The 144,179-nt window shown below is 43.0% G+C and overlaps 3 protein-coding genes across 6 annotated transcripts in view; 2 read left to right on the top strand and 1 right to left on the bottom strand.

Annotated features, from left to right (window-relative positions):
- Positions 1–35,857: 35,857 nt before the first annotated feature.
- KIAA0319L (KIAA0319 like) lies at positions 35,858–89,338 on the bottom strand. Of its 3 annotated transcripts, none has more exons than XM_083369737.1 (21): positions 89,156–89,338; positions 81,721–81,887; positions 69,301–69,995; positions 63,089–63,362; positions 61,181–61,282; positions 60,829–60,926; positions 59,414–59,501; positions 57,179–57,271; positions 55,259–55,391; positions 52,439–52,667; positions 51,634–51,757; positions 49,966–50,098; positions 48,330–48,478; positions 47,700–47,854; positions 46,794–46,932; positions 45,332–45,491; positions 43,528–43,670; positions 41,372–41,494; positions 40,087–40,177; positions 39,895–39,986; positions 35,858–37,951 (listed from the first exon to the last, which is right to left on the bottom strand). In XM_083369737.1, the coding sequence occupies exons 2-21, from the start codon at positions 81,860–81,862 to the stop codon at positions 37,764–37,766; spliced, it is 3,351 nt and encodes a 1,116-aa protein (XP_083225863.1). In that variant the 5' UTR covers positions 81,863–81,887; positions 89,156–89,338; the 3' UTR covers positions 35,858–37,763. The 3 variants fall into 3 exon arrangements, with proteins under 3 accessions (XP_083225863.1, XP_083225864.1, XP_083225865.1); XM_083369738.1 differs by lacking the exon at positions 89,156–89,338 and adding an exon at positions 82,823–82,880; XM_083369739.1 differs by lacking the exons at positions 35,858–37,951; positions 39,895–39,986; positions 40,087–40,177; positions 41,372–41,494; positions 43,528–43,670 and adding an exon at positions 43,697–43,871.
- A 548-nt stretch (positions 89,339–89,886) lies between these two features.
- On the top strand, positions 89,887–107,580 carry NCDN (neurochondrin). 2 transcript variants are annotated; one of them, XM_083369295.1, is made up of 8 exons: positions 89,887–89,983; positions 97,143–97,244; positions 97,628–97,769; positions 98,186–99,160; positions 99,731–99,975; positions 101,747–101,971; positions 103,007–103,149; positions 105,225–107,580. In XM_083369295.1, exons 3-8 carry the CDS (start codon positions 97,644–97,646, stop codon positions 105,659–105,661), a joined length of 2,151 nt encoding a protein of 716 aa, XP_083225421.1. In that variant the 5' UTR covers positions 89,887–89,983; positions 97,143–97,244; positions 97,628–97,643; the 3' UTR covers positions 105,662–107,580. The 2 variants fall into 2 exon arrangements, with proteins under 2 accessions (XP_083225421.1, XP_083225422.1); XM_083369296.1 differs by having other exon boundaries at positions 89,912–89,983; positions 97,148–97,244.
- Positions 107,581–129,969: 22,389 nt separating this feature from the next.
- The window catches only part of TFAP2E (transcription factor AP-2 epsilon), a gene marked incomplete at both ends in the record, with an annotated part of 70,274 nt that continues 56,064 nt past the window's right edge, over positions 129,970–144,179 (top strand). The window contains 3 exons of the mRNA XM_083369780.1: positions 129,970–129,996; positions 130,961–131,431; positions 135,089–135,140. Of these exons, the coding sequence (XP_083225906.1) occupies positions 129,970–129,996; positions 130,961–131,431; positions 135,089–135,140 (550 nt within the window). The remainder of the gene's footprint in view (positions 129,997–130,960; positions 131,432–135,088; positions 135,141–144,179) is intronic.

Raw genomic sequence — 144,179 nt, 5'->3', positions numbered from 1 at the left:
GGAGCAATCTAACAAGTGTCTTAGCGTGTTGCATGAAGCTGGGCTCTCCTGCTAAGTAACAACTTGATCTGTCTTTAACCATTTTCAAAGGAAGCTATGAAGCACTGAATCTGGGCCCCCTACAAGCTGCAGAATCTTTGTCCTGCCTCAGTGGTCCTGACACCTATCACTTGGCTCAACAGCAGTAACTGTGAGAGGGATCTAGGAGTCCTAGTGGACAAATACCGGTACTTAAATATGGGCCAGCCGTTTGGTGCAGCTGCCAAAAAAGCCTATGCAGTCCTAGGCTACATTAACAGAGGAATAGCCTCAAGTTCCCATGAAGTGTTAGTACTGCATTGTCCTGCACTGGTAAGATCACACTTAGCAAACTGCATCCAGTTCTGGTCATTGTGATAGAAAAAAGATGTTGGGATTCTAAGGAGGAGTGCAGAGAAGAGCAATGAAGATGATTAGGAGACTGGAGGCTAAACCATACAATAAATGATTGAGGGAACGAGGTATGTCCAGTCTAACAAAGAGAACAACTAGGGGGAACATGATAGCAGTCATCCAATATCTGAGGAGCTGTTGTAGAGAAGAGGGGAGGTTCAACCTATTGTACAAAGTACCTGACGGCAGGACAAGAAGTAACAGATGGAAACTTATCAAAGAGAGACCCATCCTAGAATTAAGGGGGAGGGAATCCTGTCTGTGAAAACAATTAATCAGTGGCACAACTTACCTCTTGAAGTTGTTGGTGTTCCATCACTGTCACTGTAGGTTTCTAAGAAGAAATTGAACAGACATTTGTCAAGAACAGTATGGGTCTCCTGCTTCTTAAGGGGCTTGGACTAGACTGGGTCTGCGAACAAATAATAATAATAATAATAATAATAATAATAATAATAATAATAATAATAATAATAATAATAATAATAATGTTGGAAGGGACCTTGGAGGTCATCTAGTCCAGTGTTTTTCAACCACTGTTCCTGGTGTGCCGTGGGAAAAATTGAAAAGTAATTATAAAATACTTTCTTTGTGTTTATTTGATTCCTATTCAAGAGAATTACTTTATATATAGTCAATATAGGCACAGAGATAAATTTTTTAACATTTTCTAATGGTGGAGTGCCTCGTGATTTTTTTCATGAAACAAGTGTGCCTTTGCCCAAAAAAGGTTGAAAAACACTGATCTAGTCCAACCCCCTGCTCAGGCAGGAAACCTTATACCATTTCAGGCAAATGGCTGTCCAGTCTCCACTTAAAAACTTTCAGTGTTGGAGCATTCACCACTTCTGGAGGCAGGTTGTTCCACTGGTTAATTGTTCTCACTGTCAGGAAGTTTCTCCTTAGTTCTCGGTTGCTTCTCTCCTTGACCAGTTTCCATCCATTGCTTCTTGTCCTGCTTTCAGGTGCCTTGGAGAATAGCTTGGCTCCCTCTTCTTTGTGGTAGCCCCTGAGATATTGGAACACTGCTATCATGTCACCCCTCACCCTTCTCTTCGTTAAACTACACATACCCAATTCCAGCAACCGTTCCCTATATGTTTTGGCCTCCAGTCCCCTAACCATCTTTGTTGCTCTTCTCTGTACCCTTTCTAGAGTCTCGACATCTTTTTTACATCGTGGTGACCAAAACTGGATGGGTCTCTGCCAACTCTGTTATTCTCTATTCTGAACATCAAGAACCAGAGATATGAACTCAGAAGAACTAACAACCATCTACCACACAAGGTGAACTACAGAATCTGAACTACAGTCAATGCAATGAGTTTTTGGAGATACCAAAGTTGTGTCCTTTATGCCCTCCTGTTCCCTCTATAGTCATTTATTTAAGGGCAATGCAAGATAGACAACTGAGACCTCAGGGATTTAATAATAATAATAATAATAATAATAATAATAATAATAATAATAATAATAATAATAATAATAATAATAATAATAATAATAATAATTTTATTTGTATACCGCCCTTCTCCCGAAGGACTCAGGGTGGTGAACAGGGCAATACATGTTAAAAGACAAGAATACAAAAATTAAAAGAGATTAAACAAGATGCCCAAAAACTATAACAATAAGTTAAAATACATAAAAAGCAATAAAACCCAAACCCATCACCCATTAGGCCAGGCTGGCTTGTTCGAACAGGTAGGTCTTTAGATCGTGCCGGAAGGAGCGCAGGTCGGGCGCCATCCGGAGCTCAACCGGAAGATGGTTCCATAAATCCGGCGCGCCCACAGAGAACGCCCTCCCCCTGGGGGCCACCAGTCGACATTCTTTGCCCGGTGGCACCCTGAGGAGGCCCTCTCTGTGGGAGCGCACTGGGCGGAGGGAAGTTGATGCCGGCCACAGGTGCTCCCCAAGGTATTCCGGACCCATGCCATGTAGGGCTTTGTAGGTCATTACCAGCACCTTGAATCTCACCCGGAAGACAACTGGGAGCCAGTGCAGCTCGCGGAGCAAGGGTGTAACATGGGAGTATCGGGAAACTCCCAACACAACTCTCGCGGCTGCATTCTGCACCAGTTGGAGCCTCCGAGTGGTCCTCAAGGGCAGCCCCATGTAGAGAGCGTTGCAGTAGTCCAAACGAGAGGTCACGAGCGCATGAGTGACCGTACGCAAGGCATCCCGGTCTAGATAGGGCTGCAACTGGCGCACCAGGTGAACCTGGGCGAAGGCCCCCCTAGTTTTTAAAAATCGAGCTTTTTTTGGTGTCCGGGGAAGGAAATGCCTGATGCCGAGTCAGGGATTTTTGTGCCTAGGAAGTGAAATTTTTTTTTTATGCAAATGTAAAAATGGATGCCAGAATGAGATTCGGGGTTAAATTTCATGCTTAAAAATGGTGCCTTCTGTAGTTTTTAAAAACCGATCATATTTGGTGTATAGGGAGGGAAATTCTTGATGCTGGGGGTAAGGGATTTTTGTGCCTAGGAGGCAAAAAAATTTTTTTTGACCCAAACGTAAAAACAGATGCCAGAATGACATTCAGGGTTAAATTTCATGTGGTTTTTTTTTTAATCCCATTTATATCCCGCCCTTCTCCGAAGACTCAGGGCGGCTTACAATTTAAAGCACAAATCAATGTGCTTAGCAATAGCCTTCATTCTATGTATATGCCTGCTTATTAGGGCTTTCGCCCCCCCCAGCGGCATTATTACAAAGTCAGCTTATTACCCCCAACAATCTGGGTCCTCAAATGGTTTTAAAATGCTGCTTTTTACAGTTTTTAAAAATCAAGTTTTTTGTGTGTCCAGGGAAGGAAATTTCTGATACCGGGGTCAGGGATTTTTGTACCCAGGAAGTGAAAATTGTTTTTGACCCAAATGTAAAAAACGGACGCCAGAATGAGATTTGCGGTTAAATTTCATGCTGAAAAATGGTACTTTTTCTAGTTTTTAAAAATCACGCTCTTTTGGTTTCCGAGGAAGAAAATTCCTGATGCCGGGGTCAGAGATTTTTGTGCCCAGGAAGTGAAAAACTTTTTTTTGACCTAAATGTAAAAACGAATGCCAGAATGAGATTTGGGGTTAAATTTCATGCTTTAAAATGGTGCTTCTTCTAGTTTTTAAAAATTGAGGGTTTTTTTTTCATGTCCAGGGAGAGAAATTCCTGATGCCAGGGGTCAGGGATTTTGGTAACCAAGAGGGAATTTTTTTTACACGAATGTAAAAATGGACGCTAGAATGATATTTGGGGTTAAATTTCAAGCTTAAATATGGTGCTTTTTCTAGTTTTTAAAAATTGAGCTTTTTTTGGTGTCCGAGGAAGGAAATTCCTGATGGACTATGAGGAACATTATTTTGTCTTCTGTCCCAAGCAATTAAATGGCTGACTTGGAGCTGAAACCTTGAGTTGTTGAAACCATGATCTCATAGAACTCCGCTAGCTCCTCCATCACTACTGCTGATTACTTCTATTTTTTATTTTTATTTTTGCTTAGGTTTCTCTCTGCTTCTAAGATGAGCTACAAAGTGTGAGAAGCAGAAAAGATCATCTTTCACTCACTCAATGGTTAAGCAACTGTTTTACATGCTTCACCCTGGGGCTTCTAAAGCAAATTTCTTCTAGCAATAACATAATATTTCAGTTTCATCATTTTATCAATTTCCAGGTTCTTTCAACTGATTCATCAATGATTATAGTCATTTGTATGCCACCTGTTCATTAACTTTAGGCAGCTTACATTACTAAAAACAAACAAACAACTAACTGCAGGTTCTTTATTTAACATATAAACACAAAGCCTTCCTTCATTCTTCAGATTAATTAAATAAGGTTTCTTTCGTAGGGAAAGAGTCCTACAATTACTCTTTCAAATGCAAAGACCATGATCCTGATTGTAAAAAAAAACACCAGACTGATATCAGACACCCAAACTATATCCTAATTCCATTCAAATGGAAAGGACTGAAAAGGTCCTAGGATAGGATAGGATAGGATAGGATAGGATAGGATAGGATAGGATAGGATAGGATAGGATAGGATAGGATAGGATAGGATAGGATAGGATAGGATAAGCAATAGGGAATAGAATAGAATAGAATAGAATAGAATAGAATAGAATAGAATAGAATAGAATAGAATAGAATAGAATAGAATAGAACAGAATAATAGAATAGAACAGAACAGAACAGAACAGAAAATAGAATAGAATAGAATAGAATAGAATAGAATAGAATAGAATAGAATAGAATAGAATAGAATAGAATTTGAAATGGAAATGATTCAAAGAATAGAATAGAATAGAATAGAATAGAATAGAATAGAATAGAATAGAATAGAATAGAATAGAATAGAATTTGGAATGGAAATGAATCAAATAGAATAGAATAGAATAGAATAGAATAGAATAGAATAGAATAGAATAGAATAGAATAGAATAGAATAGAATAGAATAGAATAGAATAGAATAGAATAGAATAGAATAGACCTGGAAGGGACTTTAGAGGTCTTCTAGTCCAGCCCCTTATGGCAGGACAAGAAGCAATGAGGGGAAGCTTCCTCAAAGAGAGAAGCAACCTGGAACTAAGGAGAAACTTCCTGACACTGAGAACAATTAACTAATGGAACAGCTTGCCTCCTAAAGATGTGGGTGCTCCATCAGTGTAGGTTTTCTAGAAAAATTGGGCAACCATTTGTCCAGGATGAAATAAGTAGTCTTGCTTTGGGCAGGCTGTTGGATTAGAAGACCTCCAAGGTTACGTCCAGCCCTATGACTCTATTATTTTATGATATTTTTCCAGAATAGCAGGAAAAACAGCAGGAAGGAAGGAAGGAAGGAAGGAAGGAAGGAAGGAAGGAAGGAAGGAAGGAAGGAAGGAAGGAAGGAAGGAAGGAAGGAAGGAAGGAGTTGGATGGATGAGGGGGAGGGAGGGTGGAAGGAAGGAAGGAAGGAAGGAAGGGCATCCAAGTTCTTCAAAGATTTCTGCCCCTTCTGTGGATGCCTACGGTGGGTGTACAGAAGACCCCAGAAGCTGTTTGTGCCCCCCCAGCTGGTTGAAGGGGACCAAATCAGTCGCCAGTCGATCTGGTTCCTTTTTACCAGCCCCAGGAGCACAAGAAAAGCGGATCTGTCTGCTGGCTCCTCTTCCTCCTCCAGCGCATGCTGTCCCCAGAGTCCGAGTGGTGAGAACGCTCCATGCTCACAATCTATCCCAAAGATACATACTTCTTAACATTCCATAGCCGGCCGACTCCATATGGGCATATGAAGAAGTATGTAGACTCAGGAGGGAGAGACGGGAAGCTGCGGGCTGACTGTTCTGCCGGGAGGTGGGTGGGTGTGTGGGTCCATCGTCAGCCACCCAAGGCCCTGTCAACAAAACAGAGTCAAAGTAGAGAAGGGAAGGCAAGATTTGGGCAAGGGTCCCTCAGAGAGTGGTCCAAAAAGGCAAGATGGCAGTTGTGGTGGGGCAAGAGTACAGTTCTTAATCGTCTTCTTTTAAACTGTGTAGCTTTAATGTTTTATATTCTAATTGTTTTTTATTTATCACTTGTGAACTACCTAGAGCAGGGGTCTTCAAAGTTGGCCCTTTTATGACTTGTGGACTTCAACTCCCAGAATTCCTCAGCCAGGACCCCTGTCCTAGAGTCACCTTGCAAGGGAGATGGGTGGCATAAAATTTTTTAATAAATAAAATAAATAATAATAAATTAATGAATGAATAATTTTTAGGTGTGTTCTTCCATTAGGGCTGCCATCTTCACTTTTTTGACCCCCGACTCATTGGCTAAAGGGAAACTTCCAAGAACAAATTTGGAATGGTAAGCTGTCCAGAGTCGTTGATTGTAGAAATTGAATTGAATGAATGAATGAATGAATGAATGAATGAATGAATGAATGAATGAAAAGAGTCCGCTAACCTTTAAAAGCAGCTGGGCATCTCAGGAATTTTGAAATAGAAAATGTCAGGGGTGCCCTCGGACCTACCTTCTTGGCCTGAGGGTGGCCCCTTCGGACAATGACCACGGCTGGGGATGATGCCATAATGGACCCATTTCACCCATTCAAGCCATGAGATGAAAGAGCAAGAACCAAGCCTGAGGGAATGCTAAGCCTCAGAACTTTTCAGTTCTCTGATCCAGCTAAACCCATTTCACAGACAGACAAGCTGATGATGCAAATGAGAAACTCCTTGCATAAGATGGTGATAACATCCCAGGGATAAATCTGACTCCTGATACACATTTGATCTGGCAAATGGTGATGCTAAAATATGTTTTCACACAACATGCTTTACTGCATCAGTTTCAAACCTAGTGGCTGCATTTGCACAATTGTGTTTGGTTAGCTTTTAACTTGATGAGGGCAATTTTCTAGTTTGGAGGCTGAGCATATTGTGAGAATACAGTCTGTTGGATTAACCTTAAGCAGAGAACGGTTTTTAGTCCAGGGACCAGGTAAGCATATTGTGTGAACTCAACTGCCAAATTTCTTTAAGTATAGATAGTTCTCGACTTACTGTACAACCACAAATGGGACCAGAATTTCCACTGCTAAGCAAGAGAGTTATTTGCCACTGTTGTAAAGACAATAATTGCAGTTGTTAAGCGAGACACAAATCTGGCTTCTGTCATTGAGTTCACTTTTTGCCATTGCCAAGATCCCAAAATATTGATCATATGACCAGGTGAGTGCTGTGATGGCCATAACAGAAGAGAACAGAATAACAGAGTTGGAAGGGACCTTGGAGGTCATCTAGTCCAACCCCCTGCTCAGGCAGGAAATCCTATAACTGTGGTGGCAAACCTATGGCACGCGTGCCACAGGTGGCATGCAGAGCCCTCTCTGTGGGCACGCGCGCCATCGCCCCAGTCCTAGGCCTTCAGCTGGGTTTTATAAAACCTTGCCACCGCCGTGTGCAAAAAAAAAGGTTCAATCAATCAATCCATTTCAATTGATCAATCCATTTCAATCAATCAATGTCAACTTCTCGCGGGGAAAAAAAGATCTCGCAAAGTTGGAATTGATGGATTGAACTTTTTAGTCCCATCCAGTCTGCCATTACCACTGCAGCCACGCCCACTCCATGGGCCATGCCCACCCAGCACCCAATGATACATAAGTGGGTTTTGGGTTGCAGTTTGGGCACTCGGTCTCTAAAAGGTTCGCCATCACTGTCTTATAACATTTCAGACAAATGGCTGTCCAGTCTCTTCTTTAAAACTTCCAGTGTTGGAGCATTCACCGCTTCTGGAGGCAGGTTGTTCCACTGGTTAATTGTTCTGTCAGGAAATTTCTCCTTAGTTCCAGGTTGCTTCCATCCGTTGCTTCTTGTCCTGCCTTCAGGTGCTTTGGAGAATAGCTTGACTCCCTCATCTTTGTGGCAGCCCCTGAGATATTGGAACACTGCTATCATGTCACCCCTCGTCCTTCTCTTCATTATACTAGACATACCCAATTCCAGCAACTGTTCCTTGTATGTTTTAGCCTCCAGTCCCCTAATCATCTCTGTTGCTCTTCTCTGCACTCTTTGTAGAGTCTCAGTATCTTTTTTACATTGTGGTGACCAAAACTGGATGCAGTATTCCAAGTGTGGTCTTACCAAGGTATTGTAAAGTGATATAAGTGATATTAACACTTCACGTGATCTTGAATTCTATCCCTTTGTTAATGCAGCCTAGCACTGTGCTGGCTTTAAGTGAGAAGATCGGTCATTAGTTATTTTTCCAGTAGCCTTGTAACTTTGAACGGTTGCTGAATGAATAGATGTAAGTCGAGGACAAAATTGTTTAGTTTTATTTAAGGAGTATTTCTTTGTTTATTAATTTATTAAATTTGTTTGCCATCCATCTCGTCACAAGGGGAAGATTACCTTCTTCCTTTACTCCCCACCTCACCACACAGTCACACACTCCAAGATCCCTCCAACCCAATTCCAAATTTCTCTTTCAAGTTCCCCTCCAGTTGTGTTTGCTAGGATTGGCAACAGATATTGTGTCCATCACAATGTCATCACACCGATTACATAATTTGTGTCATTTCCCTGACATCAAAAATAGAGACAACGCCCCCCCCTTCCCCATTTTTCCCCACTGGGCTGCCTTATACATCCTCCTCCCCCCCCCCACGATGTCTTCTCAGCTCACTCTACTCCCGATCGCTGTTAAAATTAATTCTTATACTCGAATCACCTGGTTATTAAATAAATTATCTTCTGGCTTTTCCCAGTCTCAAACACTATATGCCAGCTAGACATTTAAGATATGATAAAAGAGGCAATCAATTGTTTAAAGGGGCCCTGGCAGAACATATACACCCGAAGGTGGTATAATAATCACAAGCATTCTACAGATAATTTCCTGTTTTTATTAAGCAAACTTCAGTTGTAAACTGAATTCCATTTAAAGAAGAGTTAAAGCTTGACTGAAGATGAGAGAGAGAGAGAGCAGATGTTCTTAAATTGTAGTAACTGTTTTTCTTTAAAGCCTTGCTCTTAAGATCTGGCCTTCAACTCTTCACCAGCCCACGAAGGAGCAAGTAACTTTAACTGTTCCAGTTTCAAAGTGGCGTTTTCCCTGTTTTCCCAACACAATATGGCCAGGACATTTCAGCCATTTGATAGTTGTGGATGCTCTTAGAGGACCTCAGTTTGGTCCAGCGGTTAAGGCACCAGGCTAGAAACCAGGAGACTGTGAGTTCAAGTCTTGCCTTAGCCGTGAAAGCCAAATGGGTGACCTCAGGCCAGTCACTCTCTCTCAGCCCAACCCAGCTCACAGGGTTGCTGTTGTGGGGAAAACACAAGGAGGAGGGTGTGTTGGATATGTTTGTCGCTTTGCGTTATTTGTAAATATAATAAAAAAATTTGCTCAGCTTCTGTTGCACCATCTCCTTCCCTTTTGGTTGACCCAGACTTCCATCCTTCTGAGGCTGGTAAAATGAGGACCCATATTGTTGGGAGCAATATACGGACTCTGTAAACAACTTAGAGACTGCCATAAAGCACTATGAAGCAGTAGGTAAGTCTAGGTGCTGTTGCTATTGCTCATTTTCAATGGACTCCTTGGGATGCTATCAGCCACAGTTGTTCTCTTGCAGATCAACATGGGGGGGAAAACAAACCATTGTAACCTAAGCTTAATATCTGTCAGGGGACAGCATGATATGCAAACACCACATTGTATTGGCTTAAATAGCACTTGGGAATAGTACGTAGACTTATATGCTGCTTCACAGTGATTTACAGTCCTCTCTAAGCAATTTACAGAGTCAGCATGTGTGTCCCCAACAATCTGGCTCCTCATTTTACAGACCTCAGAAGGATGGAAGGCTAAGTCAACCCTGAGCCGGTGAGAATCGAACTGCCAAACTGTAGGCAGCCAGCCGGCAGGCAGCAGAGGTAGCCTGCAGTACTGCATTCTGACCACTGCGCCACTAGGGCTCATAAATTCCACCATGATGTGTGAACAGAAAGGGGAGAGAGAGAGAGAGAGAGAGAGAGAGAGAGAGAGAGAGAGAGAGAGAGAGAGAGAGAGAATCTCTATCAATTTTCCCTATACAAGGTAGTCCTCAACTAAAGGCCAATCACTTAGCAATGTTCAGAGTCACAACAGACAGGTCCCAGGCTACTTATAACCCAAATTCAAAATTCCAATGGTTGGACTCCACCACAGTCATTGAATTGAATTTTGGACACTCAGCAATTGGGTTGTATTTATGGCCATATGCAGTGTCCTACAGTTGCATGACCACAATCTATGATGTTTTTTTTTATATAGAAACTGGTGTTTACTTCTGGTTTCTGGCAAAAAAAATGTTTATTGTAGGCAATGGATTTGCTTAAAAATCTGCACAAGAAAGGTTGTAAAATCAGGTGTGGTCACTTGGTAACCCACTTAACGACCAACGTGAGTAATGACCGCAATTCTGCATCCAGTTTTGGTAACCACATTACAAAAAGGATGTTGAGAATTTGGACAAAGTGCAGAGAAGAGCAACTAAAACAATTAAAGGCCTGGAAATTAAACCATATGAAGAACAATTGCAGGATTTGGGAATGGCCAGTCTAGAGAAAAGAAGGACCGGGGACGGGAGGGGGACATAATAGCAATATTCCAGTATTTGAGGGGCTGCCTCAAGGAGGAGGGGGTCAATTTATTTTCCAAAGCACCAGAAGGCACGACAAGAAACAATGAATGGAAACTAATCAGGGAGAGAAGCCAGAACAATTAACCAGTGGAACGGCGTGCCTTCAGAAGTTGTGGGTGCTTCATCACTGGAGGTTTTTAAGAAGAGATTGGATAGCCACTCGTGTGAAATGCTATAGGGTCTCCTGCTTGAGCAGGGGGGAGGGGGGAAGGGCTGGACTAGAAGACCTCCAAGGTCCCTTCCAGCTCTGTTCTATTCTAATTCCAGACTCAATTACAGTGAAAAGTCAAGGACTATCTCTTTGACTGATTTGTCTTTCCCAGGCTGGTACTCATTACTCCTTTCTTCCCTGTATCACTTTTCCAGAGCTATAAAGAGAGATTGCAGATTATTAGGAAACAGAATTGCATTTTGTTAAGATCTCTGGTTGCTTGCCATGAACATAGCAAACTGAAATCATGAGGCACACACATTCACACCAAGCATAAAATAGAGAACGAAGAATGTCAAGATCTGCACAAAGCAAAACTTGCAAGGCATAGCCTGACAACACACACAATCCAGCTATTAAATTCACCCGTGTCCTGGATTTGCATAGTAGGTGAATTCACCCAGTGGCCACCCAACTATAATTCTGGTTAAAAACAACCACATTTAATCTATCGAGACAAGAGCAGCTACTAGAAACCACCTCTTTGGTGATGGTTAGTAGATTAAGAGAGGATCCCACTTAGATCCTGTTTTTGTACTGGTCCCTTTTATCCAGTGTTGGTTAATGTTAATGTTTTAATTCTTCATGCTGCAGGTTTTTCATGTTTAAATGTTGTTGTCGTTTTATATTTTTTGTCTATTGCTAGAAGCTGCCCAGAGTTGCTTGACGGTGAAATGGATGGCATATAAATTTAATAGACAAATAACAATGATAGATTTATAAATGATTTGGTAAGAATGAAGCCTCTATGGCCTGAATGGTGAGGGCAGAGTGCGTGCACGCGTGTGCGCATGTGTGTGTGTGTGTGTGTGTGTGTGTGTGTATACATATATATATATTAGGATTAGGATTAGGATTAGGATTAGGATTAGGATTAGGGTTGGGTTGGGATTAGGATTAGGGATAGGGTTGGGGTTAGGGTTTTTTAAAATAACATTCTATTTTTTTTAATCCCATTTATATCCCGCCCTTCTCCGAAGACTCAGGGCGGCTTACAATTTAAAGCACAAATCAATGTGCTTAGCAGTAGCCTTCATTCTATGTATATGCCTGCTTATTAGGGCTTTCGCCCCCCCCCAAGCGGCATTATTACAAAGTCATCTTATTGCCCCCAACAATCTGGCTCCTCATTTTACCTACCTCGGAAGGATGGAAGGCTGAGTCAACCTTGAAAAATAACATTCTTAATATTTAGCAAACAGCATATTATCTGGGTACATGTATTTAAAAACAATGAGTAATAATTAATTTCTATATTATCATAATCAATATATTAGTTAATCGCTTAGTAGTCGTGTTACATATCACGTTCCTTTCTCTCTTGTTGTTGTTGTTAGCTGTGAAGTCATGTCTGACCCATCGCTACCCCATGGACGACGTACCTCCTGGCCTTCCTGTCCTCCACCATCTTCTGGAGCCCATTTAAGCTCATGCCTACTGCTTCAGTAACTCCATCCAGCCACCTCATTCTCTGTCGTCCCCTTCTTCTCTTGCCTTCAACCTTTCCCAGCATTAGGCTCTTCTCCAGTGAGTCCTTCCTTCTCATTAGGTGACCAAAGTAACTCTCTTTAAATATTAACATCAAATGAGAGGTTTGCAAAGCCACAACTTTCCTTCGTGAGCACCTCAAAGTTCAAACTGCTCTTAGACAAATGAATGAGGCTTCCGTCTTCTAATCCAGCAGTTCCTTGGGAGACCAAGAAGAGTGAAGCCAGATCCTACATTCACTACCTGTATGTGCTTAATCTTGTGGTGTTATGATGCTGATGGTATCATTATGACTTCTTACAAATGGCTAGGCTTACATGTAGTGTGATGTTGATTCTTTACTTCCCCCACACTGTATTGATGAAACAAGGACCAATTATGTACTTGTGGCTTCACTGCCGCTGGATTTCATTATTTAACTCTGGCCTTCTCCTTGCTACACATTCCAGACATTTGCTGTGTCACGCCTTGTGATGGGAAGAGACCTAGAGCAGGCATTCACTGAAAGAGAATAATCCATATTTTTGGATCAGCTATGTTTATTTTTAAAGCTTCAGTTGAAATTAATCACAGATAGTCCTCGACTTATAGCCATTCATTTAGTGACCTTCAAACTTACAATGGTACTGAAAAAAGTGACTTATCACTGTTTTTCACACTTACAACCGTTGCAGCATCCCTGTGGTCACAAGATCAAAATTTGGACGCTTGGCAACTGGCATATATTTATGATGGTTGCAGTGTCCCAGGGTCACACAATCACCTTTTGCGACCTTCTGCCAAGCAAAGTCAATGGGGAAGCCAGATTCACTTAACAACGTATGTTACTAATTTAACAATTGCAGTGATTCACTTAACAACTATGGCAAGAAAGGTTGCAAAATGGGGGAAACTCACTTAACAACCATCTCGCTTAGCAATAGAAATGTTGGCCTCAATTGTGTTTATAATGAAGCGGTATATAAATCTAAGTGTGATTGCTGTTGCTATCTAATCTGTCTATCTGCCTATACACACAGACCCACATGGTTCTATCAGATGGCAATCTTGTAAGAGTGAGACCTAGAAGAGGTTTGCCTAATTTGATCTTGATTAGATGGGCAGATAAATAAAGGTGAAGGTTGTCCCTCAAAAATTTGGACTGGAGCCATGTAGTTAGTACCTGGAAGCCAAGGGCATGCCCCCTTCATTATCAGGACCACTGCATCAGCTGTAGATTTCAAATGCTCTTCAAGGGGAGGCATCGTATGATAATCCATTTAGGAGGAGGTTAAAGCGTGCGTGATGGTAGGCAGATACTGTTAGTCCAGGAATATTGTGATTGGCAAACCAATTACGTATAGGCGTGCCAAGGTTCTCCTGGCCATAGCTGGCACCTGCTAGTCATGCAGGAGTTGTGTGAGTCCAGGGGAAACCTCTAATGTGTGAACCATCTCTGAACACAGGAATCCAATTCCATTTAGAGTCAGAGAGGAACCACTCCTGCACCATGAGGTTTGTGAACTCAAGGCCTCTCTATCCTGAAGGGAACTGGAGTCTGTTCCTCCCATCCTGACATTCACTGGCTCGACATTTCCACCACACGGCAGAAGTGGACAGTCGGCAAAAACTACACAAGGGATTTCATTAGATTAATTGCAGTGTCAGGGTTGTCTGCAAGTAAAGGTAAAGGTGTCCCTGTGGATTTTAGACACCTAGTAGGGGGTTAGGTGCTCATCTCCATTTCAAAGGCCTTTGAGCCAGCGCTCTCCAAAGATATTGCTGGGGTCATGTGGCCAGCATGACATCACAGAGCGTTGTTGCCTTCCCACCAAAGTGGTACCTATTTATCCACTCACATTGACGTGCTTTCAAACTGCTAGTTTGGCAGGAGCTGGAGCAAGGAAAAGGAGCTCACCCAGTCTTGCGATGCTCAGCTTTCGAACCTGGGCTCTCTGCTTTCCAGCCAACAAGCCCAGTATCTTTGTGGCAGCCTCTCAAAGAGCCTTGGTGGAGCAGTGGGCTAATGCCTCCTTAAGTAACACCAGCTGCCTGCAATTAGTGCAGGTTCCAGTCCCACCAGGCTCAAGGTTGACTCAGCCTTCCATCCTTCCGAGGTAGGTAAAATGAGGACCCAGATTGTTGGGGGCAATTAAGCTGACTTTGTAATAATGCCGCTTGGGGGTGTGTGTGAAAGCCCTAATAAGCAGGCATACAGTATACATAGAATGAAGGCTACTGCTAAGCTTGTAAGCCGCCCTGAGTCTTCGGAGAAGGGCGGGATATAAATGGAATTAAAATAAATGGAATTACGGTAAATATTGGAACACTGCTGTGACCCCTAATCCTTCTTTTGACTTGACTAGACATACCCAATTCCTGCAACCGTTCCTTACGTTTTACCCTTAATCAACTTTGTTGCTCTTTTCTGCAATACTTCCAGAGTCTCAACATCTTTTTTTATAATATGGTGACCAAAACTGGATGCAGTATTCTAAGTGTGGTCTTACTAAGGCTTTATAAAGCGGTACCACTGTAGTACTTCACGTGATCTTAATTCTAGCCTTCCGTTAATGCAACCTAGGATTGTATTGGTTTTTTGGGCTGCCGCCACATTCTGCTGACTCATATTTAAGTGATTGTCCACTAGGACTCCAAGATGCCTCACAGTTATTGCTAATGATGATGATAACTTTATTGTCACTTTGAATGTACACCAATCGGCATACATCAAAATGAAATTTCGTTGCATACAGCTCTCAAAGGGTCACCACCTCCGATATATACTCCTTGTTCGGAGCCCGCTCAAATTTCACACTGTCCATTTTAGTCTCTAGGGAGTGAATGATGGCAAACAGGACAGATAGAAATGGGGCTCCATGTGGATTGAGCCAGGTTTCACCTAATCTGGACCTGCACATTTGGTTTTTCTCACCTAAGTGTAAAACTTTACTTTTCTCCATACTGAATTTCCTTTTTGGTTGGACAGGGCCCAGCGTTCAAGTCTATCAAGATCCATCTGGATTTTGAGCCTATCTTGGCTTTTCCTGCCAGTTTAGTGTCATCTGTCTTCAAGAACATGGGTCAGTTTTTTTCAGTCGCATCATAACTCTGAACCGTTATTAAACAAATGATCATAAGTTGATCACTTCTTGTAGTGTAGTATAGATGATATTGGTGACAGCTACACTGATGTGCTTTAAGTAAGTAAAAAGGCAACACTGGGTCAGTTTGAGCACATTTGGTGCTGATCGATCAGCCTCAGGAATGGGAGTAGAAGGCTGATGGGTAAAGATTACATAGCTGATATTTCCCAAATCTACAGAAATATGTTAAGTGAAAATCTCTCTCTCTTTCTCTCTCTCTCTCACACACATACCCCTTTGGAAAACGGCTCCTATAAACCAGCAAGAAAACATTATGCCTGTTTTTTCTTGGCTGAATTTAGGGGCATATGACAAATTTAACCTAGTTGCCAAATTATCCCATTTTCTGGATTTATACTATTTGTGTAGCATACACCCTTAACACAATAGCAAGCTAGAATGTTCATGTGCAAATGCAGACAGCAGGTTAGCCACTGACCCAGTTCGGTGGGCTGGATGAACGAAGCCACAGAACTAGGCAAACAAATGAGGAATTCTTGAAATGGATTTAGCTGGAAGTACCACTGTTGTTCCCACTGATTGTTAAGTATTGCTTTCATTTATTTATTGCATGCATATTTAGAAAGAAATTATAGCTGTACTTGCAATTCCATGAATTCCTCATTGGGAGCAGGGGGGGAATACATCCTGTAGCATCAGTCAAGAAAATTGAAGTTGTGGCCTAGTTATTTCTTGCTAGACTCCTGCAGTCTTCTCCATCTGATCTTCTCTTTCAAGACCTCCTAAATCCCCCTGCTTTTTTTCAGGGCTTTATAGCTACGATAATTCACATCTTCCATTCCTTGAGCACAGTGTCCCTCTTAAACCTTTTAACTGATTTCTTTCTACCCCTGGAAACTATTGCAAATAGTTGTCTTTACTTTCAAAGCCCTTGATGGTGTTCTACACTTCCACCACCATCCCAGTCACTGATGCTTCTGCCATGTAATAAGGGAAAATTTGCCATAAGGCTCTGGTGCAACACTTGGCCACCTTAAGATTTGTGGATTTCATGCTGGCTGAGTAATTCTGGGAGTTGAAGTCCACAAGTCCTAAAGTGGCCAAGGTTGGACACCCCTTCTCTAGTGTCTAGTATCCCCTTTCTGGCCAAGAATGCCTCTGAGTCCATAAGCATTTTTTCAGAATGGCACCAGATGATTAGTTGCCATACTATTGTGGGAGGGCATCCACCTGTCCAGAAAAATGGACACAAGCTGGGAAGATGGAAAATCTTCTGTGGAGTTTTAGAAAAGTGAATGACAGAGAATAAGCTCATGTATGTCCTTTGGGGAAACAGATGTTTGTGACTGGCTAGGCTCCCCTTAGCAGCTAATTTGCATAAGAACATAGAATAAGCTCTCAAAATTCCAGATGAGCCAACTGACCCCAAATGCTTATCAACCATTATCAATCAGCCCTAGGTATGGTATTTGTGCCTCCTGCTCCAGAGTCTTCTGCTCCTTCTATATATTTTTTTAACTGTGCCTTGGACACCTGACTATTGATCACACATGCTTCTCTTTCACCCTGCATGCTCCAGTTCAAGCTCCCAGCTTTTCCACAACATTTTGGCAAAGCACTCTGCAATCTCATACCCTTAGTCATCCAGTAAATACATGTCATTGAAGTGAATTCATATTCTCTTCTATTGACCTGCAATTGCATTCTTTCCTTCCTCTCTGCTGTCCTCATCTCCAATGGTCAAATTCTTGGGGTAGAGATCTCTTATCCTGTGGTTCATAAAATAGCAATCACATGCAAGGTGTTGCAGCAGAACTGGGCAACCTGGTGACCTCAAAATTGTCTGGACATCAAATCCCATTAGCCACAACATGAAGTCTTTGGAGGGAGGAACAGGTTGTCCTTGACTTACAACAGTCGTTAAAACAACACTGAAAAAATGACTTATGACCGTTTTTTACACTTACGACCATTGCGGCAATAAAAAAAATCAGACACTTGACCACTGGCTCATATTGGTGATGGTTACAGTGTCCCAGGGTCATGTGGTCAACTTTTGCAACCTTCTGACAAGCAAAGTCAATGGGAAAACCATGTTACTAACTTAACTGCAACCATTGTCAAATGGGGCAAAATTCACTTAACAAGTGTCTCATTCAGCAACAGAAAACAGGGGCTCAATTGTCATAAGGCAAGGACTACTGTACTTTAAGTTGTCCCATCATTAGAGAAACATTATCTTCTCCAGTTGAGTATAGATGGTGATCCAGAGATGTAGACCAACTTCTAAGGCTCTCAGCTATAGCAATTCTAGCTCAGGAACCTGGAAATTAAAGTCTGCCCATCTGGATGGTAGCCAAATTGAAAAAGACTATATTAAAGAGATGGGTAAGGTGACATATAAGCTGAAGACTTCTGGCCTTTTGGAATTACTGTGGCTGTAGATACAAATCTAGTTGTGAGTCATCCCGATAATTCCAGGGCTACATATTATGAATGCAGGTATATTCCTTGATATACGACCACATTTGAGTCCAAGATTTCTGTTGCCGAGACATTGGTTAAGTGAGTTGTGTCCTCTTTTATGATTTTTCTTGCCACGGTTCTTAAGTGAGTCATTGCAGTCATTACGTTAGCAACCCCCTTGTTAAGCGAATCTGGCTTCCCTGTTGACTTTGTTTGTCAGAAGGTTGCAAAAGGTGAACACGTGACACTGCTGGACACTGCAACCGTCATAAATATGAGTCCATTGCCAAGCCTCTGAATTTTGATCAGGTGACCCTAGGGATACGGCAATGGCCACAAGTGTGAAAAATGGTCACAAATCACTTTTTTCAGTGCCGTTGTAACTTTGAACGGTCCCTAAATGAACTGTTGTAAGTCAAGGACGAACTGTACAGCATTTCTGCGAAGGAAGGTGAGATTTTTTCCGCAGAACTACACTCAGGCATCCTCGCTGGAGAAGATGCTCAGGAATGGGATGTTTAGGATTCCGCATTGGAATGAGGTTTGGTGGTGTGCAGAACAACATGGAGTCTGGCCAAGTCAAGGCATTGATGAAGTTTCTTGGGGAACTTGCCAAAGGCATATTGGACAAAGAACAACCTCCCCGCTCCCCTTCACTGCTCAGCATTTGCTATAAAAGGAAGTCTCTTGCTTTTTAATTCCATCTTGTCCAGCTTCAGCCCAGGGTTTCTGCAGCCAGTCACTTAACAGAGATGTTCCAAGTTTTGCTCTTGCTTTTGCTTTGGCCCAATTCCTGGTTTTGCCTTCTCTTCACTCCCTGTTTACTCCATCGATTCCATTATAAGGGTACTGCATTAGCCTCTTTATCAAATGAACGCTCTTTGAAAAAAAAAGAGCCAGAGGAACAGAACAGCATCAAGAAAACAAGTCTAGAACTTTAAATCCACACCCTGCTCCAACAGCAACAAGATTTGTGGATTCAGAAGCAAACCTCCTAAGCATCTTTCCTACCAATGTGTCCTAAGTATGACGCCAAGATTCAATTGCAGCCAAGTTCCGTCCTTTTTTCTATTTTAGAATACTTGCCTTTTGCTCATGAGTGCCCAACCAATCAATCTCTCTCCGTATCAGATTCCTAGGAAGCCCATCAAAAATTTAAGAATCCGATGCAACCTGATGTCTATGCTTATTTGTTTACATTTTGGGATGGGGTGAGAGACAACCTTTCGAATATTAAGCAAGATCTGGATCTATGGGGTGGTCAAAAAAGTCAAAATGGTATCCGGAATAGCACAATTGAAGTCCTGCCCTTTTTGACAGGAGTGTGACGCACAAAAAAGGGGGCAGGGCTTCAATTGTGCAGTCCCAGTAACTCTCTCCCCTCCCCCCTCCCCCCAAGATGTTCTGTTTAAGAATTCCCTATGAAAGCAACACTGCTAACCATCCTCTGGAGATATCTCTAATTTCATGCCTACAAAATTCATTTTATGGCACTTCTAATGTAAGAGATTTTCATTATTGGTCAGAAATATAGACTTGCCCTCTTTCCTGGTAATTTAGGCCTACATCTCCAGAAATAAAATTAACACACCCATCAAAGATTCTGGCTTTGAAGCAACAAGATTATCTGTGTGTGTATATATATGTGCATATGTGTATTATAATAAGGATATATACATATATATATGTACCCACACACACAAATACACATCTCTAGCATATCTATCTATCTATCTATCTATCTATCTATCTATCTATCTATCTATCTATCTATCTATCTATCTATCTATCATCTATCTATCTATCTATCTATCTATCATCTATCTATCTATCTATCTATCTATCTATCTATCTATCTATCTATCTATCTATCTACTCTATCACCTCTATCTACTTATCTATATAATATTTTATTCTAGTCCATCTGCACATAGAGCAGGAAGAATGGCGTCCTCAAACACAAGTCGGTGCTGATATTCTGAAAGAAGAAAAGTCCTGTAAAGTTACAGATCTAAATGAGATCCATGCTTTTCCTGGGGACACTTCTGCAAAACTCTCTGGTGCAAATGGTCCTCAATGCAGAGAAGAGGGGACCTTACCCTCTTTCAGATTAACTCCTGCCTCTTACCTTTCCTCTTTTTTTAACCCCTACTTTCCCTTCTCTGGGCAAGTCTCCATCCCCCAGGGATTGGTAGCCTAGGAAGAGAGGAAAGGGGGGGGTTTCATCCCAGACCACCTGCAAAGCAGTCATGACCCCCCCCCTTTGAAGAGGCAGAACCCCCTTGCTCCCCCCCCTTGGGGAAAACCACTTGCACACATCCACGGAAAGCTTCTTGAAGGATGCTAGTTCCAAAAAAAAAAACACCCGTTTGTACGTGCATGCTTCCCCCTTCACCATGTCCACAAGGTTATTATTTGTTCTGCATTTTTTAAAAAGAGAGAAACAAATGAAAGGTGCATCTCTAATGTCCAAGCTTTGCAACATCAGCTCCGTACTGGTGAAGGTTAAACACGCCCAACTCTTCTGCAGTGCCCGGCAATCTGCTCGCCCCCCCCCCAGCTCTCTTTTCCCAGAGCATCACTTACAGTCCTGGTGGAGATGCTCCCATCCTCTCTGCTTGGAGGGGGGGTTCAGGGGCCTTTGGGGTTGTGCTCTGCAGCCTGCCAAGACAGCTTCCTTGGCTTACCGGCACCGGGCTTGACTTTGCCACGGAAAACTCCCAGTTCATCCTCACCGCCTCCTGCATTCTGTTCCTTGCTAGCCGGCTGGTGGGAGCCAGTGGCAAACCGCTGGCAGTTCAGCTTGAGAAGTTCCTTCCTTGTAATGAAGGGGAGGGATTTATCTCCCTCCCTCTCTCTCTCTCTCTCTCTCTCTGAGAGATGTTTGTGTAGTCACAGGCACACACACACAAACACATACACACATCCATTGGGCCATAGAGGGACCTGCTTGCTGAGCTTTGCAGGGGTTGTCAGGTGCAAAGCAGCCATGAATATTTTTTTTAAAAAAAGGTTGTTTTGTCTCCCCCTCTAAAGCGCTGGAGAGTTCCCTTTCTGACTTCTTCTGCACCCCCAACTTTAGAGAGACATAAAAAATTATTAGTTCCGCCTACCTTTCTCCACACAGCCCTGTAGCCGACACCCCCTTCCTTTCCACCCAACAGCCAATGGAAGTTTGTACAGACGCAGAAGGTGGGCTAATGGATGCCTTCAAGCTTTATTTATCAGCAAAGGTTGGCGCAAAGGGGTAAATTCCCTTCACATTTTTATCCACGCTTGCCAAGAAATCACTCCCAAGCTTGTGCACCTTCCTAGCCTAAGCACGTCCGAAGGGCCAGTTTAAAGGGAATTGTGCTCTGCGCAGAGTTGCAAGTAGCCAAGATTTGGGTGGAACTGGTGCCAGAGAACCACAAAGCTGGCCACAGATGCCTCCTGGATCTGTTAGAAGGCAAAATGCTTTTTGCTTAGGGCAATCGCTTCATTCTGCTTCTTGCATATGAAAGCTGAACAAGTTGGGATTTACAAGGCCTGTCTCCAAGGGGCCTGGCGTCTATGCCTAGGGCAGGACTACAGGTGGACCTTGACTTACAATAGTTCATTTAGTGACCTGTTCAAAGTTATGACAACACTGAAAAAAGTGACTGATGGCCGTTCTTCATACTGACAACCGTTGCAGCATCTCCACGGTCCCATAATCGAAATTCAGACACTTGGCAACTGACTTGTGCTTATGACGGTTGCAGTGTCCTGTCGTAAGTGTGATCACCCTTTGCGATCTTCTGACAAAAGCAAAGTCCATGGGGAAGCCAGATTCACTTAACAACTGTGTTACTACCTTAACAACTGCAGTGGTTCACTTACCAACTCTGACAAGGTTGTAAAATGGAGCAAAGCTTACTTAGCAAATGTTTCACTTAGCAACAGAATTGTTGGGCTCAACTGTGGTCATAAGTCGAGGGCAAGGAGCTTACATTCTTCTTTTTGTCCTCATCTCCTCCATCCATCAGGCATGGCCTTAAAATCAAATATTCACAGGCTTCCTGAGTACTTTTTTTTAAAAAAATAAAAAATTGGGACTGTTTTTACAACAGTAATGATCCAAACTTTTGTGCCTTGCGACTTCGTAAATTGCCTGCTTCTTTCCTTCCTTCACCCATCACCAGACTCAACAGCCAGAGATTTACATTTTATTCATTTTCTGATTCCAGCAAGCAGTTTCAATCCTGACCCTTTAAATCTAGGATCAGGGGCATCTGGAGATCACACTGATTCATCGTACATTTGTAGGGTGAAATTCGAAAAGTGCCTTGTTGTCAATTCTATATTATTGCTAGCGTGTGTGGTTGAAAATAAATATCTGGTGGAGAAATATGGCGATTGGAAAACCAATCTTTCTGATGCTGGGGAAAAAAAAGTAATCTCATATACATGCAGGCCCGAGTATATTTCTTTTACAATTTTTTTTGCTATGATTTTTTTTTGGTGTAATGGTATGTGGGAATGATTTTGGGAGATGGGAGGTCGGTGGGGGTGGGAGAGAAAAAGATGCCGCTTAGGGAGTGATCAGATAAATTGGGGGGAGCCCACGGCTGCATAACGGGCAGAGAAAAGAGACTCAGAAAAGAATGTCCCAAACTTATCAGTCTGTCACAAGAGATGGCAGGAGATTTGTACATTCGGACTTGCAAAATTCTGTTAAGGCTGACTTACAATAAAGTAGAATTAGCTCATCTACTTGTGTTTCCTATTTGGTCTCAGTGGCGTAGCGTGGGTTGTCAGCACCCGGGGCAAGCACCCGGCCGCTGCACTGTCCCTCCCCCAGATAGTCCCTCGCTCTTTCTCCGCACCGCACCGCACGCCTGGCACACACCCCCCTCCACAGTGGGCGGCGACCTGGCGGCTCCGATCGGATTCGCACAGCCAGCACTGCAGTGAGAGAGAGTGAGTGAGCCAGGCAGGGGCAGAGAGCTGCGAGTGCGAGCGCGCCCCCCAGATGTTGCACCCGGTGCGGCCGCCCCCCCTGCACCCCCCACGCTACGCCACTGTTTGGTCTCTACCTGGGAAGGCTGATATTTTAGTCAGGGATGCCAAGAAAGATAACAACTTTCCCTTCTGCTCTTGCCCAAATTGTTCTCCTTTTCAATTGTCCATGTCCTCCTTTGCTTGTTCAGGTATCTACAACAGAGATTCAGGCTCTTATCTAAAGGTATGGAGATGCTTAGCTGGAAGTTTTCTTTTAAGTTGCTTGTGTACCAACTTGAATTCCATGAGAAGGAGGCCAGAGTTAAATGGAGTTGTAGTCCTGACCTGCACGCCAGACCTGTGGAACCGCTTGCTGGTTGAGCTCCGGATGGCCCCCCACCTTCTCTCCTTCCGGCGCGATCTAAAAACTTATTTATTCGAGCAATCTGACCTAGTTTGATGGGTTAGGGTTGGGGTTTTAATATGTTTTTAATTACTGTTTTAAACTTGGGCATAATATTTAATTTTTTTTAACTTTTGTATTTCGTTTTTATATTTATTGCCCTGTACACCGCCCTGAGTCCTTCGGGAGAAGGGTGGTATAAAAATATAATAAATAAAATAAAAATCCCAAGTTCTTGAGGTCTCTATGGATCTTAAGCAAGAGTATATTCACTCGTCTCATCTGTTACAACTTCTTAGGCAATGGAATCCTGTGATTCTTTGGTTTCTTCCCTCTCTCTCTCTCTCTCTCTCTCTCTCTTTCTCTCTCTCTCCCCCCCTTCCTATTATAAATCGTGACTGCTCATCCACTCGTTTTCAATTATTATATTAACCATCTCAATCCATGCTCAACCAGTCCTCCCATTATTCGGCTCTGAGCCAAGACTTTCTTTGGAAAACAGAACAGCTATTTTCCCCACATCCCTGGTTTTCTCCAGCCTAAAAATTCATGGAAACAGGGAAAAGAGATGTGTAGAAGTGGACAGATGTGTGGAGAATCTCACCTCACTGCACTGACCTAAAATTGAATTCTCAATTCAAGGTGTTTTAGAATAGGGGGATTGTAGTCCCCCTATTCTAGTCCCCTTATAGGAATAGAAGAAGGTACCATTTTTTCCCCCTTAGTCTCACTCCAACCTTCTCCATCCTGGTGCCCTCCAGATGAGCAATCTCTAGCATTCCCAACTGGCTTGTTGGTATGGACCTTACACAAATGCAAAGCCCCAGACTGGGAAAAGCCTATATCAGTTATCAAAATATTTTACGCTGATGAAAAAAAGGCAGTAGTGCCATGGATGGCATCAAAAGAAGCAAGACGCACCCACCTCCCCATTCTTTTTGTATATGAATCAATGTTGCCTGCAAACACAAAGAGGTGAGACGTTGATTGTGTGGCTTTCTTTGGACCTCCCTGCAAGTACCACCGACAAGAGGCTACTTGTGTAAGTCAGTTCTCATTCACAAGCCAATAGCCTGATAACATAACAATCCTTTGCAAAAACAAGAGATATCATCCCTCCTATCCAAAATAAAATAGTTTCTAGCCTTTTATGGCATCCAGGCAGGAGAAATAGCTGCAAATATTTGACCCTTAGTTTCAATATAAATAGGGCTTGCTTTAATACACAGCAGCAACTGGAACTCTTTCATAATGGCTCCATTAGCTTTTCTGCAATAAATCTTATCAGAGTTTTTGTGTCCTTGGAAGTTTGTTCTAACAGTTTCTTGTTTAACTGCCCAAGAGAAGGCTGACATTCCTGCAGCAACTGTCCCATTCAAATTGGGGAGTGGGGTTATAGTATTTCAAGACTTAAGATCACCAAGCTGGGCAGGACTTAAGATCACTAAGCTATGGGCAGGGCCTCCATAGGAGCAATCATTTCTCCTGCTTAGGCCAGGCCTACTGCTAAATAGAGAAGTGAATTCCCAGTTGATGGTGATGACAACCTCTGGACCATGGCTTCATTGTACCAAGGCTTCCTCTAGGGTAGCATCAACTGCAAAGAGAATTATGGACTCTTTTAAAGAAAGGCTGCCAATATTGCATCTGCCTGTCAATCAGGAGTTAGTTTGGCGTCCGCTCTGAACAAGGCCAAAAGTAGCATCAACATGAATCAGTTCAGAGGGGATGCCAATGGCAGCTTTGCAAGGAGAAGTCAAGAGCCTTGTCAACTGGCATCGTCTCCCTTTGAAGGCTGAATCTTCCTTAAGAGGCTGAATCTTCATCCCGTAAAGGAGGTTTCAGGAAGGGAAATGTTGTTTTCTACTCCTTGCCCCAATATTTCTAGCCCTGGAGATTTCAGCATGGCTCCAATCTCCTCTCATCTTACCTAGACGCATGTGTTGAATCAGATCCATCTCCTCAGGAGGTCCCGCTTACAACTGCCAGGTCTAATTTTCTAAAGTGTTTTGGAAGCTACTGAATCTTTAATTTCATAGAGTTAATTTTTCTGAGCGCAGAGATGCTCTGAGTTGCAAAGCTGGCGGGTTCTTTGTTTGCTTGCTTGTTTTAACATTTACAAGAAACTTCTAAAAGGCACAAGACTCACTGTGTGGGCTGCAGTCAGGGAGACCTAACACAAACTTCTATAACTTGGTATGTTCCAAAGGTACAGCCCAAGTTCCCAGAATTCCCAGGAAGTCTGGGAAATGTAATCTCCACCTCTTCTTCAGAGGACTACACTGGGCAAGCCTAGCTGGACTCCCAAATAGGAAACATTAAAGGATGGAGCGAAGATTTTGTTATAAGAGTTCCCCTTGTCGGTATTCTGTCACTCTTTTAAAAAAAATTGATTTGCAAACATTGTGATTTTACATGAAGGTTTAAATGCCAATCTGCTACCCTTGAAGGAAAACATACCACCAAATATACTAAGGATGCAGATCACCCACGCTTATCCTGAGCTGAGGGTGAGGGTGTCTCTGAGAATACTTCCATTTGCCTGACATGATGATTCCCTTCCTAGGAGAGTAACTCTCCTAGGAATCCTTACCAAAATTGAAATTGGCTCAAAATGTTCACAGCCCCAAACTTGAGCTGCACCGTTCGTAAGACCAGTCGAGCAATTTTAGCATCCCCAGGGGAAAAAAAAATAGTGTGAGCAGCCTCCTGCCCTGGCTCAAAAAAAAAACAATACTGTGGCACCCTTCCGAAGATGGCCAAATTCAGCAGCAAGAATGTTCCCCTATTTAACTGGAATGGGGCATCCAGTGTCAGACAGACACGAGGAAGCAAATTCCTCCTCCTCCTCCTCCTCCTCCTCCTCCTCCTCCTCCTCCTCCTCCTCCTCCTCCTCCTCCTCCTCCTCCCTCTGACTTTGTCTGCCTTCTACATCTCTGGATGCCCCTGAAGGGAAACCATGTCTGAGGACGTTTTCAGTCGAAGAAAGTTAAAGAACTCCAATGGGTGGGATCCAGGAAGAGATATTCTCTGCCACTGCTCCCATCCTGTGGAACAGTCTCCCCTCAGAAGCCCCCCCCCTCCCCCCTCTCCCAGCCTTCTGGAAGGGAGTCAAAACGTGGTTCTGTGGCCTTGCATGGAAAACCCAGAGGATTATGCAACCGTGGAGCTGGTGAGCACCCTTAAAGCCCTAATCCCTTCCCCTTTCAATTAATTTTTAAAAGCGTTTTAATCAACCTCGCCTTTTATTTTATTATTATTTTTTTTTAAAAAAGTTTATATTCCGCTTTTTATATTTTATTGTACACCGCCCCGGAGTCCCTCCATGAGGGAGATGGGCAGCTCAAAAATGCGATAAAGAAACAAATGAATGAATAAATTCTCCAGCTGGACCTCTGTTGAAAAACTAAGTTTGCTGCCCCTGTTGGCTCATGACCTTTCCAAGACTCTCAGTCACGGGCCCTCCTTCTCTGCATTCCCAACTGCAAGCCAAAGGGCCTGAAAAGCCATTTAGCAATGCTCTAAAAGAAAAAACTTTTTTTTTAAAGAAAAAGAGGGACCTTTTACACCAGAAGTTAGAAAAAAGAGAGGAAATTCCTACCTCATCCTTGCTTACCCAGGAGAGCTGAAATTGACAAGGCTGGGACATACCTTTTTCTCTCTGGGCCCTTCCCTTCCTCCATCTCATCCCCCCCCCACCTCAACCAGGCAATGTTTGCTTGCTATTTTTGGCAGGATCCTCCAAACTCTGCTCCGCCTATTAATAAGGGGAGTGAAAAAAAAATCTGTTTTGCCTCTGCTATATAAGGAAAGGTAGAGGGATCTACACAGCTAACTATACTCAGAGCCAGAGAGCGTGCACGCAGGAGCAGGGGAAGAGAGTGTGTGGGGGAAGAGAATCACGCTTTTGGCACAAGGAATGGAAAAGAGATTGTATCAGGACAAGTCAGAGGCAGTCGCCTTGCGCACGTATGGGGGAAGAGGGGAACAAATGCTCCGGCATCATCTTTCAAAAATCTTGTGATGGCCCACCTCTGGAAATCGCTTTTATAGTTTTACAAACAAGCCAGAATGACTTGAGTTTGTTTCCAAAGGTGGAATCATCATCAGTCACATTGCTGAACCCAAACTTGGTCCTGAAAAGAATAAAAAAACAAAAAACCACCTGGTAGTTTTTAGCTGCTGGTTGAGTTGCCTGACTAATGTCAGATCTACAGTGCGCTCCATGCCTGTTATTTGTATTTATTTATTTTTATTTATTTTAATTCCATTTATATCCCGCCCTTCTCCGAAGACTCAGGGCGACTTACAAGCTTAGCAGTAGCCTTCATTCTATGTATATGCCTGCTTATTAGGGCTTTCACACACACGCCCCCAAGCGGCATTATTACAAAGTCAGCTTAATTGCCCCCAACAATCTGGGTCCTCATTTTACCTACCTCGGAAGGATGGAAGGCTGAGTCAACCTTGAGCCTGGTGGGACTCGAACCTGCACTAATTGCAGGCAGCCGGTGTTACTTAAGGAGGCATTAGCCCACTGTCTAGTGTTCTTCTGAATGAGGCTTGCACAATTACTGGGTCATGTTTGTGTCATAGGAAGTGGAAGGCAGCCTGAGTTTAAATCAGTCTTGAAGCTTTCTCTCAGGATGGGGCGAAGATGCTTGCAGTCTTGGGTTGTTTAAGGGAGAAGTCACACTTACGGGCGATTCCTTGGAATAGCTGGTTACTTTTGAGTTCTTCTGCCTCTCAGAGAGAGGAATATTATTAAAGTAATAATATTAAAGTAATAAAGTGATAAAAGTAGCAGCCAGGAAGACAGAGGTCCAGGGTCCTCTCCTTATTTTCTTGTGGAAGGGGGACACCAAATATGGACATGGAGAGCGAAGCAAATATCAGCATGTGCTATCCTGTCAATGAGCTGTCAACCTTCCCAAGTAGTCCAGGCAGGAAACACGAATAAACGTGCAAATTCTACTTTATGGTAAGGGTATATTAACAGAATCTTGCAAGTCTGAAGGTACAAATATCCCACTATCGCCTTTACAATCTGAGAAGTCAGAGAATCTTGAGCACCGCCTCCTAGAGTGAGAAACAACTGGACAGGAGATTCTTTTACCTTGTACCTTTAAAAGCACCAAAGGTCTTGGGGTCGATTTATCTAGATGGCTAAACTTCAGAGACCAGACCGTATGAAAAGGATTAGGATCGGGGTCTACTGGCCCATCTTTAAATGCCCCATGGATTTACTCAACCCAATTTCCTAGGTTCACATGATACATTAAACTAAGAGGGTCATAAAACACAAAGCAAAATGTGGTTGACCAGTTTGCATTCAATGCATTGTGTAAACATAATTTAAGATTCCCCAAGTATTTTTCTACCTCTGCACTGGCTTTGGGTGGATCTGTCACCTAAACAGCAAAAAATGAAGAATCCAGTGTTGACAAAACAGTTGACATGGCAAGTCAGTAAAAGATCTTCCAAGCTTGGATTAGTTTTAAACTTGGTTATTTGGGGTGTGGCTTACTATTTGGTTAGTTCATAAAATATGCAACCCCTCCTCCCCCAAACTGGCTAAACTGGGAAAAAGAGTTAAGCATGGAAGCTGCTATAAAGGATTTAATTTGACTCATATATTAATATATTTACACACTGCCTTTCTAAGTGAGTTGCTTTTAAACTTCATGAGCAAAGTATTCAGATAGTTAGTTTTTATTAAGTGTGGAATAGGAGAGATGGAAACAGTGAGTCATGTCCTTTCACACTGCTTGATTAAGAGATGGCTTTGTGCAAAGCTGTTTTTGTTTTGTAAAGATTTTTTCAGGCAAGACAAACCAGCGTGATTTTACCTTTTACTAGACCTAAAGCTGAGCGTTTGCAGTTTTACAATTCATACATAGCCAACTCTCATGGCATTCCCTTTCAGACGAAGCCCTATTATGCGAAATATAGAAAAGGAGTAAAGAAGGACTTAAAACATGAGGTAAGAAAACATAGCTAAAACTACTTTACTTAAGCACATTAGACCTCTCCACAGCTTTTAGTCCTAGAAAAAAAATCCTTACTTTCACTGCTTTTATATACAGGTAGTATGCTTCTATTACGACAATTGACTCCAAACTTTCTGTTACTAAGTGAGACAGTTGTTAAATGAGTTTTGCCCCATTTTATGACCTTTCTTGCCACAGTCGTTAAGTGAATCACTAGTTATTACACGGCTGTTAACTGAATTTGCCCCCCCCCACACACACATTGACTTTGCTTGTCCAAAGGTGGCAAATGAGGATCACATCACCCCAGTACACTGCAACCGTCATAAATATAAGCCAGTTGTCAAGTGTCTGAATTTTGATCCCAATGGTTGTTAAGTGTGAAAAATAGTTATCAGTCATTTTTTCAATGCTGTTTTAACTTTGAAGGGTCACTAAACAAATGGTTGTAAATCAAGGACTACCTGCACCATTTTATACATTGCCTTTTGCTCCTTGATCAACTTCATCTAACCATGCTTGGAGTTCTTGCTCTTCCCAGATTTCTTAACCACTCGCTCTTCATATATTTGTTTTTCAATGCATTCTCCTTATATGTATATAAATCTGCATATTCTTGGGATCTCACACTTTGTAGCCATTCTTCTTTCTTTACTACCTGTAAAGACCCCATTTGCATTCAGATACCTTTTAGTTCCTCCTATTGTAACCAACTCTCATTTCCATACAAACTCTTTCCTACAAACTCTTATATACTCTAGTTATTTTCTCTTCTTTCACAAACACACCACACCATATTCTACTTATTATCTTTCCACCCAATTTGCAACTTCTTAATAGTATCCCCATTTTGTTGTTGTTGTTAGTAAACATTCTACCAATGTACACAAATTCATCTATTTACTTTTTTTTGCCATTTCCATATAACTTTAAACAGTTGACTCCATTTCTCTGAGTTCAACTGTCTTTGATATATTTTAATTTTCAGAGCCATGCTCTTTATTTCATTGAATAATCTAGCGTTCCCTCCATATAATTTAAGATCTCAGCCAAGAATACAAAAGTATATGTGCGTGTATACTTCAACCAATATTCTTCTAACATCACCATAAGTATTCTTTATGCGTTTCTCTATCAATATATTAAGTAACCCCAAGGGAACATCTTGTCTTAATCCCTTTTCCATGTTAAAGCATTCAGCAACCATTCCGCTTATTCTTACTCACTTAGTCCCACTCTTAATGCATTCATCAATTAACCTTCTATTTCATACTCATGCAAAACATTCCATAATTCCAATCCGTTCACTTAATCATACACTTTTACTAAATCAACAAATGCACAATAAACTTTCTCATATTCATATAGTTCTTTGTGACCTAAAGAGGAAACAATTGTTCTCACTTTTCTTGCCTGGCAGTTCCCAAACTTTGTTTGTTGTCTCTTCTCATAGCTTCACCATCAAAATTCTACCAAACATCATGCTGGAGATGTGGTAGTTTAGAAGCCACCTATTTTCATATGTGGTGGACTTGTAGAAATATAAAAGCTTTTTGGATTAAAATTTGGTGGAACGTTCAAAAGATTTTTAAGAGAAAGATAAAGTTCTCTCCACAATTGTTTTTATTGGGTATTGTTGTAGATTGTGATTCTAAAGAAACCAATCTGATGTTGAATTTGATAACAGCAGCACGGTTACTGGTGGGACAATACTGGAAGAAGGATAGTTTGCCTACTATAGAAGAATGGGTACTTAAAGTATCGAATCTTGCAGAAATGTCTAAGATTTCTGCTTATTTGAAGGATCATTCACAAGAAAGATATATTTCAGTTTGGAGAAGATGGATAGATTATATTCAGAATAAATATGGGACTAAAAAGTTCCACTTAGCTTATGAGTAGATTTTAGAGGGAGGGGAGTTAAAGCACATTATGAATTTGGTTAATTTTATAATGGATAATTTTAGTTAGAATATGATTATTATATCTATAACCCTGTATTCAGCTCTGGGAAGTGGGGGGGGAAAGGGGGTTGGTTTGGGGTGGGTGGGTTTTAGGGATATGTATTGTAATTTTTTTTTGTAAAACTCTTTTAATAAAAAAAAATTCTACCAAACATCTTCCCAGGTACACATAATAAACCAATCGTCTGGTAGTATTTGCATTTTTTTCTTGCTACTTCGAAAAAGGAACAGCAACAACATTATTTTGCTGCTCAAGCACCAGTACACCAGCTTTCTTACGCATCTTAAACTACTAACACAGGCACTTCATGAGCAAACTACCTGTTACTCTACTTACACCATATGCCCCTCACATTAGTTATCTTTTTCTTGGAAACTAGCATTCAACATATCACCATAGAGCTTTTACAAATCTCCTTCCAGCATTCCCTTACTTCAGTTTCATCTCAAATACTTTTATCCCTTTTTTATGTTTAATTCTATTTGTTTTCCTGGCAGCTTCTCATTTAGCTCTTTTCACCCATTTCTAATTAGCATAAAATTTGCTTTTTTTCTTACTTTCAATCACAATACCTCTCTAACTATATTCTTGAGTTACTTTCATCTCTATAGACGTGATATAGTCTCTTTTCCGCATCTTTTGCAGCCGTCAGTCTTTTATATATGTTTTCCACCCACAGCCTCTTTCACTTCATCATCCCACCAGGCAACCTTTGTGCTTTAGTGCCACACTTCTATGGCAAAGACACATTATTCTTTTCACTCTGTTCCAATAAGCTTCTGTAACATCTTTTTATGATCATTTTCTGTTTAATCCCTTGGGACGTTAATTAATACAGGTAGCCCTCAGCTTATGACAACAATTGGCCTCAACATTTCTGTTGCTAAGCAACACATTTGTCAAGTGAATTTTGCCCCATTTTACAACCCTTTTTGCTAGTTATTAAGTGAATGACTACAGTTGTTAAGTTAGTAACAGTTAGTAACAACTGTTAAGTTAGTAACTTAACAGTTGTTAAGTGAATCTGGCTTCTGCATTGATTTTGCTTGTAAGAAGGTTGCAAAAGGGGATCACATGACCCCAGGACAGTGCAACTGTTATAAATATGAGTCAGTTGTTAAGTATCTGAATGTTGATCATGTGACCATGGGGATGCAGCAACAGTTGTTAGTGTGAAAAATGATCATAAGTCACTTTTTCCGTGTTGTAACTTGGAAGGGTCACTAAATGAATGGTTTTAACTTGAGGACTACCTGTATTTTATTTTATTTTTATAGAGGAGTTGGGCATATTTCAGTCAATTGTCCACAAGTATTAATGAAGCCAAGTCTGATTCCAAGTATGTTTCATTATTTTTCCCAAGCTAAAATCTCTACTCTAGATTATCTTGCAAGGCAACACACAGTTTGTCACAATCCACTTCCTAAGAGGTACATGCAACATACTGATTATTTCTAGAACCAAATGTTGCATTATTATCTATTTCATCTGAAAACTGCTGGTCAATAAACAATAAAACATACTTCAGATGAAATAGCTTTTTAAAATGCATGATATGCATGTTTGCTGTTTTATGTTATCGTGATTATTGATCTAGGGCAGCAATAAAATAATAATAGTCTTACTTTTTAAACAATAGAGCAGAAGAACCAAGTCAAAACATTTGTTAACAGTATGGAATGTTCTTATGTGACACATTGGCTCTGTGGAGCTATTCCATCTTTTGGATTTTTTTTTAGGAATATCAGAAATCAAAGCAGTAGAGAAGCAAATTCATATTAGATATTTAAGTTAGCAATATCTGAACCCTAAGTACGCTTAGTAAATAGGAGTAATAAAAAAAGTAAAATAGAGACACATTAAATTGCTGGTCACCAGCAGACAAAAAAAGATGGGAACCAGATATCAATTTAAAGCAGAATTCTAACCAAAGTTTAAATGTATGTATGGTCAGAGATGCAAATACACTTCAAAAATATTAGAATGCATAAATGCAGGGAAATAATGAAATGTGATTTCCGGCTAAAGATGGCCTCTCTCATGTGTTTTAAGCTTCCTCATACAAGAAAGTTATAACCTTTGAATCTTTAGTTGGGAAATCATAATGCATAACCATGCAGAGCAGTTCCCAAGGTGAGCATAGGTTCTGAATGCATAGTAAGTGGTTAACAATATTCAACTATACAAGGAAGAAAAGCAATGTACAATTTGGGTTGCAGTCAGAACTATGAAGATTACACTTCGGACACTGCTGTGTCATTTATGACATCAATTGTGAAACTGGGTTTAAATGGTCAAATGTTACTTCTTGTATAACTGGACTCACACATTGTGTAAGTCATGAGTGATTTGATATTGGCTTAGAATGTTATGTGACTCCATTGCTTGTCTTTGAAAACTATGACATAGCATTATGTGTGAACTCAGGAAATAGGTGGGGAAAAACCAGTCTTGTCTGATGCCTGAATCCATTCTTTGCTGTTGAATTAAGATCTCTTCCTCAAGTTCAACCTTACTCCTATTTACATGATGTAGCTAGCCAGGAATAGGTTTAGGGCCAGCATCTGCTTATTTGCTGGACTTGTTGTTTTTGATCTTCTTTTGTTATAAGAACTGAGAAGTTATAATAGCTACACACTTCTGGATGAGAAATACAGTACATCTATTACAGAACTTGGAATACTGTAAAGGATAACACTTTCTTTCATCTCCTTACCCTTCCCATGACCAATGACATTTTTTTAAAATAATGAACCAATAATTGCATAAAGGCTCAAACTAAAAGTTGAAAATTTCAATTGAGACTGGAAAAAACTCTCCAGCAAGACAGGATGAAAGATCCAGTTATATTTATTCAGGATATCAATGTGGATGTCCAAGAAGTCAAGATGGTAGACACAACTATGTGACTGGAACCTCATCATTTTAATATTTGTTGTGACCCTCTAGGACGGTTGTGGCTGCTATCTTGACCCCTGTGCCAACAACCCTGCACTTAGTAAATCATCTAGAGCAGACATGTCAAACACAAGGCCCGGGGGCCGGATCCGGCCCGCGAAGTGGTTTCATGTGGCCCGCGAAGCCATCCTGGAAACAGTGAGGGAACGGCCCCCACTGCCTTGGCCCTGGCCCAGAGACCCTCCTCCTGCCAGAGACCCCCAGATCTGTCCCACTCCTGCCCAGGGCCCCCACAGGCACCCTTGATGCGAACGATGTAGAGCTGGCCACGCCCACCCAGTAGGCCATACGCACTCTGGCCACGCCCACCCAGTAGGCCACACCCACCCTGGCCACACCCACCCGGCCCCCTGAGGGCAACTGCAATGCTGATGCGGCCCTCAATGAAATTGAGTTTGACACCCCTGCTCTAGAGTCATCTCCCTCCCTCCATTCACCTAGGGCAGGGGTAGGCAACCTCGGCTCTTTTATGACTCATGGACTTCAACTCCCAGAATTCCTGAGCCAGCTTGGCTGGCTCAGGAATTCTGGGAGTTGAAGTCCATGAGTCATAAAAGAGCCGAGGTTGCCTACCCCTGACCTAGGGGCTATTCCCCACTCGCAAACAATAAAACTAAAGATTCCACCGAGTCAACCTCAGTTCCTGTGACTTTATGAACACGTCTAAAGGGATGGGATGGAATTTAAAGATTTTCTCTCCACTGCCTCATCCTGGAATTGTGGTTTGCCCTCTGGGTACAAACCAGGCCTCCTTAGTTTGTTTTAAGACTGCACATGTCAACTCCCTGTATAAAACCTATGTGTAATTTTAATCTGTTCATGGAGTCCAAATCCCTCTTTATTCACAGCCAAAGCCTACTGATCATGAATATGAATTGTCCAGCCTCCAAGTTGTGTCTTCTCCTCAGAGCCCCCATATGTGCATCAGAACTTTCCTGCCCATCAGTCTTGGCCCACAGGGCAGGCGCCTGTTCCCCTTTATCTGTTACATTTGGAACATCACTATAATGTGCTGCAGAACCTGCACATCTGCTTCTTGGTATCCAAGGACACCCAGCTTTTGGAAGCAATAGGATGGTTGGGAATGTCATTATTTTCAGCAAATGGGTGCTGAGTTGAGAGTTAATATGATAATTAGGTTTTTTATCCCTCCTTTATTACTTTATAAATAACTCAATGCAATGAACATACCTAATACTCCTTCCTCCTCCTTTTTTCTCCACAATACTATGAAGTGTATCGTGTTGAGAGTTACTAATTGGCCCAAAGTCACCCAGTCAGCTTTCATGCCTAAGGTGGGACCAGAACTCACAGTCTCCTGGTTTCTAGACCAGCACCTTAACCACCATACCAAACTGGCTTTTACCCACAGGGACCTAAAAGGAACTACGTTTCAGTACAATAAACCATTCAAAATAGGCTTGTAGCATCATATACGGCTCCTTTTTCTCAAGGATAATTTAATACTGCCCATGTGAGTTCTAGAGATCAAAGACCTTACCCTTTTTTGAAGAGGTATTTTTTCTGGACAGAGATTTTCCATATCCAGGTCCTAAAAGTCCTCATTTCTCCAGTACAAGTGTGCTTGCTGAGGAAGTAAATCTTCCTCCTGAACACATCCACATGGCAACGTAGACCCCATTCCAACCTTTGGTCTGCCTTTGCTTAGGACAAAGTTGTTGGGAACCATCAAATTCAAGAATTCCACCTCTACTACCGGACAGAAGGAAAAGAAGACAAGGGCAGACATGATTACAGTTCAAAGGGGTTAAGAGCCCCCACAGGCTGAGCAGCATATTTATTCTTCATCTTCCAAAAAATCAGTAGTGCAGCAATGTAAACAGGAGAACTTGAAAAAATGATTCTTCACCAGATACAAGCCTGGCCAACATCAGTGTCCTCAAGGCCACATTTTGGGGCCTACATAACATTATCAACGTTTCCCCCCTTACTTCCAAAGACTTTATTAAGAATATAGTAAACCATTCACCTTCTACAGCAGGGGTCCCCAACCCCCGGTCCGTGGACCAGGGCCGGTCTGCAGCATGCCACCAAGCGGGCCGTACAAACAAGCAAAGCTCTATCCTCAGGATGCAGGCAGTATTCAAAACCACACCCCTTCTGGTCCACGGAAAAACATTTCTCCATGGCACCGGTCCCTGGTGCCCAAAAGGTTGGGGAATCTCTGCTCTAAAGGACCACATTATTGTTCAGGAGGTATCTGGCTCCTGGGCCACCAACTGGCCATCCTAATCCTAAAAAAAAATCTGAACTTCTACAATTTAAAAATGAGGATCCCTCTCATCACAGTGTAAGTCCTTAGAATGGTTTGCCCTTTGCAATTCATCAGTGACAGCACTAAGAGGAGGGAACGAGAGGGGGAAAAACGGAAGGGATAATCAATTAGGGGTTGTTGTTTTTTCTTTAGAGGGAAAAAAGGATGTTTACCAAGTGTGAAACAGAGAGCATGGAAATGAATAAAGCATGTAATAATAAGAGGGGGAAAGAAAGATGAGCGAGAGTAAATCACATGCCCCTAATGAAACTACGAAGCATTTTCCATCATCTTAGGGAAGGAAAGGGAGCTGGTTCACATCGCCTGGCAACTGGTGATTTCCACCAAATGGGATGTTCGGTGGAGATGCCTGTATTTGCTCTAGGTTTTTGGTTTTTTTTTTTAAAAAAAGGGGGGGATGTGTTTATAGATCTGAGATGGGATAACCAACATTTTTGTTGGAAAGCACACAATGTGCATGGAATTAACAACAAATAAAGAGGTGCTACAATAGGAGAGGAAGAGGCTTTGATCTACTGGGCAGTATTGGAATCAATGTGCCTGTATTTGTCTTTTAACCCTCTCCCTCCTCCTTTTCAACTTGTGCAAAAGTGGTGGGGGTTTGTTTTTGCTTTTTTTCAAGACAACACATCAGTGTTTCTCACAGGCAAAGGAGCCTGTTGTTTTACAGTGTGACTGACTATCAGTGAGAAAAACTTTCAGGCTGGACGCAGAGTGTGGAGGAAAGAGCCAGAGCAACCACTGATCTGGGGGCTCCATCTCAATTCTCACCCCTGGCAAAAAACTTAAAAAGGGGGAAATAACCCTTTACCATCATAGTCAACATGCAGTTTCTTTGCTTGCCATGGAGACAATGCTTGGTTTCTTCCACTTCTGGAAAATGAAGCTCATAAATCAGGAAGGTTTTCCTATGAGTGAATTAGGGGGGAAAAATAAACATAGTTCGAGGCATCTCAGCTTTCAAGACAAACTACAAAGTGTGTTTTCACAAACAACACAGGAGAGAGTGCGAAGAAGGTTGCCAACTCTGTGGCAAACAGATGTTGGCAAGAAGAGCCTCGGATCAGCACTGCAGCCCTATGCAAACAGATGCCTTTTCACAGGAGTGGCTGGGAAGTTCTGCATGTTTTCAGAACCGCACCTGCCCAGTCTTTGTTTCACAGCTTCTTTTTGCCAAAATTAAATTTCCCTTCTGAGTTCGGTTTCAGGTACTGGCAGTTTGACTCCATATGTTCTTAGAGATTATCGGTAAAGAGAGAAGGACTCTCCAGCAGTGGTACTCCCAAGATTCCTCGTGCAACCGAGGGTGAAGAGACTGGTCCTCTGAATCACTTGCCAACTCTTTGTGACGCAGGCCTGTCGCTATAGAATCTCTTCTCGCTGTTTTTTCGGCTTCAGGATCACCTGCCCGTTTCTCAGAAAACCATTCTGGCCATGGAGCAGCTTTCCCTTCTCCCGGTCTGGCCAAGTGAAGATGGCTTCGTCGCTGTCCAGTTCCGACTCTGAATGCATCAGACTGGTGTTCTGGGCCTGGGACTTCTGCTTGCTGCCTTTAAAAATAGAACCAAGAAACATCAGGAAACAAAAGGCTGCCTATGGAGCTATCTTCATCCTCCTAGATCAGCCCCATCCGACCTGGTTGGACAGGGAAGGTAATAATAATAATAATAATAATAATAATAATAATAATAATAATAATAATAATAATAATAATAATAATAATAATAATAATAATAATTGTATACCGCCCTTCTCCCGAAGGACTCAGGGCGGTGAACAGGGCAAAAATATAAAAATACAAGAATACAAATATTAAAAAAGATTAAACAAGGTGCCCAGAACAATAATAAGTTAAAATGCACTAAAACAATATTAAAATCCAAACCCATCACCCATCAGGCCAGGCCGGCTTATTCGAACAAGTAGGTCTTCAGATCGCATCGGAAGGAGCGAAGGTCGGGCGCCATCCGGAGCTCAACCGGCAAACGGTTCCACAAATCCGGCGCGCCCACAGAGAAGGACCTCCCCCTGGGGGCCACCAGATGACATTCTCTGACATGTTGCGTATCCCATCAGTCAAGAGGTTCTGATTGGCTGGCTCCAGGACTTTCTCTCCCACTGTCCCTGCCCTGTGGAATATTCTCCCACACCCCCCACCCCCAGATGAGGCAGCCTCCCCCCCCTCTGGCCTTCCAAAACGGAGCAAAGACCTGGCTCTGTGGCCTTGTGTGGGGAGCCCAGAGGAGCACACAACCATGGGGCAGCTTAGCACTCTGAAAGCTCTCCCTTTGCCTTTCAAGTAATTTTATATTGTGTTTTAATCATTCTTGCCTCTTTTAAATGTTTAACTTTTATATGGGCGCGCCTGCCCTCTGGAACCAGTTACCCGTACAGCTTAGGATTGCCCCTGATTTTCGTTCGTTCCGCCGGGACCTGAAGACCTGGCTCTTTGAGCTTTCCGGCCAGGACTGAGGATTTTTTTAATTTTTTAACTTATTGTAATTGGGTTTTTAATCAGAGTTATAGGGGTTTTAGATTTTTAATTAAGGATAATTTAATCTATTTTAATTGTTATTAACTTTTGTACTGTGATGTTGTTTTAATTGCCTTGTGAACCGCCCTGGGTCCTGTGGGAGAAGGGCGGTATATAAGTTAAATAAATAAATAAATAAATAAATAAATAAATTAATAATAATAATAATAATAATAATAATAATAATAATAATAATAATAATAATAATAATAATAACAACAACAACAATAATATGTTTTTATACTTTAATATTGTATGGCATATTCCCAGAGTCCCGCTGTGAGGGAGATGGGCAGTTTAAAAAGGTGATAAACAAAAAACAAACAAGGATGCAAATGGAAGAGACTTCAAGCCCATTTTTACTTTTATATCCCTCTTTCAGAATAAAGGTTTCTTTACAGAGGAAACAAAAGCGTTCGATCTCCAGATTACAAGCTACAGTGTATTAGAGGAAAGAGAGCAAAGGAATCGCAGGCTTGGTCCTCTTCACACACTAGCCGGAATGAGGACCTACATCATGTGGTTGGACCTGATTTCACAACCATTTTTTACTGGAGTCATTAAGTGAATCACAGTAGTCATGAAGTGAATCTGGCTTCTCCAACTGATTTTGCTTGTTGGAACCAGGCTGATAAGGCCATAAGTCACAATCACACGATCGCAAAATACTGCAACCATCATCAACGTGAGCCGGTTGTTGAGCTCCCAAATTGCGAACCTGTGACCTTGGGGGTGGGGGTGGGGGGTGGTACGACAGTCATAACTTCGAGGACAGGTCTTAAGTCACTTTTTCCGAGGCCGTTGTAGCTTCAAAGTGTCCTTAAGCAGTCACCAGTCAAAGACTACCTATAAAGATCTAAACCGAGGTTCACGGAGACATTTATAATCCCTTGAGGAAAAAAAACAACAACAGGCTGCCTCAGGCTTTGGTCCTCACGAACCTCTTCTCTAAGGTCTCACCTGCTTTGGAATTTGGCTTCAACTCCAGGCTCTCTTGATCCGTGGCGTCCAAGATCTTATACTTACTCTTCCTTTTGGCTTTTCCTTTTTTCCTTCAGGAGACAAACAAAAAAGGTTGGAACTCAGGCAGGGCAGAGTAAGATTAACAGCTCGCCCGGGGAACCCCGGCAAAGGGCACAGGAGCTTACTCACTTCTTGCAGCAGCAGACCACCACCCAGGAGAAGATCCCAAGGGAGACCAGAATCACAAAGGATGCGATCACGACGTAGAGCACGCTCCACTCTGGAAGAAGCATAGAAAGGCTCTCGGACTGTCTGACTTTTGAGACGTAACAGAAATTTCACAAGTCCTTCGGGCACAGCAAGAAGATGTGAATGCAGTAATGGGATCTTAGTTAGCGGGGGGGGGGGGGAATGGAACGTCTGGATTACCAGGACTAGGATCTTGACTTCCTGCCCTCGCTTGGCCAGTCTTCTCAATCCCCTGCTATACTTCTGACTCCAGATCAAAACCAGCCTTACGTCTCCATCTTTCAGAAATCACACAGGAAGAGCCTGTGTCTTTAGCTACATTCTCTGCAGCTAATAATGGATAATTTAAACTCGGGTTTGAATTCAGGAACCATTTTAGGCATAGAGAGAAGTATGAATGTGCAAATTAAGAAACAGCCCAACTCTCTTTACTTCACCCGTTCTCCTTGGGATTTCAGGGAAAAATGGTAAACACAGGAATCTCGTGAAATTTGGCAATCTTGTGAATTTTCTTTTTTCCTTCTTAAAAATTAAACGGGCCCCACTTGCTCCAAAAGATCAGACTGAAAAAATTGGGATATTCTGCGACTGTGTTTTTTAAAATGACCTTCTGTGTTTGGGAGACGCTTCGACTGTCCTTTTGGATAAATATTGTAAATGGATTGGCTAAATTAAGGGGAATGTCAGCAGAGCCTCACACCCCAGAGAAACTGACCTATCTTAGGTAGTAGCTACTGTGACTACTCTCCCATCTCCTTTTGGAAGGGATATCCCAACTGACCTAATAGGATGTGCTACTGACAGATTGTAGGTTAGGCAAAGTGTAATTAGTGTGGTCTTCCCTGAACATTCCTGTGGAACAAGGATGAATGACCTCAGTGACCCTTCCTCTCCTAGAGAGCATTTAAGACACAAGAAACACAATCTTAGAAGTCAACATCAGTGCTCTATGTCAGCCGCTAACTCTCTTCTCCTTCTAACAGAGTGTAAGATTTAAAATGTAAGCAGAATCTTGTTGTTGTTGTTAGTTGCGAAGTCGTGTCCGACCCATCGTGAACCCATGGACAACATTCCTCCAGGCCTTCCTGTTGTCTACCCTCTTCTGGAGTAAGGAGAATGTAAGCAGAATCTAGACACACCTAAAATGTAAGCAGCATCCTGACACAGCCTCTAGCAAACCTCATTCTATGTCCAGCAGAGTCATGAAACTGGGATGTCCACCTACCACAATTGCTTTCACCATCACCAATCTGCACTTTGATGAAGTTCTCCATCCAAAAAGGATCACAAATACAACGCTTGGTGAAAGAGTCGCAGAGGCCGTGATCTGAACAGTTTAGCTGGCAGGCTGAGGAGGAGGAAAATCTAGTCAATATGGAGGCAAGACAGTACCAGGGACAGGCACAGAGGCTGCTTGGGAGTACGAATGCTGCCTTTATGTATATTTCTCATGGTTGTTTGTCCATATAGCATGGATGTGTAAATAAAACACAAGTACTGCCTGGCTGTTTACAGTCTGTAATGATTAGTTGGGGGATAATAAACAAAATCCAGACTAAATAAAAGAACTCACTCTGAAGGAACACGTTTCCAGAGATGATACATATCCTAATTGTGAATATGGTGATACTCTAACAGAAAACAAACAGATATGCAGTTTGAGGCAAATCTGCATGTTTTGCAGATGAAGGCATCCATTTTGATCAACTTTGGTTGATGTACAACTCCATCTCTTCCCCATATATGCGTCATAAGAGATTTGATTGGCTATTATAGGCTTCCATTTAATATGGGTATCTGATTTTCAGAAACCTCAACTGTTCCAGAACTCAGCAACTAGGTTGGTCTCGGCCATAACTAAAAGATCACATTATATCTATGCTAAGAATTATGTTAGCTTCCAGTTTGTTCCCAGATAAATAGCCAGCATTGATTATTATCAGCGCTATGGTTTTGGTCCAGACTACTTGAAAAGACGTCAAGATCTAGAACACCTTCTGCTGATTCCCTTGTTCACAGAGTTCAACTGAGGAGGTTTACCTAGGGTTACTTTGGGCTCATTTTGTGGCAATCCTTGTAACTGGATTTCTGGAGTGTGATCCCTGCTGAGTTGTGGGAAATGGCCTCTTTTTCAGTTTTAAGAAAGTCCTAAAAGTGTATCTTTCAAAAGAGATTTGGGACAGGTGATTTTAGTAGGCATTTTTTAATATTTCTAGCTTTCGCTGTTAATTTATATGAGTATTTGATTTATAGAAGCAAGCTAGGTTCCTAGCCAGATGCATGCATAAGACCTGGACTTTTAGATATATTTATTTTAATGATATATCAAACTTGGAGATGGAAGATCTCCCTCACAGAGCAACTCTGATGATGTGATTAGTGAAATAACCTTTCTGACTTTGCTTGTCAGAAACCAACTGGGAAGGTTTCAAATGATGTCACATGGCCCCAGGACATTGCAACTGTCATAAATACCTGCCTTGGTGGAGCAGTGGGCTAATGCCTCCTTAAGTAACACCAGCTGCCTGCAATTAGTGCAGGTTCGCATCCCACCAGGCTCAAGGTTGACTCAGCCTTCCATCCTTCCGAGGTAGGTAAAATGAGGACCCAGATTGTTGGGGGCAATAAGCTGACTTTGTAATAATGCCGCTTGGGGGGGGGGGCAAAAGCCCTAATAAGCAGGCATATACATAGAATGAAGGCTATTGCTAAGCACATTGGTTTGTGCTTTAGATTGTAAGCCGCCCTGAGTCTTCGGAGAAGGGCGGGATATAAATGGGATTAAAAAAAATTATTGCCAAGGGCCCCAATTTTGATCATGTGGCCATGGGGATGCTAAGTGTGAAAACCAGTCATAAGTCACTTTTTCCAGTGCTGTTATAACTTCAGTCAGTAAGTGAATGGACTACTTCAGTTGTAAGTCAAGGACTACCTGTAATGCATTTTACCAAAGGGCAAAACGGAAGCTTCAGCAGGTGGATTCGTGAACTGAGCCTTGCCTTCTTGTTTGTTTGCAGTAAAACCAAAAATCAAAACCTGCTGCCATAATTAATCTCCTTCAATGCAGCCAACAGCACCAACTTCAAGCTCTAACCTCGCCCTACCCTGTGCTCGGAGGAAGAATCGTGATGGCTTTCAGGAAGGTAAGAGAGTTGAAGCCTGTTGGATCCCTAGAGCATAGCTGACTCAGGAATTCTGGGAGTTGAAGTCCATGAGTCATAAAAGAGCCGAGGTTGCCTACCCCTGCCCTAGAGGAATGGTGTGTACAGGGACGAAGCTGCCATGGGAAAGGCACACTTTCAAGGTCCCGCTAGGCGGCAGCAACGTGATTTCTGGATGTAACAGAATAAAGTGAGTCTCCTATAGTATCCTCTGACTTACTGACAGTATTGATCTCCAGCGCACGGAAGATAAGGAAATCTGATTGTTGCTTCCGCAATTCACTCCTCAGGGTCCATGCAACATCGCGCCCTTTGAAGATCTGGCGAGGAGGCTGATTCCGCACGTAGAACACCAACTTTGTGCTGTCAAAGGGAAGAAAATTGGGAACGGAAAAAGAGAAGAAAAGAGAAAAGGGTTGATGAGCAGAATTGCAATTCGTGAGAGGAAGGAAGGCGGCGTGGAAGTTATTTCCTTAATACACAATCTTCAAGAACTTCCCCAATGTTTCTCGCCCAACGACCCTGTGGTCCCTGTGTTTAAGATAATCCTCTTTCCTCTGAAACCTAAGGAGGAGCAAACACATTGCATAGATGATCAAACTCCAATCTTTTAAAACATACGTTATGCCTGTGTAAAAGCCTGTCTGCCATTTTTGCAGGTGAGAACTAACAAGAAAAGATTCAAACTGCAGACATGTGAAACCTTTCCATGTATACTGAGGGCTGGACCCTTATTTACCAAGCATGGATAAGTGAGGCTACAGATAATGAGAGCTAACAGTACCTGTATGTATGAAAGGGAGGTGAGGCTTCGTGTTAGCTAACTGCCCTTTCCTCAGCCACCATATTGCTCAACAAAATCACGCAGTTGATGCTGGACTGAAGCCCCTTTCTCAGGCCTCAGACAGACCATCTACACCAGGGGTGTCAAACTCAATTTCATTAAGGGCCGCATCAGAATTGCGGTTGCCCTCAGGGGGCCGGGTGGGTGTGGCCAGGGTGGGTGTGGCCTACTGGGTGGGCGTGGCTAGAGTGCATATGGCCTACTGGGTGGGCATGGGCAACTCTACATCGTTCGCCTCAAGGGTGCCTATGGGGGCCTGGGCAGGAGTGGGACAGATCTGAGGGTCTCTGGCAGAAGGAGGGTCTCTGGGCCAGGGCCAAGGCAGTGGGGGCCGTTCCATCACTGTTTCCAGGTGGCTTCGCGGGCCACATGAAACCACTTTGCGGGCCGGATCTGGCCCCCGGGCCTTGTGTTTGACATGTCTGATCTACACTGTTTTCGCTTCTTCTTTTTTAAACAAGGTACCAAACAGTTCATAGGCTTAAATATTTGATGTTCCTATTTTTTTTCAAGTTTATTAACAATCTACTTGAAGAAAGCAAAGCACTTCAGGAGTGGATTCATCAAAACTTAAGTCATGGGAACGGGTGTTACCAGGTTTATTAGATAAAACAAAATTTGCTGTGTTTAAGCAACATACCTACAAACTAGGCTGGCTAGAAACCAAGTAACATCTTAAACTACAAACTTCTAAAATACATATTGGCTGGTAGCATCTATGTGTCCAATAGGCCCGTGGCCCTCTAAATTTGTCTGTATTCTCACAATGTGTGTGGCTGAGGGCAGGGGTGTTTAGTACAGATATAACTGTGCATATACAACTGTGCCCACCCAATACAGTGCACCTGGGCCACCTCTGCTGCAAGAAATCCATGGCGCACAATATTGCAGCCTTAAAAATAGATCAGTTGGAGCATGTCAAAAGAAAGTGTTCCTTTGTATCACTTTATTTTGATGAGGGGGAGCTGGGGCTAGTGCCAGTTGGGATATTCAAACGTTAGTTATCTCAGAACAGGTCCATTAATGGGACCTCCTTACCTAACTGATGTCTACATTCACCCACAACCTCTTCTCACAAGAACTCAAAGCACCAGGTTAGGGGGACATCCTCTGATTTAATTTCCAAGATAATCACCATGGGAAGGAAGCTGGGTTGAAAGTGTGGTTCTTCGTTTCTTACCTCTTCTCAGTGTAAGCCTGGATCTTCTGAACTGTGATGTCTGAATCTAGGACCCCAAGCAGAACCCCGATCTGACGGATGAACATGCCCTTCTGCCGCTCCGTCAGGTGGCTGACGTTGACATCTAGGATCATTTCCACAAGGTTGTTCTTCCTAGGATCTGGAAGACTGCTGAAGTAAGTGCTAGAACGCGTCACGTGCACTGGTGAGTTTGGAATGTAAACTTGCTCTATCGCCGAGGTGAGGGGTGGGGGAATCTCATTTAAAACAGGCCAAGGAAAAACAAAACTGGTCTCCTGTGGCCATCTATGCATTAACTCAGTTTAACACAAAGCTAGCCAAAATGGGCAGGGCACCCAAGATTCATTCTTTGGAAAACCTTCAGGGAAGAACATGAAGGATGGCTCCTGAGAGACAGCTGCTCCATTCCAGATGAAGCCAACTTGGAGAAGCTTTGTGTTGTTTAGAACAGAGGAGACAAAGTTTTGATTTGGAGTGTGTGTGGGAGATACTTAGAGTAAGTGGCTCTGTCACTTACGGGTGTGTGTGTAGTAGTTTCCACTTTTTTCTGAATTTGGAAGATGGGGGGACTTTTTTGGCTCCTTTGTTGGAGTAACTACATGCAGGTTGGACAGCCATATAAATCCATTTAATTAATAAATATTTTTGTGTGTTTCTCCACCTAAAGGTTAGCAGCCATGCAATCTTTCAGCAGTCAAGTCAGAGAAATTCAGAATCTCAGTTGGAGAAAGCTATGTGGGTTGCATAAAATGATGGAGGAAAAGGGGTGCATGTTGTTTGCACACTGTGTGCCTAGAAATATGATTTGAGTAATATAAACTTACAGAGTACTAACCCTACTATGTCATATATACAGGTAATCCTCATTTAATGACCACAATTGGGACTAACAACTATATTCCTAAGTGAAGCTGTCACAAAGCTACAATTGTGTTTGTGATCTTACTTCAGCTTTCCTTTGCTTTAAAGACATGCGAAGGTGATAACATTGTGAGGATTGGTCGTAAAGTTACTTTTTTTATCACTGTCATAACTACAAATGGTTGCTAAATGAGACAGTCGGTAAACAAGGGCTACTAGAAGTGAAACCCAATGCAGGGTTTTAGATTTTAAAATGGATGAAGCGCAGCAGCTAAAACCACAGAAACTGTGCAGCCTAAAGTTGAGATTTCATCACATCCATGAAGGCCCATTTCAAGGTCCAATTGGAACAGATGAATTTGTGTCTTGTAATGATTGTTAACATTGGGGATTACGTGCTTGGAATAGGATGCTCAGGTATACTTCTTACTACCAACCTTGCTCCTTCATTAGTTATTTATATTATTGTTACTTGTTATTAGCACATAATAGTAAGATCCTAAGTACAGTGTCTGCATCACTTTCCCCTTTCCACATAAGCTTCCTGTGGAGATATGATGACGGAAATGGGCACACTCACCAGGTTTCACTTCCACAGTGGCTCGGTCTACATCACTCTCCCCTTTGGCATCAGTCACTTTTAGATGGAAGGTGTACGTTCCCTCCACCAGGTTGGAGAGAAACAGAATGGGATGATGATCCGAATTATTTAGCACCTCCTGTATTTCAAGCAAATGTCCAAAAGGAAACAAAGCAGAAATTCAAGATCCAGAAAGGTCTTGAGCAGCCTTCAAACAGTTCCAGAATTCAAGTTCTTAGAAGCATTGCACACAAAGACACGCATACACTATAGCAAAATGGATTCTCTCCTTCATGTGGAGGAGAAGTTGGAAGCAACCCAGGTATCCTTATGTGCTTTTTGATCAACAACATAAATTGTAAAGCACCAGAAATGCAGAAGAGGCCTCTTTCTACTTGCTTTAAAAAAAAAATAATAATTACCTGGAATTTTGAAGGAAGCACAAGAAGTCCTACTGACTAAATACAATTGCAGGCAAGATGAGCAACTATCAAGGGCCAATTAACAGTGAAATAGATTTAAAAATTAAGGACAGAGCAAGGGTATTTCACTGATACAGCAACCATTACACAGAGATGATGCTGTGTAGCTTCAGGATGTGCTGTTTCCTTTCTGGTTATCTTCTATTAGAGAGCTCCAAAGGGCCCCTGGGGTTAATTAGTTTGATACAGATTTTACAGGCTTCTCTTGTACAATATTTATGGGAGTTGTTTCCAACCCATTTAGAGGGCAACTGACTGAGGAAAATTGCTCTAAAGGAAAACAAAATTCAATATACTGGATCGTCCCTAGCTTATGAGCTGCTGTGTCGTTCATGCAGTTGGCAAAATATCGCTAAACGTTCTTGAGTCTCACATATCGCATAAGCATTGTAGAAGATGTAGTAGCAGATCTCTCATTACCCACCCCTGCTGCAGGGCTGCTCTCATCCCGAGTCCACAGAAAGGTGACAATTCCTTTGTCATCCATAGATTGGGACCCATCAAGCTCTGCCGTGCTTGTAGGGAGAGTGATGGTAACGCTGTTCCCCACAATTTTTGCCACAGGCGGCTGATTTATCTCTGGACAAAAAAGAAAGAAAAAGGATCAGTAGACATATGAGTCCAAAGGGTATTAGCAGGTGAAGATACTCCAGGAGAGGGATAGTGGGAATATTCATTCCAGCATGGAGTCCATCATCAGCATAAAACCCAACTGAATTATCAACCATATGGTTTACAGAGCTAGCCAAAATATGATCAGTAATTTCCCTCAAGCTTATCAATTAATTACTAAGGAAGATGAGATAATCCAGAAATATACTTTGAAAGACTTCCCACTAGTTCTCGTAGGACAAATTAATTGCAGAATACAATAACAGCCAGTGTGTTGGTTTAGTTTAGTGTCTCTCACTCAGCGACTTTAAGATGTGTGAACTTACTTCACAGAATTCCCCAGCCAGCATGTGTGGACTTCAATTCCCAGAATTCCCCAGCCAACGTGGCCCATCTGATTTGATGGCCATTAAAATATTATGACTTTCTACCTGCTACTCACCTTCTTTCACAATGACATTAACTGAACTTTGTCCTTGTAAATTCCGTTCATCTTTGACTGTTAGTGTGAATTTGTACGTTCCCACTTTAAGCCCAGAGACTGTGGCTATGCTGCTGTTGGCGTTTTCCAGTTTCACACCGTCTGGACCCCTGGCACAGAAGAAATAAGCTGAACTTGACAGAAATGCTTGCATGGGAAAGATTTAGATTTTTAGATTTTAGATTTTATTAGATTTATATACCGCCCTTTCCCGAAGGGCTCAGGGCGGTTTACAGGGCATTTTACAATCATATCAATATAAAACACAAAGTTAAAAGAGAATTAAAAGTTTAAATTATCCCTGAAAATAAAACCCCAGTTAAAATTCTCAGCCTGGGCCAGAGAGCTCAAAGAGCCAAGTCTTCAGGTCCCGGCGGAATGAGCGTAGGTCAGTGGCAGTCCTGAGCTCCACGGGCAGCTGGTTCCAGAGGGCAGGCGCACCCACAGAGAAGGCCCTCTCCCTGGGTGTTATCCGCCGGCAATCTTTTACCGGCAGCACCCTGAGAAGACCCTCCCTGTGTGAGTGCACTAGACGAAGGGAACTTGAAAGGAAGAGAGACAGTTACTCCTTTTGACACCTGAGGAAGACCCAGTCTTCAGGTGACGCCAGGAGAATTATTTGGTCTGTTCAGGAAGAAATAAACATATTGAGTAGTGTTTCCTCTCTCTCTCTCTGGTAACATTGGTCATAATTCTTTTTTTCTTGTTCCATATAAGTGAATGGAATAAAGTCAAAATAATTTGATTCCAGTCAGTTGTTTATGGAAAAAATAAGGTGCAGTTAGTAAAAACACGGATTTCTCCCACCAAAAAAGACCAAATATCAAATTGTATAGGTTTGTGAGGAAGGAGGGATATGAGGCCCTTAAGAGAATTTTCCTGATTTTTCCGAATCTTTGGCATTTTGCAACTGTAGGAAGCTACTTACTTCTAGGCTAGGCTAGGTCAAAAGTCAGCATAGTTCTACAAATGTAAAAGAACAACGAATGGCTTGAGACAACCTTTTATTCCAGTCTGAGACCAGGTTTTATTTATTTTATTTATTTAATTAGATTTCTATACCGCCCTATTCCCGAAGGACTCATCAGGACCGAAGTTCTTGTCAGGACTGCCAGGAAAGCCTCCCAAGAGACTCCAGAAAAAATGACTGGCCCCACCAACCTCTTATAACAAAAAGATCTGTTTCTCAATCTAGGTTTCAGGGAACCTGAAGTCAACACTAATCACGTCATGAAAATCCCACGGCAATTGTGTTTTATTTTAAGATTCTCCCTCCTGCCCCCAAGATGATTACCCCTAATCCTAGACAGAAAAAATTTCTACCACGTATGGAAGGAAGTCTTGATTAATCCAGAGAAGGTTGCCTTGGTGTGAATACCAGGTCACTAGTCTATGTACTCAACACCTCTCTCAAGATAATCTACAATAGTTAAGGCAAGTGAGCCTGGGAGGTGGCAGGTAACTTATGGATTCTCAGGCCTAACTCAAGATCCCCACTCAAAAAGACCTTACTTAAGTAAGCAGAGCAGACCAAATGTGTGATTTCTTTTTCATGCAAAAGAACAACCATCAAGTATGGGAGAAAAGAGAGGCATACTGTGTTTTCTCCCAAAGGAAGGAGGCAATCTTCTGGTCGTCTGAGCTCTTGCTGCCATCCAGAGTGGTGCTGTCCACTGGCAGGGTGAGTTCTTTGTCTGGACCAGCATCTGCCCTGGGTGGCTTATTGTTTTCTGGGAAAAAGGACAGGAATTGAAAAGACACTCCAGAATGTGACAGATTGCTTGCAATGAGAGGTATAAAGAGGAATAAACCCAAATAAAATTGATTTATAGAAAGTTGGACCATTATCTGACCCATTGGAATCCATACTGGCAATCCTCCTTCTCTCCCCCCCCCGCCCCCCTGGATTTTCAAATATGACTGTTCTCTATCCCTGCCAGTTGAGATGCTTTAAGACAGGGCCCTTTTTACATGCAAGGCACATTCAATGTCCTGAATTATGGATTTTTTAATAAACAGCCCGTAAAATATAAAGTTAAGTTACACATTAAAAATTTACTTGGATGCTGCCATATCTTGTTTCACTGACTTTTTATGGGATTTATACATTTATTTAACATAAGCAGCTTCTACTGGGCAAACACTTCATATTCTGTAAATCCAACTGAGAGGTTGTAGGTGGCCAAGACAACAGTGAGAACTTAAACCTGGATCACCTTTTTTTGGCATTAGCAAACAATAACATTCTCTCTACAAAACAGGCATTTATTTTGTTGGTAGGAGCTGCACTTCACACACACACACACACACACACACACACATGCACGCAAAGAGAGCTCCTGGGAGCCAAAGGGAAAAGGGTGTGACATAATTCTGAGTTCTCTAGAGGGTACATGGTCAATATTTTTGGCCTGTCTGTTGTTCTTTTATTATTTTTGGTTTTTGAGGATGTGAACTGTTTTAAAAATCAAAATCAGTATTTTGCCTGTTCAGATTCAGAGACTTATTCGTGTTCTTTTTTTCCTCAAAATATAAAATTTAAAAAATCAAAATAGCCATCAAAAATAGATAATATCCTGCTGAGGTTTGGGATAATGATCTTAGGGTGTTCTAGAATCAGAAAAATGAGGGTGGGGATGCATGTGGCCTATGAATTGCCCAGCCTTCTAGTTCTCTATATTTATGAGATAAGATCTTGACCCAGACAGTGGCATATCCAGCAAATGATACACATTGTCTCATAATATAGTTTTCCATTCCATATAAGCCTACAATTCAACCTAACATGTAACACATAAAGAGCCCATAAAGTAGGTTTTGCAGAGTTTTAGCAGGTTTCCATTAAAGACTTCAATATACAGTATGGAAACTACTGTACAAGCTTAGCGCTTTGCTCTCCAGCAATTTTTAGATTTTTTTTTCATGCTGTGCAACATGCCATTTCTAAAACTCAAGGGAGTTTCAAATGCTACTTTTTCTTCTTTTAAGTAGTTTGGGAGGGGATTGGTGGGGAGACAGAGTGTGCACATTTATTTGGGGAAAAATGACTTTTAAAAGAAGTCAAGGGCTTTTAATTGTCATTGGTTGCACCAACAGTAATTTAAAAGCATGCACCCCAGTAGGATGATACTCAAGAAGCGTCCCACGACTACCATCCCCATTCTACATCTGGTCCATGACTATCTTCATAACTAGGTTTCTGGAATGTAATAGGGATTTGCATTTTGCATTCCCTTATGCAAAACAATTTGTTTTGAAAGCATACCAGGTTGTACAATCACAGTGACTTCAGCAGTGGACTGATGGCCAGCAGAATCTGTCACTGTCAGTTGATAGGTATAGTCACCTTCACGCATGGCTGAGAGCTGCAGAGTTGAAGTCCTTACCCCCTATGAATTGGAGGAGGAGGAGGAGGAGGAGGAGGAGGAGGAGGAGGAAGAGATAAGGAAGGCTGATTAAACTTTTTACCTTGGATGGCCAGAATGAATCCAAGGTTTTCACCTCAGATAAGCACACTTTTATCTCTTTTTTCCCCCAAAACTATGGAATACACTTAAATGAAAGCTATTCTTGGAGACTTAGATATCATGCAGATTTGGTGAAGAAAACTAGCCTTAGGCACTTATATGCTTGACAATTCTGATCTGGGAGAGGAACAGGAACCAATGCAGCCAGAAATGCAATGACATTGGCGGGAGAGAACCTAACCACCTAACAACATTTTCTATGGATTGAACCATAGTGTCTACTAGAGTGCATTTATTTTGATTAAATTTATCAAAACTTGGAGGGAGATCAATATTCATTAGGTCATAAAATTCCCTGAAAATAAAAGGGGCACGTGACTGCAGCCAATTTAAAGCCTGCCCAGTGTGTCTTGAACACAAATGTTAACATTAAAAATCATATTATTTCCTAATGATATAGAATCATTTGTTATACAAGCAAATATTGGACCCTAACTGCCAGACATTTACAAGGATTAGTGCAATTTTTTTCAAGCTGACCTTGTAAAGTCTATTAAGGAAATGTTTACGGAGTCATTTAAATGGGAGTCCTGGCGATCTTACCTGCATTTCTGCTACCTTCACTTTGCTGTTGGGACTGAGGGACCATTCGTAGCTGACAATGCCATGGTCATCTGTGCTTTGATTTCCGTAAAGGGTGATGGAATTTTGAGGCAGAGTGATCACTTGGTTAGGACCCGCATTTGCCACAGGGGGATAATCCACGGCTTTGTTTACTGTCAGGCTAGCGGTGGTGGAGTTACTAGCACCATCAGAATCCACCACAGTGAGGCTAAAGTAGGAGAGATAATGAGGAAAGGGAACAATTTTGCAGGCAGCGATCAGAGCTAAATCTGGCAATCAGAAGCATGCTACCTCTGACATTTTTCATTTGCGTTTATTAGTTCCTAATGGAATAGACTGAAATGTTGAGATGGTGCTTATTTGAACATCTGTGGCAACATCCCTGGCTACAAAGATTATTTATTTCCCAGGCTGCATATAACTGAAATTTAAGCAAATATTAGTACTTCTGGGAGCAGCTCTAACTGCTGGCCAATTGCATGACGCACAACTTTACAGAGTGACTCTGAAGCCCTGCATTTCTATTCACAGACAGGGAAAGTAAAGAGCTATTTAACAAGCAATATGGAAATTTCCACTCTTTGAATGAAGATGTATCATTTGTGATTCTCCACAATGCACCAAGAAGTTCCACAAGGCACGAAACCTCAATTAGCAAAGTCTGGCTGGCCTCCGGGGCTCAGGGGATTTCTTAAGTAGTGGCTGCTGTTGAACAGGTCTCTTCCTTAATGGATATGCAGTTGGCTAGTTCAAAAACCTACCTGTATGAATGATCTTTTAATCAAAGCTTTTACTGCTAATCTTGCTGTGATTTGGGAGACTGCCTTATACTGGCGGAACTATATCGAATGTACTGCTATTTTGTATATTAATATCAAGCTTCATAATTTTTATTTTATATCATCTGTAGCCTTGGATATTCTATTAATAAATCTGCTAAAATATTAATGCTGTGAATCGTTTAAAAGAAATATCAGAATTCAGTGCCAGAGGGCATAAGGCTTGTGTGGCAATTTTATATCATTAAGCATTTGCCGATGCACTATAAATAAGGTGAAATTAAAGGAACAATTCGAATTAAGTGGGTGGAAGTGACCAAAAAGGTTTTGTTAATAATTTGGTTTTATATCTGCTGCAGCCTAGTGTGGGCCCTATATATGAGTCTCATGAATAATAAGGTTTCCTTGCAATTACCAGTTTCAAGCTAGCATTCACTGCCAAAGTAAATACATTTTTAAAGTGTTCCTCAAAAGTGCCAAAGAAATCCTTTCAGAAACAGCTGAAAAGCCTTGCTAAGCATGAAAAAAGAAGCATAAAGAAACTACTTGGCAATTAAGGCAAGCACATGATCTAAGATTCACTGCTGGTTTGAAATGCACAGATGAAATCTAAACCGTCGCATTATATAGGCTATTTGCTATTTGATAATCTGTCTGTTCACTTTTGGAGGGGTCTGTAACAGAGCCACGCAATGAGTTAATTATTTAAAATCATTGGCAAAGCAACCCAGGAAACAGCTTTTTAGATGAGAACATCTGAAGCATATCATCCTACCGCTGATCAAAAGAAAAAGCTTTTTAAGCTTAAAGTATTTCTTTTACAAATCAAATGGCAGCTATACCAATGAGTAACAGATATTCTTTAGCCATTAAATTGAAGCCAGCTAGACTAAATTCAAAGAAAATTGAATAATACTTATTTGTTTGTTTGTTTGTTTGTTTATTCTATTTATGACAATATAATCCCTTTTATCGTGGTGGAGGGGGGGACAACTGAATGGAGCTGAGTGTTTATTGGCCGGATGCCCTTCCTGATGCCTTATTTAAATTTATGACAGCTGCCCAAATCCAACAGACACTGAGTGGAGTGCAACCCCCCCAACCATAAAAGGTAAAGGTTCCCCCGCACATGCATGCTAGTCATTTCCAACTTTAGGGGCCGGTGCTCATCTCCGTTTCAAAGCCGAAGAGCCAGCGCTTGTCCGAGGACGTTTCCGTGGTCATGTGGCCGGCATGACTAGACGCCAAAGGCGCACGGAACGCTGTTACCTTCCCACCGTAGTGGTCCCTATTTTTCTACTTGCATTTTTACGTGCTTTCGAACTGCTAGGTTGGCAGAAGCTGGGACAAGTAACAGGCGCTCACTCTGCTACGCGGCACTCGGGATTCGACCCGCCAAACTGCCGACCTTCTGATCGACAAGCTCAGCAGATAAACCTAGAACTACAGATAGCCCAAATGACAGAGAATTGCTGAAGAATCTCTCTAGAAAATTTGACGTTTTTACAAAAGAAGCTAATTTAAATGTATCCTCATTATTTTGTTATTCATTTGCTGTGTCTTGACAACCCTCAAGAATATCCATCTTAAACTTCAGTTAAACAAACAGGTATGCAAATACTACTTTTTTAAATAGATGCAGGCCCAGTAGAAGAGAGGGAGGAAGGGAGAAGATTTAGCAAGAAACAGTGAGGGATGATGAGCCATTGGATATTCTTTCACTAATGTTCATAACTCACTAAAAACAACATAATGTGGGATCCCACTGCTTTATGAATGCAGCAACAGCCACCTGGATCCAGAATGAGGTTAGTAGCAGCTTTGCCAGATTATGTTGTGAACTGAGGTGCGTATGCTTATATAAGCAGACCACCTACACAGGCTAACAAAAAATAAAACAACATTGTGGGTAAAGCAGCGTTGCTGTTCTTGGAACTAATTTAGTTGCTAAGCTTATTATATAATCTAAAGTAACACTGTATTTTGGATTCACAGTCAGAAACAGGATCCCTTGACTTACCGGAATGTGTAATTTCCTGGTACCAGGTTGGTCAATTCCAGAACATCTGTATCAGCAGATACCTTCTCTTCTCGAAGAGGCCCCTTTAGTTCTTCCCAGTGATAGCTGACTATTTTGTCATCATCAGTACTTTCTGATCCAGTGAACACAGATAATGTGTGTCTTATTTTACAAGCCATTTTCTCAATAAACATACAATACAGTAGTCAAATCTACTTAAAAATTAGTCCAAAAGCTGATAGGTAGTTATAGACCCTTTCACAAGCCACAACATTTAATTATTATTTTCCAAGAATGATGCTATGGCAACCATTACATTTTCAGTGGATGATCAAGAGCCCATGGAGAGAAGCTGCTTTTTTTCCCTCCCAAAAGGCAACTGGACTGTTTTTTTCCTTGAGGAAGAAGAAAATGTTTCACTTCTGATCCAAGAAGCTTCATCAGTTCAGTTGGGAGGGGGGATGGAAGGATAAGTACTGACAGTTGAAACTGGATGGTGGAGGATGGCAGGACAGGTGCTGATAGGATGGCGGGGGGGGGGGTATGGAAAAATTGTATTTATGTGGAGTCACCTGATCGTTAGCACTCTCTCTGAGAGCTGTGTGAGGTCACTTGGGGGTTTATCTGTGCCCTCAGGATCACAGGGTGCAATTGGTTGTGGAATCTTCTTGGAACTGCAGCAAGGGTTGTGTTGCAGACTGGAGACAGATGGTATCTTATTCCTCCCCCTCTGTTGAACTTTGACCCCTCCTTAATGTTTTCTTCTTCCTCCTCAAGGAAAAAACAGTCCAGTTGCCTTTTTTTTTGGGGGGGGGGGGGAAAGCACCTTTGAGGCAGTCTCCAGAATTCTTTTGGCTGAGTTGATTGAAAAGGCAAGTAGATGCAGTCCCAATATACAGGTGGGTCCTTCGACTTATGACCACATTTGAGACCAGGATTTCCACTGAATGTGCTTATCAGAAGCCATCTGGGACGGTCGCAAATGGTGATCATATGATCCTGGGATACTGCAAGCAATGTAAATATATGCCAGGTGCCAAGCGCCTGAATTTTGATCATGGGGGTGCTGCAGTGATTCTAAGAAGTGCAAGGCAAAAAGTCTAAGTCACTTTTTTCAATGCCTTTCTAACTTTGAATAATTGCTAAATGAATGGTGGCAAATTGAGAACTACCTGTACTTGGGGGAGGCAAGAGTATAGAAGGCTGGCATACTTTGAGGAATTAAAGCAATTTAGTAGAAAGAGATAACATACAAGCTGAGGATATTTTATATCCTCATCATTTGCAGCCATTTGAATACACTTGAGAAATCCTTTATGATGGCTTTCTTTGTTATTGAAAAGGGAAAGGGAAAGTAAAGCTGATTTTTGAACAGGTGTCAGAATCTCTTCCTGAAAATATGGCAGCATGATGTTTAGGACCAGAACTGGGATATTGAAAAGCAGTGCTTAAATGTTTTCCTGTGAAAGTAGCATAAAGTCTTGAGCCTTTCAGATATTAAATTACGCGTTTGGCAGTGATGGCTTGTAGATAGGAAGTCTGAGGAAGTCAAGTCGTGAGTAACACTTGAAGTGCTCCAAGGGACACGCCTCTGTCATGCCCCTTTTTTCTTAATGAATTATTGTTGCCTTCCCTAGCTTTTCTGATGATTTCAGGAGCAGACTGCAATGATGGCGTTCATGTTGGGAAGCTGCCAGTTAGCCTGTAGGTCAAGCCAGGGCCTAGCTTGGAGTCAATACACAACCGCAAGTAGCATAAGGTTGAGCTCCCTCAAGTTCCATGAAGCCTTAACTGGTCGTTCCCAGGGAAAGGCAAGCAGTCGGGGGAGGTTCCTATAAGATACTGTAGGTGGTAGACAATAAAGTAAATATCTATCCATGAGTGTCTTTGGTTGCCAGGGTCTGACATTTGAGTACTTACGGCTGCCATCAATGACTGTTGAGGTGGTTGGAAGAGATATCTCCAGGAACTGGGGTGACACAATGGCCACGGGTGGCTGATTTACTCGAGGCTCTGCAGTGACAAAAGAAATATGACAATTTCCCTAGGAACAAATTACAAGATACTCGTGGCACTTGCCAGCTCCTTTAGAAATCCATTTCATTCAATTGCAGCATAGTAGTAGAAATAAGAACTACAAAAACCCCAATGTTGCTTCTAGATTGTGCTTGCTAGACTACCTTAAGATGAACCCGCTGGAGCTCGGAGACCCTTTCCTGTTCACTGTGCAATGTGCTATTCTATCTTTAAAGGCTATTGTAAGGATTAATCAAAGAATCTGTTGAAAAGTCTGAATTATCTAGAAATGTTTGTAAAATGTAAAAGTTGCTATAGCAACTTTTCAGCTTCAAAATCCTCTTATTTATTTTTTTTTAAATTCCATTTATATCCCGCCCTTCTCCGAAGACTCAGGGTGGCTTACAAGCTTAGCAGTAGCCTTCATTCTATGTATATGCCTTCACACAAACCCCAAGCGGCATTATTACAAAGTCAGCTTATTGCCCCCAACAATCTGGGTCCTCATTTTACCTACCTCGGAAGGATGGAAGGCTGAGTCAACCTTGAGCCTGGTGGGATGCGAACCTGCACTAATTGCAGGCAGCTGGTGTTACTTAAGGAGGCATTAGCCCACTGCTCCACCAAGGCCTATTTACAACCATTGTAAGGATTAAGTTATTACTTATTAAATCCTCGTTTGCAAATTGGAAACCCACTTTCTATACAACTAGCTGAAATCACAGCCTTTTTCCCCACTGCTCTTGCATTTTTGGGGTGAGGTGAACAGTCCTGCCGTTAAGTTAGGATAGTATTACAATAGGAATTCTCTCCAGCCTCTGGACGAAGCTTCTAACATTCTGGACAGGGAGGCAAGAGTGTCCTCAATTTGCTGCAAATATTTAAAATGACCTCATATTCATACTATTGTATTATATCGGGCATAATTATTTAATGTTTTTTTAACTTTTGTACTTTGTATTTTGATATTTATTGCCCTGTACACCGCCCTGAGTCCTTCGGGAGAAGGGCGGTATAAAAATTTAATAAATAAAATAAATAAAATAAATAAATATTTGTAGTATCCAGATGTTAAATTAGTTTCTACGTACAAAACAGGTACATGGATCATTTGAACACAGTAGTCCTAAATTCTGGATTAGCAGTATCAGCTGCCCGCTGCAATTCATTAGAGATATCCACTCTGGTTGCCCATATACAAAGAATCATCTTTTGCAAGTAGAGCCCTGCAAGCATTCTGATGGATAATAGGGAGTATTTAAAATAACAAGACAGAAGAAAAGCTCTGTAGAGCTCCTGCAGTTCATAACCAAGGCAACACCATTTCATCAATGTTGTATTACCTAACTTAAAATAATTAGTGGTAAACAAGTAAACACTTCCAAAAGCAGGCAGCCTTATTAGACTGCTGGTAAAAAAAAAAAAAAACATCCTGTGGCATCCTAGCTAATTCATTTTCATATAAGCTTCATGCATCAAGCCCACTTCATCAGACAGATGGAACCAATCCCATGAGAGAGATTCTCTTGAGTCCATGCAAAGGAAGGGAATAAGAACTCCTAAAGGAATCAGGACACAGAACGATTAGATACTGGTCATAATAAGATTTCAGAGTTGTGTGTTTTTGTCCCCAAAGGCCCTAAATCCAGTATAATGTGAGTTTTGTGTTCTGAACGTGGTGGCTTGACTATAACTTGTCTTGTCAGAATTTAGCCTGTCTCTTTTCAAAGAATTACATCACTGGACAAAGCCCACGAGAGCAACTGCAGTGCAAGACAAGCTTATAGCTTTTTTTCAGAGGGGCAGAAAGTGGTTTATATTTATTATTCATGCTCAAATAGGTCCCTGGGTATGATCTCACCTCATGAAGAAGCATTGCCAAAGAAATTATATAACAACCACCAACAGGAGCACTGCTGCAGTTCACACAAAGCACAGAAAGGGAAGAATGTGATAATGACACACTCCTTTTCCTCTCTCAAAACTGAGTCAAACGTTTTGCTTAGAAAATATTCAGGTCAGGGATAATTTGGGCCACCTACTTGTTTTTCAAATGATGACAAAGGCAGGAAACTATAAGAATAATACCTGGGAAGACAACGCAGGACAGAAGGAGATTGATGCAATCACTGAGCATACCTGGTTTAACTGTCACATTCACCATCCCTTCTCCGTGTGCGTTATCACCATCTACTATTACGTTGAATTCATACAGGCCAACTGTGAGCTGCCAAACAAAATGAGCAGGGATTGTTAAGGAAAAGGACAAGAGTATCATGATATCTTTTTTAAAAATCCATCCTAAAGAATACCCTTGTTTCCCCGAAAATAAGACCAGGTCTTATTTTATTTTATTTTAATTTTGCCTCCAAAAGAGGCACCAGGTCTTATTTTGGGGGGATGTCTTACTCACCTCGAGCAGCGACAACCCAGCCCAGCAGGTCCACTTCTTCTGGGCCCAAAGGAGCAGCTGCATTCTGGCCTGCATTTCACAGTCAGGCCTTTCCGAAAAAGGCCTGTAAGTGAGAAATGCAGGCCTGGCTGGAGAAGATGCCAAAGAAGTGGGCCAGCAAGGAGAGGCCTGGCTGCAGATCCAACCCCCCACCCCCACCCTAACTTGATTTTCAGGTGTGTGCCTCGCCACAAAACTAGGGCTTATTTTAGGCATAGGGCTTATATTAGGCCCACCCCCCAAAATCAAGGTAGGGCTTATTCTGGGGGTAGCCTTACTTTCAGGGAAATATGGTATGGGCAGTGTGTTTGAGGCAGGTCTTGTTATAACACTATCCCCCTCTCTTTCCACCAGTTTCAACAACTCCTCCACTATGATCTTCAGGCAGCAAAAGATGTTGCCACATGCTTAGGGAACTTTTAGGAGCCAAGGAAAAGCTCAGATAATACGGGATGAAAACACTGAGAAGCTTCAAACTGCTTTATATACTGCTCCCTTTGAACATGTTATTGTTTAAAAGCATTCTTCACATACACTAAAGAAAAGTAATGCATGTTAAACTAGACTGCATCCTCATTCTGGAATTTTTACATTCTCATGATCCTTAAATCTGTTGCTTTTCCATTCCTGTTTCGTACGTTTAACCTCTTGCAAATGGGGCAATAGAGGGAGAGTAGGCTCAGTGGGTTAGGACACCGAGCTTGTCGATCAGAAGGTCAGCAGTTTGGCAGGTCGAATGTGAGCCCCTGTTACTCGTCCCAGCTTCTGCCCACCTAAAAGCACGTAAAAATGCAAGTAGAAAAATAGGGCCCACTACAGTGGGAAGGTAACAGCATTCCGTGCGCCTTTGGCGTCTAGTCATACCGGCCACATGACCACGGAGACGTCCTCGGACAAGCGCTGGCTCTTCGGCTTTGAAACGGAGATGAGCACTGGCCCCTAGAGTTGGAAAAGACTAACACGCATGTGCGGGGGAACCTTTACCTTTACCTTTTTATGATCAGGTAAGCACTTGGACAGCAATGCTTTTATTCATTGCCACATCCATCTAAACCTTGTACAATGACACTTTCAACCCGTCAATTTTTCTAGGCAGACTCACCTTGGATAATTTGAGAATCTGTGAATGCTGTCCTTCCATCTCTCCACTATAATCCTTTGGGTGCGTAATCAATCTCCAATCATAGGAATAGCTACTTCCTAATGGAAGAAGATCAGAGATTAAGATAAAGACCTTAAATATGCATGTCAAAAATTATTCAAAAGGTAATGCCAATGTGGGACTTATGCAGAATGGTTTTTTTTAAGCTGCCATATTTATGTGAATAAGTCTTGATTGCCAAAATAGATTTGGCCAGGCTTCTTAGCTTCATCTTCCATCTTGAACTTACATGCATTTACCAAACAAACCCACAAGGGCTACCACATTCTGAATTGGACTGTTCAGCTTCTACCTTTAGGGGGTGGAGGTAGGACATATGCATTCAGTTCCACTTCATTCTTTGGCAGGGTCACCTGGACACTGTCTCCAGCAGAAACTGCCAATTTCTTAATAACTGTGGAAGAAAATTAACATTCAAACACCGAGCAAAATTGAGGACAATTCACATTTTGTATTTTTCATTATAATGTGCAATAGGTTGCATTCAAAGGGAAAACAGATGTTTCAGAGCACACAGATGCTCATGTAGCACCTACTGGCAACTTCTTAAAGCAGCTGCCTCTTTCCCTGAGACTAGTTATCTTCCCTTTGCAGCTGCACAAGATAAAGGGGAAAGGATTGTTTGCTTTAAAGAGCTGCCAACAAGTGCTATGCTTCTCCTTTGACATCTGAAATACTACGCAGGACTAATATACGAAGACTTCTGCAACAAATGATTAACAGACATAGTTTACAATGTACATAAGAATTACTGGTATTTGGGCATGTATGTTCCGCTCCTCCCCTCCTCAGGCATAGATTTTATGAAGGGAGCTAAAATATCTTTCTGCTTTTATACAACTAGAACTTCTAGTTACAGATGACTTGTTTCAGAGACTGGTTATTAAATCAGAATTTGATAATGGGGTGCTTGTCTTAAGCTTGCTACTCATTTAAAAAAATAAAATAGGTAATAAAATAATAGGTAATTATAGACAAATAACCATTAACCACAAGTGCTTCTGAATTAATAAGCTACAATATTCTGGAACTGTACATTATAATCTCAGGCTTGTAGATAATACCCATCTCTCAAAACTATGTTATTGTTCCACCCCAAGCTAAGTTTCTGAAGATAAGAAACTTTGCTCTTTTGGAGGAACTAGTTTGACATTGTGCCCTGAACCAACGAGACCAGCTTACACTAGATACATTTCAGGAGAGAATATGAGATTTATTTCACAGACAAGGAGAAGCAGGAGTCTTGATTTATTCAATGTGAACTTATTTATTTGTTTATTCAAAAGACTTGCATGACTGCTACTATTAGAGAACAACTTAGTGCAGTTCCAAACAATAAAACCACAAACACAGTAAAAGGCATAAAAACAAAACAAAAAGGGCACCTCAATCATCCTTCTGGGATGCTCCCCAAAAACCACCCACAGGTTCTCATCACTTTCTCCCCAGTGCCAGGAACTCAAGACTTCTTTAAATGTGCAAAGAGTCAGAATTCTGAGTTGGAAACTGAGGAGCATTTTAAAGCCCAAGTATGTAGTCAGAGCTCACAGAACCATAACTCTGTAGTATTTTGAATATTTGGGTATAGACAGTTAGCACTGAAGCTGATAATCAAATCTTGTTTCAATTTAAGGAAAGCAATACTACTGTCTTTAAATAGCTCCCTTCCAACAGCCAGAAGAAGAAGACAAATAACAGCCAACATTCACAAAGAAAGAAGAGCAAAACATATTAATGAGAATACATCTGGATTTTAAGAAGTTCCTCAAATAAAATCAGGGCACAGTTCACATTCCTGAATACTGAATAAACTCGTGGAGAAAGAGTTAATCTTTTTTTTTCATTCAGTGTTTTTAGGAGGCTAAAATGAGGATACTAGTTGCACACAAGAATTTTTAAAACGTGTTGGGTCAGTAGAGACTCAAACTAGAAAATAATCAAAACGTATGCCCCCTTAATCACAGACACAATATCTGAATAATTTGTCTTTGGATCTAGTGCAACAGTATCAACAGAGCTTTGTCTGCTTATGAACTAAGATAACAGAAGTTGTTGTTTTTATAAAAAGTATTAGGAAATAAAAGTTACCTTCCAAGCATTGTTGACAAAATCAGTGTTAGGTGAGTCCAGAATTTGGAACCTGGCCAAGAACATTTAAAGAAGGATGTATGGCATCTCCTCAGCCAAAGTTTGCTCTTACCTGGTGTTGGGGCAGGAGTACTAGGTACCACAGCAGGCTCGGTCAGAACTGCAGTAACACTGCCATTGATAGGAGTGCCAGTTGGAACAGGGAAAACCTGTTGCACCTTCCCCAAATCCTTTCCCTGAAGACTATTAGAAGTTGGGATGGCTTTTTCTAAAGAGACGGTCTGGATGGAAGCATTGTTGGATGGCCTGGTTTTCTCAGAGTTCCCAACAGGACTGGGGAAGGTGGTTGCCGAAGAGGGATACGGTGTAGAAACTCCTGTAGGGGCCTAGAATTTATATGAGAGAGACGGAGAGTTTGTGAGAATAAATATCAATTACAATTTGTAATAAGTAACAAGTTCAACTCTTAGTAAGTAACTTAATTCTCAATTGTTATTTTAGAGGATTTCCTCAGTTCTGCTGCCCAGAAATTATATCCCATTCATGAATTACAGAGATAAATACTGCCATTACAAAGTAAAATTATTCCTAAATATTCTTAGTTTAATAAACGTTTTGTTTATAAGTCAGATTTCTAATAACATTTATATTAAATCCAATTAAATGTAGAAGACAGTACAGCTATAACAGTATATTGTAGGAATTGTAACAGAATTTGAATTTTATTTTTTAGAACTATAGCAAGGATTATAGAAATATCTGTACTTTTGTACTAGAAATACTTATTATTTAAGCATATGGTATACAGTACATCCAGAGTTATAAAACTGAGGATCACCACTGAGAAATCCTATTTAGAAGACCTGCCAGCCAGTCTAATAGTGAATATTGGGTATATATTATAGTATCATAGATGCGAGATATTGCAAGAAATAGAGTTGGGCCAAGTGATTGTTGATTTTTACACAACTGTTGAGGTACATAAAATTGAGGTGCTGTAGAGCAATGGTTCTCAACTGAGGCCCTAGGATTCTTAAAGGAAACTAAGCATATTAGATCACAAATACTATATTGCTGATGTGAGAAAATGCATCAGTTATGTTCCGTATCTGTATCCAGGCCCTGATGGGAGACAAAGGAGAAAAAAGTTTGAGAAACATTATTTTAGAGGATGGGGAGCACTAGGGTGATGATTAATGTCGGGATAGCATAAGTATTGAGATTATGCTAGCTATCTAAAGCATGACAAATAAAATTTTATTTTCTATTCACTCAACATTTATCTTGCTTGGAAGCAGGATTTCCGTCTTCATGCTCAAGAATCTGAGCGAGGGGTTTGTTTTAGTAATATATAATATTCTTTTACTCAGAAAGTGATCAGACTAGTGTAAACAAATCTAAGGAACAGATGGAAACAATTTCCTTTCTTTCATCAGGAAATTCTTTCACAGACCTTCCCCATTCCAACGGCTTGCCTGGAGCAGCAAGAACCGGACATTTCAGTTTTCACTGGGCTTATCTGTATAATTGCATATTTTCTTGATCCTTTTTATATAGCATCAGTCAAATTCTTAAATTGAAGTATCCAGAAACATCTATGATCTGTACCATATTTATAAGGAAAAATGCAGCATATGTTATTGCGAGAGAAATAATTTATTTTTATTATTAAATGTGTGACTTGGGAAGTTAGAAGATAAAATTGATCAACTTTTGATTGATCAAGCAAAGTCAGTGGGGAAGCCAGATTCACTTAACAATTGTGTTACTAACTTAACAACTGTAGTGATTCACTTAACAACTGTGAGAAGAAAGGTCACAAAATGGGGCAAAATTCACTTAACAAAAGTCTTGCTTAGGAACAGAAATTTTGGGTTCAATTGTGGTCATAATATTCACCACTCGCTTTAATATAGATTTGCCTGATTCGCTGGAGCAAAAATGGCTTCTAACTTCTCTAAGATGCTATTTATCCCTCCAGTCTGTTCTGCCCATCAGTCCCTTGAAGAAATCAAGAAATCATAGTGCGCCCCTTGCATTTTAGGCGTTTGACTACTATTCTGTCAATTTTCATAAGAGGGTTTCAATAGAAAACCAATCTTAATCTTTTTTTCAGTCAAGTCTATTTAAAAATTCCCAACAGGATTTTCTCTGTTTTTATAAGGAGGATGCACCTTCTCCTAGTTGCTGATAGTGCTTTGTCTTTGAAATATATTCCAACTGTTATTGTGTGAGAATTGTACTTGCTTCCCCCAACACAAACTATCATCAAAGCAGTGAGAGAAAATAGCACCAGGAGGACAAGTTGGATAATCTCTGGTATGTCAACACAATAGAACAAACATCTATACAGATCCAGAGCTAGTGACAGAAATAGTCTATCTAGCGAATTAAATATTCAAACTGCTTTTTTGCCATTTTTCTGTAGTTTCTTATCAAGATATAAAAATGTTCTGTTGCTCCTATATGGGTTTGGGGTTGAAAATTATACCAGCATTATTCAAGAAACAGCAAATTCTGAATCAAAATAAAAGGGTGTTTTATCCAGCCATGATTTAGATATAGTGGTACCTTGTTACTCATCGTTAATTGGTTCCGGAAGGTGCGATGAGTACTAAAAATGATGAGTACCAAACAGTTTTTTCTCATAAGGAATAGAAAGTGACAAGAAAGCCAACACCAAGCTGTGTGTTGAGTACCAAACAATGAGTACCAGGACAAATTTTTTGCGTCAAAATACATTGAGAACCAAATTCGATGAGTTTCAAAGCAATTGAATACTTTGTCTGTACTGACAAAGTCACGGGCAGAATTAACATACAATAAGAGTTTATAAGAGTTTATTTTTCTAGCTCTCAAATTGCAGTGTTTCATTACTGGCAAAACTCAATTCCCTTCCTCTTAATTTCCCAGTATGCCTTTCGGATGAACAGTGTTTCCTGTCCTTTGTCATATTATCAGAGGTTCAATGCACATTCTAACAAACTCAGAAAAAAGACAAATGCAGTGTAAATATGGCGTTTAGAAAATAGGAAAGGAAAACATAGGATAAAATAGACATGTTTTCGTTGTCCCACAATATGAATGGAGTCAGAAAGAACTAATCCATGAAGAGTAGAAGTGACTGCTGTAATAAATGTTAGGAATAAAGCTAAAGCTACTGTTTTTTCTATCTTAGCAACCACAGAATTTTAATAGGTTGTTTCTGCAGTCCTCCTGCAGCGAAACAGCAGACAAGTCTGCTTCACATTTCTCTTGTTGAATCAGTCTCTACTGTCCAGCTCACATACTGACATTTGGACTTATTTTATTAATTTTATTATTTTCTTAATCCTATTAATTTTTTTGTTAATTAAACTGATGCAAGAACAATATTTTTTTTAAAATAGCAGTGTGAAACAGGAATCCACAGAATCTCCTGCACTCTAAATTTATCTCTTGTAATACATTGTGAGGTTGCTTTCTCAAATGTTTCTGTTGCAAGGAATTTTCAGGTCTCTCGAAATGTGACCCCTTCTGCCTCCCACCTCAAACTAATCTGTTTATTACAACACTTTGGGCATTAGTTGTATTAAGGCCACACAGAAGCTTTAAAATCACTATAACTAGCTGCACATATTAAAGGTCTCCCTCTTTTCTTAGGCTCATTATGTAAAGATTAGTATCTGTGCGAGTCCTTGGGATCTCTCCACCGATAACAGAATAATAATTTTAAATTTTAAAGAGCCTTGGTGGAGCAGTGGGCTAATGCCTCCTTAAGTAACACCAGCTGCCTGCAACTAGTGCAGGTTCGCATCCCACCAGGCTCAAGGTTGACTCAGCCTTCCATCCTTCCGAGGTAGGTAAAATGAGGACCCAGATTGTTGGGGGCAATAAGCTGACTTTGTAATAATGCCGCTGGTGTGTGTGTGTGAAAGCCCTAACAAGCAGGCATATACATAGAATGAAGGCTACTGCTAAGCTTGTAAGCCGCCCTGAGTCTTCGGAGAAGGGCGGGATATAAATGGAATTAAAATTAAAAAAAAATTAAAAAAAATAAATTTTCTTCATTTCTCTCAGTTCACTATTTGCCCTTACTTAAATTACTGTAATCATTTATCAAGCAATGCTGGTAGCTAAAAATGACAAACCTTTGCAGTTTTATTGGCAAAATTTCAGAAGTGGTTTGCCACTTGCCTGCTTCCTAGGGCTGAGAGACAGAGACTGGCCCAAGCTTACCCAGTTAACTTTGTGCCCAGAGCAGTATCAGAACTCACCAGAACTCTTCAGGTTTCTAGCCTGATTCCACTGTACCAAGCTCGCTTTCAAGAAAACATTACTATTATATGTATATCGTTGGTTTTTAAAAAAATATACGTATTATTTTCTTCTCTCCCATTCTTCAGAATTACATTTTTTTTCCTACCACCCCTACAATAGTAAGATGCTCAGTTTCAGACCAGCAGCTTTTACAGCAGCAGTGTAAAGTACAAGAGGAAAAAGCAGGAACAGAAAGGTTTTAATAATCCTTCAGTCACTTCTGAAAATGCTCTCTCCTGGCAACAGATCTAATTAACAGCACAAGACACTTTTTTCCAGGCTTATTGGAGCAATGAATTTGAGAATTTTTCCTAGAACATAAAAATGGCACCACATTGTGCTATAAGGCCTCACTTTTAAGTTACCCTGAGAAGCAAAACAGCAAGCTTGAAACACACTTCAAAAGTCAGGATCACAATTGAATCTTACATAAGAATAAGAAAGGCTGATTTCCACATTTTCACATTATAAAGGCTTTTGCTTCTGAAAACCTTGCATTCCTTGAAAGCCCAGCTTTTAATAAATTTGAAAGTGACAGAAACATGGGCTGGAATAGCAGCAAAATGTCGTTATCAGAATATCAAGAGAAAAGTGATAATTCAGGGTGTGGTTTTAAAAAAAGGATGCAGTATGCTTAAGCTGAAATCAGCTGAAATGTGTATTTAATGCTCAGGTCAGGAAGGATCCAGCACAGGGAACACAGTGTCATCTTTCTGTCATCCCAGAGTAATAAACTCTTGTGAGAGGCCAGATGTTCATGATTTAAGGGACAGGAGTTAAGGCAATGCTAAGACAAGAAAGCTGAACAATTCCCAGGTGACTAAAAAGTCAAGGGACAGCAGAGGGATAGCAAGGACAGCTAAGACAAAGCAATGCCATGTAGCTGTTTCCCATATGAAATGGGCCATTTCCAAATTTCCTGAAATCTCCTTTGGCTCCGATCTATATCCTGTTCTGCAAGGTTGGCAGTTTTCTTGTCACAGCTGCAAAGTGACCACACCCTGTCAATACTGCACCCAGCTATATGGGAATATCAGATTTCATGAATTACAGTCTTTTTGCAATAGGTGAGATTAAGCAGGATATGACTCTGATCCTACTGGACGTCTCCACAGTTGCAAAAACCTAGCTTTTTTGTCGTGCCCTGGGATAGGAAGAAGAAGTCTGCTCCTCAAAGGGAGTTTCTGGTGAAGAATATTAAATATTCTCCCAGTGTGCTGTGGACTGTTTTGATTTTGTCTGCTGTTGGCTGTTACTGATCAGATATTTTAATGCTATGGTATAAGCCATCTAGACTAGAGCCATCCTCTGATTGAAGCCACACAAGTTGACAAAAAGTAAATTTATTTCCCAATTCAGGAAACTTTTAGTGAAAGCTTTACTATAGAATGGTTAATACTGATACAATGGAAGAGTAATTTACAATAAAATGCTATATTTTGACACAATCTGTTTCAGTAACATCTGCAACATTTGAAGCAATATGCCAAACAAATGGAAACATATTTATAGCTTTTAATAGTTCTGTTTGCTATTTTTGCTGTGTGAAGAGACATGTTGATAAGCAACAAGCTTTATTCTCAACCTTGCAGCTGCAGAGGAGAATGGAGAGCATTCTGATGGCTGCAAATTAATCCATACTTTCTCTTTACCCTAGAGTTGAAACTAAACCTGGCAAATGTGTAGCCAAGAGTTTGGGTTAGGGTCAGCCTTAATTTTAGAGAGACGTTGGGTCAAATCAGCCCAGCCTTCCCTACTTCAGGATTTGCTTAGATAGAAGAAGTATGTATGATTTGCCTAGTTTTGACGGGTTAAAAGAATACAGATGCTACTCTAATATAAAAGTCTACTATTAGAAGCAAACAATCCCCTATACAGAGATAGATCAACAGGATATGGATTAATTTTTAAAGTCAAATGAACTAGTTGGGTAACAGTCAAGGCAGAGAGAGAGAACAAGATCATAGAAATTCTGCACTGCCATTAGATTGAATAGCATGACTGCCTTTCCGGGGATTCACTTACCCCCAAGGAGTTACTCCCACCAAGGTCATGCTGTCTGTTAATGTTATCACTGTTGGAAGAAGATGGGCTTTGGGGTTTCAGTTCTTTTGAATCCTTATTATTTGGCAGGAGGATTTTTTCTACTTTAGTATGATTTCCTGAAAGATTTGCTTCCGATCTTGAAGACTGTGGTTCTATAAGATCCCTGTGAGTAGGTATTCTATCCAAGTCTTCTGATGGAACTGGATGGTTTACAGAACTTCCAACAGTGGAGTCCACGTCTCGCTTTAGAGAATTTCCCCTGACTTTTCCTAAATGCAATGCGTGAGCAGGCAGCTCTCTGAAGGACCTCTGTATCCTTGATTTACTCTGATGTCTCTCCCTCCAGTTCAACCATTTGGGAGGATGGGCTTGCCTCTCTTTGGCAGGTTGGGAATCTGCATCAAGATCAGATTTTGTTACAAAGACCAGGATGGGCTCCACCATGTCAGTTCTGATCTCCTGACACTTGTGAGACTTGGTACAGTTCACCTGGATGCAGACAGTCCCCATGAGCCAAAATGCATCACAGGCTGGGGTTTGACAACAAGCAGCTTGACAAGAGTGGATAGAATGCAATCCTTCCAGCAGCTGAAGTTGGACACCGTCTGATGACCTCAAACTGCCCTCTTCCAAAGGCTTTCCAGACTGGCAAGCACTTCTGCTCCAGCTTCCATCTGTGCAAAGAGAAGTAAAATTACAATCATTTTTAAAAAGCAGTAAAAACAAAGGCAAAATGATCACCAGTGGTTGGTTTGCTCACCTGTACAGCAACAACAAAAATCAATGTTTCCTTTTTCTTATCCAGGAACATGGTTGTTGTTGTTGCCATCATTATATTTTTATCCCACCTTTTAATATATTTTTTGTCAACACAAGGTGGAGAACATACCTGGTGCACCTGCCTCCTATTTTTCCAATAACAGAGTTGGGTTGGGCTGAGAGGTGACTGGCCCAGTTGCCCAATTGGTTTCATGCCTAAGGGAGACCTGGAACTCACAGTCTTCTCATTTTGAGGCCAACAATTTAACACTATACCAAATATACTCTCTTATATTAAAATGTTTATGTTTAAAATAAGAGGGAGAAAAAGGGAGCAGAATACCAGCGGCTCAATGAAAAATGGCAAAATGCTAAAAAATAACAGAGAAAAGGCTGAAATATTCTTGAACATACTATTATGGAGTCAGAACACCAACACGCAAATCTGATACTTTGTTATGAAGTTAGGCTACCTTATCTATCAAATAAATAAATAATCAATAAATCAATCTTGCCTAGTTGAATTTTTCCAATAGAAAAAAAATGTCCCAGAAAGTTTATTCACTAGCTATATTCCTGAAGCTGCAACATACTGCCTCTCAACATACCTTGTGCTTGCTGTAAGTCGTGAAAATATTGTCAAATATATTACACTAACTACTGCAAATCTACTGAGGTATATAAGCTTATTTAGTCCCAAAATGAAACTTTCAATAACAGCAATATATCACTAGAATTATAATTAGTTCCTTTCTGAACAAAAAAATGTTGCCGCTGCCATTTTTCTGTGAGGTGATAAATTCCATCTACTTAGTGACAAATAAAATATCTCTTCATTGATTAGGATTTTGTATCACTGACAAAAATATGCTCCTTTTTCCTCATTACATTAAAAAATGATGAGCTCACACATGCATATTTTAGATTCAGTAACTACAGCATATTTATTTGACAGAATATTGCTTTTTCTCACTGCACCAGGATATTAAGAGGACTAGAATCCAAGAATAAAAACTAAACATAACCCTCCTACTCTTCAATATGAATCAATGGTGGCATTTCATTGTGCTACATGATGTTAAATGATAAGTAGAAAGAAAGGCAAGTTATCCAGGGAACTGTGACTAAACAGTGCTGTTTTGAAATTCTAATCTAGGCTCGATCAGAAGGCTCCCTATCTTCATGCCATCCCAGGTGTTTTTTGCAAGACCTCTAGAGTCTAGAGCAGGGGTAGGCAACCTTGGCTCTTTTATGACTCGTGGACTTCAACTTCCAGAATTCCTGAGTCAGCACAGCTGGCTCAGGAATTCTGGGAGTTGAAGTTCATGAGTCATAAAAGAGCCAAGGTTGCCTACCCCTGCTCTAGACCACGATTAAAAAGTCATTTTGTCCCAGGTCAGAAATACTAATTCATCTATATTCAACTGCTTTTAGGATTCTGACTGCACTACCATAATGTGGTAATCAGATAATGATTCAGCATCATTATAATACAACAACATATGTAATATGTAATATTGCTAAGCACATTGATTTGTGCTTTAGATTGTAAGCCGCCCTGAGTCTTTGGAGAAGGGCGGGATATAAATGGGATTAAAATAAATAAAAATAAATAAATATGTAATTAACAGGGGCCATATTTCTGAACTAAAGAAGAATGAGGAATTAGATGGACTCTAATAAACAAATTTAGGTCTGTTTCCCTGTTTCCGTAAGTGTACATACAAATAATTCTATGGAAAGGAATATCTGATTTCTCAAGAGAACTGATCTGTTATTCCCAAACCTGTGGAGTGACAGTGCTGTAATGTTTTCTACCTCACCAACTTGTCCTATTCTACTGTGCTTCCATTTTATCACAAATAACACCAAGCGTTTTTGCAACACTATCCTCAAGAGACATTATTGGACGTATCTCCTTTAAGCTGAAAAGATGGGAGAAAAGCTCCTCTCTGTGCATATTTGAATATAAACTGATGAAAAAGTAAAACAGCAAAAGTGCTTCACATCTTCACCCACAAATACTTGACTGCCTGGAACACCTTAAAATGACCTCACTGTTTCCCAGCATCGTGTGGCATTTGTATAATCAACCAGAGCCACTTATTTTCCTGACAAACATCCATGCTCTTGCATGCTGGACCGTGATACTTGGTATTACATTTTAGTATTTAATATTCTATGTAGAATATATAACTATGCTATTACAACATATAAGACTATTGAAGAAAAAAAACTTAAGCACTATGAATTTTGAGCTGGCATGTATCCAATTGTCATGATACATCATGTTGAATTAATTAGCTTATTAATCAGAAAGTCATAAGATACTTTTGTCAAACTGAAATCTAAATTGTATTACATCTATGGCATTACGATAACTAACCCCCCAAAAAGGTGTTAGCCTCATAAGATTTTGTCTTGACAAATGCAAGCTGATTTCTGGTAAATAATGCATTGTTTCTAGTGCCTGGTATATAGTTCTTGGATTTTCCTTTCAAGATACAGATATTTGCCTTTTGTAGTCCCCCGATACTGTTTTCCAGAATTATTCAAAGGATAACATACATAAAAGTTTGGCAAGTTTCTTACTCCCACTCAATTATTAAATTAGTTAATTAGGCCCTGGAGATTTTTATTTTATTTTTATTTTTATCCCATTTATATCCCGCCCTTCTCCGAAGACTCAGGGCGGCTTACAATCTAAGAAGCACAAATCAATGTGCTTAGCAATAGCCTTCATTCTATGTATATGCCTGCTTATTAGGGCTTTCACACACACCCCAAGCGGCATTATTACAAAGTCAGCTTAATTGCCCCCAACAATCTGGGTCCTCATTTTACCTACCTCGGAAGGATGGAAGGCTGAGTCAACCTTGAGCCTGGTGGGACTCGAACCTGCACTAAACGGATATGCTCTAACAAGGATTCTGTTAGTCTCAACTAAGGATCTGGCCCTTAACCCTGTTTTTTACAATTACATAACCTCTTCTAGAAAAAGAAGCAAGAAGAGGAGTTGAGCATTTCCACTTTTTCTTTCTTATCTTTTAGCATTTTTCCATTTTCACTAAGCAGCTGGTATATCTCTTCCACTTCCATAAAATTTTGAACACAAAGGTATTTTGTTTGTTTTCCCCCTCCTTTGTTAAACTCAACTGATTCTGCATTCTGGCTTTTGTAGCACCTTCTCTACAATTCAGGATATCTTCATCTGTCACGCTTCTACTTCCTGCTTGTAATTAACTCATTTGTTTGCAGATCAGTGCTAAATTTTTCATTGATCTCTATTTCCTCCACCCACCCACCAACCCCATCCCTGTTTTTGCCACGGTGGAATTGGGCTTAAGGATTTCCTATTCAAATGATATTCAAATGATTTCCTATTCAAATGATGACATATATACTAAATTATATTTGGCTTTATTTGAAATTCGAACATTCCAGTGTTATATAAACAATATTCTTTAAGGTTCATGCACCAGGAACTGGATCAGCGGGCAACCTATAAAGGTTGGCAGTATATAATGAATTTTCTAGAAGGTTTGTATGTGGCAAGCAGGTCTGTATAGTTTTCTCTAATATTACCAGGGTAATAAAAATTCTCCATCAGTACTGCTTCATGTTTCCTTGAAAGATTTAGTTTGGAAAGCATGCTTCATTCTGGTCGATAACAACAACCACATATTTTAATACAGTGATTTATACATTTTTGCAAGTTCATTCATTGATTCTTTGGAGAAGCATAGATATTTTAATGCACAGGGCAATTTCACCTCCCTTTCCATTGCTTTCATTCTTTTTAACAGCTGTATCTGCCAACTGCTCTATTAAACAAGTGCATTCATTCCTATAAAATCATATTTGCTTTCCTGTACTCAGAGTTTAAGCTCATCCTGCTTATTTCCTGTATTCTGAATGTACAGAAAACACAGGTGTGAAGCTTGTGAGCCAATGTTATTCCTGATTTCTTTTACTGAGTTAAGTAGGTCATATTTTTTTAAAAAAGCATACCCACTTTCCTCTATAGAGTGTAAGGCTTTATCTGAGTTCCTTACATCACTATTTTCTTTTTCATAACACCACAGAATTCAGTCTAATGCCCTCTTGATTAAGTCAAATATATTTTTATCAGTCCTGTGAGATAGAACTCATTATGTACTAGCAGTCCATCAGGTGTCAGGCTCAAGGAACCAGAACCAGAATGTGAGATGATCAAAAGTTATTGTTGCAATGTCCATTTACAAGAATCTTGCCAGACTGTCTGCAATTTCTTGGGAACATAAGGCTTCAGGGTAGAGACTGCCATGCTGATGCTTTCTGTGATGTAAGGACTCTAAAGTCAACCCCCTTTTCTTACCTCCTCCCACTCTAGCTAGAGATTCCACCACATCAGAAATTCTTCGGACCACAATCCAATCATCTTCCACTAACATCATTTGAATAGTTTTAGTCTTACCTGCTCCATACTTCTGCCGTTTCCCAATTCTCTACTATGGCCCAGAAAGTTGAATAAGAACAGTAACTGAACCTCCTGATTGAGCATTCTTCATACATCTTCTAAATCTACAGTGATAACAATGTATCTGCTCTGGAAGTATCACTGATATCACATCTGTTACTTAGAACTGATAATTGATAGTAGATTTTATAAATCTTGAAATTATTCTGCTATATTCCTAACCCAAGCTTTTGGCATGAGTTATCAGACATGTTTGTTCCACAGCTCTTCTCCTTATTTTCTTATAGAATACGCTGCATTTCCTGTCTTTCAGGGATACATTATCCTGGCGCATCTTCAGCCAAGCCTATTTTCCTTTCCCTGAAAACTCAAGAGGCAATTAATTCTCTGAGGGCCTCAGAGCTGTGAGTGGTACAGAAGTACAGAATATTTATTTTATTTATGTATTTTAATTCCATTTATATCCCGCCCTTCTCCGAAGACTCAGGGCGGCTTACAAGCTTAGCAGTAGCCTTCATTCTATGTATATGCCTGCTTATTAGGGCTTTCATACACCCCCAGCGGCATTATTACAAAGTCAGCTTATTGCCCCCAACAATCTGGGTCCTCATTTTACCTACCTCGGAAGGATGGAAGGCTGAGTCAACCTTGAGCCTGGTGGGACTCGAACCTGCACTAATTGCAGGCAGCTGGTGTTACTTAAGGAGGCATTAGCCCACTGCTCCACCAAGGCTCAACTGCATTATTTTTTCTGGTTGTTGCTTTCATTAACTGGCCTTTTTGTTGGATTCTTGTTCAGACAATATGTAGAGTTATTAGCCTTATCAGCTCATGTTGCAGTACCTCCATTGTTTGAGCTAGTAAACCTCCAGCCTCTCTTATGACCTTGTATGGCCATTCACTGCACCAGTTCTCCAGCTCTTTTTTCAGGTGACCCCACTACCTTGCAGTTTCTGAAATAAGTAATTTCTGGAGTCTGGAAATAAGACTCCGGAAAGAGTGCAAAGAAGAGCAACAAAGATTATTAGGGGGCTGGAGACTAAAACATATGAAGAATGGTTGCAGATATTGGATATATCTAGTCTAGTGAAAAGTCGGACTGGGGGCAACATGATAGCAGTCTTTCAATATTTGAGTGGCTGCCACAAAGAACAAGGGGGCAAGCTATTCTCCAAAGCACCAGAAGGCAAGACAAGAAGCAATGGTTGGAAACTAACCTAGGAAAGAAGCAATCCAGATCTAAGGAGAGATTTCCTGACAGTGAGAACAGCTTGCCACCAGAAGTTGTGGGTACTTCATCACTGGAGGCTTTTGAAAAGAGACTGGACAGCCATTTGACTGGGGGTTGGACTAGAAAACCTCCAAGGTCCTTCCAACTCTGTTATTCTGTTAAATATGCTGCAAGGTTGATTTCAGGCAAAAATATAAACACAGTACAAACACTACAAGTCATCATTGCAGAATCGTATCCATTCATCTTCAGTTCTATCTTTGGATCACCTTTGAATTCCTGTCACTAGCAGGAAGACAGATCTTGTTTTCTACCCAGGCTCCCAGTTAGCCAATTACACATTGTGAATTTGGGAGTGGGGAAAAAGGCTAACTGATCTTATCTTGAACTTCACTGTTCTGTCAAATTCCAGAACTATCCTGGGATCAGTTTTCACCTGGCTCTAAAAGAGAGAAAATGGATTTTTTTCTAATTTAGCAGAACTAGAAAGCACCTGAATGTTCTTCTCTCCCCCCCATCCTGCAGTCTTTATTTCTGAATAACAGGCATTTTGCTTCTTTGCTACAGAAATAAGCATTATGGATTTTTCCTGCAGTTTTCAGTGTTGTGCTAATTATTTCACCAGAAGATTTTGACTGCATCAAAATGAAAGGCAAAAAATAGAAAGGCAAATATTAAATAGAAGGGCACAGTTTCTCTGCTTACGTTTTTCTTTCTTAATCTCAAATATGCCATTGTAATGAACTGGGAAGTTCTTGTATCAAATGTCACTTCAATTAAGGTGGCCTGGGGAGAACGTTTCAGTATCATCCTTTATCCTCATTGCAACACTTAAGAATGTGTATTTCATTTATATCCCATCATTTGATAAGTCAAAGTGACTAATATAGCAATAGCAATAGCACGTAAGACTTATGTACAGCTTCATAACGCTTTACAGCCTTCTCTAAGTGGTTTACAGAGTCACCATATTGCCCCCAACAATCTGGATTCTCATTTTACCAACTTTGAAAGGATGGAAGTCTGAGTCAACCTTGAGCCAGTCAGGATCTAACACTTGGCAGTAGGCAGAATTAGCCTGCAATACTGCATTCTAACCATCGCGCAATCAAGGGCTCCTAATAAATAATACTTCCTCGTCCCATTTTCTCCACGACAACCAGCCTTTCAGGTGAAATTGGCTGAGAGAGAGTGACCGACCCAAAGTCACCCAGCTGGCTTTCCTGCCTAATATGGGACTAGAGCTCACAGTCTCCTGGTTTCTAGCCTGGTGGTTTAATCATTACACCAAACTGGCTATTGTCACCATAAAACAGAGAAAGTAATAGGAAATGAAGAAGTTAAAGTGCTCTAGGACTTGGAATTCTAACCAACAGGCACCTGTTGCACAACACCCCAGACTTAACAGCTGTTGATAAGACAGACATAAAGATTTGGATAGTGGACATGGTAGTACTTGGAGGAAGCAAAATAGAAGCGAAGAAGGTTAAAAAAAATACAAAGATCTGCAAATAGAAATAGAACAACTTTGCTTCCTTTGCTAACAGCAGCAAAGGTAGTACCAATGGTAATAGGTGTCTTGGGTGCAATCCCAAACCAGATGGAGCACCATTTGAACACTATTGGCATTGACAAATTCACCATCAGTCAATTGCAAAAGGGAGGGAGGGAGGGAGGGAGGAAGTCAGTCGGTTTTCAAAATTCACCTACAAGACAACAATAGAACTACAACAAATGAATGTTCTTAACACTGGGGGAACTGACAGACAGAATTTATTGCAAAAGCTCTTTAGAGATCTCTCACACCAGGCCCCCAGCACACATTGGGGCAAATCTAACTTGCAGCAAAGAACAATTTAAATTCTTACAAGATGTTGTATTTGCCAATTGATTAATCTGTCAAGCACCCTAACAATTCATTACAGTGTAATTAAAAAGAGGACACAATATTCTTGCCAGCTTGAAAAAGGAATGGTAGGGAGGAAATGAAAGGAAGAGCATTTAACTTCTGAATATAGTTGGGCAAAGCAAAATATTCCTAATTATATTTTCTTGCCAGCTGCTTAATTTTAAATTTTTCGGTTTGTGGCCATTATCTGTTGTGCTTATTGTCTCACTAAATTCCAGTTTGTCTTGCACTGTGCTCTTGCATTGAAAATTATCAATGCATGAAGCAACAAGGGGGTTGTTTATCACCGGGCTTGTTCCAGAGTTGATGCTGATCAGGGATGAGAGAAAATGGCTGGCCCAAGATCACCCAGCTGTCTTCTGTACCCAAAGCTGGATTTCAACCTGAGTTTCTCTGCTCCTATTCCAACATCTTAACTTTTAAACTATTTGGCCACATCAGAGTATTTTGTTTCTTTTTTGTTTTGGCTGAAACAACATATTAAGCTACAAATAATAAAGCCATATTATAAAACAAATTTCTGAATTTTTCTCTGGTCTTGGCAAACTTCCCTGAAAAAGGTGCTTAATAAGCACCAGAAGAAAAGTTAACAATTTATACAGTTGAAGTCTGCATAGAGTAGATCATCAGGATGGTAAGACTGGTGTAAAGGACTCTGCAAATTAATGTTCAACTATATCTCATTACTCTACCAGTGAAGTGACTGATTTTCAAGTCTTATGCTTGAGCTGTAATACGGTAGTATTTAATTTCTTATATAAACTCTCAATATGCTTTAGAAGCTTCTCAAACTAAAGCAGTTTTGCTTGCTTTAATATGCTGTGATCACATAATAGCATGTTAGACTTCCTGAATAATCACCAAGGAAGTAAGCTTGCCTATTAAAGAGTCACATCACAAAATCTCTACAGATTATGTGACAGCTTTAACATAGCCCTTAAAGGAGAGTTACTGGGGAATCTTTTAAGCACTGAGGTCTACATAAGATATGAGGTTAGGTTTCAAGAGCCTCATCTTACAGTATGAATGCACAACCTGCACACAAATGTATACTACCTATCTGAGGCTTCTTATTCATTTTCAATTATAATTATGATATACACCTCTACTGGGATCAATTAAAAACCCAGCTTAATGCCCACAGGAAAAGTCAGAATTTTACAGCCTTCCAGAAGACCAACAGGATTGAGGCCATTCAGATTGAACAGGCACAATTGGCACACAAGATGAATCAATGCAAAATCCCTATGTTGCCATCTAGTCCTTGAGCAGAAGTTGTGAAATCGAGGATGACCCCCAGATTGTGCACCAACTCTGTCGAGCTCAAGAGTTAGAATCCCCAACCTTTTCATCTCCACTAAGACCCTCACAGCCTCCAGGCACTAGGTAAGCACCTGTACAGCATCACTTGTACTCAGCCCAGGGCAAAGATCACAGTTGGATACCACTGGGACAATGATAATAGTTCACCCTATGTTATTACTCTTATATTAATTCTAGATTAAAATAAAATCAGCTTAGAGGGAAAAGCAGTTGGGCATATTAATAAATTCCTCCTTCACATAAGTATATTTAATTTCAGGAGGAACCACCTGGAAAAATACTGATGTTAACAATTTAGAATCACATCCCTATTTGAAAACAATCAGGACTTTTTAATCTGCAATACACTAAGCGCTAGACAATATCCAGTTGTCCAGGAGGGAACAGAAGTTTGTCTGTTGCGAGAATACATTTATTCATCTTGAAAGGAGAGAGGTTGAGACAGACTGTGCCAGTACAATCTGCTAGAGAAAGCCTTCTAAAGTAAAGTAATTTAAAAAGAATTATGAAACTTTATAAAAGTTTCCTGGATTAGCTTGTCAGAAAACTTTTGGTATATATTTTGAAATGTGCACAAAATTTGGAACATGGTGATCTGGAATAAAAATGTCATTGTAAGGATTTTTTTTTGTAAATATGAAACAAGGCCATAATGTTGTCAACATTTTCCCCACAAAAGCTTAAGAGCTAACAGGGGAAGGGGAAGAATTGAAGAAAACAAGGAAAAGTGTATTTGCAAGATAAGAATTAGGACAACTCTTTAGTACAAACAACATGCTTGAGAAGCAGGCAATAGCATTGTAGTACATGGTATTCATTCCCTCAACTGTTTCTTGGTTCTGGATTTAGAATATTCCTGAAATATGTTAACTGCTGTAAGTTTTTTTTTAAAAAACACACAAAAAAAGACAGCACTAAAACATAATTTTGTGGAACGTAGGAAACAGGAAACTAATCTCAAAGAAACAAAGAGAATTCAAACTAAATAATTTATGATTTTTACTTTTACTGTGTATCCCAACCAAAAATAAAGATAATAAATTGAAGAGACTTTAAAATCAACTGGATTTTGTATGTGCAATGCTAAAGATCAATGACTCACTCAACTTAATCAATTTTCCCAGTTACCTAATGTCAAAAAAGACACCAGATAATTTATTAGAGGTTGGGAGGAAAAGAGACATTTTACCATATAACAGCCTTCTTTAAAGATACTAGTTTTCCAGTTGATAATATTTTTTTAAAAAGAAATATTTTTTGGAAAAGATAAAAATGTTGAGATAAAATTAAGATAAATTGTTGTACTATTTTAAAAAAGGCTTAACAAGTTGTCCTAGCAATTTTCCATAGGCCATAAAATTGATTTATTCTCCAAAAGTTCTCTTTGCAATACCTTTTTTTTAAATTTTACCTTGCAAATAAAGGCTAGATATTAAAACTCCTTCTCTTTTTTCCCCCCTGAATCATTGATCTGTCTTCTCTGACTGCTTAAAGAGAAAGCTTTCTCCCACTGAGAAGTACCTGCTAAGTCAACATGTGATATAAGTTTCCATTTTCAGGGCCACTTTCACAGCTTACAGATCATTTTTTGAACCCAATGGCATTATATAAGGATGTTCTTATCAAGAATCTTGAATGAAACACAACTATTCAGCCATTTTAATTCTATTCCTGAATCATATCATTGTAGCTCCTTAATAACTAATACAGTTAAATCTCTTTACAATGTCCTTATCATTACTAAAATAACTTGTTAACAACTTTTATTTAGATATTTCATCTAATTTCCCAATATTTCCTATGTATCTTAAAGCTTTTACTTTCTTAGTTATATCAAAATTATTTACATGAGAATGTAGAGGGTAGCAAGTGTCTGTGGCATATTTCTAAGATTCTGGAATTAATCTGAAAGTTAAATATTTACTATTAAGTATTTACCTTTTCTATTTCTCTCCAAAACAATCTTACATATGCCAATAGCCCCTCATCAGTTTTGTGTGGCACATAGGACAACCCCTGCCCTATGGTGTGTGTGTGTGTGCACGCGCGTGCGTGTGTGTATAAAGAAAAGTATGTGGAAAGAAAAGTATGTGGAATAAAAAAGCACTACATATTAAGCACATACAACATATATAATTGGCATCATTTGCCATGTATTTTATATTGGAAGAGGTGTACCCAAACGCTCACAAGAAACAGACATGCTCATTTAGAGCTTTGTATTTCAAAAGAAGAAAAAACACTGTGTGAAAACTCAGAGCACACAGATGGTCCGAAGGCGTAGGTAGATAAAGTGCCAACTTAACAAACTTTGGCTAAAAATCATATAATGTGGGAAGCTCTATGTCTAACTAAAAGTATCTCAAGAGACAATTTCCAAGATAATGGTATTCAAGATGCAGTCATATTTACAATATTTATTAAAAGGCAACACCTTTCAGGAACAACAGCTCACTTTAAAAAAACATACCGTATGTATATGCATTTAATAAAATTTCTTACTGTAACAAGATGCTAACAGATACTTCTGATTGTTGACTACTAATAGACTTAACATGGCTTTCCTCCTACGATGTGCATCTTAGCAATGGGTGTTCCCAAGCTTTACATTGATAACAATTTATAGAACATAAATCAGATATGTTTACATTGCACAGACTGGTATATCCTTATTCATTCACAATTGTAAGTATCTCAGAAAGGAGCATAAAATCTCACCTGTGCAGAAAGAGAGGGCGCTGAGGCAGACAAATACATAGATTAGAGGGAGATGGCCCAGACACTTGGCAGATTTTCTAAAGAAGATTACCAGTGGATTCAGAAGGCTGATGCTGAAACTGTTTTCCAAACTCTTCTCCATGGCCTTTGCAGACAGACACAGAGTTCTATAAATATAAAATATATACAATTATTTATATATATATATATATATATATATATATATATATATATATATATATATATATATATATATATATATACATATATACATATATACATATACATATATACATATATATATATATATATATATATATATATATATATATATATATATATATTCTGATCTCCAAATGCAATCACTTTTGGGAAACAATTCTATCTAGATATTGAGACAATGAACAGACACACCAAGCAGAAAAAACAGTTTCTACTATTTATCATCAAGTCCCAAGATTTGCTCCTGAATTTATCTTTTAAAACCCCATACAGATGTCTTAACTGGGACATAGTTTAGGTTAAAGGCAGGGTCCCCTGTGGCCACATGATGAGTTATAAAATCAGTTAATCTTCAAACATAAAACAAATACATGAAAGGAAAAACTACATGTGGCAAATTCTAATTTCTTCAAAGTAGTTGCCCACATAATCCAAAAGGGTTCCTGCTTGACATTTGTTTACTGATGGCCAGCTGTCTTCACATATCAAAATACTCAGTACTGAAACCAGCCCACATTTGGGAACAGTAGCATATTACAAAATTATGCAATGCAAGCAAAGCAAACTCAAAGCAAAGCATGCTAATTCAATGGCTTTTATTAAATGGGGGCTTTAGACTCTGTGTTTGAAAGTTAAAAGCATCCATGCAGAGTTTCCTAGCTCCACCTATGCTTCAACAAATTCAGTCAATCTGCTAAACATGTGGAACTAAATGTTACCAGTTGCTTATTTGTACTTCCTAGCACCATCCAGAAAACAAGACAGAAATTGGAGCAAGCAACCAGTTGAACTGCAATGAAAAAGTAATGTTAGGCAAGCTTTCTTTCTACTAGAAAAGTGAGAAACTGAAGGTTAGATAAAGTTGCAGTTCTATACTTACTTAATTGCGGATACAAGTAGTCCTCGGCTTATGACCACAATTGAGCCCAGAAATGATGTTGCTAAGTGAGTTTTGCCCCATTTTATGACTTTTCTTGCAACATTTGTTAAGTGAAGCTGTAAATCAGTGATATGGTTATTAAGTAAATCTGCCTTCCCCATTGAATTTACTTTTCAGATGGTTGCAAAAGATGACCACATGACCCCAGGACATAGCAACCATCACAAATATGAACCAGTTGTCAAGCATCCGAATGTAAATCATGTGACCATGGGGATGGTACAATGGTCATAAGTGTGAAAAAGGGTCATAAGTTACTTTTTAGTGCTGTTGTAACTTCAAATGGTCACTAGATGAACTGCTGTAAGTCAAGGACCTACTTGTATTGTAGAAATTGTACAGATTTCAGGCATGTTCCTTTTTTAAAATTTAACAGCACTTAGACTTATATACTGCTTCACAGTGCTTTACAGCCCTCTCTAAGCAGTTTACAGAGTCAGCATATTTGCCCCCAACAATCTGGGTCCTCATTTTACTGACCTCGGAAAAATGGAAGGCTGAGTCAACCTTAAGCCTGTCACGATCACACTCTTGGCAGTGGGAATGCAGAGTCAGCCTACAGTACATCCTACAGTGGGAATGCATAGTCAGCCTACAGCATTCTAACCACTGCGCCACCAGGGCTCTTAAATGGAATTCTGCTTAGCTTGGACCAACATTTATCTTTAACTTACAGTCGGTATTTATCGTCCCTTTTCTATGTCTTCACTACAAAGGATCTGAATAGAATAGAAAGAATAATTCTATCAAGAACCTTTAATTCTCAATGAATTTCCCTAGTCCAGTGATGGCGAACCTTTTGGAGACCGAGTGCCCAAATTGCAACCCAAAACCCACTTATGTATCGTCAGGTGCAGGGTGGGTATGGTCCATTGGGTGGGCGTGGCCCATTGGTTGGGCGTAGTAACGGCAGACTGGATGGGACTAAAAAGTTCAATCAATCAATTCCAACTTTGCAAGATCTTTTTTTCCTGCAAGAAGTTGAAATTTATTGATTGAATCTTTTTTTTTTTGCACATGGCGGTGGAGGCTTAAAGCAAAAAGGTTTTATAAAACTCAGCTGAAGGCCTAGGACTGGGGCGACAGCACGTGTGCCCACAGAGTGGGCTCTGCGTGCCACCTGTGGCACCGCGGCCCTAGTGTTATGCCTATACAAAAAAATAACATACTGAAAATAGGATTAATACCTAACAAGCAGTGAACAATCAAGGAACTACCAACTCAATCAAGTAGCAAAAAACTGCCCAATCAAGGAACTACTAAGGTGAAAACAACACCCTCACTAACACTGTAAATAAATAGAGAGCAAACCCCACTCCTATCTAGTATTGAGAATGTTACTTAGTTTGATAACAAACATGAAAACATCTGAAGGAAAAGAACCAAATTCAGAGGTGACCACCACTATGCAACCCTGAGCTATATTCTAGTAAAATAACCACAGTACAGTCCATGGGTAATAAAAGTATACACTTTGGTGACGAGATCGTAACATAGATAAAGAGAATATCCCCCTCCACTTCTTCTTGTACCACAAAGCCTTGCATTGTCTGGTAAGGCCACTAGCAAAACTATTGTATTTAGTTCCTGGAATCAAAATCTGATGTAACTTGAACTTTTGGCTCTTTCCCAAAACAAGGCAAATTTTATAATCTGGTTATTGCAGTCCATCGTGGAAAATGAACAGTAGAGGAGAAAAAACAGTGCAAAATTATAATAAAAGAGCAGCTACAATCTTAGGGAACTTCATTACTGCCTTTGAAATGCCTCAGTAGTACATTTTGCTGATTCCAGAATCTACTAGCAATTTAACTCTGGATATTGTTAAATCAATTTATACACTGAAATATCATAAAATTCCCTTTTCCTTCCTATATAGAACAACATATCCAGATGACAATAAGCACTGGGTTAGATTGGTTTTATCCTAGAAAAAAACCTCAAGGTTTGTTCCCGATGATTTGGATAGCCTGTTCATCACATTATTGGATTACATAAGGGATCGGCCATGCCAGAATCAGTGCAAAGCTTCAGTAGCTGCATATGAACAGAAAGTTCACTTGAAACTCTCTTGAAATACTGCAGAGGATTCTAGGGTACATTTTCAGCTTGCATTAGGAGTCAACAATGCTGGAAGACATCTGACAGCCTGAACTCCCATTTTTGGCAGGTAGTCATTAAATTATGACAGCTAGCTGTCTAGTTTACCTATATCATAACACTGCTGGATTCATCTGTGCCTTGCATCCAATTTTATGTTTTGCTAGGATGACTAACAGAATTGGGTTATTGCTACTATGCCTGCCTTCATTAAAACACCTTGAGAACATATGAAGAGATCAAAGTTCAGTTCCGCCTTCTGTAAATCTGGAAGTCTATCTACGTGGCACAATGAATTGCCTTGTTGCAAAACCAGATATTCATCTGGTATAATAGCTCACATATTCAGGTTGCATAAAAAGGGCAAATTTAGGTATTAGTTCTAATCATATCTAGAGACCTGCAAATTTTAACTCCAGCTGTTTTTTAAATCTTTTTGTTATTAATGAGGCAGCAGGCTGTTATAAAAAAAATCACCTTGTTTGCTTGTTGTAATTAAAGAGTTATAGCATGGTTTAAAGATACACATAGGAGGTTAAACTGTAAAAGGACTCTTGGAGGATTTATTTGTTTATTTGCTGCTGGATGTTTTGAAGTATGGGTCACATTCTAAATTACTCAGTACATTGAATGTATGAATAACTTAACACAATTTTTTATTAAAATAATAGCATTTGGGATCTCTCAGTCATGCTGGATTTTTTTTCTTAGTCACTTCACCCTACGCTATGTTGCTGGTGAAAGCCACCAGCAAAAAGAAGGTGCTACTAGAACTAAAGTGAGGAGAGAATCACTAAGACTTTTTAAAAATAAGAAACCAACATGCTGCTAAATGTATTTACATATTCAATACATCATTTAGGGTCTTAAAATTGCATTTGCAACAATAGCAATAAAGTCACAAGGTATACTTTCATATATAGTATATGCATATGCATATGTGTTTATCAACACACTAGATTTTTAATAAATGAAAAGGACTCATTGTTATGCAGTTTAAATACTTCCCTCAGTGTCTATGCAAATGGATGCATATTCATTATTCATCAATATACCATTGCTCACTTGACTCAATTTAGGTTCATTAGTGTTTTAGCAGAACACTCTATTTCACAATTGTAAAGCTCTTAATACAGCAAATATGATTTACTGTTCAGTTACAAAAAATCCCCTTCTAACTTTACTCAACTCTTTTAGGGAAGCTTTTAACAGCTTTGAAATATTTAACAAAAAAAATTTGTATCCAGCAAAATATCCTTATTTGAAAGGTTCCTCAGTCTTAAACAGTTGATATTTGAGGGATGCTACTTTTGAAATTTCTGATACTCACATTTTTTTCTCAGAATTTAAAATAAAAGGCTAACTTAAATACAAGGAGTTCCTTTCTTCTCAAAGAAATTAAATCAAAAATTTAAAAAATCTTATTTCTAAATTAGAGCTGGTCCTGTCTGTCACAGAATCTACTATTTGGCTCTCTTTAAGCAACTATTTGGGCAAGCTCTGATAGGATAAATGGAAAGTCCAGAAAAGTAACTCTTACAGAAAATCAAAATATAACCCCATTGTAAAACTCTACTGCAGCAGGAGTGGATGAATTTCCAGTCAAAATAGTACTATCCACCCCAGACAGACTGCTTGGACAAAAGCAAAGCAAAATCAACAATCTACAGAGACATAGTCTTCTTGACAGGTAGGTACCTATCTAGCTAAATAGGTACCTACCCATCAAAATAACAATACACCATATAAGAGTTATTTAGCTAAAAGAAAAAGCAGGCTCAGAACTTATATTTAATCTGATCACTTTAATCCATGCAAATAAGGTCTCAGCTACCAGTCAGAGTGTATCCTAGCATTTCTGAGGACACAGAGCATTTCTGTCTTCCTACTGGTATTCAGCCAATAACTACATGAATTATATTAATCCACTCAAGATGGATACACTGCCTGGAGCTCCAGGAGGAAAGGTTGCATATATATTAAAGAACAAATTATATTTGTTAGAAATAAGTTCCCATTTGACTGTTAATTTTAGTATTCATTCTTTTGAGTTATATAGCCACCCATCTCAAATGCATGACTCTGGCTGGCTTACAATGAAAAGAAACTACAATACTATCAAACCACAAAAGAAGCCTTGGTGGAGCAGTGGGCTAATGCCTCCTTAAGTAACACCAGCTGCCTGCAATTAGTGCAGGTTAGTATCCCACCAGGCTCAAGGTTGACTCAGCCTTCCATCCTTCCCAGGTAGGTAAAATGAGGACCCAGATTGTTGGGGGCAATAAGCTGACTTTGTAATAATGCCGCTTGGGAGGGGGGGCGAAAGCCCTAATAAGCAGGCATATACATAGAATGAAGGCTACTGCTAAGCACATTGATTTGTGCTTAAATTGTAAGCCGCCCTGAGTCTTCGGAGAAGGGCGGGATATAAATGGGATTAAAATAAAATAAAAATAAAATAAAAAAGAACATACAAAAACCAATACAAATTAACAATACCCATAGAAAGGGCCTAAAAGCAATCTACATCCAACATAACCTCTATATGGGCTCCTTAAAACAAGGCTATACCTGTTTTTCCTAATTGTTATGCCAACAAGTGCAATTCCTCCCACTTGTACAAAAAGGGTACCAACTTAAATTTCCCGCATTTTTACTTCAGTAAAAGAAACAACATGTGATATAGACATCAGTGTTCTGCACTAGTTCAGTTTTGTACAGTAAAATTAATAGGTTGTAGGAGCTGTATTCTCTATAACACATTTGTTAAATAACAGAAGTAGCGCACAAGCATTTTATTAGTTCTCAAAGAAATATTCACTCTTCAGTGGCAACTATCCTGTTGAATGAAGTCCCAGACTCAATTTTCAGCATCTTTTGAAAAAGGGATACTGGAGACACAGGGGCCCTGAAAACCTTGGAGAGCTGATTAACCAATTCCTGGGTCTCCAAGTTTCCATAATGTGCAGTAATGCTTTGCTGTGGTGCTGGAAGCTATGGCCAGGCACATCTGTCTCTGCTACCCTTGATTATATATAAACCTTTTCAGTTCAGACATTGCAGGTCAACAGGCATCATCATAACCTGCATATGGACCCAGATTGTTGGGGGCAATTAAGCTGACTTTGTAATAATGCCGCTGGGGTGTGTGTGAAAGCCCTAATAAGCAGGCATTTACATAGAATGAAGGCTACTGCTAAGCTTGTAAGCCGCCCTGAGTCTTCGGAGAAGGGCGGGATATAAATGGAATTAAAATAAAATAAAAAATAAAAATATCCCCTTTGTTTGTGAACTCAAGGTGGATTTATTTATTTATAAGAGTTATAAACCGCCTCACTCCAAAGTATTAAAGTGGTGTAAAAGTCAAGCTAGAGTATGGAAAGCAACAGACTAATAAAAAAAACTGCAAATTGCATTCACTAAGTGACATTAATGGTGTGAGCAACATAATCTGAATACTAAGCCTTACAATCTACACTTGGTATGATACCTTACTCTATTTTTACACCCCCAGTTCTTAAACTTCACGGTTTACTTGCATTGTTCTATGATTTTATAGATGGTTTAGTCAATGTCTGTGCTGTAGAGGCTCTACCGAGATTCAGCGAGACAAACGTGACTCTTTTTTTTCTGTTTTACAGATCAATGACAGAAACAAATGGCAACAAATAGTAGCTTGGTGGAGCAGTGGGCTAATGCCTCCTTAAGTAACACCAGCTGCCTGCAATTAGTGCAGGTTCGAGTCCCACCAGGCTCAAGGTTGACTCAGCCTTCCATCCTTCCGAGGTAGGTAAAATGAGGACCCAGATTGTTGGGGGCAATTAAGCTGACTTTGTAATAATGCCTTCGGAGAAGGGCGGGATATAAATGGAATTAAAAATAAAAAATAAAATAATAAGCAGGCATCTACATAAAGGCTACTGCTAAGCTTGTAAGCCGCCCTGAGTCTTCGGAGAAGGGCGGGAGATAAATGGAATTAAAATAAATAAAATAAATAAATAAAAATAAAACTTGGGACCTCTCCCTAACCGCCGCCGCCGCTCAGGGGACTCTCATCCCCAGCACTCCCAGTCGCGGAGGCCCCGCGAGCGGCGACTTAAAGGGAGCCAAGCGCAGGGAAGGCGCGCTGAGGAAGCGAGCGCAAGGCCAGACGACCCAGCAGGCGCTACTTACCAGGGGAGCATGGCGGGCCGCGCGGTGAGGGGACAGGTGTTCTTGGCTGACAGGTGAAAAGGCGGGCAGCCAGCGGTTGGGATGGCCGCTGAGGGAAGGGTCCCCCTGCCCGTCCCCTCCTCAGGGCTGCGGCTTTACCGCCGCCAGGGGCGGGAGGTGGGCCGCAGGCTCCCCGGCAGCTTGGTCAGCCCCCCCCCCCTCCTCCTCCTCCTCCCAAGTTATTATTTTTTTTAAACAGCCCCCCCGCCCCCCCAAATCCTTCAGTTTCGGAGGCAGAGCAACCGCAACGCCTCACTCGCTCCTCTCTGCCCCGCCCCCTCCGCTCCTTTCCTTTCCCTTCAGCCGGAAACGCAAAAAAAAAGAAAAAAAAAGAGACGTACGCCTTGGCCGGCCTCTCCACCAATGGGCGCTCCCGACCGTCGGAACGAGAGGAGGGGGAAAAAAAAAATCCTCTCGCCGTTGCTATGGTTGCCCGAGCGCCTTCTTCCCCGCCCTCCGTTTCCTCAAAAGGGAAAGCGGAAAGACCGGACGCGGGGGGAGGAAAAGGGAGAAGCCTGCCGTTGCCTTTAAGTGGCATGGCGGCAGCGGCTTCGCGAAGAGGTCGCAGCAAGGCGACCGGTGATTGGGAGCCGGGTTAGCAAGACATCAAGGAATTGGCTAAAGAGACAGAGCGGGAGGGGAAGGGAGGGGAGGGGAGGGCGGAGAGGGAAAGCCGACAGGCGGTTGCGTTGGAGAGAGCGGCAGACGGTCCTTCGGCGCCCGCGCTCGCTCGCTCCTGGCAGATGCCATCCGGGAGAGCCGGAGGAGAAGCACGCCGTCGGCTGGGAGGTAGGAAGGGAGGCGAGCGGCCATTCGGAAGGCAAAGTGAAGCAGGAGAGAAGCCCAGAGGCGGCGCGGGGGGGGGGGACAGACCAGGGGGGCTGTGGCGGGGGGGGGGGCTGAGCCTCCCAAAGGGTGCCCTTCGGTCTAGCGCAGGGGTCGGCAACCTCGGCTCTTTTATGACTCGTGGACTTCAACTCCCAGAATTCCTGAGCCAGCATAGCTGGCTCAGGAATTCTGGGAGTTGAAGTCCACGAGTCATAAAAGAGCCGAGGTTGCCGACCCCTGGTCTAGCGCACGCCGTTGCCGCGGCGCATTTCGGGGAGGGGGGGGGAAATCTGGCCTCTCCCGCCTGATGTCGCAGTTAGAAGGAGGCGTGCTGGGGCTGGGGAGCCCCCCCTCCCGCTCTGCAATCCCCCTCCATCCGACCCCCCCACGGACCCCCCCAAAAAACTGTCGAGCTCCCCTTTTTCCGCCCTTTGGCTGCGTGGAAGCCAGTGGCCTCGGCGTGGGGTGGGGGGGAAAGAATCTGACCCCCCCCCCTGCTGCATTTTTATGGAAAGAGTTTTGCTGGGGGTTCGTGCTGTCCTGTCAAACGCCGAATGGCGTCCGGAGGGGCGGGGAGGGGGTTCGGTTGTGTTTCAGAGGGTGGGGGGGCAGTTTCCAAAGGTCCTCGGCTGCTTGCTTGGGCAGAGTTGCTCTTAAGGGCAGCGGTCCAGCCTTTGGCTGCCTCTGTTGCACCAGTTTTTGACAGCGGTTAATTCCCCCCCCCTGGACGTCTTTGGGGCTGGTTTGGATGGTGGGGTTGTGGGTTCTGCAGGTGGGCTCCTGAGAATCCGGTGGGGCTGGTTGCCAAGGTGAAGGAAATGCAGCTTGGAAGGATGATTTTTTATTTTATTTTATTTTAATTCCATTTATATCCCGCCCTTCTCCGAAGACTCAGGGCGGCTTACAAGCTTAGCAGTAGCCTTCATTATATGCCTGCTTATTAGCAGTAGCATTCAGTATATGCCTGCTTATTAGGGCTTTCACACACACCCCAAGCGGCATTATTACAAAGTCAGCTTAATTGCCCCCAACAATCTGGGTCCTCATTTTACCTACCTCGGAAGGATGGAAGGCTGAGTCAACCTTGATGGCTAACCCTTGGAGCGAGCAGTGGGTCAGGTTCTTGAATTGCACCAGCTGCTGCCTGCAACAGCATTTGGGGATCTGCTTGATACCCTGACACTGATGCCCATCAGTCCTCTTTCTCCCTTCCCCCCCCCCCAATCACAACTGGAAGAGAAAAGGGAGCAGTGAGGCTTTTGATTCTCCTGCAACCTAATTGCAATTAGCTGCATTCCTGCTGGGAAAAAATTGGTGATTTTAATTAGGGTCAGTGAGAAAAGGAAGAGAAGCCTCCCACCAGGCAAATCTGTTGAAGAACGCTGATTGCCTGCTGGGTGAACAACGGGTATGCAGTGGTTTTTGCACAGAGATGCTGGAAGGAAAAGATGGTTTTCTTTCTCTCTCTTCGTGCTTGCCTGTAGTTAATCTAACCATCGTTAACCTATTTGTAACTATACACTGAACTGTAAGTGATGGCTATATGGGTAGGTTAAAACACAATTGCTAGTTCGTTGCTCATAACAATCATTACTGAGGCATCTGCCAAACCACTTACTGAAAATTGCTGATTTTTCAGCCCTTACCAACAGTAAACCAGCAACCCAGTTTTGACTGCTCTGCAGAGCAACTGTTTGGAAAAGTGAGCGGAGGCTCTGCACAAAGGAAATTTTTTTGCACTCAAGAGCTGATTGTAAGCTATAAAATTACCCCTGGTCTGTTTTTATTGTCCAGGCCCTAACATAGATCTCAAACCAGGTTCCTATTAGCCCACCAAAGACTCTGATCAGAAACATTAGTACCATGGACAGCAACTCTCTGTGATGGCTTCATATTTGTGACATTCTGCTTCTCCTATTTCTGTATGTGTTTCTTAAATACTTTTCCCAAAATGCATTATTGATCTTACTGTTGACCATGTTGTTATATGTGTGTATATGTATGTAGCTTTGATTTTGCTTGTATTGAACAAATTAGTTTTATTTTTAAAACATTTAAAACATTTGCCTTCTGAGAGCTTCCTTTAAAGAAGAGTAAAAATCCACTAAATGCAAAGGGAGGAAAATACATATTTATTAATTTATTACTGCAATTTATATGCTGATCAGTTCCAAGAAGGCTCTAAGTGGCTTAGAAATTATACAAAATTATATAGAAAAAATCACAAGGAAAACATTAATCCAATAACCGTCAATCTTGCTTGCCATTAAGGCACCAAGGCAAACAGTCATAGCCATAACAATTGCCTGCTGCAAGGAAGAGGCACACCTTATCATATATATTCAAAGGCTCTCCAAAACAGGTGATAATGAACAGCAAATAGGTTTGGTGTTGAGGTACCCCAGATAGAGCACTGTTCCAAATGAGGGGGACACTTGCAGGAAAAGACCTATGGCCCCTCAAGGATGGGGTCTCCCTACTAGATCTTGTTGGATGAGCAAACAGCTGGAAGAAAATAGTTCTCTAAACATGCAATCCATGTACAGCTTTAAAGGTGAAAACCAGCATCTTGAATTGCATCTAAAATCTAATTGATCACCAATGCAGTTCTGACAGAGATGGGGTAGCTTGGGCACATCTGGAGATGCCCTTAATTACATGATACAAGCATATTCCATTGATTCCTGTTAAGTTGGTAGAAGCAACTTAATTAGAACAGGATGGTCCAAGGTTATATATCCTCAGCAGCTCCAGTCTGAGTCTGAGTTTGATTCTGGCCACAGGAGGAAGACTTTCTGTCCTAATGACTCCCCATCCCTTTTAGAAGCCATCCTTCCTTCCAGAATCTGGATTCTGGTGTTAGAATAATAATGTTGGTATTTATTTCTTCACATTTTGTCAGCCTAGGATCTGCCAGGCAGCTTTTTAAAGATTCATATTTTTCCTGTCAGAAAGACCTGAATTTAAAAGAGCCTACATTTCTGTGTTTTCTTATGGTGAAAAGCTGATGCCAGAATTACTATTGCCATCTTTCTGCGTGGATGAAGTCCTGGATTGTTTTTATCATCTCTTAATATGTCACATGTTTATTTGTTCCGTTCTTTTCAGTTAGAAGCATCCAAGAATAAAGTGCGTGTGCACACAGACGCTCTCACACCTGGGTTGAGCAAATAACATCTCCATCTTCCAAGGGAAAAACCTATTTTAAATATGGGCTGGAGTTTTACATTCCAAATTGGTCATTAAACTAGCAACTATAAAAAGACCAAAAGATTTCCTTTCTTGAATATTTAGGATGTTATGCTCTAATAATAATGTTAATTCTTTATTGCTTAGACTTATGTTCAGCCTTTCCCTGTGATATACAATACTCCCTCTCCAGTGTTTTAAAGCTATATTTCACAAATTCCATTCATAAAATTACAGGGTTGGAAGGGACCTTAGAGGTCTTCTAGTCCAACCCTCCACCCAAGGCAGGAGTCCTCAGACCACTTGGACAAATGATTGTCCAATCTTTTCTTGAAAACCTCCAGTGATGGAGCACTCACAATTCCAGGAGGTGAGCTGTTCTGCTGCTTAATAATTCCCACTGTCATGAAATTTCTCCTTATTTCTAGGTTGGATCGCCCTCATGAGCTTCCACATCTCTTCCACGCTCCATTCTTAAGGGAGCTCTTTCTATTTTACTTGGTCTGCTGTGAAATATGCTGCAGAACCATTATACACTGTAGAATATTTTTGGGGGTGTGAACTACAGCAAGGTTGATAGAAGCAAAAGAGGAAAGAAGGACTTAAGTATTAGAAAAAGAACATATTTATGTTTTCAAAAGACATTGTATACAGCTTCATATATCATTTGAACTATGTTAAAACATTATGTTAAATGTTGAGTTAATTTTCTTCATTGTCAGGCAACCGTATCACTCAGATATCTGAAATAAAACTGTTGCAACTGTATTTTGCTGTATTTTGCAATTTTCCCAAATTGTGTTCAACAGTGTTTGAACAATATAAATCAACTATTCTAAGGAAGTTATAGTGGCTAAGGCTCAATATATTGGCAATATTTTATATGTAAAGGAACATCCAGTAGAATTAGAATTCTACATAGCAGTGAAGATAATTCTTAAATCTTAGGCTGGTTTTATTTTTAACAGTTTATGTGGAGCATTATTTTTAACAATGTTTTGCAGACATTTCTAGGTGAGCAATGGGCAGGAGTTCAGAAGCGGTAGATCAGGATGTCTTGCACCAGTACAAAGGTTTATGACTCATGGTTGTCTAACAATAGAACCAGTTGAAAAGCTCTCCCTTTTCTCCCCCCACCCCCACCCCATCCCATCCCATCCCAATTATTCTCCCTGGATTAGCTTGCCGGAAAATAACTCTGGGGAAAACAGAAACAGATTTTCTGAATAGCCGTGTTCTGCTGCTTTTGATAAATTCCTGGGTTCCTGAGTCTATAAATATTTATTTCTATACATATTTAAAGACCATCCACTTCTGAGAAGCCAGTGCACTTTACAGCCAAAAGAAACAGTAACAGACACAAACATTACATGACTCTTATCTAACTAACAGAAGGCAGCCATTTCGCCTTTCGTGTCCCAAGAGCCCTGTGGAACAGTAAGATGGTTGGTGGCTTCTTGGCAGGCAAGAACTTTCAGAAAATGAAGAAAGCCACAGAGAAAGTACCTTACCACTCCCCACCACACCTTCATTTGGGTGGGAACCTTCCACAGGTAGGATGGAGTACGCACCTACAACAGCAGAGGGGGAGGACGTGGCCAACTCGGCATTTTCTCAGAAAGAGACCCAGATGAAGAGACTGAGCAGCCTGGAGATGGATGGGCGGAGGGGAGAAGTTCAGGGTAGCCACATCCTAGAATCTGTCAGAATATATCTAATAGCTTATAAAGCTATAGCTTTAGCTTGGCAAGATTCTGTCAGCTGCAAGCACATAAAAGATTGGACTCGACTAGATCTCACTGTCTCTTCTCTGGGCTTGGGCCTGACAACAGGCCCTCCTTTAAAGGCCACGTGGGAGAGACCAAGTAAGGGCAAGAAACAAAAGTCCTGCAAGTGTCAATTCGTGATGAGCTTTAAAGATGGCTTTAAAAAAAAACAAAAAAAAGATGGCAGCCAGCAATTTGAACGGAACCCAGAACTAAACCAGTAACCAGTGCAGCACCGTAAATTTACACTGCTGAATCTGTTCTCTCCAATTAACAGACAAAGCTGCTCACTAGTTGAAGCATCTGAGTTATTTTCAAAGGCGATTCCACATAGAGCCTGTTCCAGTAGTCTACCTACGTGGAGACAAGGGCAGGAGTCCTGGTGGACAGGTCTCCCTGGTTTTAAAAGGCCCACAAACAAAAACAAAAACCCTCCACCTTAATAAAGGAGGATGGGAATCTTCTTCCCAATTCATAGGTGGCCTCCCTGTCAGCACTTTCAGGAAGACTAGACTAGGAAGCCAGTTCCCTGTAGGTCAGTGCTACTTTTATTGTAAAGCTATAGTAACAGGATCTGCATGCACCTCCTTCCCCTTTATCTTCGTGTGAACTAACAGGGACTTGTCTGAAACATTTACTCATGTTAAATTCTTGTCCTGGCCTCAGGCTCCTTTCATCCGTTCTTCCTCCTGTCCCTCAAGGCCATTCCTACTTCCCTCGACACCGCTCCAGCAGCTTCATCAAGATCAGGGGTCTCCAAACTTGGCAATTTTAAGACTTGTGGACTTCAACTCTCAGAATGCTGGCTGAGGAATTCTTGGAATTGAAATCCACAAGTTTTAAAGTGACCCAGTTTGGAGACGCCTGATCTAGATGTTAAACATGAGAAAGAAGACTGGAACCTCACACATATATGCCATTCTCTTTCTCTCTCTCACGCATGCACACATGCACACATTAGAACTGCTCACTTAGGGAGAAGCAGAATCACCATTGCTAAGCCCAGATCCTTGTAGGCAGTCCAGAAGAAGGCCACGACTGAGTGGTCTAGCAGGACCAAAAGGTATGCGCTCCATCTAAGTCCTGACAAAGATCATTTTACCAGCATGCCATTCACATCCTGTGCCAAGTCTGAATCCTGATGGCAAGAGGTCAAGAAAAATTTCCTCTAAGGCCCTATACAACTGGATCCCTTTACCTTCTTCACAACCTTCCCTAATGTTCATGAAATCAACCCCACCTGCCCCATCCGGCTGCATGAATAGTCCAGTTGCATCATGAATCGAACTTGCAGGTGGCCGAACTTCTATTGCCACAGTCCCACTCCACATCCTTGGTCTGCACAAGCTCCAAAGAATCCCTTGCCAGGATATTTTGCCAAGATTCTTTCCAAGAAGAAACCAGCTGAGGAGAATACAAGCAATTTTATCTGCCAAAATAATTTGTAAATATGTCACAGCAGCCTCCTAAATCAGAGACTGAACATAGTCATTGGATGCAGCTCTGCAGACCCAGGAAGTGCAGAGCAGTTAAAAACTTACCTATTTTTATGGTGCACTGACAAATGTGGACATGCACCCAGGAGCCATCAGATTTACTCTAATTTTGTCCACCCTCGCTCCAACTCCTCAGTAAACCAAGGGATTTACAGGGATCTGCAAGGAGAGGCCACTTGGGACCACCCTTATCTACTGCTCTTGCCAGCACCATATTCCAGAGGTTGGCGAGGGGAATAGAGCTACCTGCAAGACGTGCTGGGAAATTCCTGTGAGACCTCCAAAAACCCGGGGGGGGGGAGAGAGAGAGAGAGAGAGAACGGTAAGCACTGGGATGGACAGTTTCACTGGGCCACCACACCTGCAGAGGTCTGGTGTGTGGCTGATCCAGAAAGCCTTCTGACATGACAAAAGACTAGCCCGTCACCTTCAGATCACATTGCAAATAAATAGTGTCATCATGTTCCTTAATTCGTAACATAAATCTGTCTGCAAGTTCTGCAGATCCCCAGATCTATTTGTGGACTTAACGCTGAAGGTTGGCTATCCTATTTATTGGACAGTGTGCACCAGCACACTCACTCAGTTCTGCTCACCCAAAATTCTTTGTCATTGTTCTTTTTTCTTTAAAAAAAAAGAAAGAACAACAACAGGGTTGTTGTTTTCCAGAGCAGCTCGCGTCAAAAGAGAGAGAACCTCCACCACTGGGCCTGCAAACAAAAGTGTAAAAGAAAGGAGGAAAAGGGCAATTCTTCAAAGCCGGATACAGTGGTGAGCTATAGCTTGTTATTTAAGGCAACTTGGGGTGGGCTGCCCTGGTCTTGCTTGCCTTGTTCCTTACGTAACAATTGACGGTTCTTGTTCCTTCGGCAGATGGGTGACACCAAAGTGGTCTTTACTTTGTCAGCAGTAGGATTGTGGGTTGTTGGAGCTAAGTGTTCGTTCTGGCAGGATGGAAGAAGCAAGCTGCCTGCAGCTGTTCCTTCTCTTGATAATAACTGGGCCAAGCTTGATCTTGCTTTGATGGCCATCCCAGGAAATAAAAAGGGCCACTTTCCTGACAATGAAAGCCAGACTCATGCTTGATTGTCCAGTATTACTTTGGAGTGGAGCCTCTTTGTCTTTCTGAGTTATTCCATTTCTCTTTTTTTAAGAGTCAACATTGGCATCATGGCCTCAAACTCGGGAATTGTTGTTGATGATGGTGAGAGCAGCAAGAATTGTACCCTGGAGAGATGCCTGAATGTATTCCGCGATGCAAGCAATGATAGCGAACAATTTGCAGCTCTGCTTCTGGTAAGATTCTAGCCTTGCCCGGGGGAGAGAAAATGACCGGGAGGGAGGGAGGGAGGGAGGGAGGGAGGGAGGGAGGGAGGGAGGGAGGGAGGGAGGAAGGAAGGAAGGAAGGAAGGAAGGAAGGAAGGAAGGAAGGAAGGAAGGAAGGAAATCCTTGTTTGTTTTAGCTACTCAGTAGTAATTGGCTAGCTATCTGAGAGATAAACTCACCTGGGTCCCACCTGTAAAATGTGATGATGATGATAGGTCTAGCACTTTTTGAATGTTATTTAGATCATTTATTGAATTATACAGTTTAATCTTCTCATATAAATAAAACATGGACAGCATAAGAGTTGTCCACCTGACAAAGAGCTGAAATCTTGCCCCTTCTTCCCCCCTCCCCCCCTTTGATACCTCCTGCTTCTTTTTTTCAGGTGACCAAAGCGATCAAAGCAGGAGAAATCAATTCCAAAGCCCGTCGAAGGATTTTCGATGCTGTCGGCTTCACATTCCCAAACCGGCTTCTGACTTCCAAGGATCCCCCCGAGGGCTGCCCCCAGCACACTTTCCAAGCCCTGGGTCTCACTTTGCTGGCCTGTTTCTGCACCGATCCAGATTTAGCCCGGCATCCGCAGATGCTGAACAAAATTCCCATTTTGAGTGACGTGGTTTCAGCCAAGACCAGAGATGCTTCTTACAGCGCCATGATCGATGATGCCTACCAATGCCTCAGAGCTATCTTGGCTACCTCTAAGGGTCCCAGAGAGTTGATCAACAGGGGTGCCCTCTCTGCCCTCTGCCAGGCCTACGTGAACCACAGCTATGGCTACGATCAGGCCCTTCAGCTGCTGCTGGGGCTTCTGACGTCAGCGGAATCCAAGTGTTGGCAGAGAGCCACGACTGACCTCATGGGCGTGCTTAGTGTCCTCAGCGCGGAGTTCCAGAAGGCCGAAGACATGACCAAATTCCAGCTGTGCGAAGTGCTGGCCCGCTTCGTGCCTCCTGTCCTCCCCCCTGGCTCTGAATGTCTCCTGCTCCTCTACCGAGGCCTGTCGAGCATCTTAACAAGCAAGCTAAGCACTTCCCAGCGAGAGCCTGCCTTGAAGCTTTCGGCCTGCCTCTCCCAAGCCTGCAGCTCAGCCTGGATCCCAGCCGGCAGTTCCGGCAGCAAATTTTTTGCCCTCTTGATCAACTTGGCTTGCGTGGAGGTCCGCTTGACCTTGGAGGAGCTGGACCTGACGGAGGTGGATAAGAAGCGGGAACTGATGGCTGCCTGCTACGTCCTGATGGAGCTGGCCATTGTGGAATGCACCCGAGAGAAAGGCTCTCTCCTGCAAGACACCCAGAAAGTGCAGCTGGTGGGGATCCTGGAGGAAGCTTTGGGGGCTGTCATACATTACCTGAGACAGGTAAAAGAAGAGCCCGTTGCACGGGGTGGTTGATTGTCCTTTTTAGATGGGAGGCTGGGAAGTGGGTCACCTTAGTAAGGTCTTAGTAAGGTCTGCAAGAGAGGCAATTCTGGCAAGTCAAACATTTAGCGCCCAAGAGAAATTGGCCATAGGACGGGATGGGGAGGGAGGGTCTTAAGGGGCAGTTCTTCCCAAATGTGTCCCGTTAGGGCTTCTGTTTCAGTTGAGTTGTCAGAAGCCCTTTGGGCCCTGAGAAATCGTTTTAGTTACAACAGAAAGGTAGGAAAGTTCAGTTGTTTTTCTCAGCTGAGTGCCTGAGTACCTGTCCATTCAAAAAAAACTCAGTGCTTTCGCCGCAGCCACTTAATTTTAGTAAAAGAACCTGTCACTTCAACCAAACAGAGTCGGGGGGGGGGGTGTCTTTCTTTCCTAAAGGCCTAAGTTGGGGCAGGTGTGGCATTTATGGCCTGACAGGTGCCTGCTCTTTCACCCTTCTTGCCTCGGCCCTTTCCTGCCTTGTGAACGTGGCATTTGAAGGCGTGTGTTGTTGTTTTTTCTTCTGCAACTCAGGTTGGGCAGAAGAAGCTGGAGGATCCTTTCATCTTTGCCTCTGTTCGAATCCTGGGCGCCTGGCTGGCTGAGGAGACCTCTTTCCTCAAGCAGGAGATCTGCAACCTCCTCCCGTTCCTCATTTATTACGCCAAGGTGCAGTTTGAAGAAGAGAGGAGAAGCCGGCGCAGTGCTTCGCAGTCTGAAAAGGAGCAGGCTGGACAAGGCCCCATCGCTGAGCCTCTGTGGCGGGGAGACGCTCTGAGGTAAAAAATCCTGATGCTTGCTGAAAGACAATAATGGATAGGATTTCTCTCCCGCAGATCAGTACGTCTCCTGTCCTTTTGGCTCAGGACCCCCTTGTTCCCAGGGTTAGAACGGAAATACAGGTAGTCCTCGACTTACGGCCACAATGGAGCCCAACGTTTACGTTGCTAAGTGAGACAGCTGTTAAGTGAATTTTGCCCCAGTTGAACTTTCTTGCCCCAGTTGTTAAGTGAATCACTGCAGTCGTTCAGTTAGTCACATGGTTGTTGAATGAATCCGGCTTCCCCGTTGACTTTGCTTGTCAGAAGGTGGCAAAAGGGGATGACATCATCCTGGGACAATTGAGGACTGTAAGTTGAGGGTCACCCGGAGTTCTGTCTTGTTTGCAACTGAAGATCAAATGGATCATCCGAAAGGCAAAAAAAAAAAAAAACTAGTTCAAATTTGCAGCATAAACGTACCACTTCCCAGCCTCAGTTGCATCCGTTATAACACGATAAAGCTACCTGCTCTTCTGTTTTTGAAAACTTTCCCAAATGTTTTGACCAAGGTTTGCTTCTTGAGGGGAGTAAAGTCAAGTTTCTTTTTAGAACAGGGGCGTCAAACTGCCGGTCCATGGGCTGGATCCGTCATGCCGAAACCGCGCCCACCCCATCGCGACACGTCACGTGACGCTGCAAGTTTGCCACCCCTGTTTTAGAATGTTAATTGTGGATGATTTGCCTTGCCTTGGACTGCTTCCATCCTGGGCTTGTAGGATGCCCAGAGAGGTGATCTGAGAGATTTGGCTGTCCACTAGGGAAGCCACACAGCCATCTTTTACAGAGTCATTTGCTTGACTCTCGTGGGAGAGTTGCTGTGACATTTAAATGCCGTGGATATTTTATTGGATGTCCAGTTTTGTATGCCCAGTACTCAGATTTCTCAGCCAATCCCAGGGCAGATTGTTAGGCTGACGTTGACTTTTATGGAGAACCTTCCTCCTATTAATGTTGTAAATGAAGTCTTATGTGCCTAGTTCCTCTTCTAAATGCAGGATGAGGATTATGTCTCACTCTGCCTCATGCTGACCTACAGCTCCCAGCATTCCTTGTCACTAGTATATTCTTCATACTAAGCTATTGGGCTCCTTGGGTTCAGGCAGCAAGACTGGCTAAGGAATTCTGGGAGTTGAAGTCCACACAACTGAAAGCTGCCAAGGTTGAGAAACACTGCATTTTAAGATATCTAATACTCTTGCTTTTGTTAATTACAACAGCTTGCAATCACTAGCTGTGGTTATATTATAAAGGCAGCAAGCATCAAGAGGAGTGTACAGCAATTTGTAATGATGATTCTAGGCCTGCATATAAAGAAATGGTTGTCCACTTCTTTCTGTACCCTCCATATAATTTCTTGCCACTGTGCCTGAACTGGATTGGAGAAACCACGTCTGTAACGACTCCACTATCTTTGGATTTGTTTACCTTCAACACCTGCTAGTTTTTCTGTTCTTGCTACTTTTTCTGTTCTATTGCAATTGAGCAATTCTTCAGTACTTTATTATCCTCAAACCCCTGAGATGCAGGTACCATAATTTGACTGAGCAGGTTACCCACACACCTTGTTTTGCAACACGGAAACGTTTCCTCAAAGATCTTTTAGTTCTGCCTTTTAAATCCAGAAGGAAAGTCCATACGGAAGGCTGTTTGTAGGCTTTTTGACTGAACAATTAGTTCAAAACTCTCCGGCTTTAAACTCATTGCCAGGGCCTTGTATTTCCCCTTCTAGATTCCTGTTACCTGGTTTGAGCCACCTGACTGCAGAAGATCGCCCCCGTGAGATCCTAATTTCGGAGGGGGCGCCTGTTCTCTTGTGCCAATATTTCCTGCACCGTTGGGAGACCTTTGTTTCAAACACTGAATCCCAGTCTGCTTCAAAAGTTATTGAAGCCAGTCTTCAAACCTCCTGCGAGATTTTCCTGAATTTCGTTGTCACCGCTCCCGATTTAATCAGGTAATGTACGGAGGTGGAGGTGTAAGCAACTCCTTTCCTTGTTAGAAAGGTCCGCTTCGGTTTGTTGCTTAAGCGAAGCACTCTGCAGGCAGTTGATGCTAATTGCTCCTGCGTAGGCGTTTGCCAGCAATCCGTGAGAGCTAGTGGGCACACGACTCCGCATGTGCCTGGCTGCTCTTAGCGATCTTTGCACATTGAACACAGAGATCTAAAAAGCATTTGTAGCACATTCAGCTGCTGTGATTATGAAACTCTGTGTTTGGGGCTGATGTTTTGCAGAGTTTCTGACAGCAGGCAGTTCTGTAAGCCCCATCAGCTCCCTTTGCGCTGAAAGCATCTTGATGTGTTCCTGCAAACACCTCCATTCCCAAACATAGAATCGTAGGCTAGGAAGGAACATTGAGATCAACTTGTCCAACTCAGCCCAGAATGGTATATGGTCTCCAGCTCGGCTGGAGGTGGTATTAGAAGACCACCAAGGTCCCTTCCAATTCATTTATTCTGTATTCTGCACAAGGGCCTTTAAAATATTCTAAGTATTTGAAGCCTTATCATGCCTGCCTATAACTGCCCTGTCTTTTATAGGACTTGGTTTCCACTCTTGCCCTGTGTCCTGTTGGTTTTTCTGTGGATGTGTTTGAATTTGTGAGAGTCTACTGAAATGCGGTCCATCGGGGGAAATGCCACTGTATTTGGGTTGCTTCTAAAATCCCATGTTCCTGATGTTCTTTCCCTTGTCGCTCTTGGCATGAGTTGAACTATGTGCGGTCCAGAATTAGGCAGGATTTCAATATATAGATAAGATAAAAAGTGTGAAAGACCAACTCAAGAGATTGCACTTTGGATTGCTGCTGATGAAGTTCGAGCAAGAACTGGCTTTGGGTTTGCCTTTCCTTTGTTTTAACCTTTGTACCAAATCCTCCTAGTGCTGCTGAAGCAGAGAGCAAAATTTAGAAGTCCTAAGAATATCGCGCAAGAAGGAGGAATTGCAAATAACTCAGAAAATACCACCTCTTCTGCTCTTCCCTTCCATAGCCGAGAAGATTGTTTCTCAGCCCTGATGGATACGGTGCTGAAATCTCTTCCGTCTCTGCTGCCACAGAGAGAACATCTCATTTTGAGTGCCAACCTGGCTACGCTGGGGTTAATGATGGCCCGGAAACTCTTCGCTTATCCAGGCAAGTGGTGATACCTCAAGTTCTATTGACTGAACTAAACCATTGGAAGCAGAGAAGAGGCCAAAGCAGTGGCGGTTTTAATCTTGCTTCAGTGGTGGTTGGCTGGGCTCCCATTAATGTGGGTGGGCGCTTGCACAACCAGTACACATTCCTTGTATTTAAAATAGTGCGTAGATCACCAAGGCAGTGCCAGACAAGTGTGGTGCCTCAGATTTCATCTTAGCCAGTTGCATTTTTTTCCCATGCCTCAGCAAATATAATTGTACCTGTGCAGGTAGTCCTCGGCTTACAGCCACTCATTTAGTGACCGTTTTAAGGTTACGGCAGCCCTGAAAAAAGTGACTTATGATTGGTCCTTGCACTTAACAACCATTGCAACGTCCCCATGGTTACATAATAAAAATACAGGCACTTGGCAACTGGATTGTATACACCAGAGTTGCGGCATCCCAGGATCACGTGATCACCGTTTATGACCTGTCCAGCCAGTTTCCAACAAGCAAAATCAATGCAGGATGTCAAATTTGCTTAACGGCTTTAACAACTGCAATGATTTCCTTAACAACCAGGGGGGAAAAGGTTGTAAAATTAGATGTGACTCACGGAACTATCTGGTTCCAATGTTAGTTGTAAGTTGAGGACCACTTCGATAGCAGTTTGAACTGTTCACAGTTCCGGGTTTATGTGCTTTAATGAGACCTGCCGATCAGTGAAGAAATTAACCATTATACACTTTAAGGATGCCCTCTGGGTTTTTCCCCATCCCAAATTGGGAGTTGATTGATTGCCTTAGTGCAGGCACAGTGCTTAGCATTCTTCTCTTTAAGAAGAGATTGGACAGCTGTTTGTCTGAAATGGTATAGGGTTTCTTGCTTGAGCAGAGGGTTGGACTAGAAGACCTCCAAGGTCCCTTCCAACTCTGTTATTCAGTGCTATGGAAAGGAAGCCAGCCATGATCTGAGAAGTATTTTACCAAAGCAGAAACAGCAAACTATTTCTCTGCTTTGCATAGTAAAGGGTCCAACTTCTTCCCAGCCATCCAGATTTGAATTGGGGGAATGTTCTTATTTCAAGTCATTTATTTTCTCCAAAAAGGGACTTTTTATCACTTGTGGTGGACGTGTGACAAAGCAAAGAAATATTGGAGTAGATTTCACATCCTAATACAGAAGATTCTCAAATCTCAGGATAAAACCAGAAACTTTTCTTTTGGCTTTAATGGAAAAAGACTTGTGGGGGGGGGAATTAGAACTTTGATGCTATCTATGTTGACAGCAGCAAGATTTACGCACTTTACGCACAAAAACGGAAGGATGCTTTGATTAGCACAATGGATGAATGGCTGCAACAGTTGATGGAGTTAGCAGAGAGGGCTAAATTGGCTGCTTTGATTAAAGAACAAAAACACAAGTACTTTGTGAAATTCTGGACTTTTATGCTTGAGTTTTACCAATTAGATAGGTTTGTTGCTGTGGGTGTGGCTAGCTTATACTATTAGGTAAAGGTTCCCCCGCACATGCGTGCTAGTCGTTTCTGACTCTAGGGGCCGGTGCTCATCTCCGTTTCAAAGCTGAAGAGCCAGTGCTTGTCCGAGGATGTCTCCATGGTCATGTGGCCGGCATGACTAGACGCCAAAGGCGCACAGAACGCTGTTACCTTCCCACCGGAGTGGTCCCTATTTTTCTACTTGCATTTTTACGTGCTTTCGAACTGCTAGGTTGGCAGAAGCTGGGATGAGTAACAGGCGCTCAATCTGTTACGCGGCACTCGGGATTTGACCCGCCAAACTGCCGACCTTCTGATCGACAAGCTCAGCGTCCCAACCCACTGAGCTTATACTATTACATGAAGGTAAAAAGTTGAGGTTTGATGTTGTTATCTTAACCTACTGCACCAAAGGGAGTCGAAAGTCAATGGCTCTTCTTACTTTCCCCCCCTTTTCCCTCCCCTAGCTTCCCTACTATTTTCTTTTCTATTTTTGTATTTTACATAATAAATTAATCTTTTTTTAAAAAAATAGAGAGAAACACTGTGCTAGATCCATCTAATGTGATTCTTGGAATTTTCCCTCGCAGGTCTCCAGGGGACCCCTGAAGCGGAGAGTTTCTTTGGCGCTGCCATCCGTTTCCTTGCTGAAGCTTACATCGCCCAAGCCAGCACCGAGGGGGGGATCGTGACCCTCGGCGTCTCGCCCAGCTACAAGGCCACCTGGCCGGCCATCCGCGAGTTGTGGTTTTTGGGGATGCAGGCTTTTGCTAGCTGCGTGCCTCTCTTCCTGTGGCTGCCCCAGGACGTCCTGCGTTCCGGCTGGCTGCAGGACCTCCTGGCCTTGCTGGGCCGCGTCGTCCCGTCCTCCGTGGATATGGAGGTGGTGAGGGCTTACCAGGGGGTCTTGGTGGAGCTGGCCAGAGCCAGCCAGCCATGCCTGGAGAGTATCCAGCAACACCGGGGTTTGGAGCTGGCCAGTCTGTATGGCATGGCCGCCTTAGAACAGTGTATCTCCGAGCAGTGAGCGTGCTCGGGAAGTGCTGGTGGGAGAAAGGTGCGTTCTCCCACAAGTTGCAGCTTCCCTCTGTGTCCTGCAGGGGGCAGCTCTGTGGTAGGGGAGATAGTGTATGTCGGGCCTCTCTTCTTCCCTAGTAGCTTGCACAAAGTTATCCCATGTAATAGAGGTCGGTTTATTTCTTTGCCATTCTTTGTATTTATTTAATTTATTTATTGGGGCAGGGGGTTCTTTCTGCCTTCTTTCCAGGTGGCAGAGGACTACTCCCAAGGCAGAGATGATATATATTACACACAGACACACACACACACACACACACACACACACACACAAACACAAACAGAGGCAAACTCTTGCAAAGTTTAAAGATTATCATGAAGCGACTCAAAATCTATGATAGGGCTAATGACGACGAAGATCATGCAACGATTGAATTATCCAGCCCCCAACATGGTGTTAATTCAAAGATTGGGGCAAGTTGGGAGGGGAGGGGGAATCTTTAAAGCCCTTTTTTTAAAAAAAGAAAAGAAAAAGAAAAAGAATAAATAGCTGAAGAGGTGCCAAATATTTGTGGCTCGGAGTTCCATGAAGACGGGACCACCACTTTAAAAAAAAAAAAGGCCAATGATGTCTCCATGCATGTTTTTGTAGCTCTCTGTGATCTCGTAGAGTAATATGAAGCAAAAGTTTTAACTTGCTGGCAGTAAAAAAAAAAAGCATCAAGCCTAATGTATTGCAATGCACATTAGTGCTACTCCGTTGACTCTTAACGCACTGTGAAGTAAGATAGATTCTTCTCTGGAGAGAGATTCAACAGATGCTAAAGGGAGTCTGGATTTTCTTTTATTTTTTCCCTAGCCTGAAGATGTAAAGATGACCTCGGCATAATGTTTGAACCCCAAGTGTCCTTTGCTAACCTCTCTCATAACTGGATAGGCTCCAAGAATTTCCTTAAGTCTGGAAAGGCCTCAAAAACAAACCAATTCTTGTCTCAGGACTCTTCCATGGTTGAAGCTTTCCTCTTCGAGAAGAGAGGAAATGCTGGCACACCTTTATTTGAATGTAATTATGTCTATCCCATGTTGAACGGTACAAATCTTCCCAAAATAATCTGCAGGGAAAAATCCAATGACCAAGAATGATACTTTCTCAAAAGGCAGCTGGTGCCAAATTAATATTTTGTTTGGGTTGCGGCAGGGCACGGGCTGGGGGGTGGGGGAAGGGGGTGGTTTCTCAGATGTTTATAATAATAACTTGCACCCAGCAGCTTACAAAAATTTTAAAAACTTGTGTTTTTCAAACTAGGCAAGTTTAAGGTGGGAGGACTTTGACTCCCAGAATTCCCCAGCCAGCCACGCTGGCTGGGGAATTCTGGGAGACAAACTCCACCCTCCTTAAAGTTGCTTAGCTCGAAAAGCCCTGATCTGAACCAAGAACAATCATGAAAATGCATTGAAAGCAATCCTGATGTCCCTTCCCTGCTTGGGACTGTTCTATCCATGAAAAGTAGAAGAGTTTGGGGGGGGGTTCCCCCTGAAGAAATCCTCCTACAGAGAAATGGTGAGCAGTCCGGGGAGGTGGGCAAACACCCGTTTTTTCCCCCCTCCCTCTCCTGCCCCAGTCATAAGGGGCGGGTAGAGGAGGGAGGTTGGGCACTAAAGAGGATCGAAGCAGCATTCCTGTCAAAAGAAGAAAGGGGGGGGGGTGTTCCTAGGGCCAACATATCAAAGGGGGGATTTAGATTCTCTGGATTGTGGATGTTTGCTTCTTCGTGTTCTTCAGCATGTGGGCTCTTGCATGCAGCTGGTAACTCTTGCGGTACTGTGTTCTTGAGTTGGAGAATGGTTCAGCCTGTGAAACTGTGGCCTTGAGTTGTTCTCCTGGCGTTTTCCAGTTCAGTAAATAAAAGTGGTTTGTCTTGTTATGAACGCCTGACTGTCCTCCTCTTGTTCATTGGGGGGCGGCGGTGGGGGAGGCATCACCGCTGATCCACCGCTCCAAACTTGAAAGTTTAAAGGGATTCGTTAGATTTTTCTTTTTATCCCATTTGTAACTCCAGGTGGCGAACAGACGCAATGCTCCATGCTCCTCCTCTTTTTCCCACAACCAACACCTTGTGAGGCGGGTTGGGCAGAGAGAGAAGGACTGGCCGGATGCCACCCAGCCAGCTTTACACACCTAAGGTGGGACTAGAACTCCCAGTCTCCTTGTTTCTAGGCCTTAATCACTATATCAGGGGTAGGCAACCTTGGCTCTTTTATGACTCGTGGACTTCAACTCCCAGAATTCTCGAGCCAGCCATGCTGAGGGGAAAGGGAGAGGTATCCAAGCTGAGCCATGTTGGCTGAGGAATTCTGGGAGTTGAAGTCCACGAGTCCTAAAAGAGCCAAGGTTGCCTACCCCTGTCCTGCCTGCATATGATGAAGATGAAATAAATAAATAAAATAGTAAAAGGATACTGCGAAAGAAATCAGAGATTTGCAAGCCTGTTCTCGGTAGCTAGCCAAAGTTACTACAACTGGAGGAACCAACATACCTCGCTAGAAATGAGAAGCAGTGATTCTGCAACCAAGTTTATTTTATCCTTGACAAGCTTGATAAAAATGTAGGCTGGCTACCCAAGTAGCAAATTAACAACTACGTGGGCCTGTTATTGGCCTCTAAACTATGTAGGCAGTATGTGCAACATTGTACAACAGTGGCATAGAACATAAAAACCTCAGTTACTGTGGAGCACAAAACAATAAAAGTTTATAAATTTCCAATTATAGAAAATGAAAACTACTGTAAACCAACACTTAATCTAAAACAATAATTGTAATAAAAACAATAAGAGTACCTCAAAGCTAAAAACAGCAGGATATACCATTAAGAACTATGACACTAATAAATAACAGATAGTATCAGATGGCAGGTATAAAATATATCAGGTTTGATTAATACTTTCCATCATCCATTTCTGCTGGATTTTGCCTGAATCCAGCCAGAAGTTAGCAACCTTGTGAAGACATCGTCCTCAAAAACTAAATGAATATAAAATTTGTCTCTATACCCTGAAAAGTAGAAGGAAAATAAGAATGGTACGAACATCTGCATTAAAGAAGCAGTGGAAAAAGACAGATCCTTAGTTTTAAATGGTCCAGCCTTGTAAGGACAAGGATAATCGGAAAGAGCATCTTCCTATAGTTCCCCTCTGATCTTTATTTTATTTATATATTTATTAATTTTTTCTCACCTTTATTACTTCCTAAGTAACTCAAGGTGGCAACATACATGATACATCTTCCTCCTCCCATTTTCCCCACAAGAGCAGCCCTTTGAGGTGTGTTGGGCTGAAAGAGATTGGCTTAAAGTCATCCAGGTAGCCTTCATGCCTAAGGCAGGACTAGAACTCAACTGTCTCCTGGTTTCTAGGCCAGGGCTTTTCAACTAGTGGTACGGGTACCATCTGTGGTACATTGCCACCTGGCAGGTGGTACGTGACCATCCTAGAAAAGTGGTAGCGGGGGAAGGGAATGAGTTGAACCGGTGGCAGCACCGCACAAGCCTGAGCGAGAGATGGCGGGAGCTGCAGGGCTGTCAGGGCTCAGTGGAAGCCCCAGGATCAGCACCAGGCTCCAGCTGGAGCTCGGCGCTGATCCTGGCACTTTTGCTGAGCCCAGAAGAAGCGCCGATCAGCTGGAATGTTGCAGCAACTCCAGGGTCTTGTGATTTACATTCAGATGCTTGGTAAGTGATTCCTATTTATGACGGTCACAATGTCCCAGGGTCATGTGAAGTGACCAAAACCTGCTGCAACCACCCAGCAGAGGGGGGAAATAAAAACCAAACACCCCCCACCCCACCCCCGCTGCCAATCCTCAACAGAAATGCTCACAATGAAAACCTCAGACAGGAGGAAGAGTGCCACCGGGGGGGGGGGCAGGCAGGTGTCTTGCTTGGCTGTGGCTTGGGGGGCACTTTTCTCAGTGCCATTGTAACTTCAGTCACTAAGTGAACTGTTGTAAGTTGAGGACCACCTGTACTTCATCACTTTTTTCCTTTTATTTGTTTATTTTATTTTTGGTCATCAAGTTTTTGACACCTTGCTAGGCAACTGGTGGCACTTGGATGTTGCCCTATCTTAAAAGTGGTACAGTGGGTGAAAAGGTTGAAAAGCCCTGAAAGAAAAAGAAAGAAAGAAAGCTCAGGAGAGACAGTTTGGACTAGCGGTTAAAGGCACTAGGCCAGGGGTAGGCAACCTCGATTCTTTTATGACTCATGGACTTCAACTCCCAGAATTCCTGAGTCAGCTGAGGTTGCCTAGCCCTGCACTAGGCTAGAAACCGGGAGATTGTGAGTTCTACTTCCTTAGCCATGAAAGCCAGCCTGGTGACCTTCAAGCTAGTCACCCTCTCTCCGCCCGACCCACCTCATAGGTTTGTTGTTGTGGGGGAAAGAGGAGGAAGGAGTATTAAATACTTTTGCCACCTTGAGTTATTTGTAAAACTCAAGGTGGGATAAACAAGTTACTTACCGACATTGACCACAAGAGGTCACTCTGACGTTAAGTAAACGCAAAATCTTCCTTTCTAAGCCAGAGGTCCCCAACCTTTTGGGCACCAGGGACCAGATCCGCGAAGAGAGGTTTTTCCACGGACCGGAGGGTGCGCGTGCTGCCTGCATCTGACGGATGGGGCTTTGCTTGTTTGTGCGGATCGGTTGCTGGCATGCTGCGGCCCGGTACCGGCCCACAGACCTGGGGTTAGGGACCCCTGTTCTAAGCCATTGGCCCATTCAGTCATTCAAAGGGAGGACAGCTGCCATAATTCACATCCGGTCGGGAAAGGCTGCCCCCGACTTTCTGTGGATTTCTTCAGTTGCAGCATCTTCCCTGTTCAGAGGTTTAGAGAGAAGGAAGGGAGAGAACTGTGAAGGCTGCCCTGACATTGGCCTGTGGCACAGCTGAACCCTTTGCATCTATGGTGGGCCTGCCTGCTCAAAACCGGCTTTATTTTGGCTGAGCAGGTTGTGTGAACCGAGCCCCTGTGCTGTGTATAAGGCACGGCTTCTGGCTAAGTAGAATATACAAAGTTGATTGCCATAGAGCTAACGGTTCCAGGGGTAGGCAACCTCGGCTCTTTTATGACTCGTGGACTTCAACTCCCAGAATTCCTGAGCCAGCCATGCTGAGGGGAAAGGGAGAGGTTTCCAAGCTAAGCCATGCTGGCTGAGGAATTCTGGGAGTTGAAGTCCACGAGTCATAAAAGAGCCAAGGTTGCCTACCCCTGGCCTAGGCCTAGCCCGCTTTATGACTCGTGGACTTCAACTCCCAGAATTCCTGAGCCAGCCATGCTGAGGGGAAAGGGAGAGGTTTCCAAGCTAAGCCATGCTGGCTCAGGAATTCTGGGAGTTGAGGTCCACGAGTCATAAAAGAGGCAAGGTTGCCTAACCCTGACTGCTAACCTATCCTACCTAAGTAAACAATGCCTTATTCCAATTTCTGTACCAGGGCTCAAGATGGAATCGCACATGCCATCAGCCACAACGTGATTTATAGCTCAATATACAAGCAGCCCTTGACTTAACCACAGTTCACTTAGTGACCAAAGTTACAACGGCAGTGGAAAAAGTGACCGTTTTTCACATTGATGACCATTGCAGCATCCCATGGTCATGGGGTTTACATTCGGATGCTTGACAACTGACCCTTATTTATGATGGATGGCAGGGTCCCAAGGTCACGTGATCCCCTTTTGCAACCTTCTGTCAAGCAAAATCAACGGGGAAACCAGACTCACTTAACAACCGTGTTACTAACAAAACCACTGCAGTGATTTACTTAACAAATGTGGTAAGAAAAGTCATACAATGGGGCGAAGTTCACTTAACAAATTTCTCACTTAGCAACATGAATTTTGAGTTTGGGGACTACCTGCATTGCAGACAGCTTGCTATTGTGGTCTGAAAACTATAATTTGCAGCTTAGTCCACTGATAGACGTTCACTTACACATTTATGGCAGATTCAACAAACCTCAGTGAAGGCAAATCATGACTTGGTGCAATGGATAGGACAGTGGTGGCGAACCTATGGTACGCGTGTCAGAGGCGGCACTCAGAGCCCTCTCTGTAGGCACGCATGCCATCACCTCACCAGCAGCCCCCCCAGAGGACAGTTGCCCCCAAGTGTGGCCCGCGCGGACCAGTGCAGCCAAGGACATGGCAGCCGGGCAGTGGGGACAAAACTCCCCAATTTTGCTCAATTGTGGTTGTAAGTATATATAAGCCAAACTGAGGTAATGTTCAGGACTAACTTAACACCAAACAAATAAACACACAGGCAAACTGGGGGGTTTGAAGGCAGAGCCACAGCATGGGTGTCCTAAGGCAGGGGTCTCCAACCTTGGCAACTTTAAGACTTGTGGACTTCAAAGCTGGCTGGGGAATTCTGGAAGTTGAAGTCCACAAGTCTTAAAGTTGCCAAGGTTGGGGACCCCTGTCCTAAGGCACCAGTTCCTAGGAGATAGCATGGATATCCACAGCGAGGCCAGTATTTCTCAAGCCCAACAACTTTAAGATGTGTGGACTTCAACTCTTAGACATTTCCCCCAGCTAGTGTTGGCTAGGAAATTCTAGGAATTGAAGTCCACACATCTTAAAGTTGCCGAGGTTGAGAAACACAGCACTAAGCCATAGTTTGTGAAATCATGGTTAATGAATAATCCCTACTGGGCTGTGGTGACACAACCCAACTGAAATGAAAATGCCAAATTTGACTTCCTAAAAAGTATAAACACGGTTGCCTTTCCAGGAAAACACACAGTAATGACCTTTGTGGAAAGCATCATGCTGGTAAATAACATATCAAAGAATGAACAGCTTGAATACAGCAGAATTTGAGAGTCAGCTTCTGGGCTGCATCGTCTTTTGGGTCTGGGAATCTAAGCCAGCCCCAGAGTTAAAATGCCTTCAAAAGCAATTTGCTCCAACATTCCATCTTGCAAATGTTAGACTCTAGTAGGCAAAATGCCAGCCATGCATATCCATATAGCAGAATAGCACATATCTTGGGGAAAGGTTATTTAAAGAGTGCTGGGTACTTTTTTTCCCTTCATTTGCACCAAAGATGTCTGCAGGGTATGGTCAAAAAAGGCAAGAACGTGTTTTGCAGTGGTAGGAGTGAAGCTCCACCCATTCCAATTATTATTAGCAGCATACGGCATTGTTACATTAGCCAGGATGCCACAATGCTATTGCAGAGTCGTAGTTTGGCTGTTGTAAGAAAAGCTTGCGTGCTTCCCAAGGTGCGCCACAGGAAGGCGAGCTAGCTTAGCACCAGGAAGAAAGATGAGCAATTCTTCCTGCAGGCCCTCTCTCTCCAAGGCCCTCTCCCTTCCTGGAGCCACCTCACATACAGGAGAAAGGTTCAAAGCCCGTCAGGAATCAGACTGACTGCACGGAGCACCAGCTTGTCTCCCCACCAAAGTGGTACCTATTTATCTACTTGCATAGAACATGCTTTCAAACTGTTAGGTGGACAAAAGCTGTGGGAGTGACAGGGGCTTACCCTGACATACAGTGTTAGGACTCGAACCTCTGGAGCAGAGATCATCTCCAGTGTCATTAAGTCACTTCCACCCATTCTAACAAACCTTACATAACTGTGATGGGATGTAGTCTGGATTCCGGAAGGAAAGCCCAAATTCCAGAGGGCAAAGAGACAGCCAAGCTTCAATAATTTGGTTGGGAGTTAGAGAGTTATGAAGGCTCCTCCCTAACAATGCTCAGAGCGTATCTACAGAGATGCAAATAGTTGCTTTAGGTTGGTAAGATTTCTGTCTGTAGGTGAGGAACAATAAAGGAAACTGCTCAGAAGTAATTCCACATAGCTTTCTTGATTCCTCGGGGCCTGACAATAACATACATTTTTTAAAAAGAGCTTCATTTTTTTTTTACCATACCCTGCAGGTACCCCTGAGTTGCACAGTTCAGGATGTGAGATATACAGTCTTTCAGGTGCTGTCAAACTATAATTCCCCATGTCCCCAACCAGCATGGCCAATAATTCAAGATGCTGGGAGTTTTAGTGCAGTAACTTTACCAGATCATGGACTGTCTGATTCTGCCCACCAGGTGCAGCAAACTGGAAACACATCAAGGAATCCTTTCCAGAGCATCCAACTGGAAGAATTCCCTTGGAAACCACTATAAATGCGCATAAATGTCTGCTGATTTGGATACAATCTCCAAATTTTTCTGCTCCAGAACCTGATACAGGTAGGCCTCGACTGACGGCCACAGTTCAGCCCAAAATTTATGTTGCTAAGTGAAACATTTGTTAAGTGAGTTTTACTCCATTTTACGACCTCTCCTGCCACAGTTGTTAAGTGGATCACTGCAGTTGTTTAGTCAGTAACCTGGTTGTTAAGTGAATCTGGCTTCCTCATTGACTTGGCTTCTCAGAAAGTGGATCATGTGACCCCGGGACACTGCAACGGTCATAAATATGAGTCAGTTGCCAAGTGTCTGAATTCTGATCAGGTGACCATGGGGTTGCTGCAATGGTTGTGAGTGTGGAAAACGGTCATAAGTCCCTTTTCTCAGTGCTGTTGTAACTTTGAACGGTCACTAAATGAGCTGTTGTAAGCTGAGGACTACCTGTATTTGGAGAATATTGCTTTTGCATATGGAGGCTCTGTGCGGGAATGTAAGGCAACCTGGAACAAGTAGAGGAAGGTGTAAATTGTTCCTTATTCTTGCTTCCGTAGTCCATCTTTCTCTTTTTCAAGCAAAATTGCAGGGATGCCTCCTTTGTGGCTTAGCGGCTTACAGAGGATGCCATCTTGACTTTCCCGAGGACCACCCCCCCCCCCCGTGTTAGCCCCATCCCTCTCAAGCTCACTCCAGCTCTTTCCCAGTGAATAAAGATCAGCCTTTACGCAGCCTAAGTGGGTAACAGGTTTTAAGAACGATGTGGAAAATCACTGCAAAATACAGCATGCCTGATCTAATTTTAGCAAATGAAAGGGGTCTGCTGGAAAATAGACTTCCACAGGCCTTCCTTGAAAAGGCGTTTTAGCTTTCTTTGTCAGAGGAAGAGAAGAGACGGGTGTTAGGAACAGAGCAAAGCCTCTTCTGAAGGCCCCCCCCCCTCTCCCTGGTGTGGCTGTCTCCCCCCTCCTCTCCTCCTCCCCCCCATGCTTTCGTTGGTTCCTTACAACACCATATTTAATAGAAATAAATTAGAATAAACAGCCGTCCCTCCATGTCTAAAGACAGGTGGCAGAGTAATATTAAAAGAAAGGAATGAAATTCATTTAATGAGCACTGTTAATTAAACCTGGAATTCAAAGAGGCTGGAGATGTGGGAATTCAGAGGGGGGGAAAAATGAAAATGAAGGGAAGCGTTGCTCCAGGCAGGCAGAGTGGAATGAAATTAAATTTAATGTGGGATCCTATTTGCTAATGTCTGTCGCACATCCTGCAGCATTACAGCTGAGGATAAAGCGGTTCTTACTCGCACCTACGCCGACTGCATGAAAGGAAGGAAACACCACGGTTGTTTTCTCAAACAGGGAGACGGCGGGAAGTCTAAAGACATCCCAACCCAGAAGGAAATGCTTCAGGGGAAAGGGATCTCCCATCAGCCACCAACTCAACCCGGGCTTGGATAACAGCACAGCACAGCTGGTCCTCGACTTACAAAGTTCATTTAGTGACCGCTCAAAGTTACGACAGCACGGAAAAAAGGGACTTGTCACCTTTTTTCACACTTGCGACCTTCGTAGCATCCCCAGGGGGTCACGTGATCAAAATTCAGACATTGAGCAACAGGCTCATACTTACGACGGGTCGCAGTGTCCCAGGGTCACGTGATCCCCTTTTGCGACCTCTGTGGGGAAGCCGGGTTCACTTAGCTACCAAGTTATTCACTTATCGGCTGCAGTGATTCACTTAGCAACTGGGGCGAGAAAGGTCGTCAAATGGGGCAAAATTCATGTAACAAATGTCTCACTTAGCAACATAACCATTCATTCAGCGGAAAAAAGTGGCTTACACCTGGCCCTCATGTTTCTGATTGTCGCAGCACCCGCTCAGTCACACGATCAGATTTTGGGCACCTGGCAACTGAAGTGTGTCTGCAGGGGTCCCAGCATCCTCATGCGATTGCAGTCTGCCCCCTTCTCAGCCTTCTGACAAGCACAGTCAACGGGAGAACCCAAATTCGCTGAGAGTGACGGCTGGATTCAGTGAACAACTGCAGCGATTTGCTTAATAAGAGTGGCAAAAAAGGTCGCAAAATATAAAAAAAATACCTTATGTACAACCACTTTTGCTTAAGAAGTTAGAGGCTCTCCCTCTCCGTCTGCCCTGCCCTCCCCTGCCCTCCCCATCCTTTCCTCTGTCAGATTTAGATGCCGCCAAGATCCTCTTGCTGTCACACTATGCAGCCTGAACTCCTACAATTGTCCCACTTTTTCAAGATTAGGCACTTTCTTCAGATGTCCCCTAGAGACCTTTCACTCCAAAGGAATCCATTTTTCCACTTTGGAGAGAAAGAGAGAAGGTGGTGGTGGGGAAAAATCTCTTCTGTCTTTCCTGAAAGAAAGTTTCCATCTGCCCTGGCCAGTCTAGTGTTTGGTGTGAGCAAGAAAAGAAAAGAAAAGAAAAAAGAAAAGAAAAGAAAAGAAAAGAAAAGAAAAGAAAAGAAAAGAAAAGAAAAGAAAAGAAAAGAAAAGAAAAGAAAAGAAAAGAAAAGAAGAAAAGAAAAGAAAAGAAAAGAAAAGAAAAGAAAGAAGGAAGGAAGGAAGGAAGGAAGGAAGGAAGGAAGGAAGGAAGGAAGGAAGACGACAAAGCTCAGGTTTCAATGCACAACTGTCTTCTACCTTTCTAGGCGCTCTGCTTTGCACCTGGGGGCCACCCCGCAGCGGAGGGCGAAATGAAGGGCTGAAACAGGTGCCTTCAGCCCCACCGCCTTTGCCCCCCCCCTGCCCCAAAGCTCCGCTAGCATGGACAAGAAGGGAAGTGACCTTCTGGGACCCCACCCTCCCCCGTAGAGGGTCTCTAAAGGCGACCCCGGCCGCCCCAGGGAGACGGCCCAACATCCTTCTGTTCTTCTGCTTCGGCCCGCCCGACGGGGTGCAACGAGGCCAGTAAGAGAAGGGCTTATCTGGCTGGGACGGGGCGTCCGGAGTGAACCTCCTCCTCCACCCACCCACCCACCCACCCCCGCGCAGACACCCCCGCACCCCCGCCCCACAGCAGCCGCCACCGCCGGTGTTGCTTCGGACGGCCCCGCCGACGGCAGACCGAGCAGCTGCTCTTAAATTCCGGCGGCAGCTGCGGAAGAGTTTCGCGGAACGGCCGCGAAGTGGCATCTTTCCTCCGGCCGGCGCCGGGGGCTGCGCTGCGAAGCGGGGAGCTTCAGCGAGGCTCGCCGGCCGCTCGGCCTTGCCAGCGCTGCGCGTCCAAGGGCCGAAGCGAAGCTGCGCCGGCCCGTCTCGAGAAAGACTCCGCGGCTTTTGCTTGCGCTGAGCCGGGCGAGGTTCGCGCTTGCGGACGCCTTTGCCTGGAGGGTGGTGGGGGGGGTGTTCTTCCCCACCCCCGGTCCAGGGGCAGAATCGGGGCGCTTAATCCGGGGGCGCCCCCTGCCTGCCTGCCCCCTCCCCCCTCTTGCAGTGAGAGTCAGGGATCTGGCTGGGCGGGTGTTAATAATAATAATAAACCTTTATTGTCAAAGTACAACATGTGTACATTGAGATTAGCTGAGCCTCCCCCCCCTGCTCTCTCCCCCCAACACACAGTGACATCAAACCCTCCATCCCACCACACTTTGTGAACCTACTACACCACACACCAGCCTCCCAAGTCAATTCTGCATAAGATTATGTCCCATTCAAAAGCCTAACAGCCCACGGATAAAAGCTATTTTTCAGCCTGTTGGTACGGCTGGCTATGTTCCTATATCTCCTACCGGATGGTAGGAGAGTAAAGAGATACCGTCCAGGGTGTGAGTCATCCCTGAGAATCTTCCTCACTCTTCCAAGGCAACGAGCCCTGGCGAGGTCATCCAGTGGTGTCAGGGGACAGCCCACAATGTCTTGTGCTGTTAAGAGGGGTTTCTTCCCAGCCAGGGGATTTTACGCCCGTGCCTCCCCCCCCCCAAATTTTCTTCGGGTAGGAAGGAGTGAAGGTTGGAGGGTGCAAGGGTAGGGACCGGATGGTAGAAACTCTTTCCCAGTTTTTGGTTATCCTGGGTCTCAAAAAAAAACCACGGGCACATTAATATTACGGTATTAGCTATTACAGTATTTTGCTCGGGCTCAGAAGCCTTCCAAGGCAGGACACTGCCCCGGTTGTCTGGGGCTGCAGCTGCCCTCAAGCCGTGCATGATGGGCTTTGAAATCCACGACTCGTGGAGGGTTCCAGGGCGCCGTTTGAAAAGACACGGTCTGGAACAGCCATTTAACTTGGACGAAATGATCTTTCTTTTTCTTTCTTTCTTTCTTTCTTTCTTTCTTTCTTTCTTTCTTTCTTTCTTTCTTTCTTTCTTTCTGTCTCTTTCTTTCTTTCTTTCTTTCTCTCTCTCTTCTTTCTTTCTTTCTTTCTTTCTCTTTCTGTCTCTTTCTTTCTTTCTTTCTTTTTCTTTCTCTCTTTCTCTTTCTTTCTTTCTTTCTTTCTTTCTTTCTCTTTCTTTCTCTTTCTGTCTCTTTCTTTCTCTTTCTCTTTCTTTCTTTCTTTCTTTCTTTCTTTCTTTCTTTCTTTCTTTCTTTCTTTCTTTCTTTCTTTCTTTCTTTCTTTCTTTCTTTCTTTCTTTCTTGACAGTGTTACGAACAGGAAGGAAACAAAGCTTCTATCATGCCGTTAAGAGGCGCTTTCCTTCCTTCACTCGCTTTATCCGCCAAAATCTCCTTCCTACAGACTTTCTGGGTCAGGATTTCTCCAGCTGAGAAAACATTTCTCCAGTGAACTGATATGAAAACCAGGTTTGTCTTCAAGGTCAAACACTCGGCGAAATAAGAACTGTTTTGTGCTGAGTTCGGGAGCCCAGCGGACAAAAAGGAACATCTGGGAAATCGCGCAGATCCCCTGCGCCGAAACGCCTCCAACCTCCAGGACGTTCGCAACCGCTCGCCGGCGCCTTTTGCCCCTCCGCCCTCACCCTGCTGAAACTGCCCTCCCTCTCCCCCCACCCCAGTAAAGGGGGCTGGGTTGCTTGCCCTCCAGCCTCCTGGCGACGCAGCGGGCCCAAGGTCAACATTTTCTAAAGTCTCTCTCTCTCTCTCTCTCTCTCTCTCTCTCTCTCTCTCTCTCTCGCTCTCTCTCTCTCTCTCTCTCTCTCCTCTCTCTCTCTCTCTCTCTCTCCTCTCTCTCTCTCTCTCTCTCTCTCCTCTCTCTCTCCTCTCTCTCTCTCTCCTCTCTCTCTCTCTCCTCTCTCTCTCTCTCTCTCTCTCTCTCTCTCTCTCTCTCTCTCTCTCTCTCTCTCTCTCTCTCTCTCTCTGTCTCTCTGTCTCTCTGTGTGTGTGTGTGTGTGTAGGGGGTGGCGGGTTCTCACCTCCTTCTGGACATCGTCCAAGCTACTTTTGTCCCGAGCTTGTCCCGGAGCCTTCCGCGAGTCTTCTAGTCGCTCTTCTCCTTTCAAAAGGGGCCCAGAGAAATGCAGAGAGTAAGCGAAACGTCCCCCCTCCTCCGTGCCTCGTTTTTCGACCTAAGTTGTCTTCAACTTACAACCTCCTTGCCGTTGTGCCGGATTTTCACATCTCGCGATTACTGTTGTATTATTTTGGGCTACTGAGGTGGGCTGTGCTACCAACACTAACCTGTGCCATTAATGTGGGTAATAAAGATAACAGAAATGAAGGTAAACGAGTAGTCAGGAGGTGATACCCCCACTCCCCACCCCCCACCCCATTCAACCCTCCGTCTCCCGGCCACCTGCCTCTCTCTAAGTCCGCCGCAAGAAAAGGCCCGGCTGTGAGAAGCGCCTGGCGACCCGGTCCCGAGCGCGGTGCTGATTTATTGATACGGGGCGAAAAACTAAGGAAGGATCGGGGAGGAGTTGCTGAGGGCAGCCGACCGGCAGAAAGTCTTCAAACTTGGCCCTTTTATGACTTGTGGACTTCAACTGTCAGAATTCCTCAGCCAGCGAAGCTGGGAGTTTATTTATTTTTATTTATTTTAATTCCATTTATATCCCGCCCTTCTCGAAGACTCAGGGCGGCTTACAAGCTTAGCAGTAGCCTTCATTCTATGTATATGCCTGCTTATTAGGGCTTTCACACACACCCCAAGCGGCATTATTACAAAGTCAGCTTAATTGTCCCCAACAATCTGGGTCCTCATTTTACCTACCTCGGAAGGATGGAAGGCTGAGTCAACCTTGAGCCTGGTGGGATGCGAACCTGCACTAATTGCAGGCAGCTGTTGTTACTTAAGGAGGCATTAGCCCACTGCTCCACCAAGTCCACAAGTCATAAAAGGGCCAAGTTTGAAGACCCCTGGTCTATGGAGATTCTCAGTCATCCTGGTTATTGTCCCAAAGGCGCTTTTTCAAAAGCCAACCGGACTATCTTGGTTTTGCTGAAGCTTCTTCAGTTCTGAACTTCAGAACTGAGGAAGCTTCTTGGATGAGAAGCCAAACGTCTTAAAGCAAAACCAAGAAAGTCCAGTTGCCTTTTGAAAAAAAAGTGCCTTTGGGACGACTGGCAGAAAAAGCGCCAGGCTCGCTGGCTTCGGTGGGGATTGCTCGGGAGTCTGCGCGGTTCCGGATTGCGAGCCCCGGGGATCGCTGCGTGGTGTTTGTGCCGATAGAAAGAGAATGGGATTTATTTATTTTTGAAACTTGCGAGGGAAACCCTTCGTTTTCACCCGCTGATTCCCAGACAACGTCTGATCATCCGGCATCTTGACACGCAAACGCGTGCCGGTGCATAAATGGACAAATAGCGCCAACCCGAAAGGAATCTGCTGATTTTATTTATTTTTATTTTTTTATTTTTATTACATTTATATCCCGCCCTTCTCCGAAGACTCAGGGCGGCTTACAAGCTTAGCAGTATTTCAAAAGGGACTCCGCTTGGAATGGAAACTGAGCTTCTCCTTCGGGTTATTCCGGAGGCCTGAAAGAACTTTCGAAGCTTTTCCGAACTTAAGTTTTCTTTTTCCCCGCGTCTTGTTCAGGACAAGCTTAATTTGGACTTATCAGCTGCTGTGATCTCCGGCTGACGACCGTTGTTGGTACCATTACCCTGCTTTATTTCCTTTCCGTGACTGAGAAATCTGGATTACGCTTTCTCCGATGCAGGAGTCCCCTCCCCTCCCCAGGTGTGGAGCTAATTGAAATGGCTGATGACTTAGCCCACCAACCCATTGACACTGAAAAACATTATAAGGCCGGGAAAGGTACAAAGAAAAGCCATCAAAAGACCCAGGGATAAAAAATTATTTAACACACACACAGAGAGAGAGAAAGACAAAAACAATTATTGTAAAGCCTTAGGTGCTGTTCAGCATAAGAAGGAAATGTGGAAATCGAAGCCAAGTTTACATTTGACTCGCCAGTACAGTCTTATTCCGTCTTAATTTATTTATTTATTTATTTATTTTATTAAATTTATATACCGCCAACCCCTGGTCTTTTGGTACCCCCGAAACAAGACTTAAGCAGATTTTTCAAACTCCCCCCCCAAGCAAGCAGGTTTCGTACTTAAATGCGCCGCAAACTTCATTCTGCTTTCCAATAACTCCTCACGTGACGACTCAGCATTGATCCGCCATTGGTGGATTCCTGGGGGATGTGCCCGTCCCTGAGGGGGTGGAGGAGGAAATACAAACCATTGGCTACTTATCACCCAATCAGATCCTTCAATTTTTCTCTCCCTTTTCACCGTCAGGACAATTCATTTTTTGCTAGCCAGCCGAACCGCCGGGAAGACTACAGTAACTGCAGGGCCCCCAGTCCACTTTGGAAAGACTTTTGGAGAACTTCGTCCAAACTAGCCATGCTCATCTTGGTTTAAACCAGGGGTCTTCAAACTTGGCCCTTTTATGACTTGTGGACTTCAACTCCCAGAATTCCTCAGCCATGCCTGGCTGAGGAATTCTGGGAGTTGAAGTCCACAAGTCATAAAAGGGCCAAGTTTGAAGACCCCTGGTTTAAACCAAGCTCACTTAAAAATGCCACGCTTGTTTCTGAGTCTGATGCCATTCGTCAGGTCCGAAGTTAATTACTAGCTGGGTTCAACACATTAACTCACCCAAACGTGCCAAGGTCAAAACTAACCAAGACGTGAGTATTGTAAGAATCCATCCACTGACTACTAGGACTTTGACAGGTCTGCTTAAGCATGTAGTGCAGACGCAGTCTATCGGTGTGGTGCCGAACTGAAAGCCCGCTGTACCAAATTCAAGGAAGTGAATGACGAAAGGCTGCATTAAACTCTACTACAGGGAAAGGCTGCATTGAATTCTACTACAGGGGTTTCAAACTTGGCTCTTTTATGATTTGTGGACTTCAACTCCCAGAATTCCTCAGCCAGCCATGCTGGCTGATGAATTCTGGGAATTGAAGTCCACAAGTCATAAAAGGGCCAAGTTTGAAGACCTCTGCTCTGCTCTATCTCCTGAGAAGTAAACACCTCCCTGCATAAGCCTGCACCCCATTACATTCATCGGGACTTCCGTTTCCACTGGATAATTTTATAAAAGGCTTCTGGGAGAGCATGGACTTTTTTCTCCCGTCTTCCAATCCGGAAATCACTGCTTGAAATTTGAAGACTGTTCCTGCAAGGTCCCCAATGGCTTTTAATTCATATGCTAAGCAGAATTAAATTTATGAGGCTCCCTGTTTAAAGGAAATGGTGGGTACCTAAGACCTAAGAGAGAAAGAAGCCTCGTGGTGTATAACTGCCATTGTTTCTTAGCCTGGCTGGGTTCTTTCAATCCAGCCATGCTTCGTTTCCCTGCCTACTAAGGGAACCTCCATGTTAAGAGGCACTAGGAATAGGAACAGGAATAGAATTCTTCATTGGCCAAGTGCAGGGGTAGGCAACCTTGGCTCTTTTATGACTCGTGGACTTCAACTCCCAGCATTCCTGAGACAGCCAAGCTGAGGGGAATGGGAGAGGTTTCCATGCTGAGCCATGCTGGTTTAGGAATTCTGGGAGTTGAAGTCCAGGAGTCATAAAAGAGCCAAGGTTACCTACCCCTGGCCAAGTGTGATTGGACACAGAAGGAATTTGTCTCCAGTGCATGAGCTGTCAGTGTACATATAAGCAACAAGTGAAAAATCACGATCATAATCATAAAATACATCATCTTAAATCGTAAGATACAACACTTAGTGATAGTCATAGGAGACTAAATAAGCAGTCAAGAAAAATCATACTAGGATACTAAATAAAACAATATAAATCATAAGATACAAGCAACAAAGTTATAGTCATAAGAATGTAAGGAAATAGGTAATGGGAAAGATGAGAAGGATAATAATAATACAGCCCTATTAGGTAGTTTGACAGTGTTGTGGGAATTAGTTGTTTAGCAGAGTGATGGCATGGGGGAGGGGAGGGAACCGCCCTTGTGTCTATTTGTTTTGGTGTGCAATGCTCTATAGCAGGGGACCTCAAACATGCTGGCTGGGGAATTCTGGGAGTTGAAGTCCACAAGTCTTAAAGTGGCCAGGTTTGAGGACTTCTACTCTACAGCGTCATCTTGAGGGAAGAAGTTGAAACAGTTTATGTCCAGGACGTGAGGGGTCTGTAAATATTTTCACAGCCCTCTTTCTGGCAGTACACAGGTCCTCAATGGAAGGCAGGCGGATAGCAATTTTTTTTTTTCTGCAGTTCTAACTATCCATTGAAGTTTGTGTCTTGTTTGGTTGCCATGACAAACCAGGCAGTTGCAGAGGTGCAAATGACAGACTCAATAATTCCTCTGTAGAACCGTATCAGCAGCTCCCTGGCCAGTCTGAGCTTTCTGAGTAGGCACAGGAATAACATCCTTTCTTATGCTTTCTTGATGACATTTTTGATGTTAGGTGTCCATTTTACATCTTAAGATATTATAGAACCTAGAAACTTGAAGGTCCCTACTGTTGATGCTGTGTTGTCTAGCATTGTAAGAGGTGGTAGAATAGGAAGGCTTCTCCTAAAATCTATCATTTCTACAGTTTTGAGTGTGTTCAATTCAAGATTGTTCCGGCCGCACCACAAGGCTATAGTTGTTCAACCTCCCGTCTGTATGCAGATTTGTCACTGTCTCGAATGAGGCCAATCACTGTTGTATCATCTGGAAACTTCAGTACTTTAACAGGGGGATCCTTTGAGATGCAGTCGTTGGTATAGAGAGAGAAGAGAAGTGGAGAGAGCACACAGCCCTAGGGGTTCCCTGTGCGAATTGTACAGGTATCTGATGTGATTTTGCCTAGTTTCACCTGCTGCTTCCTGTCTGTTAGAAAACTTACGATCCACTTACAGGGGTGGTCAGGCACGGCTGACTGAATCAGTTTAGTTAGAAGAATATCTGGAAGGACGGTAAAGAATGCCGAGCTGAAGTCTACACAAAGGACCCTTGCATAGGTCCTTGGAGATTCAAGATGTTGTAGGATGTAGTGCAGAGCCATATTAACAGCAGCATCTGCTGATCTATTTGCTGGGTAGGCAAATTGCCAGGGGATCTAACAGTGGTGGGTCTGTGATGGTTTTCAGGTGGGCCAGCACTAGCCTTTCCAAGGTTTTCATAACTGGATGTCAGAGAAACCGGTCTGTAGTCATCCAGCTCCTTGATGGAGGCTTTCTTTGGCACTGGGATGACAGTAGAGCACTTAAAGCAAGAAGGAATGTAGCACATCTCTAGGGATTTGTTAAAGATGGGGGTGTCAGTTGGTCAGCACAAGCTTTCAAGCAAAAAGGAGTTATTTTGTCTGGGCCTGGAGCCTTTCCAAACTTTTGTCTGTGAATTAGATCTTTTTCTGTGATCACCAGAGGTGTGGGGAGGGGGGGGAGGCAAAGAGATGAGGTCAGTTGTAGGAGGCTTGGCTGTTGCTGGTGCATCTGAGATGGAGATGGTGGCCATAGCTGACAGTGGTTTCCTCTCAAACCTTCAAGGAAACACATTCAGGTCAGCTGCCAGTTGTCAGTTCCCTTCAGCACAGAGAGGAGGTTTCATGTAGCCAGTAATCTTTTTTTAAGAGTTGTCCACAATTTGCTGGATCATTTGTTGAGAGCCGATTCCTCTGCTTTTCAGAGGAGCTTCTTTTTTGCTGCTCTGATCTCCCTTGTCAATACATTTCTGGCCTGACTCTACAGCATTCTGTATCCTCTGTAGCGCCGCCCCGTAGCCTCTTGAGTTTAGCTGTGAGCCAAGGCTTATTATTACTGTGTATTTGCAGGTTTCTGGCCAGCCGGCACACAGAGGTCTTCACAAAAACTAATGTAGGATGTTAAAGTATCTGTGAGTCCATCCAGGTCTGCAGAGGTATCTTTGAAAACTTTCCAATCAGTGCAATCAAAGCCAGCCTGTAGTTTTAGCTTTGCCTCCTCAGCCCAAGACTTCGCCGATTTCATTGTCAGTTTTGTGGTTTTTAAACCTTTGTACAAGGTGAATCATACAATGATCAGAGTGTCCCACAGCTGCTTGTGAACAAAGACCAATAACCATCTTTTAATGGTGTATAGCAGTGGTCTTCTAAAGCAGGGGTCTTCAAACCTGGCCCTTTTATGACTTGTGGACTTCAACTCCCAGAGTTGGCTGGCTGAGGAATTCTGGGAGTTAAAGTCCACAAGTCATAAAAGGGCCCAGTTTGAAGACCCCTGGTCTAAAGTATTCTGGCCAGCTAGAGTTTGTAATGCGTCATTTATCCAAGGGTATGGAGGAATATACATTGCAAATACTACACCTCAGTATGATTATTATTATTTTTTTTGCAGAAGGGAGTTATCTCTTGATCTTCCAGATGTGTTGGACTCCAGCAGGCACACCAATTTATATAATTCAAAGCAATTCCGGTTGGTAATGACTGGGCCAAAATATCTTTGTATCTCCTTCTTTGTAGATTTGGAGCCTGTTTTGCTGAGGGCTAGGAGGATTAGTTTTGAATCTTTGGAAAAACACATGGATAGGTAGGCGGGTGGGTAAAACCCACTCCATTTTGTGCAGACAGAGAGAATGCGTGGCTCATTCAGGTAACACAGATGACTTCCCATCAAAGGCTAATTTTGGCTAGTTTAACTTTTACATTTCTCTGTGTTAGGTAAGACCAGCCCCTCTGGTTAGTTTATGGCTTCATGTATTGTGCAATTCCAGAAAATGATTAAATTCTGGAGCTAGGCTACACGCTGTATGCGTGTCAATTCCTGCAGCGTGAACATCATCCCTGTATCTTCACCAGTAAGGGAGGAGAGATTATCCCCCTCCCGTGTGGGATACAGGAGCCTCTTGCACTGGCTCAACCTACCACTGGCTGTCTCCTAGCCAGCAGATCACACGCATGTACAATTATGTACACGTCTGTACGTGCAAATGCAGTTGAAAAGTTGTTGCATTGGTATGCTGAAGATTCAACCGACAACGCAGCCAGCCTCAGGAATCAGCCTGTTTTGTATGAAAAATCATTCTTAATGCAAATTGTGGTTTTTAAACACTTCCTTCCTTCAGCTGTCAACAAAGTATGGTCTGAGTTGTCTTCATATAGATTGTTTTCCAGCAGTTAAAAAAATGAAACATCCAATCAAAATCTTACCCCTTTTAAAATTAAATCTTGGAGCCTTTGTCCTAGTGCTCAGAAGCTCTTAAAAACTTTCTGACCCTCTAGCTGATTTTACCCATTAGACAGACTTGATTTCCTGTGAGAGTGGATCAGGAGAGAGAATAAAGAAGGAAAACACACATTCCAGGTCAGGAGTTGCGTTTTCTTGTTTCCAGTTTCCCAACATTGTCGCCAGTCAACTTTCCTTCCTTCCTTTCCTACCTGTCATTTCCTACCTGTCATTCATTCATTCATTCATTATTTCCTTCCTTCCTTCCTTCCTTCCTTCCTTCCTTCCTTCCTTCCTTCCTTCCTTCCTTCCTTTGCCTTGCTAGTCAATTGCAATAGAAACAAAAGGCATTTTGTGATCGGGCATCACACATGGCACAGATCTCCAGTTCTTTGCAATGTTAGGTGTGTAGCCTGAAGCCAGCTAACTGTGTTTGATTCTGTGCATTGTGCTTCGACCCTTCCGGGCACTGAGTAATGTGTGAATTGCACCTTCTTTGAGTATCACCCCCACACACACACCATGTGGCTAACATAACCAGGAATCACGTGGTTCTGAAAGGCGAATTGAGTTTGAATTGAATCGAGGCCAGGGCTTTTTTTTGTATATTTTGTCTTGAATAAGCTCTCTCTCCTTCCCCAAAACTCTTTAGCAACAATTACCCAAAGGACATACAGCTCTAGATCAGGGTTTACTTAAGTTTGTTGAATAAGCTACAGTGTTTTGTCTTAACTTAGTGGGATAGCCATATATTGTCATGTAGAAAGCACAATAGCAAAGCTCATACAGTCAACCAAGGCACACCACTCGCCACTAGGATGGCTTGACCCGATGCCCACCCCGAATAACAATGTTTAGTTCCACTGGAAAGCAGATTCCCCCGACAGTGGATCGCTGCTTCCCACACACCACCGCAAATTAGAAATACTGTCTCGGTTCCTTCTCTTTAATAACCCGTGGCGAGGGAGTTGGGAACGGGAGAAACTTTTAAATCCCAAAGGATGTTCAGTAACTGAAAAAATAGCAGCTTGAGCGTTTCCGCGGTGAGGAATTAAGACTATTGCATCTCTCGACACAATTCGGGGCTTTTCTGGGGCGGTAGAATAACGAGTCCCAGAAATAAATGGAAGTTTCTCCAAAGTTTGTTGGGCACCAGAAAAGATTAAGGGAAGGAAAGGAACCCTTGGGGATTTTACTCCGCTAGTCGCTGCCGACAATAGCAATGATTAAATGGACGGGGTATTTTTCAGTCAAGGTAGGAAACCCAAGTCCCACCAATGATGTCGGGAATTTTGAACCTCCAGGGACAATTTCTTCGTTGACAAGCCATTGAATTCAATGGTGGGAGGAAGGGGGGGAGGGGTGACCATTAATACTGAGATAAGAAGGGGGGAAAAAGACTCCCCAGGCAAAGCTAGAGGCCACATTCGCGCAAGTTGGTGATAAGCACGCATATTTTTAACCTTGGTTGTTTTGGGGAAGGGTGTGTTGCCCTAACCCAGCCCGTTTGTAATAACTATTCTTTCGTGTATCTTGCCAATCCACACATCGGGCTAATTCTCAAACCAAGTTTATTTTATTTCTAATATATTTGCCATTTCCTTACCGGACTATCGGCCGCTGATTCCGCTTAAAAAACATCATTAAAAAGTTCAGACAGTAAATAGCGGGTCGTGTGAACCCAGCCCGAGTTTGAGAAAGGCCTCAAGTTCCCTAAAGTGGTGCGACCCCTCAACCCCAGCCACGGGTGAGAGGCAGAGCAGCCAATAGCTTGTCGGTGTCACCTTCGCGCTGGGAGCCGGCTTTGTCCCAGAGTCGCTCTGAGCCAAGCGGGCAGAATCGAGGCTTGTTCGCCGCTGGCTGCAGAGCCTTCGCTTCCCTCTAGCCGTGACACACACACACACACACACCCGCAACCCACACCCCCCCCCGAGATCTTTTCTTCGCCACGGAAGAAGAAGCAGAAGGATTGGCGTGGGGGGGGAGTTGTTCCTCTTGTGCCTCTCTTCCCCCCCCCCGTCGCTTGTCCCCCAATCCCACGGCCGAACCTCAGGGTCTACCTGCCGAAGGCTGGTTCCCAAGGCGGGACGCGCTTCCCGGATATGAATCCAGCGGGATCTGCGGGCAAAAGGGGACGTTTCTCTCCCGGCTCAGCCCCGCGTTTCTTTTCTTGCCGGCGAAATAATTGAGAAACTGAGAAACAGGCGCAGACCGAGAGGTGCTTTGTCCTTCATACGAGTGACTGGCAAAAGAAGGGGGGCGGTGGTACGCGCGGGGGGGGGGGAGAAAGAGGAGGGTGCGTTAATGCGCTGTCAAACTGAAGGAAAGTGGCCAGCAATCGACGTACTTTTCAGATCCCGGGAAAGGAGCTGTCCCCGTTTGGAAACACCACGTTCTCGCACTGCCAGAGCGAAGCGAGGAAGGGGGGGGGGCTCGGCCGGGGAGGGGAATCTGCTACTGCTAAGCTTGTAAGCCGCCCTGAGTCTTCGGAGAAGGGCGGGATACAAATGGAATTAAAATAAAAAAATTAAAAAATAAATCGGAGGGGCGTACGGTACAGACGAGGAAGAAACGCTCCTCCTAAGTGCGGGGGGAGGCAGGGGAGCTTGTTCCTCGGCCAGTCCCGTCTTCTTTTTTTTCTGTCGTTGCGGACCCCGGCAAAAGAAAGCTGCGGGCAATTCTCCGCCAGCGCTGATTTATAGCCAAAGCCGATCTGCAAATTGTCCCTTCGGGTTCTTGTTTTAGCCTGCAGTCAAGGCTTCCTTTCGTTTCCTCACCTGGTCCGAAAGCTGCAGCTGGGAGCCCAGCGTGTGTCTACCGGAGAGAAGGCCGCGGCAGCCGACGCCTTCCTCTTTGCAAGCACCCGCCTTGCTTCCTGCGCGTTAAATCTCGCGGCGTCCCAAATCAATTGCAAATAAATGAGCGTAGCCTCCCGCAGCCCTGCGCTCAGAGGGGAAGGCAGTGTGTGTGTGTGGGGGGTGGGGGGGGAAACCGGGCCGTCGGCCCCCTTTGCGCTCTGGGTTGCTTTCGGAGCGGATCGCGGGGGCTGCAGGCGCCGCACACCTTGGGGGCACTCGGAAGACTAATCCGGCGCGCGTGGCAGCGGAGTGGGAGCGCTCTTCCGCCCTCCCCCCCCCCCCACCCAACACGCACAAGGCACGCGCAGTGGCGCTTTCGCTTTGAAGTCCACCCCCGGAGCGCTCTCTGTCTCTTTAAGGCGCGCTCCCGACGCTCGGCGCGCGCCCCCGCCTCTATAACTGGAGTCCATGGAGTTGTATTGAGTTCAGAGGGAGGAAGAGCTGAGAGCCAAGCGCAGGCTTCCAAGGGGGAAAGGTCGGGGGGGGGGTTTGAAAAGGAGGAGCCGCTCTGCCTGCCCAGAGCTCCGTTGGTTACGCGCTGGAAGAATCCTCGATGAACGCGCCGTCGCTCGCTGCTCGTCTTTAACGGATACTTTTCTTGGGGGGTGGAACGGGGGGCGCAGATTCTGGTGGCTGTCGGGGTTGCTAGCGGCGCCTCTCCCTCTCGCCCCCCGTTTGGAGGCTTTCCCCTAAAACGATCTGGGGGTTGGGCTACCGCGCAGATGTTGGTGCACACGTATTCCGCGATGGTGAGTTAGATTTGGGGGCTTGCTTGGTGAGGTGTGCGGGGGACGCGTTTGGAAGGAGGAAGCGAGGAAGAGGAGGATGAAGTTCGCCTCTCCCGGGCGGGATCCTTCGAAAAGCAACTTAGAGAGCCCCTTTACAGCTCCAGATTCAGAGAGGCTCCGTCTTTTAATATGTCCCAGATGTCGGATCCCGGTAACCGTGACCTAGCTGGTGGTTCAACCTCCCCCCCCCCCGCCTCCATCCAGGTTGGGAAGGAGGAGAGCGCAGAGAATCGGTTGCAAAAGTGGAAGGGTGTGGGAAAAGGGGGCCGAAGGAACGAAAGAAACTCTGGCAGGGTAATTCGGATTATTTGCGGCGCACGGAGGCTGAGCGAAAATACAGGGATCCCTCCCGCCGTTCTTATTCGCAAAAGCCGGGCTGTGTCTGGGCATGGGGGAAGGGACTCCTGCCTGCGGGTCTCTGCTGGCCTCCTTTACTGAAGGCAGAACGAGGGAGGGGGAGAGAAGGACTCCAGACGGGCTCCCCAACGGTCCCCAAAGCGCGGCAAGGCCGGCAAGGCGAGACTACAAACGGCGCCTTGTTTTGTTTTGCTCGCTTGCGCCTCGGCTCTTTTTCAGAGGCAAAGTTTGCCTGCTCCGGCTCCGGGGTAGACAGGCGAACAGGGAAGGAGGCAAAAGGCTCGCCCTGAGGAAGGCTCGGCCGCGCCAAGCCCCGAAGCGCGCTGCGCTCTTCGGCTCGCTTGCTCGCCCGGGGAAGGCGGCGAGGAGCGAGGCTCGGCTGGGCAGAGAAGAAGGCTGCGCCTTGCCTTGAGGCTCAGGTGTTGCGAGCCGGGGCCTCAGGGAGCCATCGCAGCCACCGGGAGCCCTGGCGACGCGCGCTGCTTGGAGCCAGGGGAAGCCGGCGTCTTGCGCCCGAGCGCGAGTGGCTGCGTGGTGACCTTTCCCTCCCCTTGATGTCCCCCACCAGGACCGCTCGGATGGGCTGAACGGGACCACCGCCAGCGGCCGCCTCTCCCAGCTGTCGTCCCTCAACCAGGCGGCGGCGTACTCCTCGGCTCCTCCGCTGTGCCACACGCCGGCCTCGGACTTCCAGCCGCCCTACTTCCCGCCGCCTTATCCGCAGCCGCCGCTGCCCTACGCGCAGAGCCAGGAGAGCGCCTACCCGCACCTGGGGGACCCCTATGGAGGCCTCAACCCCATCCACCAGCAGCAGCAGAGCGGCTGGCCCTCGCAGCGGGCGCGCCAGGAAGAAGCGGCGGCGGCGGCGGCGGCGGCGGGCCTTCTCTCGCAGACGCACCGCGCCCTCGGCCTGGACCCGCGCAGGGACTACCCGGGCATGCCGCGCTTGCTCCACGGCTTGGCCGACGGAGCGCACGCCTTGGCCGACGGGCCGCTGGGACTCCACGCTCTGGCTCACCCCAGCCTCGAGGACATCCAGGTACCGGGCCTCGCCAAACGCGGCGGACTGGAAGGGAAAACCGGGGGGGCGGGCGGGGGGCGCGGGGAAGGAGAGAATACTCGGGGCTCTTCGGCGGCCCCGTTTTAAAAGATTTCTCCGGGTATCTCTATTCACCCAGCCAGAATTCCTAAATCGGTCCAGTGACATTTTTCTGGCGGGTCATTTACGGATTCCTGGGGGATCCTGCCGTTTGCTCGCACTCCGCCACAAGTAGGCGAACGCGGGGGGAAAAAAAAACTGGGTGACCGCAGCAGCCTTCGGGACCAGCGCCCGCCGTTCCTGCCGTTCCAGAGAAAGCGCCCTTTCCGTCTTAAAAAGAGAGAGCACCAGAGCTGGAACAACCCCCCCCCCCCGTAAAGCCCCTTAACCGTTCGATTGCGATACTTTCCCCAAACCGAATCCAGCAACTCGTTCAACTTCGATCTGCTTATTTCCACCGCGTAAACCAAATTAAGAAAGGGTAAAGGTGTGTGTGTGTGTGTGTGTGTGTGAATAAGCTGGCGTGAGTTGGGGAGGCTAATTTTGTACGCCTGTTTCTGGGGCGAAAGGATCAAGTTTGCTTAAAAGTCGGCGAAGCTGACTCCCGAGGAGGCGAGGTCGTCAGGAGGGTGGCGCGCGGTGCCGTTTCTTTTGTCTCGTTCGCCTTTGCCTTCTTTCGCTTTCTTCCCCAGCGCGCCCGTTTCTTCTCTCCCTCCCCCCCCCCCCCCGCGCCCTCTCTCGCCCCTCTCTTGGTCTAGGTTCCAAACCAGCCCTTTCCCTTCCCAGGCAAACAAACTTTAAAACTCGCCAGTTTTCAGGAAATCAGAAGCCGCGGGAAGGAGCCCCGATCCAGGAGACCGAAGGCCCGGCCAGCAGCTTTCGGCTTTCCGCGCTTCGAAGCAATTAAGAGTTTGATCGCGGACGAACTAGGCCCTGGTTTAATCTAACCGTGGCTTAATTTTTATTTTATTTTTTATTTATTTTGTTTTCTTGACCCGGGAACGCGAGCCCTGGGCCAAAGCCGATGCCTTTGAATTAGTACTTTGTTTTCTAAATTGCCCCATATTTACTCCCGTGTAAATCATATCCCCAAAATTTCCGACTGGTGTTCCTTTCTGTCCGATTAAGCAGTGTTCCGCAGTGACGATAAACTGGGTTGCAAATACATAAATACATATCCCACCCCCCTTACGGGGAATGGCAATTGTAGCCCGACGTGGTCGGAGCACGGGGAGCGAGGCAAGGAAACTGGGTGCTTATATCGCCCGGTTCTCTCGGGAGGCGACTGTTTCGAACGAGGAGGCAAACTCCTGCCAAAGTCCGAGCCGTTTTCAGTTAAATGGACCTCAGCGGAAGTTTTAGTCAAGATCAGAAGAAATACAAGATCCCTCTCTCGCTGAACTCTATGAGATTTTAACAGGCTGATTGATCCGCGACCCCATCTCCATAAACTCAGTTTCCTGTTTCGTTTTTAAAAAATAAAAGCTGCAGTGCCATTTCTATTTAACTCAGTGGCACTTGTGGATCACCCTGCCGTTAAATTGTGCTTAAATTGCTATCTGATCCTAAATAAACTCCCATTATTCCCTGTGGGACTTGTTCCTTCGGGCAGGGATTGTGTACGTTTGTACAGTTTTTGGCATTTTTAAATTCTTTATCCATCTATCCATCCATCATCTATCTATCTATCTATCTATCTATCTATCTATCTATCTATCTATCTATCTATCATCTATCTATCTATCACATTTGTCTCTATCCATCCATAGATCTATCCATTGATAGATGAATAGATAATTACATAATCTATTCTGCGTTCTATGATGTCTGTAATTACAGAGTTAGAATGTTCTGTGATTTCGAATGTACTTGTCTCAAATCGAGAAATACTTTCCATCTGCCCTTCCTTTAAATCTTTCTCTTCCTTGGCCCGATCCCCTCTCTTCAATTTTAGGGTTTTATTCGGCTACTCCGAATAAGCCTCTCCATCCTGGATCTCCCCCCCCCCCCGCAAAAAAACAAAACAAAAAAACAAGAACAGACATGACAGCAACGCATTTTGTCCTGTTGATAGACCCGAAGCCCCTTTTGGGCAATAAAACTCATAAATCTCTCCTAGCAAATAACGTTGGTTTGCAGTTGCCTTTGCATTTTCTGAGCAGCTGCTGTATGCTCTCCTCCCCTGGAACAATTTCCCCAAAGGCAAAAAAAAAAATTACTTGAAAATATGGCTGGTTGCAAGGAATAATATTTATTCAAATGAAAAGGCAATTGGTCCATTTAAGAATCCCATTTGGAAAAAAAAATAAAACAAAAACTGACGGGTACATGTGAGAAAAAAAAAATGCTGGCTAGGAAAGCGGGCCAGGGGAGGATGGGGGGGGGGGGGAAGGCAAAACTTCCCATCGCGGTACGTTTTCTGCAGCAAACTAACTAACTTTTAATGCACAACGTGGAATTCTACCAAGAATAAATTCTACCTGTAATCTGTGACCGTAGTGAAAATCCTACTCGAATTCCAGGAACGGAGCTAGATTTTTTTTAAAAATAATAATAATAATAAAAATCTAGAAAGCGAAACTTATTGGGGAATTCATCCCCCACCCTCCAAAAAAACCCATACAGACTTTTTTCGCCCATGCTTCATACGATTAGAGTATTGGGATCTCTACACACACACACACACAGACACACAGACACACAGACACCCCCAAACGACTAACATGCCTTAAAAATTACACTCCTGCTTTGGCAAAGTCTGTGAGCATTTGACTAAATCCTCTTTCAGTCGGTAGGACTTCACTGTTCCTAAAACGGTGCAATGGCAAGATCGGTTCCCAGTGGCTTCGGTGCTAGGGTTAAACAGATGGAGGAATCTTTTTCCTTTGGGGGAATGAAGGAAGCTTAAAAATGCCTTTAGTTGAATTCTGCCATTTTGAAATCTCTCAAGGGCTTTATTTCCCCTCAGAAGCCTTAGGTGTTTGTTTGTTGTTGGGAGAAACAATTAGACGAGGCCAGATTGCCTCTTCCGCCTTTCTAGAAAATACAGTTTGGATTTTTGTAACAAGTCATTTAAAGAAATAGAGGAGGATTTTTTAAAAAAATCTCTCTCTCTCTCTCTCTCTCTCTCCCTCCCTCCCTCCCTCCCTCCCTCCCTCTCTCTCTCTCTCTCTCTCTCTCTCTCTCTCTCTCTCTCTCTCTCTCTCTCTCTCTTTTCAACCGTTGGGTTTAGGAGTGATGTTTCAGCTGAAATCAGAGAATGACTTCTATGACTCCCTCAAAATGCCCATCGCGCAGTGCCAAATTATTTGGTACTTGCTTGAGAAATGGAAGAGGCCATTTTTCACTCTTTTTTTTTGGGGGGGGGAAGCCCTCTGCAAGGAAGCCCCAGGTTTGAGGAAGTTGGGTATGCTATTATTATTTATTTATTTATTTTAAAAAAATTCGTCTTCTTCTAAGAAACCCTCTTTAGAAGCCCCACCTTTGAAGATCTAGACTAAGACGATCTCCCGTAACCAGCCCTGCATTACTTTCATTTTTAGCTGCATTTGAAATGTCTGGAGGGCCAAAAGCCCTTCAGATGGATTAATCTCATAATCCTCACCAGAACTCCTTGCGGTGGAGCTGAGCGATTATCTATGCCCGTTGTTCTTGCAGGCGGTGGATGAGGCCAATATGAACCTTTTGGACCAGTCGGTGATCAAGAAAGGTAAGGGAACGTCCACGGTGTGGAGCATTTGGTGTGGGGAACAGCTTCGGTCTGGAATCCGAAAGTCTGAAGTGTTCGTAAAAGAGAAATCCCGGCGACTGAGCTCGGCCTCTGAGCCCTGATCTCCCTTTGGCTTTGTATCTCTTCCCTCTCTGCGTTCTGAACTTAGTGGCTGACTTTGAAGAAACCTAGATGTGAATTGCTACAGCTTGTGCCAGCATCCTTGCCAGAACAGGAAGTTGGTATCAGTTCTTAGGAACCTGCCTGATACTTTCAGGAACTTTATCTTGGCCTCCCTGCTTTTTAGCCAAGTGGATTTGCAGGAAGCCAAAACTCCGTTTTGCCGGGGTCTCTTTTGAAGCCGTGTCCGTGAAAAATAGAAGGCTGAGGCCCTGCACCACATTAAGCATAATTTATCTTGGTTTGAGTTTAGCAGGTTGTGTAAAACTAACCATTTGGGTTGTGAAATCATGATTTGCGTCTTAATGTGGCCCAAAGGCTCACTTAAGAAACACAGCTAAATAAAGGTAACTACAGGCAGGGTATGGAGCCAGTTGTGAGGAGTCCTTGACCCACCAGTTAAAAAAACTATTTCAGGATTTCACTATCCAGGGCCACCCAAAAACATTAGGCTACACTTCCCACTGCGCTGCCGTAGCTAACTTGGCAAGGGATGATGGACACTGCCCTCCCAACTTTGGGGTGGCATCCGATTGCTTCCTCTCTGCTGTCAGATCAAATTTACGATTTTTCTAAGACTGAGGTGAATGTTATTTGTTTTCTTGTAATGTGGAGATAATTTGTCTGGGAGCGAAGCCCACTGAATGCTTTCCAGAAAATCAGGCAGAACGAGAAGGGAGGAGATGGGTGGGGGGAGAGGAAAAAAAGGGAACTGGGAAGGAGGAGGAAGAAGCAGAGCATCTGAAATTTGTAAATCTCAACAAGCTTCCCTTGTTATTTCTTTTGGGGAGGTGTGTAATTTCTTGTTGCGTTAGATTGATGTCCTGCCTTTTCTCCAGAAGTTCAGAGCAGCTTAGATGGGACTGAATCTCCCTTCATTTTCTCCCCACATCTTGTAAAATAGGGTGAGGGGAGACCCTTGGGCAGGGAGGGGTAGGCCATCTTGGCTCTTTTAGGACTCGTGGACTTCAACTCCCAGAATTCCTGAGCCAGCATGGCTCAGCTTAGAAACCTCTCCCTTTCCCCTCAGCGTGGCTGGCTCAGGAATTCTGGGAGTTGAAGTCCACGAGTCCTAAAAGAGCCAAGGTTGCCTACCCCTGCCCTTGGGCATGGACTTGACCGCGTCTTTCCTTACCCAACCTTCTAACCACTATCCCAAATTGGGCTGGGCGTTTGCTTTTCTAAAGCTGCATACAGTTCCTAAAAGGTCCTGAAATAAAAGGTCACCAGGAATGTCTCACAAGAATGTGACCTCCTTCCTGTGGTCATTCCAACCTGGAAGCTTCCTACTCCAAGAAAACCTCAGCCTAATGTCAGAATTACTCTGTGATTTCTGCTATTTCCAGGAAACTCAACCAGTAGGGATAATGGAATATTGCTCAATCTGTGCCGAACTCTCAGGAGGCAAACAACTCTTCTTCCTCTCTAGGTTCCCCCAAATATTCTTGTACTTGTAAAATCCAAGGCCAACATTCCTATATGGGAGCATAATGTATAAAAATGCACAGAGGTTAGTGGAATGCAATGACATTCAGTTTTCCTGACAATTAACCAATGGAACGGCTTGCCTTCAGAGGTTGTGGGTGCTCCATCACTAGAAGCTTTTAAGAAGAGTTTGGAAAGCTATTTGTCCAGAATGGTGTAAGGTCTCCTGCTTGAGCAGAGGGTTGGAATAGAAGACCTCAAAGGTCCCTTCCAACTCTTCTCTCCCCTCCCCTCCCCTCCCCTCCCCTCCCCTCCCCTCCTATCCTATCCTATCCTATCCTATCCTAATCCTATCCTATCCTATCCTATCCTATCCTATCCTATCCTATCCTATCCTATCCTATCCTATCCTATCCTATTATCACATTTGGCATTTGAGTGACGTGAGTCAGCAGCACATATCAATAAGTCAAGGGTGGTGCCAAGGGAAAATCAAAGCTAGATTTCATTTACATGCAGTTCAAGGCAGTGGGCGGTACTATTGTTACTTTTCATTTTTGTACTGAATGGCTTTGGGGAGCCCCTGAGATGTGATTCCAGGAAAATCCTTTGGCACATGAATATAGTTGCCAGCTGCTGTTTCTCTGCTGAGAATGGGACTGCTGCAATACTGGAGAAAGATGCAGCCGTTTTAAAGAGTTGCAGACAGTGTTGCATTCACATTCCTAAAGCATTTTTTGGGGATCCCTATCTGAAGCACTGCAGAGTCTTAGCATTTAATATTCTTTCCCTTTTCTCACTTAAAAAAAAATTGGTATCAGCTTTCAGAGAGTTTTGTGGCCATTCCCAATGAGGGAATCACCGGTGTGCTTTTCTATGGAGGGAACAAACATTCTTGTCCCACTGAGTGTCTTTTAAAAAGTAACGCTGATGTTTAAGTCTCTGAGTTTTATAATATGCTGTCATTATAGTGGGCATATTTTCTGTTACTTTTACACAAATACAAATACTATAGTTGCTGTGTAGATAGGAACATGTGTGTGTGTGTGTGTGAGAGAGAGAGAGAGAGAGAGAGATATTTTAAGTAGCACTGCATAAAATAAGAGTGAATATTAAATATAAAATTAAATAAAAATTAAATTCCTGCTTTAAAGAAAAGCACAAAAATCTTGGTTTATATGAGAAAGTGAGAAATGGCAGCTGCCCAGTTTGGGTCGTGCAAGCCTCAATAGCTTAAATTGCCACATTAATCAACCATGGCCCAGGCTGATTGATTGGTTAGAGCCCTTTATAATAGGGTGCACCAGGAGCCAGCTTTGGATTCTTTGTTTTGCTGTGAACAAAAACCAAAACATTAAGGCTTTCAGTCGGATGGCAACCGGGTGTGAGGAGCAGGGGGACGTTGTTAAGTTCAGCCTCACGCATAGAATTTAACCATATTTTTTAAAAATGATTTTATGCCTTCATATGACTGTCCATCCACAGCTAGATGGCTCTGGGTAGAGAGTCAAATAAAAACAAAAAGAAAGTTACAATTCATACCAATTTGTTTGTTTGTTTGTTTTAAACACCTTAAATGTTTCTCAATCTTGGCAGCTTTAAGATATGTGGACTTCAACTCCCAGAATTCCTCACCCAGCCCTTCTCCGTTAAGAGGCATGGTGCCCTGCCCATTTATAAATGCTTCAGCCCCACAGTTGCAGCCACCCTCTTCACTTTTTGAACTCACCTTTCCTTCACCCGGACACCTCTGTCCTGCATTTTGGCTTTCTTATCTCTCATGGAGATAACGTTTGCCCTACAAAAAGTTTTCTTTGTGGCTGCTGGTTCCGTGGGGCAAACCAGACGGAAGTCACAACCAGATGAGCTAATTCCACTTTGTTGACAGACTCTTGCAAATATGAAAGTGCAATTCTCCCCTTTACAGCTTGAGAAGCTAGGGAGGGTCTCTTCTGAACCTTTCACCCCTCCTGTTAGCTAGCTGTGGGCCATCCTGTCTCTTAACTGATTGTTCCCCTTGACAGCATCTCTTTGGGCAGTCTCCTAAGGTCCCACATAGCATTACAGTGGCCTCCCATGGCCTGTCTCTAATGTTTCATTCCAGATACAGTAGCTCTATCTCAGAAGGTCTCCATCCCTGTCTATCTCCTCCTTGGACTCCTGTGGCTGACAGTTATGATTGTAGAGGAGAGGAGAAAGGGCACAAACTGTGCGTGGTCCAAGACACCATCTACTCATCAGCCTGATGGATTTGCCTGCAGTCTGACTCCAGTTAAATCTCATGTAAACAGGTTGAGTTGGGGGCACCTGGATTCCAACGCTTTGTTGACATCCTCACCTCCATGATGGCCTTAGACAATGACCCCAACTTTAAAATAGCCCAGATTCAGGATCTCCCTTGCCGTAAGCCTAATGTAGATTAGATCATTGTTATGAACATGGGCAACTGCAGGAGGGGAGGGCATGACAATATACATCGCCGACCTCATTGCAAAGAGGCAGTTCACAAGGCTTGCAGAATGACACCCTAATGCTTATGATATCATCTCTTATGAATATCCATGGCTGTTCATATGATAGTATCTTTAGTACTACCATTTAATGTACCTCAGGGGCAAGGAATATGAACAACAGGTCCTATTATCCACTATCACTGGTTGCGTTTACTAGGGCCGATGGGAGCTGAAGTCCCAAACGTGGAATTTTCAGACTGCCTATCCCTGATTTACATTACCATGTCTACAAATGATGCTTTAAAGCTTAAGCTACAAGTCTTTGTTTTATGGAAGGGGCTCGGGATTTCAATCAATTGACAATCCTGCCCACAGTTCTACAGTACCATTATACAACCTATAGACCCAGATTGTTGGGGGCAATTAAGCTGACTTTGTAATAATGCCGCTTGGGGGGCGTGTATGAAAGCCCTAATAAGCAGGCATATACATAGAATGAAGGCTACTGCTAAGCTTGTAAGCCGCCCTGAGTCTTCGGAGAAGGGCGGGATATAAATGGAATTAAAAATAAAAAATAAAATAATAAGCAGGCATATACATAGAATGAAGGCTACTGCTAAGCTTGTAAACCGCCCTGAGTCTTCGGAGAAGGGTGGGATATAAATGGAATTAAAAATAAAAAATAAAATAATAAGCAGGCATATACATAGAATGAAGGCTACTGCTAAGCTTGTAAGCCGCCCTGAGTCTTCGGAGAAGGGCGGGATATAAATGGAATTAAAATAAATAAATAAATAAAAATACTTCCATGTTCCCGCAAAGTGAAAGTAGTAGATTTCTTCAATCTAGTTTCCTTCAGTTGTGCCAGACTCCACTTCTAAAAGGCATGTTGGCTGTGGGAGATGGGAGCTGAAGTTGCTGTGCTTGGGGATAAGGCTTAGCTGTGTTTGCTAAGTTATAAAACTATTATTATTTCAGTTGCCAATCATTCTTTCTTCATTGCCGGAAGAGAGCAAACTGGGTTTATGGTGATGCCTGCCAGGTAGAGATTACTCAAAAGTACAGGCAGTCCTAAAGGACAGTTCATTTAGCGACCGTTTGAAGTTACAATGGCACTGAAAAAAGTGACTTATGACCATTTTTCACACTTACGACTATTGCAGCATCCTCATGGTCATGTGATCAAAATTCAGACACTTGACAACTGGCATGTACTTATGACGGTTGCTGTGTCCCAGGGTCACCTTTTGCGACCTTCTGACAAGCAAAGTCAATGGGCAAGCCAGATTCACTTAACAACATGTTACTGACTTAACAACTGCAGTGATTCACTTAAAAGCTGTGGCAAGAAAGGCTGTAAAATGGGGCAAAACTCACTTAACGGTCTTGCTTTGCGGTGGAAACTTTGCATCCAATTGTGGTCGCAAATTGAGGACTTCCTGTACAGCTTATGAAAGTCCTTTTGATCCACAGTGAGGGAGCTCCCAGGCCTGCTCAGCACAGCCATTTATGCGTTGGAAGGCAGAATCCAGCTTAGCATTAGACTTGTCATAGCTTTTTTTTTAAGTGCCATTTCGTCACACGTGCATTTCAGATATTTGTCAAAGTCTCAGCTATGAAAACTACAGAGAAATATATATATATTGAAGGCAGAGCTCCAGCCTAGGCCACCCTTGCGGTCCACGTCAGTGTCTCAGACATTTTCAGACCCTTCTGGAGGGAGCCTTTGAGAGAAATGAGGGCTTCCAAATGCTTAAGCCCAGGGAGGGACTTCAATTTCAATAGTGCAGCAAGGATAGTAGAGAAGAAAAAACTGGCATTGGAGAGGAGAGTGTGTGGATTAAATCCAGTAGTTTGAAAGGTGGTTTTAGGATGAGCGATTCTCTTCAGATTCTCTGTGAAATTTGCCCCAGCTTTCATCTAGGATTTTCTTTCTTTCTTTCTTTCTTTCTTTCTTTCTTTCTTTCTTTCTTTCTTTCTTTCTTTCTTTCTTTCTTTCTTTCTTTCTTTCTTTCTGTATCCATCTCATTTCTCCCTCCCATTCAGTGCCTTCCTTCCATCCTTCCACCCATCCATCCATCCCACATTTATACCAAGTCTTCACATTCCTCACAATAGCCACATTTATTTGATTTATTTATTTTAGAACATACACACACACACACACACACACACTATGTATATATATGTATATATATGCTACTGTGATACATGAGCCCTGCTTAACGCTCCTAGGTTGGAGCTGCAAGGCAAAAGAAATCCTAACAATAGAACTGCAATATAGCAAGTTCAAAAAACGTAAGGGACATCAATCAAACTGGTCTGACCGGAAAAAACTTACACACACACACACACACACACACACACACATTCTTAGTATATATATACAGTTTCTATATTTGCATAATCAATATGTTAGTTAATAATATATTTCTTAAATCTTCTCTTCACCCAATAGTCTTCTTCTTACTAACACATATGTGATGTTACATAGTACATATTGCGTTCCTTTCTCTCTCGCTCATTTTTCTAGCCATTGATAAAATTATGTGTGCTATTTTAAACATCTTCCTAGGAGATATATTTTAAAAAAAGGATTCTTAGTATTTCATCATAAAAAGATCATAGCCTATCGGGCTCCTAAAAGAGAAAACAGTAAACCACAAAACTCACAGCCCAATAAATGTGACAAATGCCCTACACACTTGTTATGTATATGCTTGCTAGAGCAAAAAATGTGCCTGAGGAGGTTGCTACCTGGAGGTCAGCCCTACTTAAAGGGCAGTGTTTCTCAGCTTTAAGATGTGTGGAGGTCAACTCCCAGAATCCCCTAGTGAGCATCCTGGCTAGGGAATTCTGGGAGTTGAAGTCCATAACGTCTTAATGTTGCTAGATTGAGAAACAGAGTTAAAGAGAGCTGCTTCCCAAGGGCTGTTCGTTGGTTTGTAGCTGTTTCCCTCTGAATGGATGAGAATTGGAGCTCCATTCTGCCAGTCTGGAGGAATCATGTGACTTTCCTAGCCGGATGTGGATGGCAGAGGGGACAGCCTTGCTTCAAGTTAAAAACAAAAATGGAAAAGTTCCTATACAGAAAATTGAGGGTGGAGCATTCAAGGATGTTTCTCTTTGGAACGATGAAAAGATCTGGAGAATTAATGATGAAAACATCTGGAGAAGTAAAATTTTTAGAGATTTTACTTAAAACTAGAAGTGGCTGTGCACGCTGGTTCTTTTCTTAAAAAAATCTATTGTTTAGGGTTTGTGTGTTGGGGAAAATTGGAAAATGACCATAGCTGAAGGGATAATTTCAAGTTCAGAGAATAATTTCAGATGTTTTCAAGGTTTTCCCTTGGAGAAGGGGTCTGGGTCTACTTCAGGTGAGAAGAAAAGGAAGCCAACGTGGACAAGAAAGCAAAATGGAAAAATCACTTAGATCAAAATAGGGCTTTTTTTTTTTAAAAAAGAAAACTTTCTTGTTGGCAATCTTTCCCAATATCTATTCCGCTCTCCCGTCATATCCTCAACCCGCGTGGGACTGACGATGAAGGTGAATTCCAGCCCTGGGCGCTTAGGGGACTCGGAATCCAGCCCTTGAGCAAAACTAAGAGAGAATCTCTCCAAGGAAAATGTGAAATAAATACCTGCACCTTTTTCGGATAAAATCGACCTAGATTTTAGAGCCTTGGTGGAGCAGTGGGCTAACGCCTTCTTAAGTAACACCAGCTGCCTGCAATTAGTGCAGGTTCGCATCCCACCAGGCTCAAGGTTGACTCAGCCTTCCATCCTTCCCAGGTAGGTAAAATGAGGACCCAGATTGTTGGGGGCAATTAAGCTGACTTTGTAATAATGCCGTTGGGGGGGGGGCGAAAGCCCTAATAAGCAGGTATATACATAGAATGAAGGCTACTGCTAAGCTTATAAGCCGCCCTGAGTCTTCGGAGAAGGGCGGGATATAAATGGAATTAAAATAATAAATAAATAAAATAAAATAGATCTCGGCTGGAAGAGGTGTCGTGGACTTCAGGGCGCTTCCTCCCGGGGAAATGTGATCGGAGGAAGCGGTCCTCTCGGCCTGGCTTTTTCTCCTGCTTTTGGGCACGGAAGCCGCGAAAAATGAATTCTGCACAAACGCGCGTGGGGGGCGCAAGGCGCCCTGGCGCCGCTGCATTTTGCGGCTTTTCCAGCCCCCACACCTGGTCTCGGAGGAGGGAGATCGCCCCAAAAAAGTCTGGGAGAGTTTAATTCGCCACCCCCTTGTCTCACACACACACCCCCAAGCTCCTTCGTCGCGGTGGCTTCTTCCTGGGAAGACGGGCGAGAAAGGCGAATAGTTGCGAAGCGAGGCGGCTCAGGTCGGTCCGAGCTCCGTTCCAACTCTTGATTTAAATCTTTTAGCACACAGCTTGCTGACAACGCACAGAAGACCAATAGGCCTATAGTTACCTGGCTAAATTGGGACTATTATTTCCCCAATCTCCCCCCCCCAAAAAAAAATCTCTTGGAAGGGGCCCGGTCTGGTCTATAAATGTAAACGGAGATGTTTGTGGAGATTCTCAGTCATCAAGACCATACCGGTGGTTGTCTCAAAGGCGCTCTTTCAAAAGGCAGCTGGACTGTTGTTTTTTTTCTTTGAGGAAGAAGCACAAAATCTTTCTTTTCTCATCCAAGGAACTTCATGAGTTGCGATGGCACAACATAGGAGATCAAACCCATGGGGATAAGATCCAGCCGTCCGTCCGCTTTGGAAAGACAAAGGTCACTCTTTTGAAGACAACGAAGTCCACGTTTTGGATAGAGAGGATCATTGGTTTGAAAGAGGGGTAAAAGAGGCTGTTTATGCTAACATTGAGCAGCCCTCTCTCAACAAGGGGGGAGGGATAAGATACCACCTACGGTATCTCCAGTCTACAATGCAGTCCTTGCAGGGCTTCCAAGAAGATTCCACAACCAATTGCACTCTGATTCAGGTGACCCAGAAGGC

This window comes from Vipera ursinii (assembly GCF_947247035.1).
Source record: "Vipera ursinii genome assembly, chromosome: 9".
NCBI lineage: Eukaryota > Metazoa > Chordata > Lepidosauria > Squamata > Viperidae > Vipera > Vipera ursinii.
Note: the sequence above shows the minus strand (reverse complement) of the source record. Positions and strands in the feature narration are given on the sequence as shown.

Coding starts and splice junctions, on each gene's coding strand:
- NCDN (XM_083369295.1), top strand. CDS start 97,644: ATGGCCTCAAACTCGGGAATTGTTGTTGATGATGGTGAGAGCAGCAAG. Junction 97,770..98,185: donor AATTTGCAGCTCTGCTTCTG/GTAAGATTCTAG, acceptor TCTTTTTTTCAG/GTGACCAAAGCGATCAAAGC. Junction 103,150..105,224: donor GAAACTCTTCGCTTATCCAG/GCAAGTGGTGAT, acceptor TTTCCCTCGCAG/GTCTCCAGGGGACCCCTGAA.
- KIAA0319L (XM_083369737.1), bottom strand. CDS start 81,862: ATGGAGAAGAGTTTGGAAAACAGTTTCAGCATCAGCCTTCTGAATCCA. Junction 59,502..60,828: donor AGATTCTCAAATTATCCAAG/GTGAGTCTGCCT, acceptor TTTGTTTGGCAG/CTCACAGTTGGCCTGTATGA. Junction 57,272..59,413: donor GAATGTGACAGTTAAACCAG/GTATGCTCAGTG, acceptor TTGTCACTGCAG/AGCCTCGAGTAAATCAGCCA.